Raw genomic sequence first — 144,179 nt, forward strand, 5'->3', positions numbered from 1 at the left:
GTTCTCTACAGTTTTTCTTCACCTTTCATTTCTAATATGTGATTTATTCAGAGATATCCTGCTGGGTTCAGTCTTAGAAATTTTCTGCCTCTTCAAACATTTTTAAGTCATTTCATTTAGATTCTTCATTTGGCTATTTTTTATAAGGCAATCTTGAAAAAATATTAGAACTACAAAGAAAATCTGTGATCCTGATTTTTTTTTCATGCAAAACGACTCATCAGATTTTCAAATAGCCAATATGTCAGAAGTCATTTTCAAAGAGTGGTATTTAATGTGCAGAGGTGGTCAGGTTTGGCTGAGATTGCTACTATTAATGGGTATCTATATCTCTTTTGTATTTCCCAGGTGGGGCTCATTAGCATTGCCAAGTGATTTAAATTGTATAGGTTATTATGAGCATAATTCCAGATGGTTGAAAGTCTGCAGACAAAGGAAGATCATAAATTTGTAATATATGATTGTGGGAGTTAATTTCATTCCAAGTGGAATTAGGATTCTTGAAACTGATATAAGCTTTAACCTTTTGTTATTTCCTTTAAAAAGAGAAGGAAAAACTCACTTCTGTATAATGTATAGATCCTGAAGAATTATGGACTTCAAGAATTTATTAAAGGCATGATTTAAAACGAGCTACAGAAATCACAGGCATCTGTAAGATCTTAGCCTCAGACACATTAGACAGAGCCTAAAAGATAGTTAAATACAAAATGAATACACTTCACATCAATAGGCATTGTCCTGTGCTTTTTAGATATAATAACTTATTTACTGTTAATGAGACTGAAAAGACTCAAAGACAAATAACTCTTGGGTAATGTAAAAATAATTCACAGAAGAGGCTACAGGCAAAGCTATATCTTTAAGTCTGAAAAGGGTTTCAGCAGGTAGCGATGGATGGAAGATAGGGAACCTGCCAGGAACAAAGAAGGCATACATAAACCCATTTGGAGGTCAGGAAATTATCCACTGCAGATAGAGGATAAAGTGCTTGAAAGAAAGAGTGAAGAAAAATAGGTTAAGAAAACACGGTCTGTAATTTAGGATGCGGTCATATTATGAAGGACCTTTATGTTTAGTTTGAATTTTTTCCTTGAAATGTGTTAGCTATTAGGCAGTACTCTGACATGATAACATTTGTATTTTAGAAAGAATCCTCTGCTGGAGAGATAGCAGGTGGAGAGGAATGGAGAGAAACATGGTACAGAATTTGTTCAAGAAGGCAAAGGAAGGAGACAGAAACCTAACTGAAGGCAGCAGCATCAGGGGTAAAGGAAAGGGAAGGTCTCAGGCGCACTTCAGAGAAAGAAGCAACAATTTTTTTTCAGCAGGACTCAGGATATTTTTTTTTTTGTTGACAAGAATTGATGATGATGTGAACAAGAGAGCAGGGAAAAAAAACAGAAACAACAGTGACTAAGCATATCCTTGACCCACTCCAATATTTTTGGGCTTCCCTTGTGGCTCAGCTGGTAAAGAATCTGCCTGCAATGCAGGAGACCTGGGCTTTATCCCTGGGTTAGGAAGACCCCCTGGAGAAGGGAAAGGCTACCCACTCCAGTATTCTGGCCTCGAGAATTCCATGGACTGTATAGTCCATGGAGTCACAAAGAGTCAGACACAACTGAGTGGCTTTCATTCATACTTCCTCTAACTACTAGTGTGGGCATGGCCTCCCAGAAGGTCAGTAGATCAGTACCTAAGATATCTTTCTGAGTAGGTGGCTCTGCACTCAGGTATTTGTATTTGTTTGGTGGTGAATATAAGAATTTTCATGCATTTGAAGGTATTAATGCATATGTTTCCAAAGAAATTTTCAAATGCTTTTCTCTTAGAAATAGCTTCTTAACAGAACACAAAATAAAACAGAACAATAAAACTAATTGGGCAGAAATAGGGTGAATACAAAAGTCACTTTACATTCACTGGCAAACCCTGCAGTCAATCACATGTTGCTCAGGCAAATCTATTTTGTTAAACGAAGACACTGACTATAAATAGAGGTATTCAATATATATGGTTTCCCCCCTAAACTCCACCACTATTACTTATTAAAAAAATATTTCTAAAACACTTGCCTGGATATAAAGTACTGGGGATTGATCACATACATTAATCAAACTACATCTTCCAGAAACTACCAAGATGCAAATCCTTATGAAAGAACCAACAGCCTTCTGAAATGTTTCTCCTCAGTGAATTTAGCACTATGACCTGACATTTATTACTGACACATCAGAGATAGAAATTTTAGGGTTGATTTACAAGTAAAGTGCCTCATGCAATCCATCTCAAAGTTTATAGATCCAAATTCAAGATGCCAGAGCAATTATAGCCAAAATCTTCAAAAAAAAAAACACTGATCAGTTCATTACTTTATGATTTTCATCCATCACAGGAACTTTGGAAATTAATGAACTGATAATGCTACAGAGTTATGCAAATATCCCTTGAGAAGGAGAGATCTAATGGGTGGATCATATACCTCAAGGGAACCACAAATACTCTTAGCTTATTAGTCATTCCTTTATAAGCAATTGTATATCTGTAAATTAAAAATGATTTTTGTTGTGTACTGAAAATTTTTCTCTCAGTATAAAACAAGATGATATTAATGAATATAAAACAAAAATTAGATCATCATGTTTGCATTTGTTCCTAGGTTTTGTTAACCACCGTATATCTCTGTAAATAAATCTTGAATCTACTTAAGTGCTCTTTGTAACAGGAAAAAAATTTTAATAACATCAGTGTATTTTTAAAACAGCTTCCAACGTATGGCTAAATAAATTAGTCCTATTGAACATGAGCACTTTGTTAAACTTTTATTAAAGAGGAAGATACAGCAAAGATTATACCCTACTCAGAAACTTGGGCAAATCAGTAAAAATTATATTTCATATAAACTTATTTATATTTTATACTTATTAAGTTTTATTTACTTATTTATATTTATACTTATTAAGTTTTATTTCATATAAACTTAAACTTATTTAATAAAGAATTTAGTACAATATATGGTGGTAAGTATCTAGTATAAGTTGTGATTGAATTTTAGTTTGAAGTATTCCTGTCTATCCCTTCTCTCAGACATGTTTCCTTGTACCCTTTATATATAGTAGATTTTATATATTCACTTCATAAGCAATCACAAAGACTATACATGGACAGAAATCCACGTGTACAAGTAAGATTCTCCACCCTCAGGAAATAGGGCTGCAGAGCTGGTGCTAAAGTCCCTTTTTTACCTCTTGACACTAGGAACATACTTAACTGCATTGTGCCTCAGACTTCCTACTGGTGAAATGGGCATAATGTTAGATGTTGTCATTCAGTTATTAAGTCATGTCCAACTCTTTGTGACCCCATGGACTGCAGCAATCCAGACTCCTCCATCCTTCACTATCTCCCAGAGTTTGTTCAAATTCATGCCTGTTGAATTAATGATGCTTTCTAACCATTTTATCCCATGCCTCCTCCTTCTCCTTTGCCTTCAATCTTTCCCAGCATCAGAGTCTTTTCCAATGAGTCAGCTCTCTGCATCAGGTGGCCAAAGTATTGGGGCTTCAGCTTCAACATCAATCCTTCCAATGAATATTCAGGGTTATTTTTCTTTAGGATTGACTGGTTTGCTCTCTTTGTTGTCCAAGGGACTCTCAAGAGTCAACAGCATCACAGTTCGAGGACGTCAGTTCTTCAATGCTCAGCCTTCTTTATGGTTCACCTCTCACATCCATACATGACTACTGAAAGAACCATAGCTTTGACCATAAAGAACTTCATTGGCAAAGTGATATCTCTACTTTTCAATGTGCTGTCTAGGTTTGTCACAGCTCTCCTTCCAAGAATCAAGTGTCTTTCAATTTCATAGTGATTTTGGAACCCAAGTCTGTCAGTGCTTCTGCTTTCCCCCTTCTCTTTGTTGTGCATAATATTAGTACCTGCCTCAGTTTTCTATGATATTAAATGAGGTGATTCAGTGAAAATTCTTTGTAGAAGTGACCGTTCAAGTAACTCTAGATTAATAAATGTGGGCTATTGTTGATAAGAATTGAACTATGGACACAGGAAAAGAAAATGAAAAGCCTAAAAAGCTAAATAATGGGAGGATAAATTCCTCTGAATTAGAAATAAAAAGTCTGTACTAGTATCATTAGTCCATATAGGAACTCCCCAGAAAGTTGATTGGAAACTGGAAAATTGAAATGGCACCTGTACATTGCATCTTGAAAAATTTAATTCCCAAAACTTGAATGTGGATGAAGAGGAAAAGACCTTTGGTAACAGTTCCTCCTGGTGATTGTATAGCAGTACCAATACTTCAATACAATATAATACAGCAATACCAATAATTCTAACATTTATTAAGCAGTCAATATATACTGGGTGCTGTATGTTACCTAATTCAAGAAGTATATGGTATTAAATATGTACGTGTTATTCAGTCCTGAATATTCATTGGAAGGGCTGATACTGAAGCTGAAGCTCCAATACTTTGGCCATCTGATGTGAAGAACTGATTCATTAGAAAAGACCCTGATGCTGGGAAAGATTGAAGGCAGGAGGAGAAGGGGATGATAGAGGATGAGATGGTTGGATGGCATCACTGACTCAATGGAAATGAGTTTGAGTAAACTCTGGGAGTTGGTGATGGACAGGGAAGCCTGGTATGCTGCAGTCCATGTGGTTGCAAAGAGTTGGACACAACTGAGTGACTGGACTGAACTGAACTGAACTTCCATCTGCAACCTTGGTAATTTACGTGTATCCAATGATACTGTCAACAGATCTCTGAAAATTCTCTTGGTGACAAACTCATCCAATCTAAATGTGAAAGTGGTTAATAAAATGAGAACAACCATGATGCTAATCTACGACAACAAAAACTATTTATAGATGCAACAACATTCCTAGTGTATACATCCAGCACCTTGTCTCACTTTAGGCAAACCTAAATGAAAAGCCAAAAACTGATGAAGAGTTAGCTCAGTGTGTAAGTGCAGTATTGTAATATATAAGAAAAATAAATATTTGATCTTCAGATGACCAAAACATATTTCACACATATATTTGGTCTTTTCCCATAGTTCCTGACCCAAAACCCTTGCAGTTTCCTAAATGAGCCACAAATTTTTGAGCCACAAATTTGTCTTTTGTTATGTTAATAAGGTGACTTTTGGACCCCACCTAAGTATGAGGGCTGGTTGCCAGGGGAACCAATCATGTGATTAGAGGGTTGGAACTTTTGGTCTTATCTCCCTGACCTCCAGAAAGGGGAGAGGGGGCTGGAGAGTGATTCGATGGCCAGGGGCCAAAGCTGTAGTCAGTAAAGCCTGTGTAATGTAGCCTCCATGAAAACTCCAAAGGAGAAAGTTTGGAGAGCTTCAGGATTGGTGAACACATGGAAATTTGGGGAGAGTGATACCCTAGCATGAAAGGACCCTGCCCTTTCCTCATACCTTGCTCTGTGTATCTCTTCCATCTAGGGGTTCCTGAACAATAGTCTTTCATAATAAACTGATAATCTAGTGAGTAAAATGTTTTTATTGAGTTCTTTGAGCTGTTTTAGCAAATTAATAGAATCCATGGAGGAGGTCATGGGAATCTCTAATTTATAGTCAGTTAATCAGAAGTATAGGTAAAACATGGACTTGAACTGGCCACTGGAGTCCAAAGAGGGGGTCATTGAAAGCTACAATCTATAGCAGTTTCATCAGAAGTACAGATAATAACCAGAGCTTGTGATTGGCATCTGAAATACAGGGACTGGATGAGGGGGCAGTCTTGTAGGACAGAACACTTAACCTGCAAAATCTGAAACTAACTCTGGGTAAATAGTGTCAGAATTCTGCTGAATTATAGGAAACCTGCCTGGTATACCAAGTATTGCTTGTGGGTGTGTGAGGAAACCACCCCACAGCTAACAAACACGTTGGATCTGGTATCAAAATACCCAATTTAGTAAGGACTCAGAACAAAGGAATACGATATGTTGACTATTAACCTAAATTAGGCTTACTTTGCTGCAGCCATATGACAGTAGGAATGAGTTTGCCCATACTCAGGGACCAAGATATTCAGATATATTTGCTAAGTTTCTCTTTTTTGCGGTAGAACAAGGATGTGTAGATGTTTACTTCTAAAGGGTCCACTTCTGTTAGGCTTCAGTGGCCAACCAACAACACTCTGATTGAAATTTGTTATTTTGGTATGCTGAAACTTGCAATCAGGTTATATTCTTGTCCATACAATCTGAAAGACAAAATATTTTGTCTCAAATATGAACTTGGGACTTCTTTTTTGACTTTAGGGTTTAATTCTCAGAGGGAAATTTTAATTCTTGGATTCTCAGTATCTAAGAATTTGAGGTACATCTAACTGAGTTTTTATATTTTTGATTTGATGCAAAAAAAAAAAACAAAAAAAACTCTAGACCTAAAGTAAAATATTAAGTCAATCATCTGATTAGTAATATGTCTTTCAATTAAGAAGCTTATTGTGCCCTATGTGAATTTACTACTCAATTCTTAGAATAGCCTAAGAATAATAATTATAATCACATAAAAAGTAAAAGCAAATGCAGCTGTGATCTGCTTCCTTAGAAGCTCAGCAAGACACATCCCATTTTTCTTGACTTTTAGTCTACAATTGTTAAACTACAAATAACTTCTCTTTGTACATTAGCTTTAAATATGCATAGTCATTCATCTCATTATTCTTAACCTGCATGAACAGCTGGTTTTTTTACAAAAACAGAAGTCTCTTTTTCTTCTACCCCAGAATGAGATGAGGGAATAATTTAAACATTCACAACAATATTTAAATGAAATGGCAAATAGGCAAGATGTAGATGGCTTTCTGAGCCTTCTATTCCAGCAGCTACTTGTTTTTCAGTCGGCAGAATGCTGTGCTCCTCTTAATGAAGCCCAAGTGTTTTGTGTTGCTTGCCCTATAATTTTCTGGACAGCGTGAGCCAACAGAGAACTACACACTTCATTATCTTTTCAATAGACCTGAAAATTATTTGTTTAAAAATCGTTCCCACTGTCATTTTTAGAGGTGTTTGCAAGAGTGATTGTTATAGACTTCCCTATAATTATAATTTAAAAGTTGTTTCACGTTCATTCTCTCCTATATATCAGTAAGAAACTGAACTTGAGGTTTAAAAATCACATCTTCTTTGGCTTTGTTTCTTTTCCCAAGAGTAGTCTGTTCTTTATTCATCGATATTTTGGTTCACAAGCTACTCCCTTCTCGTGAATTCATTATTCGCTTTTCATTCTCATGAGAGCACTTCATAGTGCATCTTCTGAGGGACAGATCGTACCATGCCCTTAATTTCTCTCTTCACTACCCACAACATCATCACATAACAGTGCTGGAAATTTATCTAGTAGGCACAGCATTTCACTCCTGATGTCTTTTGATCTTGAAGAAGGCTATCATTCTGAGGTCTGTTTTCTTTTTTGCCATATTTGCCCAGAGTACATTTCTAAAGTATTTTGCAACTCAGTTCTCCAAATATTTCTACTATTTCAAGAGTTTTATAGAAATTCAGTCATGGTCTATATATACAAAATATTTAAACCCTAGCCCAGATTATCCAATCCCCTCTTTATTCTAAATCTACACAACTGCTAATGAAATAAAACCAATTTGAAATACCTTTGATTCCTAACATTATCATATTTTAGTATCTAGTATTTAATATCTAGTACATTGCTTTTTTTCTCATAAAATAGATTCCACTTCCTGTTATCATCTTTCCTTTCCTTATCTTTCCACAATGTGGCAGATAAAAGTTCTTGTCCCTGCCTTAAAGAATTGGCACCCATCATCTCAAATTACTTTCTTTTCGATACCAATTTACACTAAAGAGCTTAAAAGGCAGCACCAAATTCACCTACCTGCATTAGGATAGCAGGAAGGCAACAGGAAATGAGTAGACATATAAGTGAAAACCTTTTTTCTGATGCTTACCAGCTTTTAATTGTCAAAAAAAAAAAAAAAAAAAGACCTGTTTGCATTTAAAAGGTTTGTGATTTTTTAAAATGCTGTGTTTTATTTGGAGCAGCCTTTATTTATACTACATTAGAATTTAATGCTTTATCAAATTTGATGGAATTGGTTCTCAATATCTACTCCGTTATCCTCTGATCATCATTTTCAGACTCTCAACAGCTAGAGTTCCAGATTTGATTTAGATTCAGCCACAAGCAGATAAACTCACACAAGAATTGAAACATGAAAACCAAAAGAATGAAAGGCATTTCCTGCTCTGCTGTTTATTCCAGTGAAGCACATTCCAGAAGATTTGCGGGTTTTCTACAGTGACATTAGCAGTAGTTCCACTCTTCCATCTTCATAGGACTGGAAAGCGTGTCACACATATTTTCCTGATAATGATAATAATAGTGATAATTAATGATAATGGCAGTTACTTGGTTATGATAGTTGATTGTGGTGGTGGTATTAGTTCTGGCACCTGCCGCCCTCTGCTTACAGATGAGGTGACAGCTCCTTGGGCTTCGCTTGTGGCTCAGCTGGTAAAGAATCTGCCTGCAATGTGGGAGACCTGGGTTCGATCCCTGGGTTGGGAAGATCTCCTGGAGAAGGGAAAGGCTACCCACTCCAGTACCTTGGCCTGGAGAATTCCATGGACCATGTAGTCCATGGGCTCTCAAAGAGTAGGACTGAGAGACTTTTAGTTCACTGCAGCATAGCTCTGAGACAATTTACTAACCTGGAGCTTCGTTCTACAGTCTTCCATTGAGTCTCTATGCAATTCATATGTGATAAGAAATCCATTTTTGTTTTCTTTGGTCTGCATCTTAATAGTTACTGATAAAACAACTTGATGGCAAGATGGTTTGAAAGTAGCAGATACTTGATGGAATGACAAATTATAGTTGATTAAGTAACCTGGTTTAATTTTAAGCTGGCAGTGTTCCTACTAACATGAGATAGCTATGGGTAGTGTATGTCATGCAATGTTAACGGGTTACTTAGAATAGCAAGAAGAGATAAGAAAGCCTTCTTCAGCGATCAATGCAAAGAAATAGAGGAAAACCACAGAATGGGAAAGACTAGAGATCTCTTCAAGAAAATTAGAAATACCAAGGGAGCATTTCATGCAAAGATGGGCTTGATAAAGGACAGAAATGGTATGGACCTAACAGAAGCAGAAGATATTAAGAAGAGATGGCAAGAATACACAGAAGAACTGTACAAAAAAGATCTTCACGACCCAGATAATCACGATGGTGTGATCACTGACCTAGAGCCAGATATCCTGGAATGTGAAGTCAAGTGGGACTTAGAAAGAATCACTACGAACAAAGCTAGTGGAGGTGATGGAATTCCAGTTGAGCTATTCCAAATCCTGAAAGATGATGCTGTGAAAGTGCTGCACTCAATATGCCAGCAAATTTGGAAAACTCAGCAGTGGCCACAGGACTCGAAAAGGTCAGTTTTCATTCCAATCCCAAAGAAAGGCAATGCCAAAGAATGCTCAAACTACCGCACAATTGCACTCATCTCACACGCTAGTAAAGTAATGCTCAAAATTCTCCAAGCCAGGCTTCAGCAATACGTGAACCAAGAACTTCCTGATGTTCAAGCTGGTTTTAGAAAAGGCAGAAGAACCAGAGATCAAATTGCCAATATCCGCTGGATCATGGAAAAAGCAAGAGAGTTCCAGAAAAACATCTATTTCTGCTTTATTGACTATGCCAAAGCCTTTGACTGTGTGGATCACAATAAACTGTGGAAAATTCTGAAAGAGATGGGAATACCAGACCACCTGACCTGCCTCTTGAGAAGTTTGTATGCAGGTCAGGAAGCAATAGTTAGAACTGGACATGGAACAACAGACTGGTTCCAAATAGGAAAAGGAGTATGTCAAGGCTGTATATTGTCACCATGCTTATTTAACTTATATGCAGAGTACATCATGAGAAATGCTGGACTGGAAGAAACACAAGCTGGAATCAAGATTGCTGGGAGAAATATCAATAACCTCAGATATGCAGATGACACCATCCTTATGGCAGAAAGTGAAGAGGAAATAGAAAGCCTCTTGATGAAAGTGAAAGTGGAGAGTGAAAAGTTGGCTTAAAGCTCAACATTCAGAAAACAAAGATCATGGCATCTGGTCCCATCACTTCATGGGAAATAGATGGGGAAACAGTGGAAACTGTGTCAGACTTTATTTTTCTGGGCTCCAAAATCACTGCAGATAGTGACTGCAGCCATGAAATTAAAAGATGCTTACTCCTTGGAAGGAAAGTTATGACCAACCTAGATAGCATATTCAAAAGCAGAGACATTACTTTGCCAACAAAGGTCCATCTAGTCAAGGCTATGGTTTTTCCTATGGTCATGTATGGTTATGAGAGTTGGACTGTGAAGAAGGCTGAGCATTGAAGAATCGATGCCTTTGAACTGTGGTGTTGGAGAAGACTCTTGAGAGTCCCTTGGACTGCAAGGAGATCCAACCAGTCCATTCTGAAGGAGATCAGCCCTGGGATTTCTTTGGAAGGAATGATGCTAAAGCTGAAACTCCAGTACTTTGGCCACCTCACGTGAAGAGTTGACTCATTGGAAAAGACTCTGATGCTGGGAGGGATTGGGGGCAGGAGGAGAAGGGGATGACAGAGGATGACATGGCTGGATGGCATCACTGACTCGATGGACGTGAGTCTGGGTGAACTCCGGGAGTTGGTGATGGACAGGGAGGCCTGGCGTGCTGCGATTCATGGGGTCGCAAAGAGTCGGACACGACTGAGGGACTGAACTGAACTGAACTGATACGAGATTATTTGAAGTAATAAATTTTAGATCTATATAGCTTATGTTTGAATTCAGGTTCTACCCTTAACTGGCTGTGTGGTCTGCAGTAAGTTATTTCATTTATCTGCATCACAATCTCCTTATCTCTATGACAGTACTAACTTAAAACTTTGTATGAAGATATATACATATATATATAAAGTGCCCAGAAAGATGTCTGGAAGGGTGTGCTTTTTGTTAATTCTAATTATTATCATTACTATTACTTTTTGGTAGTTGTAGATTGTCAATAATTGTGAGGTCTAAAATTATATTCTGCATCCAAGCTAACAAGTTAGCTAGCCAAGTTTTCTGAAAACTAGCAGAAAACATAAGATTCCTGGGCCAGAGACAGTTTTTTACTCAAAGCAATAGCAACAGCCAGCATGTCATGATGTTTGCATGTGTTTCTTGAGGCCCCAATTTCTATAGAACAACAAAAAGAGATTCAAAAAACACCTGCACAGTGGGTTACATTATAAGAGAGGAACTTCAAGCTCAGAGAGCCTGAATCTTTTGTAATGGGCAATAAACCTGCCTGACTTATGCCTCAGAGAAACATATTATCTTCATCATACTGGGTTGTAAACAACTTGACTGTGCTACTATCTTTATCTTCCAAGGCTGTTTGTTATACAATTGTATTTGAAAAGAGTCTAGGACAAAGGCAGCCAGTGCCTTTGCTGACAAGATGTAGTGAAATGTGAGTGACCCATGGAGAATTGTTTCAAAAAGATCTGCTTTTTATTTCTACACCATCTTGGCTTCTGCTGAATTTTTCCATGAGTATATGCCACTTTATTGATAAATTTAACTGATCAAGGCTTGAATTATATCTGTTCAGTTTGTCTCACACAACATTTAAGTAGGGCCATCATCAATTCCTATTTCAAGACAGAGGATGAAACAAACCTGCACTCCTGACCATAACTGTGGTGTCCCAGGTTCTCAAACACAATCACTGAACAAATCCCCAAAACCACCAAGAAATCCAGGGATCTTTCTCTGTAAATTTTTGTATTAACCTCTCCCCTTGTCTTGAGCCATTAATCTATGTAGAACAGAAGTGAAGTGAAGTCGCTCAGTCGTGCCCGACTCTTTGCGACCCCATGGATAGTAGACTGCACCAAGCTCCTCCGTCCATGGGATTTTCAAGGCAAGAGTACTGGAGTGGGTTGCCATTTCCTTCTCCAGGGAATCTTCCCAACACAGGGATCGAACTCAGCTCTCTCACATTGTAGACAGATGCTTTACCGTCTGGGCCACCAGGAAAGTCCATGTAAAACAGAGTGTATTAACAATTGCACAGACTCTGGCTTAGCTCTCAAGAAGGCAGTAAAATTCAGGATTATCTGAATGTCTTTTTGGGTCAAGGTAGTTTCATTGATCATTTCAGAGAAAGTCAGGAAACAAACTTCCTACTATCTTTTCTAATTGTATGCCTCCCATTATAGAAATAAGCTGTCCTCAGGATACCTATAAATAATGAGCTGGTTATCTCTCAGGAAACCCCTCGAATAATCAAGGATAACCTCATTTTGGAAAGAGCTCTATAATCTGAGGGCTAAATGATCTACTGGCAGTGTTTACTAAAATACTTGAAGGTCTCTAAAGTACAATTCACCATGTTTTAAGGAGGAAAAGAAATTAGTGTCTGGTTTCCCTATAAGAATTATAGTCCTGGAACACATTTGGTCCATTTGGAAAGAAAGTGTGATTTGTAGTTGTCAGGACAGTCCAACTGGGACCTATATAAACTGAGGGGCACAGGTTAACAATGCTTCCAGTGCAGCTGAGAACAGAAGAAACATAAAATGTTTAGAGCAACAGAAAAGTTATAAATATGAATCATAGCTTCATCATCAGTTAGAAAACAATATTTACTCATTTCTTTCTTGATTTGTTACATAAAGATATACTTTCTTGTTTTTTTCTCTTCCTTTGGTTCATACTTCACATAGCCTATGGTTGTAGGCAAAAGCTTTATGTCATTATAGAATGTCAATATAGAATTTTGACCATATTAATGAATATTGTGGATAAGAAAATGGCAACTCACTCCAGCATTCTTTCTGGGAAATCTGATGGACAGAGGAGCCTTGCAGGTTGCAGTCCATAGGGTCACAAAGAGTCAGACACAACTTAGCAACTAAACAGCAACAAGCCATCACTGGGGCTTCCCAGGTGGCTCAGTGGTAAAGAATCCACCTGTCAGGCGGAGACGTGGGTTCAATCCCTGGGTTGGGAAGATTCCCTGGAGAAGGAAATGGCAACCCACTCCAGTACTCTTGCCTGGAAGATCCCATGGACAAAGGAGCCTGGTGGGCTACAGTCCATGGAGTTGCAAAGAAGTCAGATATGACTGAATGACTAAACAGCAAGCAAAAAAATGAATATTAACACTGAACACCTCCCAGAGAAAGTTTATATCCCTGCTGAATTTTTTTTTCTTTCTTTTAGAAACATGCTGAAAATATTTTTTCTGTTCAGTGATATTTAATGTTTGGTCACTGAGTTGTGCCCCTTTTCGACCACCCGGCTCCTCTGCCTATGGGATTTCCCAGGCAAAAATACTAGAATGGGTTGCCATTTCCTTCTCTAGGGAATCTTCCCAACCCAGGGACTGAACCTGTGTCTCCTGCTTAGCAGGCAGATTCTTTACCTTTGAGCACCAGGTAAGTCCATTATGTTTGATGTTAGCTTATTGTTATTTCTATTGTATTTTTTGTGTGTGTGGTAGATTTAAGCATGAAAAGAAGAATACTTTTGGAATTTGAATAGTCAAATAGATAATCTGACAGTCGAAGACTTACTGTATTTTGCAAGTTTGAAAGATAAACATTATATAACTCAAGTTCTGGCTGATTTAAGTTTGACAAATCAGATGCAGTTCTGTGAGATTTGGAAGACTGATGCAATCTGAAGAATGTGCTTCTGTTGTTGCAGCTGTTTTTGCTGGTAAACAGAGTGCTAATGACAGGTGATTTTACTGTGGCAATGTTAGCAAACATCCCAGTCACTAACCATAGATATTAAAAAGGAAGCAGGACACAGCATCAATTTTCCATTAAAGACTGTATGTGGCACAATATGGTTCTGGACCAAGGAACATCATACTAGCTTCCTGACTGAGGTGTTCTTGATTGTGGTTGAGGTGTTACAAATATTAGATCAGACATTTCTTAATCATAGAAGAGACAGCAGCCTAGCTGGTCTCATACTAAAGTGAAGATATTGAAAATTTTCCTGTAAGTTTGTCTCATATCCTATTTTATTAACCTTCTGAACAAATCTGTAGCATCTTTCTAAAACCCTATAATAAATTATTACCTGCTTAAAATGGGTATAGTGGGCTGTTTTCTACAACTGAAATCTGATTACATAATTGCTTATATCTTTTATGTAGACAGCTTTAATGTCTTATAAATTATGAGCACAGCTCATAGAAGGTAAATACCTTTCATGTTCCTGTATATTTTCTTCTAAAGTAATCTGCAGTAATTCTAATTCCTTCAAAACTAAAATCAAAAGAAATCCATTACATTTGACTGCTTTGAGTTATCATCCTACTCAGGCACTGGATTTTTTTTTTTTTTAACAGTTTCTTATTTCAGAAACAGGCACAACGCTTATAAAGACATTTTCAATTTTTCCACGAGTAGTTAATTCCAAATAATTTTTAATAGCAAATAGGAATGAGATGGCCACAGCTGCATCTTGATGTATGCAATCTTAAGATGTTTTCTGTGATTCTGTTCTATTATTCGGTTGAATAAAAGCAGGCACAACTATCACAGACAATGATGGCAGATTGAATGTTGTTGCCACATCATCAAGATGAAGCCATTCCCTTCTGAGCTTTCAAGTAAAATCTGGCTGAAGTCAAATGCTAGCTTTTCTTTTTTAGAGACTCTTTCAGTCAGGTAGTCTGTTAACATGTATTGAACATATTGTGTATACAGAGAACTGAAGTCTGCAATAGAGCACAGGAAAAGCTGTTACAAGAACATTGTTTTCAAATGGTAACACTGACTTCACCATACTCTTTTATATGACTGAGACTATATGCAGAAAATTAATCAAACAAAATCTCAGGGCAGCATCTGAAGGCATTCAACTTGATTCAGATTCCTGGGGTTCCTTCCCTACTGCTCTGCCACAGAGCATGGTGTTTCATCCTGGACCTTTCCAGTGGATTAACATGTGATATTTGTGAAGTTTTACTAAATATCTAAATAATTCATGCTCATATGAATTCTTTTCAAGGCAAGATAATTATAGAATTGCTGTGTAATTTAATGGAAAGACTATGGAATTTAAAATTCAGAATATTATAATGTGGTTTTAGGCATGTTACTTAGCCTTAGCCCCAAAGAAATTATCCAGAATGCAGCACAGAGAGTTAAACGCATGGAAACCATAAAAGGGCATTTAAGGAAAATGGAGGCTAAAGTAGGACGATACAATATATATCTAATAGGCACTCTGGGTCTTCCCATGTGGTGCAGTGGTAAGGAAACCTCCTGCCAGTGTAGGAGGCACAGGAGATGCGGGTCCAATCCCTCAGTTAGGAAGACCCCCTAGAGAAAGAAATGGCAACCCACTCCAGTATTCTTGCCTGGAGAATCCCTAGGACAGAGGAGCCTGGTGGGCTACAGTCCATGGGGTCACGAAGAACTGAAAACAACTGAGCGACTGAGCATGCATGCCATGGGCACTTCAGAAAGAAAGGAGAAAGAGAATAGAGGAGAAAGATTGTTATTTATAGAGAGTATAACGAAAAAAAATTTCAGAACTGATCAAAAGAAACAGTCCTCAAATTCAACAAAGCTCACTGAATTTCAATTGAAAGTTTTGAAAAAGATGGGCATAATCCTCATGGATAAGAATATTATAGACTAATGGGGAAAACACATATTGAGTAATCATGAGCAACCTAAGAGCCCAGTGATAAGCACAGGGGCATGAAATCAGGCACAAGTGTTCAACAAAGGTGGTGATACGTATTTTCATGCAGAGTTCTGGTCAGTGGGAACAGTGTGGAAATAGTACTAGCTTCACTACATAAAGAGAAGGGTATGCAACAGGACTTCTCTCCTTCAGTGCAATGCCTTTTAGCATGATAGCTGAGAAAAGCAAGCAAGAAATAATGTGGAGCTTAATTTTGCCTGATATAATTTTATAGTGTTATCAAACTTTGTCTATGCTTTGCTCAGATCAAATAATAAATTGTTACCTCATATTTCAATTCTATTGTTATTACAAAATTAGCTAGAACTCTATCCACTTTAAAGTACTAAAGTTCAATATTATAGAAATTGTAATAATGTATGCTTAATAGCAAGTCATTAATAATGACATCCTGTATAAATAAAACTTCATTCTTTTTAGTAGAAAGTGAAATTATAAAATCATTATTTCAGAAATTAGTACTGTACGACTTTGAAATATGCTAATCAAATGAGCTTATATTAGATATGTAGGATGTGATCACTATTCTAGTATCAAAATTTCTTATGTGAAATTCTTTGAATAAAGAAGCAATAATATACTGAATGCCCATTTAGCTATAAAATTTATATTAAAGGTAAATGGCGAATCTTATTTTTTGGAAACAGGGAAGACCAAGTCATCAAATCTCGATTGTTATTTCTCTTTAGTCAATTTCAACTTTATTTCATCTATTATGAATGTGAAAGTGTTAGTCTGTCCATAGAATTCTCCAGGCAAGAATGCTAGAGTGGGTAGCCATTGTCTTCTCCAGGGGATCTTTCAGATCCAGGGATTGAACCTGGGTCTCCTGCATTGCAAGCAGATTCTTTACCATTTGAGCCACCAGGGAAGCCCTCAACTATTACACCTAATATTACTGTTATGAAGCATGCATTATAAGCATAATGGGTAATGAAGATAGGAATATATTCTAGTTCCATTCTTGGTAGTCAACAGGAACTTGATTTCCCTCATTTACAACACGTTTCAATTCCACTCCAGTTCTGTTCATCTCTTCACCCTCTTGTTCTGACCTTGTTCCTACAGGTTTGAATCTGTTGATTGTTTGTAATTGTCCTGTAATATTATTTGCCTGAATAATTTCTGTTTGATGCTAATCATCAGTTCCTTTCCAGTCCTGGATCATTTAAGATAGGAAACAGAGAAAGTAAAACTTCTAACTCCATAGAACATCCTCTGAAACCTCAGTTCCTCTGTTTCTGAATCTGTTAGATTTTGACTTATATTTGGAATCTAAAAAAAATAAAATGTTTTTAAAAGCTGAACTTACAATAATATAAATAGAATGGGGGTATCAGACGCTCGAGCATGGTGGGAAAAGGGAAATAAAATAAATAAGAGTAATGGTTGTGAGGGGCTGGGAGAGGGAGTCGTGAGGAGCTACAGTTTAACTGGCTACAGTTTCAGTTTTGCAAGATGAAAGGCGTTCTGGAGATAGTGGTGTGATGACTGCACAACAGTATAAAAATGTACTTAATACTGCTCAACTGTACACTTAAAAACTGTTAAGATAGTAAATTTTGTTGTGTATATTTACGCCAAAAATGGGGGGCAGAGATACCCATTATATATTCCTCTCCTATACCTTGTGATGAAAACATACTTGTTTTCACTTTTCCAATAAGTTAAAAAAAAATTAAAGAATTACAAACATTTTCCTCCTCTGGTACAGATTTAGTTGCCTGGAACAGATTGGACTTTGAAATAAGCCTTAGGGTGACCCTATACAGACTCATTGTGAAATCCTTCTGTAAGTTGGTTTAGGGGACAGGCATAACGACTTTTCAATATTGATAAACTCTTTCATTGTTCTATTTATCTGGCATTCCATGTATATTTTAATTAGAAAGTAAAACTAGATTTTGAACAATAAGTGCATGAGCAATTCAAAATAGATATGCTTCAATGATCAGTTTACATTTTTTCATTATACTACATCTTAAGACATGATTTAGAAATTCTCCATACTGATTTTTATTGATTCATGGAAGAAATGTTATAACATTTCAATCATTTATGGAATAAGGTATTTCACAGAAGTGAATTTTCCAGGTAAATAACCCTAAGCAATTAAGCTCCAAATTTTAATTAAGCTTAGAACTTAAAAAAATACCCATTTTGCTGGTTTCTTAAGCTAGAACACTGGATAGAATTGAACATTTTCTCAAGTGCTATTTTTACTGCTTGCATCTGGTTTTCAATTTTTCTAGTTTTCTATCTGTAACTGAGAACTTCCAAGAGTTAATACTGGCCAAAGAATATAAAACATTTTCCATCTGAGTGCAACAGTCTTCAAGGACTACCAATTTTTGAATCTTACTGCTTTGTCAGCAGTTTCCTTGATTTTACAGTTGAAAGGTGAGGCAAAACTTCTAAGAAAACCCTTTGTAACCTCTGTTTTCACTTTCTGAATTGTTGAGGGCAAAGATGACATAAATGCTTCCATCCATAGGATGTTTTAATCTAAATGAATTTGACAAAGCTTGGACAATAAATTGATATTGGGGAAACTAGTGAGTGGTGTTAATGAATGTGATTTTATACTGGCTATAATTTAAATGAGATGTGAATTTGAAGGTTAAATATTCGGCTCATTATTTAAGTTGAATATACTTCTTTTCAGGAAAAACGTTTAAAAAATGTTCGGATAAATGATTTTTAAAACATTTAATTAAAATTATATGCTGAAAATGACAATTAGAATGTATCTTTTTAACATATATACTCACATTGTTCATAACTAATTCCAGGTCTACAGGGTACAAATTAAGATTAAGACTAATTTTAATTAATTGATTACTTTGGCTACCTGATGTGAAGAACTGACTCACTGGAAAATCCATGATGCTGAGAAAGATTGAAGGCAGGAGGAGAAGGGGATAACAGAGGATGAGATGGCTGTATGGCATCATCAACTAGATGGACATGAGTTTGAGCAAGCTCCGGGAGTTGGTGATGGACAAGGAAACCTGGCATGCTGCAGTCCATGGGGTCACAAAGAGTTGGACACAACTGAGCGACTGAACTGAACTGACTAGTTAATTGATTAACTAGTAAAAAGAACGAATACTTTATTATACAAGGTTTGACAGCTTCATTTGAATTCACTATATTATATAAAAACCTAACTTGTAACGTTCATTAATTTTATGTTTGTTTTTCTTTATTAATATAGACTAAACTAAAAGCTACAGAAAAAGCAAGAAGTCTCCAAAAAAGAAACAGATTAGAAAAAGTCCATGATAGGTTTATAAAATGAAAACATATTCATTTATGGCTATAGAGTAGAATTATTTGGGGAGTTTAGAAAATTTCTCATAACCCCTCCTCTCTCAAGACTCTGACTAGGGTAGAACCAGTGTTTCTGAAAAGTCCTCAGGTAATTTTAAAGTGTGGCTAGGGTTGAGAAATACTGTATGAGAACTTACCATACTAATAAAAATTGCCTTTCTGAAATTTAAAAGCATTTAATTTCAGTGATATTAGCAATAATAACAATGATTGAAAGAAGAAATAATTTCCATAATATTGCATTAAATTAAGGGAATAGATTCAACAGGAAGGCTGCAAGACTTCTGGTTAACAAATGGAATGATGAACTTGAGTCTATCTAAATAAAAGAAAATCATTTATTTTATTTAAGTTTCATGTAAATGTGACACATTTATGATAGAAGGGAGCTAATTATCGGGGTGAACTTTTATGTTTTCCATTGCACCACTTTCAAAGTGTTAAACAGACCAATGTTAACTATTCATGAGCCTTCCCCCTAAAATTTCAAAGGAGATTTGGATTTTTTCTCTCACCCTATAACCCTTTTATTTTAAAAAGAAGGTTAAGAAACTGATAACATTAAAATCACTACTATAAAATGTTAGTGTTATATCCCAATATAAAAAGTCACATTTACAGTAAATTCAATTATTGTAAGCAAACATGTAATGAATGATTAGAGTACAAAAAACCCACAATTTTCAGATCAAATATATTTAAATTAATTTTAATAAGTACAAAAAAGATAACATTTAGCATTAATCTGCATGTGATTGATTAGGAATTTTTAAACAGCAAGCATACTGACACATTCAATAAAGGTCAAATTATTTTACATACAAAAAATAGTGACTTTTCCCAGTTACAGCAAGGTCACAAATTACAAATATTATTAGCTCTAGAATGATTTTTTTCAAACTAGAAAACCTACCATACAAGCATATTGTCACCTTAAAATCTCAGATTAATGAATGCTCAAAGTTTAGTGTTGGAACCTTGTCATGCATTCTCTATGCATGTAGTTGTATTATTAATATGTAGCAAGAGGAAAACATTCCTTTCCATTTTGTTTTTTACTTTTCTGATTTAGCAACAAATGTGAAGCTTTCTTGTTTCCATGCACGTGACCTCTAATGGGAATATTTCATGAAAGGTCACAATCCTATTTAGAGCACCCTAAAACCTGAATATTTATCTGCTCAAAAGAATCTTTAAAAACTTAGATACCAATAAACTTGAAATCAAGTGTGGAGCAGGTGTCCAAGATCTACAATCAAGCACTTATCCACGGATGGTAATGTTTAATTCATGAAAATTGTAACTCAAAGTTCAGTTTCATTTAGATCTTTCCAATCATACATTAAAGTTCTTCACATATTATGCTGGGTTTAAAACACAGCCAACTGCTTCAACTATTGTGTTGAGTATTTTTTTTTTCCCTGATTTTATTTTTTTATTTTTTTAAATTTTATTTTATTTTTAAACTTTACCTAATTGTATTAGTTTTGCCAAATATCAAAATGAATCTGCCACAGGCATACATGTTGGGACAAATCTTTAAGTCATCATTCCTAAAGTAATTCTGTGTCTAACACCTTTGTTTTGCTTTCCTAATACCATTTGTTTTCACAAATCAATTTTGTTGGAGTTACACTTATTTATCCAATAATATAAGCCTACTTGGGCAGCATGTTGTGGTAAACTAAGTCTTATAAACAAAGCATAAAAAACATTTTTTTATACCAACTAAGCTAATTTAACAGTGCCAACACCAACATTTATATGATGTCATATTAGACTTCTTTCTATAAATAGTAATTTGCAACAAATTGATGAAATCAATAAATAATCCTTGAAGTTCAGTGACTTTGAATGTCATAGAAGCAATAATATAGCAAATAAATTCTCTCTAACCCCTAAAATAACTGTCATTTTTTTTAAGAAATGAGAAAAATAAAGAGGGAAGTGCTTAGTATTTTGTGTGCTTAATCAACTTCAATCTTTTTTATACATTATTATACCTATAGACCAAAAAAGAAAAATGTAATATATTCCCAGAAACTAAATTGCAACCAATGTTAGGGAATAGCTTCTTTCACAAAAAATGGATTCTTAGTTGCTTTACAATTCAAAAAAGATATAGAACTAATCAATCACATATATAGATGACTTATTTGCAAATGATCAACAGAATATTAAATATAATAGAGGCTTTAACAAACTCCCATTGAGAAACTTGAAATTCAAAGATTTTTTTATCTTATCTTACAAGCACAATTGTTATATTATTTTAAATTTAATGGCTCAAAAGAGCCAACCAAAAATACATCAGGAAAACGTTTACACCTTTGTAGAAAGGATATTTCTAACTATGTGGGGCTCAAGACTAAATTCCAGTGAATAAATTTGTTGGATCTATTGAAAAAAAACTATTCTATTGACTAAATTAATTGCCAATTTAAAAAAAGCTACATTTGGAAGTACATTCATTATAAAAGAAATTGTTTCTATTTCATAAATTTGTTTAAATTTGTCAAAATATTCTTTTATACTTGGAAAATACACACACGCACACACACCCCTATTTCTAATCAAAGCTAAGGCCTTTTTAAAGGTTCTTTGAGAGTATTACTATAAACTGACACCTAAACCTATTCCTTGGCATTTCCTACTGGCAATCTTAATTTATGTATTAACTTCATCATAGAGAAAATGATTTGAAGTGGAGTATATAAGTACTAAAAAAAGTTCTTTATATAAACTGGCAAAATAGAATATTTGACCTAAATAAGGTTGAAAATTGTGATCTAAATATGTTGGATAATTAAGAATTTTTGAGAAAGTGATATAAACTTATAAGAAATAGACTTTAATTACCTTTCCAAAATGCCTTTCACATGAACTTAATCTATCTTAGTATTTTAATCATGATGCTTACCTTGATAGACTCATGATTGTTAAATATCTCTGTATATATTTATGTATGTATAATTTCTCACTTTTCTTAGGACTTAAAAAGGGAAAGTGCCTCATTAGGTTTAACTAGCAATAAACATTTTTCAAGTGGGTTTTTCTCTTTGAATTTTTTTCCCTTTTTTTGAGGTCTTAAATTCATTTTTGAATTTGATGAAAGTATGAGTGTATAACTATTAATGAAAAAGATTAGTATCTTTAATATAAATGTTGAAAATGCAAGATTATGGATATTAAGAGTTTTATTAAATATTGAATTTCATTTTTAAAGCATGAATTCAATAGAGAAAAATATCATTATTTGTCTTATCCATACTGTTATGAGTGATTTTTAAACAGTGTCTCTGGTCTCTAAGTATGCAAGTGTTAAAAAGTAACCACACCCCTTCCCAGTTTTAATTTTATGCTTCTGGATACTTTGGATTAAGAAGAGGTAAACCCAAGGTTGCCAGAGACCTAAATTAAAAGGAAAATAAGTGCATTACAGGGTAGCAATCAATCAACTCATAATTTGAAATTCTGATTCTTTCTATAGGCAAAAAAAAAAAAAAATCTGAGAATTGCTTCAAAAATATGCAGATGGATATAGGAATGCCAGAAGACTAATAACAGGAAAACCAATATAATAAGGCTATTAATAAGGTCCCAAATTTCAAATGAGTCATAAATATTTTGGTATTCCACAGGCACTGTTTGAGTGTAATAAGTATGAAGCATTTGAAAAAAAATTTTTTTTGATAGATGCTGAAAAACCATGACTTTGCAGAAGGTGGACCTGAGCTACTTCGCTTATCCTCACATTAGAATGATGACAGGCCATGTCAAAGTACAATATCAACAGACTCCATACAGCTTTGGGGCCCTTTTAGGATCTATGACATCATGGCAGAGTTGAGTTCCTTCAACCAGCAATGTGAAAAGAGCCATATCATGAAAACTTTATATATATGTATATATACCAAAAAAGTATAAGTGAAATGATAGCTTTTGTGCTCTTTTTAAATAAACGATGAACTATTTAAAAAAAAAATTGGCAATGTGGCTCTAGGGGATCACTTATCCAAACCTGAGATAAATTCAAAATAGATCCCTGAAAAGATTGCTAAACATTAAGACTGGCACTTTAAAAATCACTGAAGTTTAAAAAAATTATTTAATGGTTTTATATTAGTTCCATTTTCTATTCAAACAAATATAAACAGAAATAGAAGAAAATAGCAAAACAGCCACCATCTTAGCACACTCGTGATCTCATAACTCATTAATCAATTCTCAGTGATAAATTAACTTATATATTATATTTGGTCTTTGATTTAAAGTCTTTTACAAGAATGAGATGCACTTTGATTTTCAACTAAATTCTGTGGACATGATATGAGTGGTATTAACACCATCCCCATGGAATGGAAAATGGAAGGAGGTAAAAAATATTTGTTGAACAAATATTAGCTTAATCAGAGCAGTAACTATACAATAATGAGATTATATCTCTATATATGTACATGTATTTATCTACATTTTGTACATACCATAATTATTTATGTCAATATACAACTGCATAAAATAATAATGATATTATAGGCCAAAGGGACCATTGTTACTTTATTTAAAATGTTTTCTGAAGTTATGAATCTTATTTTTAATAAATCCATGTCACTTTTATTTTGTGTTTTTAAAAGGATTCATGGAAGGGAGAATAATTGTAAAGACCCTTGTTCTATAATTTAAAATCCTTTACCATGGCGCATCCTCCCTCTCCAGCAAGACTAAAGCTTCTGCAATTTATCTAAACTTTAAAAGGCTAAGAAGTGTGTTTAAAAAAAAAAGAAAGTTAAAGAAATAATAGAAAACCCTGATCCACATGACTGGACTATCTCAACTGTCAAGATGTTATCAGGCTCAAATAAGATTTTAACAATTGAAACTAAAAATAAAAATAACAGTAATGATAACTTTTCTGGTCAATCTACCATAAATTTTAATAAACAGGTACTATCAATGTAGGAGCAGCCTTTTGCAAAGGTATAGGTGAGTTTTTTTCTGTTGTCCTACAGAAACTGCTATTTACAAATATTTTTACACATGTACATATTTATAAATTTATAATGTATAGTCACACATTAAGGGGGAAAGGTAGAACTTATAAGAACAATATTTTTAAATGTTTAATAACACATACCACACAAAACATTTTTATTGCTTGCCTTCAAGCATTGTGTACTGTCTTAGACTACTGCACCCTTCCCTAAACCACCTGGAAGAGCTATGATATATTTAAAGGTGTAAGAAAATAGGATAACTTCCATTGCAGTATATGAATAAAATGCACTTTAAAAAACTATTTAGATGACCAAAACAGTGCTTTGGAAGGGAATTAAACAAATGCATTTATTGGCTCATGTAACAAGTTTATTTTATTAAAGATTATGGATTACCTTTTGTGAGGGAATTTTTAATGTCAAGGCTGTCTTCATGGCAAATTCTGTTAATAAGATGCATTTGTGACCTTGGTATTAACACAATCATGCAAAGCATGTAACAGAATCACACTGAAACAAAAAAAAATGAAAAAAATAAAAATTATAAACGAGGCAAAGGAATAGCAGTTTTTGCTGTGATTTTACTTGTTTCCATAAGATAACTCCTTTTATTGATTTTATGAATATACCTATTTATGCACTATACTGAAATACTGTACAAAACTGCAAGAAATGCCACTATTTGACTACTTATGTCTCTACAAAAACACCATCATAAAGGTGTATCTATTAGTAAAAGTCAACTAATAACTGCTAATGTATATGTGAGTCAAAAGGATTTTAAGTTTGCCCAAAATGTTGAGTCTGATAACATGAGACACAATAATTTCTGTAACATATTTCAGGGGCATAAAGAGTATTTTAAATTCTAAAAGGAAAACGAATTTTGCTCATTAATAATTAGTAATTATATAAAATTGAAAACTATAGTTTCTAATTTAGCTAAATATTTGTATACATATCCTAATTGAGCTAATCGTGGGTGTGTGTGTTTTGTTTGTGCATGTGAACTAATCCACAATCTGTTGGTGATGCTTTAAAGTTTCAGTTTAAAAATGTTCAACTCTTACCAAAACCTCTTCTCATATACAAAGCTGCAAATTTGAGTCAGAGAAATTTAAAGTTGCAATTTACAAAAGCAGAATTTACATTAATTCTTATCTGAAAGAGCTGCTTTCAAGACAGAAAAATGTGCCAATTAACTGCCCTGTTCTTTGTAATTAGCTGGCTTCTGAGTCCTGGTGAAAAGAAGCCTTAAGGCAGAATTTGCAGTAAACAGGAAAGGAGAGAATCGTATAAGTGCTCATATATACTCTGTGACACCTATGAATTCTCATTGATGGGAGTTTTTGGCACAATTTTCTAATCCAATATGAATGTTGCTCCACAGCAGCCAAACTGGATGTCTTTTCCAGTTTCCAGCACCAAGAAAATTTAGCTGATCAATTTCAATACAACACATACCTGGAAATACTAAGACCTATTTATCATCTTTTTTTTTTTTTAATTTAAGGTAGTTTCCAATGATTAAAATAATCTGGAGGATTTCAATTATTACTTTCAAATAAACTCTGATGTGAAACATGTGATGACCATGGCATTCCAATAGTTATTAAATCCTAGGCATACCGAACATCTTGTCAGGGTGATTCATAATTATTTGAACTTGTCATGCCGTAGTATGTACATGGCAATAGATACTAAACAAAGTAATTAAAAGCTGATTTCAAATCTCTAGTTTTTCTTTAGATGTGTGCTAAGTTTCCAATTATATTAGCAGGGATTCTGAGCACTCGAGAAGGGACGTTGCAGATAGGAGGTTCTGTTATTTAGAGGAATTCATCTTGGAAAGACAATGTTATTTCACTCTATAGGTAACAGTAGAAAATAGTCCTATGTAAGACCTAAATCAAAAGGGTCCATAAAGGGTGCTATAGGATCTCCATTTTCATTGCTGTTAGAATAAGAGAAAATAAATCAGATCACCTGAAATCTACTTTAGACCAATTCCGAGGGTAAATCTTTTAAAAAGGCAATGGCTCATTGGGCATGGGGTGCCTTCTGCCATGAGTTAGCAAATGCGTGTCTCCATTAGAGGTCTAGAAGCTATGATGCTATATACATACTGTACATGTTGGTTCACAAATTAGCAGTTATTAGTCAGACTGTACATGGCAAAACAAACCAAGTTTAATGTTGCTATACATCTCAAAGACAACCTGTGCCTAGAATCAAGGACTGACCCCTAATACAGGTTCTCTGTTTAAATATGTGGCCCAGTAAACTAAATTAAATGTACCAAACAAAACTGGGAAAACTATTCTAGACATTCTGTCAATTTTGCTAACGCTATTGAAGGTCTTCTTGGCTTCGGCTGGCTTGTTTTCCGGTTTCTTGTTGGGTTCTGGAGTGGTTGCGCTCTTGGAGATGGTGGAGAGAACTGGGTCTTTTGAAAGATTCGGGGCATAATTGGCAACAGCCACTGCATAAGCGTTGTTCTGTATCATCACAGAGGCTTTTTCTTTTTTCTATTGAAAAAACACAAGAAGTAACAGAATGCGGATTAAGACTTCTTCTTAGTATTTTCCAAACTCCAGTTTCAAATCCTGAAGAAAAGTATTTTGATAAGCATCGCTATACATTAGAAGGAAGAAATTTAGGGAAATAAATGGAGTTAATTAAGTCCTAAAACCACAAGGGTGAGGAAATCCCCAGAGTAAATCAATGGTACCATTTTCCTGGAGAACCATTTCTTGTTGTTTACATAGAACACTTAAAATACAACTTTAACAAAATGATACAACATTTTTGACTCTTATATTTACTGAAATATTCGTTGAATGAATGAGTGAATGAATAAATGAAATATAGAAATAATTTAACAAGAGGAATGATCATCTGCAGTGAATGCTCTCAAATTTTGCATTGAAAATTTAATTTCTTTAATTTCATAATAGGATATCTTCCCTTCATATCAAAACCATATAGGAATGCTTTTACTCAATGGTAGAAAATTGTATCCATATACAGATGGTAGTATAATAAATACTAAAGACATTAAAGGAAGATGAAACACAAACATTTAGATTTCTGCCTAGCTCATCTACATCCTGTTTCTCCTTAAATTTCCCTGTCCAATTCTCACCCACTCTGGTCTGGGCCACAGTTTTCTCCTGCCAGGACTAAACAGCATTCCTTTGTGCTTTCCCAGTTGGGAGATAATTAGTCAAATTACAGCCCCCCGTGGGGATTTTTTAAGACTTAAAATGGATGGTGTCATTTCTGAGCTTAAGTCTCACTTAAGAGACCATCTCATGGAACTTAGCATGAAATCAACACTTCCTACCATGGTGTCTTTATTTTATTTATTATACATCAGTCTCATAGAAATCACTTGTATTCAGAGGACCTTTTTGCTTGGTGCCTTTGGCTATGCTACCTCTGATAGTGACAGAGTATAAAGTAAGTAATAGGGATTTACTATTTACTAGTAAGACAGGGATAAAGTAAGTAATTAAATAGTTAATCCCACTAAGGAATTGTAAGTAAAGAAAAAAGTATGAGACCCCTGTAAGTTAATGATCACTCTAGAAAGCAGGTTGGCTTAACCACAAAACCAACTTAGGCTTGCTTAGCAATAAAACCAAGCAACAGAAGCATGAGACATGCCCCCAAACAATTAAACAATTGTGGCATGAGACCCACATCCTGCCCAGTGAGCTTAATAAATTAATGATTTCTGGGATACACTCTTCTTTGTACACTAAAAACAAAAATATAAGGAAAGGGTAACATTATACTAAAACCTGAGATGATTTACCATTTTTAGCATGTGTTGCCACCTTTTTACTCATTTCCATTGTACCATGACAATCCGGGCTTGACCATGTAGGGACAAGAAAACTCCCCTTCCTGACATGGAGGAGGAACTAATGATGGAAATATTCATGTTTATTCAAAAAATAAAGAATAAGGTGATCTTCACCCCCTCCCCTCTCTTCCTTTGATTATAAAACTGTAGCCCACTGAGTCCTTGGGGTATGGCACCCTCTCACCTGCCCACTTTTAAGTCTCATGAACATCTTATTCTAATGAATCGCTTCTTATCTATCACCCTGCCTCTCACTGGATTCTTTCTGCACATAGACGTAAAGAACTGGAGCTCCCCAGAACATCTGAAGCGCCACCTAGTGGCTATACTTCCTCATCCTGGAATGGCCTCTCTCCATCCCATTTTCCCTATGATCAGTCTCCTCTCATATTATGGTCTTGGTTTAAATGTTATTTCCTCCAAAAGGATCCCTAACCACTCTATCTAAGGCCATCCTTGCTCCCCATCTATACTCTTTCAGAGCACCCAGTTTATTTCCATCATGGCATTTTTTCAAAATGAGTAAATTCTTTCTTTAATTGTGTGATTATCTGATTGACACTCTTCTTTTCTTATTAGAATCTAAGGTCAATGAAAGTTGGTGCTGTATCTGTCTTCTTCACCATCATAACCTTAGCCTGATTCCTTCTATGAGGTGGGCACATAACATATAGCCAAATTAATGAAACCTGAAAATATTTACTCAATATTACATAACACTATTTAATAAAACCTGAAAAACTATGTAACTGTAGTTCTGTACTAATATAAACATACTATTAGTTACCTGAATGCAAACAAATTTGAAGTAGCAATGAATTAAGCAAAATAGTACATAGTTGACCTAGAACAATTGAACTAGAACAGAATTTCGAGTATCAATATTTTGAATAAGAAAGTGAAAGTCACTCAGTCGTGTCTGACTCTATGACAATACAGTCCATGGAATACTCTAGGCCAGAATACTGGAGTGGGTAGCCTTTCCCTTCTCCAGGGAATCTTCCCAACCCAGGGATGGAACCCAGGTCTCCTGCATTGCAGGCAGATTCTTTACCAGCTGAGCCAAAGGGAAGCCCAAGAATACTGGAGTGAGTAGCCCATCCCTTCTCCAGGGGATCTTCCTGACCCAGGAATTGAACTGGGGTCTCCTGCATTGCAGGAGGATTCTTTACCAACTGAGATATCGGGGAAGCCCCATATAGTGTAAATTAACAGATTTAGAGGACCAACTGACCTACAACAGAATTTCGAGTATCAATATTTTGAATAATAATTCTCAAAATGTTCAAGTGAAATAACAAAAGGCCCCTGAAATTTCAGAAGGATCTGTAACCAGGCCTGCATTTCCTGGTCTTCACTGTCATCTGTTTTCTCCCTCACCTCTTTCCCTTGCTGATAAGGCATTCTTCCAGACTTGCTAGGAGCATAAAAGAAAAAGGCTGAGAGATTATCATTTGTAGCTTTATGAAAGTTATACAACAGCTTTTCCCATGTTACATATGGGAAGGCATATACCTGCAGTAAAGATAACTAACACCTTATGAGCACTAGGATATGTCAGGTTGAGCATTAAGCCTAACATGTCATTGGTGACAAAATTCACTACTGGCTAAGAAACAAGTTCTATGTTGTAACTCCAAGTTACACAATCAGAAATGGAAGCTAAAGGGGCTTTATGACAGGACCAGGTCTCCTGTCTAACAAGTGACTGAAAAAGTACACAAACTTAGATGTGTGTGGCTTCCAAGTCTCTGCTTTAAACAGCCTGATATGTGACTTTATCTTTGGGGAAGCTGTGTGAACCCTGGGAGTGCTTCTTCTCAAAATATTTCAACTGGAGTTTATATCACTAGGTCAGTATTCTAAAAGACTTTAACCCATAAAGTTCTAACATATAGTGTTTATATTATTGCAATTATACCTCAGTATCACTTAAAATGACATCTAATTGCAGTTATGGAGAATTTGGACCTTGGGAATGTTTTTTAAACTCTCCTTGCTTCAGCTTCTAGTTTTAAAAGAGAGATAATTATACCAAAGCCATACTGAACTGTTGTGAGGATCAAATTAACTAATGCGCATTTGAATTACATTGAAAACCATAACCATTTAGAGGAGTGGAGTGCTGGTTATGGGCTTCCCAGGTGGCTCAGTGGTAAAGATCTGCCTGCAATGCAGGAGACTTGAGTTCGATCCCTGGGTTGGGAATAGCCTCTGGAGAGGGAAATGGCAACCCATTCCACTATTTTTGCCTAGGAAATCCCAGTGGAGCCTGGTGAGCTACAGTCTATGAGATAGCAACATGACATGACTTAGCAACTCAACAACAACAAAGATGATTTTGTGGAAGATAGATGTTCAAGTTGGGTCAGGAGTTATGGTATAGGGTTAGTCATTGATACAACAAAAACATAAAATGTAAAATATACTTTGTTGTAAGAGGAATCTATAGACAGAAACTGTATTGCTGTTGCTGCTAAGTCGCTTTAGTTGTGTCCGACTCTGTGTGACCCCCTAGATGGCAGCCCACGAGGCTCCCCCGTCCCTGGGATTCCAGGCAAGAATATTGGAGTGGGTTGCCATTTCCTTCTCCAATGCATGAAAGTGAAAGGTGAAAGTGAAGTCACTCAGTCATGTCAGAAACTGTACTAACTCTTACTAATACCATTCCTGACCCTCACTTGAATTCCCTTCAATTGTACATAAATACACAGGAGACACTAAAAATATTTAAGAAACTCTAGAGCAGAAGCATCAACAAATCAGAACAGATACTCTGACCAGTCTGAATGGATATCAGCTATAAAAACACATAAGGGCTGTACTAGTCTATATCAGCCTAGTATCAGTTTTTTATATCTGTATGTTGATGTTCTTTATTTCATCCCAACCAGTGATGGGCATTAAAATAAGCGGTGTTAAAAATCATTCTAACATATGTTCAAAACTTTTCTTATCATTCCAAAGGACAGAATTTCATCATACTTTCTCTTCACTGTTCAAAGTATAGCTCCAATTTCTGAATATCAGTATGAACTTCAGAGGTAGACTCAAGAGCTCAAAAAGATGATGGGTTTTGGCTTCAAAATGTTCCCTTGGAACTTGGAAACTTAAGTGTTTTCAAACCCAGTAGCAAGGAAAGTACAACAGCCATGAATACTATTTCTAGTTGAAATTCAGTAGCTGGCACCTATAATTTCATACCAATTTACTGAATGAAGGTCAGGGCACCTTATAGGGCTAAACATCTATTCCTAGCCACAGCTCTGTAAAGCCTTTCTAACTCAGACTCTTATAAGATCTTGTTTTCAAGGATATAATAACTCCCCTTCACTACATTTGAAAATGATTACCACAAATCTGTCTTAAAGCAGATTGTTCCTACAGATTTAAACTTTAAAACATGGGTATAGGAAAAAAAAACTGTTAAAATCATAGCTGACTTCTACTAATTTGTAACTTAATTCTCCATGCAAGATAAGTTGCTTCAGTCACATCCAATTCTTTGCAAGACTATGGACTGTAGCCCCCAGCTCCTCTATCCACGGGGATCTCCAGGCAAGAATACTGGAGTGGGTTGCCATGCCCTCCAGGGAATTTCCTGACCCAGGGATCAAATCCATGCTTCTATGTCCTCGACATTGGCAGGTGAGTTCTTTACCAGTAGCACCATCTGAAGCCCAACTTAATTCTAAGATCTTCTAAAGCAGAGTACATAGATTAAGTCCACGTAATATGTTCTATTACTGTTATTTGTAAGACACAGATCTGCCAGTAATAGTATCAAAGAATATCCATACTCTAGGCCATTACTAGCAGATATTACTTTGTCCTTTTCATTACTAAGTGAAAGTGAAATCCCTCAGTCGTGTCCGACTCTTTGTGACCCCATGGATGGTAGCCTGCACCAGGCTTCTCTGTCCATGGGATTTTCTAACTTCTATTTAAAAGAATCAAGTTTATAGACATCATGCTATGAAGTCTTCTTTGAATATCAGGCAAACCTCCGATCAAGCCAGATGATCAGCATGCTAACTACTTGGGCCACGTCGTTTTGACCCCACACACCAATTTTACTTTATTTATTTCAACCCTTGACTTATGATAAAATCCTGAGACCCTTGAAAAGAAATAGGGCAATGAATTCTATTGTTATATGAAAATACTCACTGCCATGAGATATATTTTTAAAGCTTGTGTCCCTAGATAAAGTTTTGTTTCTTTTGAGAACTAGGTAAGCCCTGATATCTCATACTATCTAATTGCTTACAGACTAATTTTACTAATTCCATATGTCTACACTAAGGTTCTTAGGTAAGTCACCTGTACATTTTGATGAATAAGGCAAGATATGGCTGAAAATATAAGTAAAGAAAATAAAGTTAAGTCTGAAGAATAAAACCAAATGGAAGCAGGATGAGGGAAATTACAGCCATTTGGCACTACTCATTTCTATTAATTTTAAGTGACTTAATTCATTTTGCCACCAATACAGGGATGATTGAATTATCTCACCAGAATTCTTACCCATTATATTTCACTAGACTTCTCCACCTATATATGCCACTTTACTTAAGACATAAAATATCCAGAAATGAAATCAGGTTACTTTCACTCCCAACCTAATCCTGTACATCCTCCTAATCTGTGAATGATACCCTGAACTGTATTTCCTAACTGGTGAATGATACCACAATTGAGCTAGCAGCTGATAATCAAGCCACACCAGTCCCCTAGTAGGATCTGTTTTATACTGACTCAGCTCAAAATCACATCTATTGAGACATAATAACCTACTGCACAAGCACCCCTTCCATGTGCTTCCACACACCTCAGTGCTTGTCTCTGTAGTGGCACACAAAACTTTTTCACTTCTTTTCCTCTTTTACTTGATTATAAACTCCTTGAAGGCAGAGACTGGGCAATGAAGAGCTTCTAGCAAGTTCTTAGCACAGATCAAGCTTAAAAAAATGTTTGCTTCATGATAAATGAATGACATCTACTGGAATGATATATATAAGTATATACAATGCATATAACCATATATTTTGTAGAATACAATAAGTATTTATTAGGTTGACAGAAATGGATTTTAATAGTGTGTTCTACAATTATATTATCTAATTATCCCTAAAGTCCTCAACTGCACCATCTATAGATGTAGACGACTAGGAAATAATAAAATAAGCTCAATTGAAAAATAACACTCTGGAATTTCCACATATGTGTGGAAATTGTTTTACTTGTGATTGAGACATATAAAAGAGAAGCGGGAAAATATGGTTATACACTAAAGCAGTAAATGATTTATTTTTATACATTATCCAGGGAAAAAAGAAAATTATGCTGCTATAGAATCTGTTGATGCTGTTACTTAAGTGGAATGAGAAGGAATTATAATACATACTATTAAACTTTCTATTTTTTAAAGGATGTTTTATAAGAATCAGAATATCCTGAGGTTATCACTTATTAGAGTGTCCAAATATATACTTAAAAGTTCAGTCTGGGAAACTCCAGACTGAAGATTTTTTTATTATAAAAATCAAAATGTCTTATACCATTGTGGCAAATCAATCTCGGTTCTCTTAGAGTATTAGATAAAATGATGCATTAGTAAATTAAGTAAACACTTTAGCTAATGTAGACACTTAGTACTGAAATGACCTGCATATAAATGAAAATAGCAATCACAGTTTCAAAGTCAGAAAGAATCTGAATGTGTCCCTTAGCATAAGGAAATGGAGTTCTCATAAATATAACACTAAATACAATAGTCTTTGGAGAAAACCCCGTTTCCAAAGTGGCAACTCTATGCTCTTCCTATATACAATGTTGCTTTTTTACAGTCATTGCGGCTACTAGAAAGCCCATTATTTGTAAAAACAAACAAACAAACAAAAAAAAACAAAAAAAACCATGCTTCCTAATTAGATAATGGTATTGTTAATTGTCTGCTAGCCATCCTAAAAAAAGTGATACTTACAGAAGATTGTTTGAAGGTTATACAGTCCATCCACTTCTCTAAGTACTCTAAAGTCTTTCCTTGGATAAAATTGTGCCATGAGAAAGCTATATACTTGGACCATATTAGCTTAGCTCCTTGAAGAATTGCCTTCACTGAGTTGTAAGTTAATGTAATGCCTTCAGCTTTTATTGAAGGGGACTACAAGAAACATCAATATGAAATTAATTACTGCATTTATTGGGAAAATGCTGACATTACTTGCAAAGCACCCAACTTTTTCTAATATAGTGGTGGCTTAGTTGCTAAGTCGTGTCCGACTCTTGCAACCCCATGGACTGTAGTCTGCCAGGCTCCTCAGTCTAAGGGATTCTCCAGGCAAGAATACTGGAATGGGTTGCCATTTCCTTCTCCAGGGGATCTTCCTGACCCAGGGATTGAGCCCTGGTCTCCTGCATTGCAGGCATATTATTTACAACTGACCTATTATGGAAGCCCTTTTCTAATATAAAACCCATATAATACTGTTTAAAAAAGAATTCAGTATAGGATTTTTTTTTTTCTGAGGAAATTTATACTTCCATTTTTTGGTTAAAGGGAAATAAGCTTCCCCCTATGGTTCATTCTCATAGCCAAGAAGCTTAGAATTTGAATCTTAGCTATTCTAGTTATGGACTGGGCTTACTGGGTAGCTCAGCTGGTAAATAATCTGCCTGCAATGCAGGAGACCCTGATTCAATTCCTGGGTCAGGAAGTTCCCATGGAGAAGGGATAGGCTTACCCACTCCTGTATTCTGGCCTGGAGAATCCCCATGGACAGAGGAGCCTGGCAGGCTACAGCCCATGGGGTTGCAAAGAGTGGGACATGACTGAGTGACTAAGCACAGCACACAGCACAGATATGGACTACAGTTAATATTCTGGCCCAAATTGTGGACATATTTGCAGTCTATTTTTCTTCATCCTGATTTTCTACTTCTATTTATATAATATTATAATAATTTAAGTACATACATTCTTTTGATAGACTGTCTAAAATGCTTTTGGAACAAAGAAGGATCTTAAAAAATACAAATAGATGAATAAAAACACTTGAAATGTGATGCAATGTGATTACCATGGAGTGAATCCCAAAATAATGGCACAGTTCATGTTAATTTGGATATTATGGTGTTGTTATGTCTGTGTTTTTAGTAATTTAATATGTAGTGTATTTCTAAAGAATATGCTTTTCTTGGCCAGTGTAGAACCACTGACTCATATTTAGAAGTAAACACAGTCTTAAGAGAGTAAAGGTATATTTTAAAATTTAATTCAAAAAGCTATGTGCTAAACATTATGTTAGGTATTAGCAGAGAAATAACGAATAAGAGGAGAATAAAACCATTCTCCTCTATACCATATAACTTACTGTTAGCTTTGTTTATAATAAAAGTATAATGTAATGAGGTTGCATAAAAGGAATTTGTGGCAAGTACTATAAAAGCATAATGGTGGTGGCAATTACGTACAGTTGGATAGGTCTTGGGGAATAAGTAGTTCATCAGTTAGAAAGAAAGGAGAGGGCATTTTAGCAAAAGGGATCAACACATCTAATGTCATGGAGATGGGAGGAGGCATGGATAGTTGGGGATGCTTTTAATGGCTAGAGGAAGAATATGAGCATGGACTTCAGATCTGTTCAGTCCTGGATTCACCATTTATTAGATGTGTGATCTCGAGCAAGTAACTTTACTTGATGAATCTTATATTCCTCATTTTGACACAGCGATATTCCCAGGCACATAGTGGTAAGTGCACAATAAACAGCAAAATACTTTCTTATCATTCATGACGTAAACAAATGTATCAGAAAGCTATATAGTTGGGCCATATTAGCTGAGATGCTTGAAAAATTGCTTTCAGCAATTCATTAAAGAGCTAAAAAATAAATGATCATATTTCTGTTTTAGAAAGATAACACTGGAACTACTGTACAGAATGGATTAAAAGGAGACATGATTAGAGATAATGAGGAATAAACAGACTGAAAATAATGAAAGGTGGTAAGGACATGGCCTGTGGACATACACATAGGAAAATGGACATTTACAGCTGGTTAGATCTCAAGGGATGTTTTCAATTTGTTGGTATGTGAAACTAGGTTTTGCCATGAACTGAGATACATATGAAAAAATAGGCACTTAGGACATATTATTTTTTGGTTGCTTGCTGTTTCTTTCATCTTTTAAAAGAGATATGCAAAGATTGAAAAATCATGTTCATGTAGAACATGGGTGCCTGTTGGATATATGAACCTGGAAGTTAAAAGAAAGGTATAACTGTGGAAGGTAAGATAAAGGTGTGGGCTGTGGTTATGATTTGGTTATGCTTACTTAATTACACCACATTTATTGAAAACTAATATGTATAGTAAGCCCTGTACAAAGGGCCAAAGATAAATGTTTTATTAAAATAAATGTGGTCATTGTTACCATGAACAGTGAAGGAGCTAGGACTTAAGCATGCAATTGTAAGCTCTAATAAAGAATGAAATGCAAAAGAGCAGGATACTATACATACTTATAAAATGATCTAATTTTTCAGGGGTCAAGGGAGCAAGTATTCAGAAATTTCCTGAGGACTGGGCTTCCCTGATAGCTCAGTTGGTAAAGAATCTGCCTGCAGTGCAGGAGACCCCAGTTTGATTCCTGAGTCAGGAAGATCCCCTGGAGAAGAGATAGGCTATCCATTCCAGTTCTCATGAGCTTCCGTTGTGGCTCAGCTGGTAAAGAATCTGCCTGCAAAGCAGGAGACCTGGGTTAGATCCCTGGGTTGGGAAGATCCCCTAGGGAAGGGAATGGCTATCCACTCCAGTATTCTGGCCTGGAGAATTCCATGTACAGTATAGTCCATGGGGCCGCAAAGAGTTGGACACGACTGAACAATTTTCACTTCACTTCACACTGGTATTTGTGCTGAGGATGAGTAGGTTTTATCTATTTAGAGATAATAAACAGTAGACAATGCATAGTGTGGCTAACATTCCTACAAGTATTTTCAGTAAAATCCTTAAAATGAGAATCACATAGTAATAGCAAGAACAAAAAAATACATTTAAATGACTGTCTTTGGGGATAAACAAGAGCAAATGCTAGATAGACTGGACATACTCCACACTTAGGGAAAGAATCTCAAAGAACAGAATGAATAGTGGCAGCTGTCAAGATTTAAGGAAGGAAGGTGATATTCTAAGCCCTGTTTTAAAGGCCTGACAGAAGAGAAAAAGTTGCTGACTTGGACCTGAAATGAAGTCTTGGAGTATAACAGTATTCAATGAGTTCAATGCGAATCCCTTAAGAAAAATGAAAAATTATCTGATTTGAAAATGTAGAGACTGGAATCCTTCAGCTACAGGACAATAAATAGAAAGATAACCTGATTACATTGAGCTGAAAATTAAACTGAAAGGGAGAACATACACTTTACATGCAATGCTTTCAAAAAGCTTGAATGAAAAAGAAGAATGGGGAATCTGAGGATGGGGGAATGGGTGATAGAATCTGGAGAGAGTTTTGCTTTTGCCTTTATGGTAAATTAAGTATATTAGGCATCATCAGAAACTTACAGGAAGCAGTTGAAAAAGAGAAGATGGCTTTGAAGAAGTAAGAAAAGAAAATAATAACCGATGGTTTAGTATTGAAAAAGAAACAAGAGGAAAAGGAATCAAGAGATAAGGTAGAAGAATTAGTCTTGAGGAAGGTTCCAGAAGAATTTGGGAAGTTGAATAGATACTTTCATATATGAAAAGGCATAAATATGTGAAGTTGAATTATTTGATCCTGCACTAAATTTTTAGATCGATAAAGTTTTGTTAACTAATTTCACACCTGAGGCAAAAAGTAGTGTGCAATCTTGTGCAAGATCACAGAGCAAGATAGGCTTTGTCTTCTAATGGAGGGCTCAAATGTAGCTTGAATATGAAGCAAGTGAGTTTATTTGTTTGTGAAAACTAACCTTAAAGATCATCAGAGCACAATCTACATATAAACTGTATGTTAATACATATTTCTTTTTTCAAACATACAATATTAATATGAATCTCCAAGTGATTATCCTCATGAGACAAATTAATACTTGCCAGTTAACAAACCTTAAATAACTTTTTATATATGCTTTGGATTGACAGATCATTAAGTGCATTTACTCATGCTTACTAACTCCAAAAATGAGGACTTCCTCCAGCCTGGTTCAACTAAAAGGATCCCATTTTGGCCTATGGATAAAAACTTTGTATTTCAGGAAAATTACTGTTTTCCACTTAATTAAATCTAAGGAAAACTAAAACAGAGTAAATTGCACTGATTTTTTTTTTTTTTTTTAAGGCAGATGTGCTAGTTTGAGGCATTCCACAATGTATCCTTTTAGTTTTAAGAACCTGGTTATTTCCAATAGGAAAAAAAAAACCTCTCAAAATGTATTTGAATCATGAAAATGGATGAGTACACCCTGATAAATTTACCACTGTAAAGTATTAAAAGATCTTCCATGCAGGCAAAGAAGTCTTGTCATATTGGTATTACACTGCCAGATTTAATAGCAAAAATCAATTTATTCTTTTATTCAACAAAACTTTCTGCAGTGCCTACTAATTGCCTGACACTGCGTTTGGCACTCCAGCTATGGAAAAGTGGTTAACAAGCAAGGAGCCTGATGTAATGTTCCCTTTAACTTAACCACTGAACTTGAAACACTTAGAACTGAAATAATCAAATTTTGTTAGTTGTTCTCTTGCAAATTAGGTTGGCACATAAATGATTTCAACCAAGATTTATCTGCACTATATGTGATCTGATACGTGGATAGACTTAAATCTAGTATTTGTCTCTGTCAGGTTATTGCTTTTAGAATGCATTGTCAGGAATCTGTTTTGATTTTTTTTTTTTTTTGCATTTATAGGTACTTGTATTTTCCAAGTTCAGGGGTTGAGAAGGCATATTTTTTGATATGCCAAATCAGAGTGTCAATTTGATTGGCACCTCAATGCATTAAAAATAAAATATCAATATATTTCTACATAGTTTTACATCACAAACCACTATTTATCTTTTGTGATGTATTTGCAAAGCATTTTATCTTCAAAAAATGTTAGTATGAAAGTGCATGTGTAACTTATATAACTTAAAAGAAGTAACTGCATAGATAGCAATGAAAAAGCAGTATACTATATGGGGAATGAAAACATAAATCAACAATAAAATGTGATGGGAATGTTGAAATAACTTAAAAGTTAAGCATAGAATATTAATCAGATTTTCTTTAATATTTACTCACTATTAGTATACAAAATATAGCTTATAAAATGAAATAAATCAGCACTTGTTAAAATTTTACAGTTTACAAAGTTAAGGGAAAAGACTATAATATCAATGTCAATATAATCATATAAATTAGAAAAAAATTATGTTCAAATAACTGAAAAGGAAAATCAGCAAGTATGTTTTTCCAAACTTGATGGAAGGGTATTCAGATAGATACTTTGTAGAAAAGAAACCCTCCAAGTAGAACTTTTTATTATTATTGAGGAAACTTTATATCTCATTGTGATGTATACAAAGGCTCCTCTTAAGGCAGATATACAAAGGCTCCTCTTAAGGCAGACAGAGAAAGGAAATAGCTATTTATCAATGCAAAACACTCACACTTCCTTCAGTACCTGAAACCGAAAAATAGGCATCAATAATTCCCAAAGAAGTTAATCTTAAAGATAAATATTTTTTCTCTTGTGGACTAAATGAGCAACTGAAAACGTCTAGGCATTCCTACCTACTTACTTATTCATACAACATGGGAGCGATTACAATCCCGTGAGTTTTTTTACATCCAAGCAGCAGAGATGATACCCGCATCTCTGAAGAATAACTCTGGAGTAACTCAGCCAACTGATAGGGCCTGAGATTCTATAATTGGTAAAATTAATGCCCACTTTTCTTTTCCAAATCTTTTTACTGGAAAGTGGTGTGGTTAAAGGCATGAACTTAATGGTCAGGCAGATCTGGGTTTAAGTAAACATTAACTTGTGTGAACTTGGGCAAGTAAGTAACTTCACTAAACTATACCTTCTTCATAAAAAAAGAGAGAATTAAAAAGAGATCCTAGTTATAAAGTTGTAAAGATTATATGAGAGAGCATATGTAGAAAACTTAGCAAGTGCTTGACACACTGTCAGAGCTCAACTGATGCTAGGAAGTGGTTTCAACAAAGTAATAATACCAGCACTCCTAAAGGATTTCAGGCAAGAGCATACTTTAAAAGAAAGCTTTATGTTTGAATGTTCTTAATGTCAAATTTGAGGAACAGTATCTGTTACAAGCTAAATGGGTTCAGGGATTCACTTAATCACGGGTAGAAGGAAGTTCTCACTTACCTTGTCATTTACTACACTCTTTCCATCCCAAGCCCATCCTCTTTTAGTGAAGTAATTAACAGTTGCAAATTCAATTAGGGCAGAGAACACAAATGCATAGCAAACAGCAATAAACCAGTCCATGGCAGTTGCATAAGCCACTTTGGGGAGAGAATTCCGAGCACTGATGCTTAGAGTTGTCATTGTTAGAACAGTTGTTACTCCTGCAAAAAGATAGGAAGCAAAAACATCAACAAATACCAGTACGACAGCATTGGAAATATTTTTTTTTTCCCCAAAAGGTACTTTCATTGCCACCTTTAGCGACTAGAAAAGCAAACAAACAAAAGTCTTCTGAAAGAAAATACTGCAAAGTTGATTATCATAAATGGTTATTATATTTTTTTGAAGTGATGACTCTGAAATGCTTTGCTTTCTCATTTTTGTTTGTATGAATCTCCTTTTCTGCTTAAGTACCATTGAGGTTAGAAAGACTGGTGAAACTGAAGTAGAATTTCTGATGAGGAAAGCAGGTACTTGAAATTGACCCATTTCCCATTAACATTAATTTAAAAAACCCTTCACAAAGCTTCACATTAATTTGTTCATCATTTATTTGACTCATTCTAAGCAATGGACCAGTCATCCACACTAGTGATCACAACAGAACTATGATTAAGAAGTTCTTCAATCTAAGTATAGCTAGGCTAAGTATGAAATTTTCTAGACTGGCTAGTATTGTGAGGATGGAATTTCTTTAATAATGAAGCTTTGGCTTCCCTGGTGGCTCAGAGGTTAAAGCGTCTGCCTGGAATGCAGGAGACCCGGGTTTGATCCCTGAGTCGGGAAGATCCCCTGGGGAAGGAAATGGCAACCCACTCCAGTACTCTTGTCTGGAGAATCCCATGGACGGAGGAGCCTGGTAGGCTACAGTCCATGGGGTCGCAAAGAGTCAGACACAACTGAGCGACTTCACTTTTCACTCTTCTTTCGTAGAATTTACAGAAAAATAAAACAAGCAACTAAATGCTATACCTTATAAAATATTAATCACTAATTTTAAGGAGTAGTTTATATATCCGTTGTTTTAAAGAATGTCGTTCGGGGAAATCACAATGGTTAAGTAAAAAGAAAACAATAACTCAGAAGACAGTCACAACATCAGTCAAAATGTCTACAGTTACCTGCTTTATCAGAGATTCAAGAGAGGATTAATTATGCACATGCATGCATGCATGATAAGTCTCTTCATTCGTGTCTGACTCCTTGTGACCTCATGGACTATAGCCTGCAAGGCTCCTCTGTCCATGGGATTGTCCAGGCAAGAATACTGGAGTGGGTTGCCATGCCCTTCTCCAGAGCATCTTTCCAACTTAGAGATCAAACCCATGTCTCTTACGTCTCCTGCACTGACAGGAGGGTTCTTTACCACTAGTGCCACCTGGGAAGCCCAATTATGTACACAGAAGATATATTAAATTAAAAGAATCAAAATGTTGGTGAAATGTTCATTCATATAATGAAATTCTTTTATATTTTATTTTTTACTTTCCCTTGCTGCTGCTGCTGCTGCTAAGTCGCTTCAGTCGTGTCCGACTCTGTGTGACCCCATAGATGGCAGCCCACCAGGCCCCGCCGTTCATGGGATTCTCCAGACTAGAGTACTGGAGTGGGGTGCCACTGCCTTCTCCCTTACTTTCCCTTAGGATAAATAAAACAGATTTTTTCCCACCATAGAGTTAACAATTCATAATAGCAATAATTCTATTTAATTATGAATGAATGAATCTGGGAATATGATGCTGGTAGTAAGAATGATAGGTAGAAAGATAAATTTAGGTAAAAATAAATTTAGCTCACCTGCTGCTGAGTCAATATTATAAAACACATTTAAGAAATATATTGTGTTAACATGCAACAAACTGTGAAAGATTTTAGATGGTGTTTGCTTTTGAGAATTTGGTACAGTAGAATAATTAAATAGAATACAAGACAGTTATACCTACACATACAAACAACTACCTATCCTCCCATGCACACACACATATATAAATGCAATTGACATGAAAATAAATTTAACTTCATCAGCAGTCAAGGAAAAAAAAGCAATAATGAGATGCTTTTAAAAACAGTATTACCAGCAAAATGTTAGCAAAACTTTGAAAGACTGATATTATCCTGGCATTGAAGATGATGTGGGTCAATGAAATTCTCTTTAGGGATTACAAACTGGTGTACTACATCTAAGAAATTGTTGCCTAATCTGAGGTCATAAAGATTTAAGCCTATATTTTCTTGTGAGTTTTATAGTTTTAGATCTTATATTTAGGTCTTTGGTCCTTTTTGAGGTGATTTTTTGTATATGGTAGATGTCCAGATCCATTCTTCTGCATATGGATAGTCAGTGGTCCCAACACTACTTGTTGAAAAGACTTTTCTTTCCCCATTAAATGATCTTACGACTGTTGATGAAATCAACTGATCAAAGATGGGTTTACTTCTGGACTTTTAATTCTTCTTTTTTTTCAAACTTGAAACTTTTTATTTTATACTGGCATATATCCTACCAGTCCATTCTAAAGGAAATCAGTCCTGAATATTCACTGGAAGGACTGATGCTGAAGCTAAAACTCCAATATTTTGGCCACCTGATGCAAAGAACTGACATTTGGAAAGATCCTAATGTTGGGAAAGATTGAAGGCGGGAGGAGAAGGGGACAGTAGAGGATGAGATGGTTGGATGGCATTACTGACTCAATGGACATAAGTTTGAGTAAGCTCCGGGAGTTGATGATGGACAGGGAAGTCTGGGGTGGTGCAGTCCATGGAGTCGCAAAGAGTTGGATATGACTTAGTGACTGAAATGAACTGATAGCCATTTACAATGTTGTGGTAGTCTCTGGTGAACAGTGAAAGGATTCAGCCATATATATACTGGACTTTCAGTTCTATTCCATTCATCTACATGTCTGTCCTTATACAAAATTCACAGTTTTGATAACATAGCTCTAGGGTAAGTGTTGAAATTGGAAAGCATGAGTCCTCCAAATTTCTTATTCCTTTTCAAGATTATTTTAGCTATTCGGGGTCCCTTATACTTCCCTATGATTTTGTGGTCAGTTTGCTCATTTTTTCAAAAAATGTCCTTGGAGTTTTGGTAGATTTTGCATTAAATTCCTTGTTTGGGGAAATATTGCCATATTAACTATAATAAATCTTCTAATCTCCAAATGTGACATATCTATCCATTTTAATTGGACATACATATGTCATCTCCATTTATTTAGAACTTCAATTCCTTTCAGCAACATTTTGTAATTTTCAGTTTATAAGTTTTTCACCTTTAAACTTAAATTTATTTATAGATATTTTATTCTTTGGGCTGTTATGTAAATAGAAATACCTTTGTTTCCATTTTAGATTATTCATTGCTAGTATATAGAAACAAAGCTGATTTTTTTGTGTGTATCGATCTTCTACCTGACATTTTCCTGACATTATCTCTAATAGTTTTTATGTGGTTTATTAAAAGTTTTCTATATATAAGAATATGTGACTGCATATAGTTTTATTTCTTCCTTTCCAAATTGGATTCCTTTTATTCGTTTTTCTTGCCTAACTTCCCTGGCTAATGCCTATAGTATGATGTTGAATAGAATTGGTGAATGCAGACATCCTTGTCTTGCTCCTGATGTTAGAACTAAAGTTTTAATCTTTCACCTCTAAATATCCTCCTTATTGGATTAAAGAGGTCCTTTTCTAGGGCTAGTTCACTGACTTTTTTTTTAACATGAAAGGATGTTTTATGTTTTTCAGAGTCTATTGAGATAATGGTGTATTTTTTTCCATATTCCATAAATCTATTTGGGATTATTACATTGATTGATTTTTGTATGTTTAACCAACCTTACTTTCCTGAGGTAAATTACACTTGGTCACAAGTGTGCAATCCTTTTTATATGTGGTTGGTTTCAGTTTGTTAGTTTCCTGTTGAGGACATTTGAATCTATATTCATAAGAGAGATTGATCTGCAGGGAATTTTTTTCTCTTGTGATTTGTCTGGATTATTGAGCTTCTTGAATGAGTTGATTTGTGTTTTTCATTAAAGCTGAAAAATTTTGACCACTGTTTTTCAAATATTTTAATCCCTTTATCCCTCTTCTCTCCTTCTGTGACTACCACTGTACATATACAGACATGCTTGATAATATGCCAAAACTGTCTTGCTGCTACTGCTGCTGCTGCTAAGTCACTTCAGTCGTGTCCGACTCTGTGCAACCCCATAGACAGCAGCCCATTAGGCTCCTCTGTCCCTGGAATTCTCCAGGCAAGAATACTGGAGTGGGTTGCCATTTCCTTCTCCAATGCATGAAAGTGAAAAGTGAAAGTGAAGTAGCTCAGTCGTGTCCGACTCTTAGCGACCCCATGGACTGCAGCCTACCAGGCTCCTCCGTCTTAGGCACTCATTATTTTTCCTCATTTTTTTTTTTAACTCCCTGTTTCCCATACTTAAGAATCTTAACTGACATATCTCTAAGTTCACTGCTTCTTTCTTCTTATTGCATAAATCTACTATTATACTCCTCTAGTAAATTTTTCTTTTCAGTTATGGTACTTTTGAATTGCTGAATTTCTACTTGTTTAATTTTTATAATTTCTATTGATTTGATATTTTCTTTTTGATGAGGCATCATTAGTACACTTTCATTCTTTAGATATGGTTTCCTTTAGCTGTTCTATTTTATCTAATGTAGCTTATTTAAAGTCTTTGTCTATTTATTGCAACACTTGGGCTTCCTTAGGTACAGTTTCTAATGAATCTTTTTATTTTTTTAAATGGTATATACTTTTAAAATTTGCAGACCTTATATTTTTGTTGTAAACTGGACATTTTGAATATTGTGATGTGGCAATTCTGGAAATTATATTCTTACCCTTTCCAGGGTCTTTTTCAATTGTGACGTTGTATTTATGAACTCTGCATAGTGACTTTTCTTAACTAATTCTGTAAATTCTGTATTCTTTTCATTTGGGACAACTGAAGTCTCTGTTTTCTTAGCCTAATGGCCATCTAATGATTGGACAGACTTTCTGAAACCCTTGAAAGCATAAATTTATCTGTCTTTGTCAGGTGATTCTGTATGCAGGTTGGGGTATGTCTTCAACATTCAGCCACACAGTTGACAACTCTGCCTTAGCATCTACTTCCTGCTTGTATAGAGGCTCAAGGTCAATGAGAGGGGAGTGCTTTGGGCTTCCTCAGTCATTTTTGGGTATTCACATAACTGTGTATCCATGTGGCCTTCTAGATTCTAAGAAATACGTTGGTGTCTTTCAAATCACTTATGTACAATTGATTCCCCAGCTTTTCCTCTTAAATTTTTTGGTTAGCCCATTGTTTGATCCAAAAGTTTTCCATTGCCTCTGGCAGAGGCAGCTAAAATATTTGTCTGGAAAGGCTTTCAGTGGTATCCCTCAGGTAGTGATTTTGACACTGGAGGGGATTCTGAGTCAGGTGAATAAAAAGAAGCTTTTTGAGAAGATCTTCCAGGGAAACACCATACAGATGAAGTGATGAGAATTCTTTCTAAATGAGCTCCTCCTGTACCAGAAATTCAAGCTTTATTTTTAAGACTACCACTTAGGTGGGGAGTGGATATGAGACTAGGGTAAGTTTCAGTACCACAAAGATTACTATTCTTATGAAGATTCTACAATTTTTCTCAAATAATTGTACTCAGGGTTGCAAACTGTTGGCTGATTTCCAAGGTTTTGAAAAAGTTGATTTTAACAGTTTTACCGTTTTCTCATTGCTTTTATGAAGATGTGGGATTTTAGTATTTCTTACTCCACCATTTTTGTTGGTATCACTTCAAACAATTTGAATGGGTCTCCCCTGAGACCTAGGAATTTTTCTAGATGAGCCGGGGCAGGATGAAATCTGTGTAGTTCTGTCCTCAGAAGATCTTACAGTCAGATTGCTGGGTCTGAATTCTGGCTCCACTAATTGCTGCCTGTGTGATCTTGAGTAAGTTTCTCAACTGTTCTCCTTATGTTCCATAACTTCAAAACAGATCTTTAGACTATATCTACTTCAGAATAATGTTGTGAAAGTTAAGTATGTATTTACCACAAACTCTGGGACATTGTGGGAATTTACTAAATGTTATTTATTTTATTCTCTTTTTGTTGCTATTAATACTATCAGAAACCTACCTTACTGCAGTGACAGCAGAAAAATATTTAAAGATAAATGATACACAAGGCTTCTTATTATGAACACTGCTTGTAAAAGTAAAAAGGTGGTAATGTTAGCAATCAGTGATTGGGAAATAGTTTAATAAAATTTTTAATACCTACATTAGTAATACCACAACAATAAAGTTGGGATAATATTGACTGTAAAAAAATCTACAATATATTTTTCTTAAAAATGTTTCATGATTCAGTTTTCATGAAAGTTTATGCACAGGAATTTGTGTGTCAATATAGATATACTGCATGAACTTAGTAAGTAAAAAAATCAAAAAGGACATTCATCTTAAGTTACCATGTTCAGGAATAAGATAGCATGTGGTTTGGAATGATGAACTAGAAACTTTGTTTCTATTTCAAGTTCAGTTGAAATAGAAAAAAAAAATCAGATTTTTTCTATGATTTTATTTTTAAATTATTTAATTATCTTAATGTATAATTCATTTCCCAGGTTTTCCTCTTAAATCTTTTTGGTTAGCCCATTGTTTGATCCAAAAATTATCCATTGCCTCTGACAGAGGCTGCTAAAATATTTGTCTGTAAATACTTTCAGTGATTTTTCTATTATTTAATTGTTTTGGTATTTTATCAGATAAACAAGAAAGGACAAAATCTCTAAGGGTATTATCCAAGATAATCATATTGATATTAGTTACTCTGGGGAATTAACATTGAGGGAAATTCACTTTTTTCCTTAAGTGGCCCTTCTTTGCTTCTGTGATAAGACAAAATGCAAAATTTTTAATTTAAACAAGAGATAATGACTTTTAATCATTTCTAATTCAACTGTGAATTTTGGGGAATGACAGATACATTAATGTGGACTAACAAAGAAAAATCTACAAAAAATGCATATTCAAATTATGGCAAACCATAAATTTAATTATGATTCTGAGTCCATACCATTAGCTTAAATTTAAATTTGAGTCTAGTCACTCAAGCCAATAAAATGTTACAGCAATTTCAATATAAATGTTTTTCACCATATTTAAATTGCCCCTGTTATCTAAATTTTATTTTCTTTCATCTGATTGTAGAAACTTGACATGAAAATTGTTAACACTGATTATAAGCTTTTCTTCCTTCCCTCCCTTCCTTCATTTTTATTTATACTGCAGGGATAAGTTTCTCATAAGCCAGCTTTTCTCTCTGTTAGTTCAGCCTAGTCTGTCCCATTACACTGTAGATAGAAAAGCTAGGCATTCAAAAGTTGCACTTCCCTAAAAAGTTCACAAACTTCCCACATGCCCATCTCCCAGCAGTGGGGATTTTCCTGTTCCTGGTAAGGCCTCCATAAATGAATGTTTCCACGACATTACTTTAGCAGATTGTGTCTTCCCTTATCACCTCCAAGGGACCACTGAAACTCAACGTTTCTTTGGGAAGCCTAAGTTTCTTTTGCAGTAAAATAAAAGGCAAGTAGCTTATAAAGCACTTTCAACACTAAAATTTTATGCATATATGTGAAAAATATGTGACCATTCCTCAGACAATATCTAACATATAGCTATTTTACATTCTAATTTTATTCTGCATAATATTTCTTATTCCAACTTGTATGTGCTGAAAACCTCAGTTCTTTCTTTTTAATTTAAATTTATTTATTTTAATTGGAGGCTAATTACTTTACAATATTGTATTGGTTTTGCCATACATCAACATGAATCTGCCACAGGTGTACACGTGTTCCCCATCCTGAACCCCCCTTCCACCTCCCTCCCCGTACCATCCCTCTGGGTCATCCCAGTGCACCAGCCCCAAGCATCCTGTATCCTGCATCAAACCTGGACTGGCAATTCTTTTCTTATATGATATTATACATGTTTCAATGCCATTCTCCCAAATCCCACCCTCTTCCTCTCCCACAGAGTCCAAAAGACTGTTCTATACATCTGTATCTCTTTTGCTGTCTCGCATACAGGGTTATCGTTACCATCTTTCTAAATTCCATATATATGTGTTAGTATACTGTATTGGTGTTTTTCTTTCTGGCTTACACCACTCTGTATAATAGGCTCCAGTTTCATCCACCTCATTAGAACTGATTCAAATGTATTCTTTTTAATGGCTGAGTAATACTCCATTGTGTATATATACCACAGCTTTCTTATCCATTCATCTGCTGATGGACACCAGGTTGCTTCCATGTCCTGGATATTATAAACAGTGCTGCGATGAACATTGGGGTACACATGTCTCTTTCAATTCTGGTTTCCTCAGTGTGTATGCCCAGCAGTAGGATTGCTGGGTCATAAAGCAGTTCTATTTCCAGTTTTTTAAGGAATCTCCACACTGTTCTCCATAGTGGCTGTACTAGTTTGCATTCCCACCAACAGTGTAAGAGGGTTCCCTTTTCTCCACACCCTCTCCAGCATTTATTGCTTGTAGACTTTTGGATCGCAGCCATTCTGACTGGCGTGAAATGGTACCTCATTGTGGTTTTGATTTGCATTTCTCTGATAATGAGTGATGTTGAGCATCTTTTCATGTGTTTGTTAGCCATCTGAATGTCTTCTTTGGAGAAAAGTCTGTTTAGTTCTTTGGTCCATTTTTTGATTGGGTCGTTTATTTTTCTGGAATTGAGCTGCAGGAGTTGCTTGTATATTTTTGAGATTAGTAGTTTGTCAGTTGCTTCATTTGCTATTATTTTCTCCCATTCTGAAGGCTGCCTTTTCACCTTGCTTATAGTTTCCTATAAATGGAACTGGAAGAATGGAACTGGAGGAATCAACTTGTCTGACTTCAGACTCTACTACAAAGCCACAGTCATCAAGACAGTATGGTACTGGCACAAAGACAGAAATATAGATCAATGGAACAAAATAGAAAGCCCAGAGATAAATCCACGCACCTATGGACACCTTATCTTTGACAAAGGAGGCAAGAATATACAATGGATCAAAGACAATCTCTTTAACTAGTGGTATGGGGAAAACTGGTCAACCACTTGTAAAAGACTGAAACTAGAACACTTTCTCGGAGAAGGTGATGGCACCCCTCTCCAGTACTCTTGCCTGGAAAATCCCATGGACAGAGGAGCCTGGTAGGCTGCAGTCCATGGGGTCCCGAAGAGTCGGACAGGACTGAGCAACTTCAATTTCACTTTTCACTTTCATGCACTGGAGAAGGAAATGGCAACCCACTCCAGTGTTCTTGCCTGGAGAATCCCAGGGACGACAGAGCCTGGTGGGCTGCCGTCTATGGGGTTGCACAGGGTCGGACACGACTGAAGCGACTTAGCAGCAGCAGCAGCAGAACACTTTCTAACACCATGCTGCTACTGCAGCTGCTAAGTCGCTTCAGTCGTGTCCGACTCTGTGTGACCCCATAGACGGCGGCCCACCAGGCTCCCCCGTCCCTGGGATTCTCCAGGCAAGAACACTGGAGTGGGTTGCCATTTCCTTCTCCAATGCATGAAAGGGAAAAGTGAAAGTGAAGTCGCTCAGTCGTGTCCAACTCTTCGGGACCCCATGGTCTGCAGCCTACCAGGCTCCTCTGTCCATGGGATTTTCCAGGCAAGAGTACTGGAGTGGGGTGCCATTGCCTTCTCCATCTAACACCATACGCAAAAATAAACTCAAAATAGATTAAAGATCTAAACGTAAGACCAGAAACTATAAAACTCCTAGAGGAGAACATAGGCAAAACACTCTCCAACATAAATCACAGTAGGATCCTCTATGATCCACCTCCCAGAATATTGGAAATAAAAACAAAAATAAACAAATGGAACCTAATTAAAATTAAAAGCTTCTGCACAACAAAGAAAACTATAAGCAAGGTGAAAAAACCTCAGTTCACAGTAGCTAAGTAAATGGTGTCTAAGTAAAGAAATGCTATGTGTTGAGTGAGAATACACACCGAAAGGAGAAAATCAAATTGGGGAAATGATTTCACACAGAGAATGAGACTGTGGGCTCCATGGCCAGATGCCTGAATTCTAATTCTGTGACCTTAAGGAAGTTCCCTAGCTTCTTTGTTCCACAAATTTCCTCATTTGTAAAGCAGGGATAGGTAGTATTTTCCCAATGTGGGTTCGATCCCTGGGTCAGAAAGATTCCCCTGGAGAAGGTAATGGCAACCCATTCCTGTATTCTTGCCTGGAGAATCCTATGGACAGAGGAGCCTGGGGGGTTACAGTCCATGAGGTCACAGAGTCACACATGACTGAATGACTGAGAAAGCATGCATCCTGTTGCTACAGCAATCAAAAGAGTTACCACATGTAAAACAACGCCTCTTATTATAAAAAGATACCTGAAAGGAAAGTTAGGACATATTTAAATCAGAAAAATAAAGTCCTCAAATTGTAAAGAATTTTCAGCCAATTAAAAAATAAATAAAATATTTTTTAAAATTCTCGAGACCTTTATACTTATCAAATTCTTATAAGTGAGTATTTGTGGTTAGGGTATGGGGTGGAAGTTAGGAAGGAGAAATCTCAAAAACCAAATAGGCACAAAAACTGCAATAGAACAGAAACTTAAAATTGTTTGATACCACCTGCTGGTTGCTGGTAGAAATGGCAGAAACTACAGACTTCTGGTAACAAAATGTTGGATTCCCCACTCCACCCCACCTTCCCCTTGAGCCCAGTAGACAAAACAATAATCACTCCTTCCCCAAAAATGATAATAATAATATTAACAAATACAGTAGAAGCACACTATGAAATCTGTTGTTGTGTTGTCACTAAGTCGTGTCTGACTCTTTGTGACCCCATGGACTGTAGCCCACCAGGCTCCTCTGTCCATGGGATTTCCCAGGCAAGAATACTAGAAAAGGTTGCCATTTCCTTCTCCAGGGGATCTTCCTGACCCAGGGATCAAACCTGTGTCTCCTACCTTGGCAGGCAGATTCTTTACCACTGAGCCACCTGGGAAGCCCCACACAATGGAAGATTGCAGTTTTATTTTTAAGGTTGAAATTTTAATGCATAACTGTACTACTACATCTGATGGGCTTCTCAGGTGGTGCCAGTGGTAAAATCCCACCTGCCAATGCAGGAGACTAAGAGACATGGGTTCAATCCCTGTGTCGAGAAGATACCTTGGATGAGGGCATGGCAACCCACTCTAGCATTGCCTGGAGAATCCCATGGAAAGAGAAGCCTGATGGTCTATAGTCCATAGGGTTACAAAGAGTCAGACAAGACTGAAGTGAATAAGCACCCACACACGCTACATCTGAATAATAAAAAAGTTGAAACTTTATATATTAGAGGCAGAAATTATACTCGGATAATATATCATTGTCGTAATATCTAATTATCTCAAACTCTATTAATTAAAAATTTTTCAACTTGGAAACTATTGATTATGATCTAGAACATGTTTGAAAGATTAATTATAGTGCACATAATACTAAGAGGGATTTACAGTTTTTTTCTTTATGCTTACCTGACCCATCATGAATTTAATAAATCCAAAACTCATATCCCTTTCCCCAAACCCTTTTCATCTTTATGTCCCTTTCTTAGTGAAAGACTTCTGCAATCTGAGTGAAGCCATTTTCATATTCAAGGTTGAAATGGCAGTGACATGGATAGTTTGTCAGTCTGGGCAACATTCGGTTTCTTTTACTTAGAATTTTTTTCCCCTTTCACACATCCCTCTTTTTTATTACCAAAATCCTATTCAGTTCAGTTCAGTTCAGTCACTCAGTCTGACTCTTTGTGATCCCATGAACTGCAGCACACAAGGCCTCCCTGTCCATCACCAACTCCCAGAGTTTACCCAAACTCATGTCCATTGAGTCGGTGATGCCATCCAACCATCTCATCCTCTGTCATCCCCTTCTCCTCCTGCCTTCGATCTTTCCCAACATCAGGGTCTTTTCAAGTGAGTCAGCTCTTCTAATCAGGTGGCCAAAATATTGGAGTTTCAGCTTCAGCATCAGTCCTTCCAATGAACACCCAGGACTGATATCCTTTTAAGATGGACTGGTTGGATCTCCTTGCAGTCCAAGGGACTCTCAAGAGTCTTCTCCAACACCACAGTTCAAAAGCATCAATTCTTCGGTGCTCAGCTTTCTTTAACTCTCACATCCATACATGACCACTGGAAAAACGATAGCCTTGACTAGACAGACCTTTGTTGACAAAGTAATGTCTCTGCTTTTTAATATGTCTTAATAAATTATTAAGCACCTACTTAGTGCCAGGTAGTTTTGTAGTACTGAGAACACACCAATAAACAAAGCAGCAAAGATTCCTGCACCTAAAGAATGCACACTGGACCAGTACACACAGTTCAACTTGCTCTTTCTGTAGGACTTCACCATAAAGGCAACTATGACCTGGTCCTATGCATGCCTCTATCATATCACATCCTGTTTGAATTTTCTATTTGTTTACATGACTGTATAGCCCCCCTAAAATTCAGGGATTAGAGTTTGTTTGTCATCTTCTCCTCAGAATGTAAAAGGGTGCATAACAGAGGCTAGAAGGTCATTATATAGTTTTTTAAAATAAACTATTTGCCCAATGATCTGTAACTGATAAGCATTTATTCATTAGGATAAAAGCAAGAAATCTATTCCTTCTTTTATAAAGCAAGCAGGCATTGAGTTCCCATTCTATGCTGGGTACTGTGGAGCTGTGCATGAAATGTGAGCCAAACCAAATCAGTTGTGTATGATATTTTTTTTTTCCAAAACAACACAAAATAATATAATATCGCAGCTGGGTCTATGATGAAATGTAACTGGGTGACCTACCTAGATTGGGAAGTTGGGTTGTTGTTGCTGCTGCTGCTAAGTCGCTTCAGTCGTGTCCGACTCTGTGCGACCCCATAGACGGCGGCCCAACAGGCTCCTCCAACCCTGGGATTCTCCAGGCAAGAACACTGGAGTGGGTTGCCATTTCCTTCTCCAGTGCATGAAAGTGAAAAGTGAAAGTGAAGTCGCCCAGTCGTGTCCGACTCTGTGCGACCCCATGGACTGCAGCCCACCAGGCTCCTCCATCCATGGGATTTTCCAGGCAAGAGTACCGGAATGGGGTGCCATTGCCTTCTCTGGGGAAGTTGGGTTAGGCTGCCCCAAAGAAATATGGGGATAAGTTAGAAGGGTCATCAGGCAATGCTGAGGAAAGAATATGCACAGGAGCCCAGCCCAGAGACACGAGGAAACATGGCATTGTGAGGAATGGAGAGACTCCTGCAAGGTGGGAAGACAGAAGAGGAGGGTTTCATGAGGAGGAGGTCAAGGGGAAAGCAAAGGCCAGATCATCCAGGGCCTATTTGATGCTGTTAAGATAAAAATGACTTCCAAGAGCACTGCTAAAGCTTTTCAGAGTTCATGCTAAACTGGTTAGTGACACGGTCAGTATTTCTTGTTTAAAAGATTACTCTGGCTATTAATCTTCCATAGTTAACTAGGCTCCTCTGTTCATGGGATTCTCCAGGCACAAATACTGGAATGGGTTGTCATGACTTCCTCCAGGGTATCTTCCCGACCCAGGGATCGAACCCACGTCTCTTGTTAGTTCTGCATTGGCAGGCAGAATCTTTACCATTGCGCCACCCAAGAAGCATTCAATAGTTAAGGTGATTACTTTTATCTTCTCTAGCTTTTTTTTCAAACATTTTCTCTTTGCCTTTAGTTTACTGCTGTTTTAATATGATATGACTGTGTTTTTCTTTGTTTTGCTTTGTAGATAATTATCCTTTGTGATGTCCTCTGAGTTTTGTGGACCTATGGTTTAGTCATTAATATTTGGCAAGTTTCAGCCACGATTATGTCAAATATTTCTTCTGTTCTCACTTTATTCTTCTGATACTACAATTATGACTCTGTTACACCTATTCAAATGGTAGCACAGTTCCTGAATGTTTTGTTCTGTTTTTGTTATTTATTCAATTGAGTTTTTTTCTTGCTTGAATTTCAGTTTGAAAGTTGAAATTTCTAATGATCACATACTAGCTAATCAATTCATTCTTCAGTCTTAGAGTTGGTTGATGAGTCCACTAAAGTCATTCTTCATTTCTATTACTGTCTTCTTTATTCCTATCATTCCTTTTGATTTTTAGAGTTTCCATTTCTCTGCTTTTCTAACCAATCTCTTCTTGCAGGTTGATTACTTCTTCCATTAGAGGTACTAACATATTAATCATAGTTGCTTTAAATTCCTTATTTTATAATTCCAACGTCCCTGTCATGTCTGAGTCTCTCTCGTTGCTTTTTCTCTTCCAACTGTGTTTTTTTTTAATGTTTCCCTTTGGCATGCCTTCTAATTTTTACCCCAAGTATTAGTAAAGTGTAATTGACATACATCACTGATAATTTTTTGTTAAAAGCTGACCATGTTAATTTGGGTAATAGGGACTGACATAAATAGACCCTCAGGATAGGATTTAAATTAATCTGGCTAGACAGCTGTGTTTAATGTCTGCTGTCATTATAGGTGCCACAGGATTCAAGGCTTTTTTGTTTTCTTGTGGCTTCCACTCTTGACTTGGACTTTCCTAGCTACTCGTCCCAGGGAGTCTGTGCCTTCAGCTGTTTCTGCTATAAGCTGCTGCTATTCTACAGGCATCTCATTGGTGTGGTAGTAAGGTGTATGGAAGGGAGACTGAACTATTAATAAAATCTGATTTGATTTCAGGCTTTTAGGCAGCCTGTGTCTCAGACTGTAACATCACAAGTGTTTCTCTTCTGGTATGGTTTTATTCCCCCTTCTCCTTCCTTCTTGCAGTGGCTGCAGCATGCCCAATCTATTTCCGTGATGCTCCAATCTCTGGTGATAGTATTTCATTTTCTCAAATCTCCTTAGGTGAGAAAGTAAGGCTAGAGCAGCTTGAGTGGGAAGAATGGCCTCTGTCAGCTGGGATGAGGCTCCGGCCAAGTCCCTTTCCCTGGACACAGGCTTTGTTTATGGAAAAGGTTCTGGGTATGCTTCAAAAAGATTCTTCTCCTTACTCCTTCCTCTGCTATTGTTAAGAATGGATATAGCTTAGATCTTTAGCCTGAGAATCTAGTGGGATTCCGGGAGGTAAAATCCCATGAGTATGTAGGGCTCCTTCAAAAGTTGTGCTTCACTAGTTTCTTACTCTCACATGAGTACATGTTCAGTATCTAACAGTTATGAAAATAAGCATTTAAATACCTCTACCAGTGTATGCTGTTTAAGTAGCATCTCTTCCAGGTAAAAACAAAGTCTTAGCTGTGTCTCTGGATGTCCCTGCCTCTCCTCAAATTGGGAGGCAGTTTGCCTGTCACCTCAATTTTCCTATGAATGTAATAGAAGTCCTTAATTTTCATTTGTTCAGTTTTCTCTAATTGTAAAGATGGGAGTGACAACTTGTAAGCTCTTCACATGTCAGTGATGAAACCTGAAGCTCAGTGCCTTGATTTGAATACATGATTTTTTATTATTTCCCATGTTATTAGTTATATATCTGTGTTTTGTTTTTCTTGTGGGTTTCTGGTTGTGTTATCGGTAGTTGAGTTTGACAGTTAATCAGAAGAGCTAAGTAATGTTTAGCAAAGTAATGAATCAGTATAATACAGACAATCTTCTGGAAGTAAATAATGAACTAATATCAGCAGATGACTGATAGTCAACAAGGCAAATTCATAAATCTCTGCATTTGGCCAGCGCCATTCAATGTGAAACAGATGCTCTAACAGTTCATTGTGTTCCTGCTAACTGAATCTGATGGGGAGCTTTGAAAACATATGAAAATGAGTTATAATAAATGACAGAGTATTGTTATATCACTGAATCTACTTCATTTAAAAATAACTTGTTAAATATAGGGCAATTCAAGAAACAAACCAAGTTTTTAATTATATGCACCTGATGTATTCAGTTAGATTGTCTAATATTTGTTCCCCCAATAACTAGCTTGATCATATTTTTGGCAAAAATATTACTTATAAAATCTGGCCAAATTATTTAATGCTTTTACTACAAGCATAAACAAAATCATACTGAAGTTTGAAAGTAAGAAGAATATTCATACAGTAATGTTATTGACCCTAATTTAACATTTGTGAAACATGTTAAATTAACAAGATATTAAAAACTTTCATGATACAGATGGAAATGTATTTGCAATCAATGTTAGTGTGTAAGTATACACACATATATGGATATGAATATTCAAGAACTCTGGGGAATCAGTGGTGGAACCTCAAGCTATGGGGATCAGTGAATATTCCAAGTCTGTGTTCAATGACCCTTCTAGGTTATTAGAGAGCACCCTGAATATTCCTAGACCATAGCATATCATTTTATATATATATATATATATATATATTTGTTTACCTTCATTTCCCCTCAAACAGACTGTGAGTGTAGGACATCTTTTTTGCTTATTTTATGTCTCTAAGGGCTTCCCTGGTACCTCAGCTGGTAAAGAATCTCTCTGCAATACAGGAGACCCCGGTTCAATTCCTGGGTCAGGAAGATCTACTGGAGAAGGGATAGGTTACCCACTTCAGTATTCTGGCCTGTTAAATTTCATGGACAGAGGAGCCTGGCAGGCTACAGTTCATGGTGACTCAAAGAGTCGGACATGACTGAGCAACTTTCACTATGTCTCTAAGGTCTAGAATAGTGTCTGGCACATGTTTTCTTATTGAATGAATTAATATAGTTTTGAAGCAAATACACCTATTTGTGCAGATACACACATGTAAATGAGTGGGTATGTTTGTGTATGTTTTGGGTTAAATACATAAACACACAAAAATATTCTGATACTAGCTGTTTTCTCCCCAGAATTCAATGACTAGGGAAATGGGATTAAGAGATGTATGATCATTGAAACAGTTTTAAACAAATATTTTATGTGTTCCATAAATCTAATTAAAATATTATATACATAACATTTTACATATCAGTTCAGTTCAGTTCAGTCACTCAGTCGTGTCTGACTCTTTGCGACCCCATGAATCGCAGCACGCCAGGCCTCCCTGTCCATCACCAACTCCCGGAGTTCACTTAGACTCATGTCCATCGAGTCAGTGATGCCATCCAGCCATCTCATCCTCTGTCGTCCCCTTCTCCTCCTGCCCCCAATCCCTCCCAGCATCACAGTCTTTTCCAATGAGTCAACTCTTCACATGAGGTGGCCAAAGTACTGGAGTTTCAGCTTTAGCATCATTCCTTCCAAAGAAATCCCAGGGCTGATCTCCTTTAGAAAGGACTGGTTGGAGTCAATTCTTCTATCTAGTCAAGGCTACGGTTTTTCCAGTGGTCATGTAGGGATGTGAGAGTTGGATGGTGAAGAAAGCTGAGTGCCAAAGAATTGATGCTTTTGAACTGTGGTGTTGGAGAAGACTCTTGAGAGTCCCTTGGACTGCAAGGAGATCCAACCAGTCCATTCTGAAGGAGATCAGCCCTGGGATTTCTTTGGAAGGAATGATGCTAAAGCTGAAACTCCAGTACTTTGGCCACCTCACTTTACATATATATATATATATATACACACACACACAAAGTAGTATGTACATAATATATGGTGAATATATTACATATATAGTTATATGTCATATATATAATATATAGTTATATATGTAATATATACATATATAAAATTATGTATATAAGATAGGGTTAGAGTTAATTCTTAGAAAAGGTATTAAGGTAAGCACCAACTAAAGACTATTCTCCAGAGTGAGCAGGTAGGAAAGCAGTAACAGTTTTGGTATAAGATATCTAAGGCTAATAAGACTACTGTGGTATCAGAGACTTAGGCTCCTCTTTGTTGTTTCTCTGTCATTTTTATGGTAGCAGCCATGTCCTTGAGGTTGAAGAGGGCTCACCAGCACTTGGTCTGCATTACAGCAAAAGAGAGAGAAGGACCAAGAGAGGCCCTACATTTACCTTAAGGGCACAAACTGGAAGTTTGACACCTAACTTTTACTCGTATGTCTTTGAGAATTTAGTCATATGGCCACATCCAGCAGTAAGGAAGGCATGGAAATGAGTGGGAATGTACAGCAAATCAGTGTAGTCTCGACTTGACGTACACAACTAGAATCAAGACTTGCAATGTTCTATAAGTTATTAGGAAATAACTAGTCATCTCTGACATATGAGGCTTGTGATGGTTCAGGCACAGACTATATAAATTGTCTGAAAAACTGGGAAAAGAAGAAAGGAGTGTTTTATATTAACCCTCTAAGATACCAAACTATCTGCTAAAACAAAACTTCAACATCCCTACCTACATTGGCCTCCTGGAAAGCATTCCACTGTGTTTGCTATGCAAATACAGCTTTGAGACAGTTCCAAAGCTCACTTCCCAATAGTTTGGTCCTGTGTAAGTAGGGATTCTAGAGCTAGTACTTCCATGCATGTTCTGTCTTTTGACCACTCTTCTTTAGTTTTCTCAGTAGGCTGCTCTTTACCACTTGTCACTCAAATGCTCAGATTTCACAAGGTAACATAACTGTTCTTTCACTCCTCTTACTTTTCTGTTCTTCTGGGCAATATAATTTACTCTGATTTCCTAATCTGTTCTCATATGATAAATATCTTTAAGGATGTATTTTATGAACTCCAGTGACCATCTTCCTGATATCTCTAATAAGCTCAATGCCAATTTATTAAGCCTTCTACATGACATTAATTTTTAATTAAAAATCTATCCAGTATACCACATGCCTGCCACTTTTTAGACAAGAGTATACAAAAAACATGAATTATATGCTCATGGAGAATATAATCTACTGGAAGACAGATAATTAAGAGGCAAATTGCACAGATAGTGTAATAAGTGATAAAGTATAGCTGCTCTGAGACTACCTAAAAAGTACCTATCCAAGATTTTGGGGTCAGAGAAGGCTTCCTGCAGGAAGTGATATAGCAAAGGAAATCTGAGTAATCTGAGGAATAGGTTCAATGAAGAAAAAACATGTTCCTGGGTCTGATGTAGGTCAGTGGATAAAAAGGTATACTCACAACAGGTTAGGCCGGGGAGGCCCCTAGAGGCCAAATAATCATGGTAAGGCTTTCAGTCAATGACTATAATGTACAGTCATAGAGAAGTTTCATGCAGGAGAGGGTTATATAAGTAGAACTGAGTTTTAGAAAGATTACTTCTGCTATACTGTGTAGAATGGAATGAAGAATAGTAAGACTAAAGTCAGAGAGGCCAGAGAAACCTTATACAGTAACCCCACACTGAGAAGTTCCATAGAAATCTCAAATTTTAGCCTTCACAACTATATCTATAAGCCAAAACTTACCACATCTCCCAAAATTCTTTATCATAAAAATGATGTTACATTTATCTAGGCCCTCAATAAGAATCCGGGAGTATTCTGCAATGTTTATATTTATCTCCCCATCGGATTCTCTATGTCCTACATATTCTCCCTCCCTAGCTTCTCCCAAATTCATGACTCCTTCTCCACCAATGTTCATTCAGCCTTTCATTATTTCTCACTTGGATTATATCAATTGTCTCTTAAAAAGTCATCCTCTATCACTCATACCATTTCAATCTATTTACACAGTGTTTCTCATAATTGTCTTGCCTGAACTCAAAAGCATCCATTTCACTCTCTCATTAAAATACATTTCAAGCAGTTTCCCTGGCTTTTGTTGTTATTGTTCAGTTGCTAAGTCATGTCCGACTCTATGTGATCTCATGGACTGCAGCACACCAGGCTTCCCCGTCCTTCACTATCTCCCAGAGTTTGCTCAAATTCATGTCCACTGAGTCACTGATGCCATCCAACCATCTCATCCTCTGTCACCCCATCTCCTCTTGCCCTCAATCTTTCCCACCGTCAGGATCTTTTCCAATGGCTCAGCTCTTTGCATCAGGTGGCGAAAATATTGAAACTTCAGCTTAAGTCCTTCCAATGAATATTCAAGGTTGATTTCTTCTAGGAATATAAGCTGTACATAAACTGGCCTCTGTTTAACTATACTTACAAACAAAAGAATTTCATACCTGAGATACACTGAGCAATAATCTTTTATTCTTTATATGCTCTGTATTGCTTTTTATAATCATGCACCCTCTGCTTAGAATATTGCCTTTTCCATTATACTACTTTCTAAGCTTGACTTGACTTCTTTCCTGGGGGCTTCTCTGATTTTCTCAATTTTTACTGCTTCCTTCTTTGCGCTGTCACAAAGCACAAAGATTGTTTTGGAATACTTCTCTCTCTTCACATTTATTTATATGTCTCTCCAACTTCTTTAATACTCTGAGCAGTTTGTAGGCATCTGGAAATGCTACCACCCAACTCATATTCTGACAAAAGTAAATACTGATATGCCATTGTTTCATCAAATGAAATAATTAAAAATCTATGAACAGTAACATTAGGGGACCATATTTACAAATTCCCGAAGAAAGAACAGTTTAAGAAGCTAATAAGCTTTAGAATGAAACAGAAGTTTCATCACTACATTGTACTTATGAATGGAATATAAAAGTGGTATCAGTTCAGTTCAGATCAGTCGCTCAGTCGTGTCTAACTCTTTGCGACCCCATGAATCGCAGCACGCCAGGCCTCCCTATCCATCACCAACTCCCAGAGTTCACTCAGACTCACGTCCATCGAGTCAGTGATGCCATCCAGCCATCTCATCCTCTGTCGTCCCTTTCTCCTCCTGGCCCCAATCCCTCCCAGCATCAGAGTCTTTTCCAATGAGTCAACTCTTCGCATGAGGTGGCCAAAGTACTGGAGTTTCAGCTTTAGCATAATTCCTTCCAAAGAAATCCCAGGGCTGATCTCCTTTAGAATGGATTAGTTGGACCTCCTTGCAGACCAAGGGACTCTCAAGAGTCTTCTCCAACACCGCAGTTCAAAAGCATCAATTCTTCGGCACTCAGCTTTCTTCACAGTCTAACTCTCACATCCATACATGACCACTGGAAAAACCATAGCCTTGACTAGACGGACCTTTAATTGACGCATAAATTGTGTATTCTTACATTAGTTCAGATAGGATTAAAAAGTATCACTTTGGAATGACTACTATATGCCAAACATTATTAAAAGAACTTTTTATATATTAATTTGTTCAATTCTCATAACAGCCCTGTGAGTTTGATATCATTATCATTCTCATTTACAGTTCAGGAAACTAAGTAAGGCTGATATCTTTCTGAGGATCACACTGTTAACAAGTGGTTGAAGTAGGATACAAACCCAGGCAGACTGCCTCAAAAGTGCACACTCTTCACTAAATTGTACTGCCTAATCCATAAATGGTCTTCTCTTTCAAAGCCAACTGTATGTCCATATTATGCAGCTCTCAGGATAATGAATCTAACCCTTGTGTTTTACTACTTCAGCTCCTAACAGCTTTACACTTTTTAAAGCTATATCATGCCTTAAAGTGTTTCTACTGCTCGAGAAGTGACTACGGTATGCACAGAGACAGTGTGCACTAGAATCAGGCACAGATTAGGATTTTGCTTCAGCCATAGCAGCTATGTGAATTGGCTAAGATTCAGCAACTTCTCCATCCGTAAAATGAAAATGTTATTTTCCGGGACTCGGGTGATCATTGAGAGGATAAAGTGCATTATAAATGCCCAGTATATAAAATCATCCATCAAATGTTAAATTATCCTCCCTTCTTTCTCCCTTTCCCTATCACTTTCTCTCTCTCAGCCTCAGTGGCTTTATCTCTAAAATGGGAACTCTGATACAACTTGAACATTAAATGCTACATGCAAATATCTCATTTGGAACCTGACAAATAAAGAGCCTTATAGCTTCCCTGTTGTTTTTGAGTTCTTTAGGTCCCCATGTGTAGATAAAACAGCTAAGAATCCAGACCAAGGATGCAAGAGTCCCATCTAGTGGTGGTTTAAGAAAAAAATCAAAAGACACGTAGGGATTATAACTGCTTAAATCATTGCTTAGAAATCCTTGGGCAATTTATTTTAGTTATTCATTTCCTACTTTGAGAAATAATTTAATGTGGCTCACAGGAAAAGAGAAAGGAAAGCCTTGAACTGGATTCTTCTCTGTGCTTCTAATGTCCAAAATCTCTTCAGAATGGATTTCTGGACTTGTTAAACTCTTTATCTATCTGGCTGAACTACTGTGTTCCTAGATTTCTTAAAGGCTGTGATTCGATTCTTCACTTAGGCATGATTTGTTAGCCTAATGCTATCAGAAGAATTTAGTAGTGTCATTATGACTTTAAGACCGATCTTTTGCAAGAACCATCCATCAGTCAAAATCTATTATATTTGAGAGATGACTTCCAAGAACTCTTGCATGGTTTATATCTAATCTCAAATGTTATCAGAAATGAATTGGAAGTTCTGGTTAAGGAAAGGCTAGATTTAACAATGCTTGAATATAGCCTTTCTGGGGATTCTATACCTCTGTTCCATTAGGAAAATTCAATCCATTGTAAAAACTACATACCACAGTAATTGTTATGAGCAAGTCTGTGTTCTCCCCCAAATTCACATGCTGAAATCTAATCCCTGGCGTGATGGAGGTGGGACTTTGGAGAGGTAATGTGGTCATGAAGTTCAGGTCCTCATTAAGGAGATTAGTGCCCTGATAAGAAGAGGTCAGAGAATTAGCTCACTCTCTTTCTGCTATGTGAGGATACAAAGACCCCACCAAGCAGGCATCCTGATATACAACTTTCAGTCTCCAAAACTGTGAGAAAGAAATTTCTGTTGCCTCTTAACCCACAATCTATGGTACTGTGTGGAAGAGTCTAGCCTAAAATAGTAATATTCTGATTTCATAAGTTTAAAAGAAATTAATATATTCAGTATGATGACAACAAAGCAATGAAAGAATAGACCACAGAAAACACTGAGTATGAACTCCCCACTGTTATCAAATCTTTTTACTATTTCAATCTTGTAATTGTATTGTCATAAAATGCATTGTGCCTGTTCAAATTGTAATAGTTTTGGTGATTTCTTATAGCTCCCTGAGGTGATTTAACTAGGGAGATATTATGCTATTTGTGATAAATAATGCATCATTAAATAATTTTTATCAAAAAAAGTCACCCAAGTAGAAATCATTTCCTTGAAAGACTAGGAGATATGTGAAAAAATAGTTTTTGAGTGTTTAAAAACTGAGAATAAATATGCACTCAAAATCTTGCTATAGTGAAACTAAATATTTAATAACCTAAACCTGTTTAAATAGTAAAATAACCATAGTAAAAATATCTATTATTTTCCATTTTGTTATTTCAAAGCTCAAGTGAAGGAAAAAAATAACTAAACACAAAAACTAAAACTAAAAACAAAACAATAACAACCCCCCTTGAAACACCTGATATCTCCTTTATATATTCTATAAGGTTATCAAGCTTTCACAGATGAAATCCAAGACAAAGTATAAGAAACGGTTTTACAGAATATTGTCAAAAGCAGTAATCAAATTCTCTACCTCAAATTAAAATTAAACAGGAGTTTCTAATGACTGAGGTTTATAAGTAGCGGTGGCTCAGATGGTAAAGCGTCTGCCTACAATGTGGGAGACCTGGTCTAAATCCCTGGGTCAGGAAGATCCCTTGGAGAAGGAAATGGCAAGCCACTCCAGCACTCTTGCCTGGAGGATTCCATGGATGGAAGAGCCTGGTGGGCTACAGACCATGGGGTTGCAAAGAGTCAGACGCGACTTCACTTTCACTTTCACGTTTAATGGGGCTTCCCAGGTGGCTCAGTGGCAAAGAATCTGCCTGCCAAGCAGGAAACATAGGTTTGATCCCTGGGTCAGGAAGATTCCCTTGAGAAAGAAATGGTAATCCACTTTTGTATTCTTGCCTGGGAAATCCATGGACAGAGGAGCCTGGTGGGAAGAGTCGAACATGATTCAGCAACTAAACAAAATTGCATACTTTTAAAGACCTAGACTAACTACGTTAATTTTGTTTAAAAATCCAGCATTATGAAACCAGGACAGGAATGAATTTTGAAATACATAATTAATGTATTAGTTACTATACCATAGTCTGATAGTACAACTTCTGGGCAGGAAATAGATCAAAGAATCTGAAAAACTTCAATAACCAGCTGCTAATACTAAGAGTTAAAAAGAAAGAAAGAAAGTGAAGTCGCTCAGTGGTGTCTGACTCTTTGTGACCCCCATGGACTGTTGCCTACCAGGATCCCGGCTCCATGGGATTTTCCAGGCAAGAGTACTGGAGTGGGTTGCCATTTCCTTCTCCAGGGGATCGTCCCGACTCAGGGATTGAACCTGGATCTCTAGCATTGTAGGCAGACGCTTTACCGTCTGAGCCACCAGGAAAGATTACCAATAGTTAACTATTTTGCAAATCTGAACATTCACCTCAAGCTCTGATCTATGTTTATTAAGCCTGATTCTCAAACAGAAATTACCCATGTTTGAAGCAATCACCCAGGAGATTTCTGATTTCAAACTCTGAAAGTGAAAAGAAAAAGAAAAAGTAATTTGATGGCAGAGATCAAACCAGTCAATCTTGAGGGAAATCAACCCTGAATACTCTTTGGAAGGACTGATGCTGAAGCTGAAGCTCCAATACTTTGGCCACCTGATTCGAACAGCTGACTCATTGGAAAAGACCTTGATGCTGGGAAAGATTGAAGGCAGAAGGAGAAGTGGACAACAGAGGATGAGATGGTTGGATAGCATCACCAATTCAATGGACATGAATTTGGGCACATTCCAGGAGATGGTGAAGGACAGGGAAGCATAGCATGCTGTAGTCCATGTGGTCTCAAAGAGTCAGACATGACTTGGCAAATCAACAACAACAAAAGAAAAAGTGAGAGCATTTGAGTGAGAGAGCTGTAAGGTCAAATTCTTTCTTTGCTACTGACCTGCTGTCTGATAATGGAGTAATTTAATACTTACAGGTTTCAAAGTTCTTGTCTGACAAGTGGGGATAATCACTTTGTTAGCTGGGGATAGTTTTTTCATAATTAAATACTGATTACATCAGAAGTGTCTAACACAGTATATGACCCATAGAGGTGCTCTAAACACTATTTAATTTTTTTTTTCTCTCATCACTATGACCACATAGATTTCAGTGTCAGAAATATGATTGGATAATCTGCCCTTATAACTTGAATGGTCATAACTGACTTGAAGTGATATTTGCATGTCCTGAAAAAAAAATCTCAAAAAAAAAAATTCACTGACAAAATAACAGCATGTACTTTTCATTCCCTTCCTGTGCACTTAATAATAATTTATTCTCCTCAATTACACTGAAGCAGGCTACCTATTTTCCTGAAACAACTTCTAAACCTATCCCTAGTCTAGGACCAGCAAGGCTTTCTAAGTTTCCTTGCCATGGCTTATTAATGTATTTTTCCTCAGTCACTTTCCTAATTGGCAGTGGCTGACTGGATGAATCTCTGACAGCGGGGAGGAAGGCGGCTGGTGGGCTGGCAGCTTGCTGATTAGCATGAGCTACCTTGTGCCAAAGTCAATTCTGGGATGCCAGGTGTGCCGCCTGTTAGCACTCCACAGCCCATGCCTTGTGGAAGACAGAGATTTGGAATGAGTTTTGCAGAGGCTGTATTCACCCTGCACCGGCTTTCTGTTTATCGGTTTCATATCCTGCAACCACCCAGGCATTCTACTCCTGCTGCCACTTGATCCCCGCTTTCCAATTAAAACTATCCATGTCTCCTTCTAAGGCGCCCTAATTCTTTAGCCTAAATAGGCTGAAGCTGTATCCAGATGATTTTCTGATTTTTCTCTCTTTTTAACTTTTTTTCAGCTTTATTATGGTGTAATTGGAAAATAAAATTGTAATATATTTAAAGTGTACAGTATGATGAAATGATATATATTATGAAAGGATCCCCACCATGGAGTTACTTAAACTCATCTCACATATTTACCATTTTTCTTTCTTTTTGATGAAGACACAGGTTCAATTCTCTTAGCAAATTTCAGTTACACAACAGTGTTATCAACTATAGTCATCATGTTATACATTGGATCCTCAGACCTTATCCATCCTGTAACTGAAAGTAAGTTTGTACCCTCCTCTCAGCCTCTCCCTAGGCCCCCATCCCCTGGCAACCACAATTCTGTTCTCTGTTTTCATTAGTTTAACTTCCTCTTTGCTTGGATTTATTGCTCAGTCCTTATGGAATTCTCTTTTCTATTTCTGCATGCCTTGATCCATAGATCTCTTAGATTTATACCACATTCTACAGTATCCTTGGTTTTCAGAAAGTACTCAGGCTTGCTATATATAAAACAATAAAAGTATATGTTCACTTTAAGATTTAATAAAATCTGTACACATATTGTTTTAGGGATCCTGTTAGCATCCCAATTAGGTAGACAGCATAAATTTTACATCTATTTATAATGGAGAAAATCTAGACTTCAGAGAGGTTACATGCTTGTTTAACCCAAAAGTGGAATCAGGACCTGGCAGAAGCTTTATTCCTTCCTGGCGCAACAGTCTTTCAAACAGGTATTTAAGCACTCAACATTATTAGTTGTTTTATTTAATAAATTTATTTATTATAATATTACTTCAGATCATGATTATCTCTTTATTAAACTACAACAAACTCATTATTAAGTGACTTTCTACCGAGTAGGTGACTGGTTTCTCAAAAGTTGAAGTGGAATGTTCTTATCTGCCATTTTTTTGATTACCTATAGTATGTGTTTCATATAAGTACACAGAACCCACTTTCTATATAACTTTCTTGGATTAAATGAAGAAGCATTTTTCACTCACCAATTCCAGCTGCAAAAAAGATGATTCTAATATTAATAGTTTGTTTGGCGTGCTGGCAGAGGGAAGAAATCCCCCAGAGTAGGACTAATGTTGAGACCTATGGGGAATTAGACAATGATGAGGTAAACAGGACAAAGGGAAGGTAGGCAAGGGGGAAGGGAGGGAAAAAAATTAGAGACGATATTGATAAAGATATGAAGAAAGCAGATATATTGATAATTCAAGATGATAATCTGATAATTAGATATTTAAAATTTTGTTTTATAATGTATATTGTTAATGTAATATAGGATTTTAACCATACCTAAAGAGAGGTCAAGCCTTTGCTTTCAGCTTCTGGCACATGATTACTACACCTAGATTGAAAGTCTGGGGGCTTTGGCCCACTGAATAGTGACAATTGAATGTTGGCTAACCTATTGTAATGGTAAGTTTTACTTGTTTATTTTTTTCCCTGAACCCATGCAACCTTCTTTTGGAAACAGCACTTTGATTCCTTAATTTAAAAATTAGGAAAGTAGCCTACTTACACTTTTAGTCTATATTGCTTTGCTAACCTAACTCTCATTGAACTCACAAATGTATTTATATCTATCTGGGCTTCCTTGGTAGCTCAGTAGTAAAGAATCTGCCTGCCAAATGCAGAAGACTTCGATCCTTGCATTGGGAAGATCTATTGGAGAAGGAAATGGCAATCCCCTCCAGTATGCTAGCTTGGGTAATCCCATGGATGGAGGAGTCTGGTTGTAAAGAATAGAACACGACTGAGCAACTAAACAACAGCAACAACATTCTATCTATCTAAACCATTTTCCCTTTGCTTATTGCCTCAGTGTAATCTACTTAATTGTCTATCAGTTTAAAAACAGGTAAAAATAACTGTCCTCTTGAAATTTAAATTCTTGTGGGAGAGACAAACCAAACAAAAATGTATTTTTCTATAAGATACTGGAAGATGATATGTGCAATGGAGGAAAGAAAAGAACAGGACCAGTGCAAGCAGAAGAGTCAGGATTGGGAAACAGTTCATAATTTTAAGTTATCTGTCAGTGAGGTCTCTTCACAAAGATGACAGTTAAGACAAAGCCTGAATGAGATGAAGGAATTAGCCATCTGGGAAAAGAGAAATTCAAGCAGAGAGAAAAGATAAACCTTTGAGGTGAATGACTGGTATACTTATGAAATAAGAAGGAAGCCGAGTGGATGCCAGGGGAAGGGGAGGGTAGAGGAGGACTGTGAATCTGTCCATGATGATTTTATCAGGGATAAGAATGTGATCCATGTAACTTACTAACCAGTAAGACTCAATTATGGGACTTGATCCACATCTTTGATGGTATGTCCTGTGGATATCTGTACAAGCTCATGATTAATTAAGAATGAAGTTAACAAAGAGGCTTAAGTCAGCTTGACTTGCATTTCATTATACCAAAATAAAGGAGATTTGATTAAAAAACTGAACACACACTGGCATATTTCACTTAAATATAGGAATATCAAAGATTCTGAAATTCCCTTCAAACAACTAAACACTGACCATATGAATGTCAAAGAAGCTGGATTATTGCCCAGATAGGTCTGTCCTGAAGATTATAGAGTTCGTAAATCCTGAAACATGCCATCTTGTGATATCGAGCCTAAGTGGAAGCAAGAGCTGATGACTCTTTACATATTTATTGATATGAAGGAGAGAATTAAGTATTAGACAATAAATAGTAACAATAATAGCAATGAGTTCATAGAATTTACTGTATGCCAGAATTGTTCTAAGTGTTCTGTTTGTCTATAAATGTATTTGTGGGTGTGTTAATTCCCAAAACTACCTCACAAGGTAGATACTATAATTCTAGTTCTACGCAGCTACAAAATTAAGGTACAAAGAGGTTAAAAAGAATTCCAGTAACTTTCCTAATTTGGTAATAGTACTGTCAGATTTTGAACCAAGATACAAGCATTCCTTGGCGATATTACAGGTTTAGTTCAAGACCACCACAAAAAGTGTGTATCACAATAAAACAAGTCACATGGAATTTCTGGTTTCCCCGTGCCTATAAAAGTTATATTTACACTATACTATAGTACTCTCGCCTGGAGAATCCCATGGACAGAGGAGCCTGGTGGGCTGCAGTCCATGGGGTCGCTAAGAGTTGGACACGACTGAGCAACTTCACTTTCACTTTTCACTTTCATGCACTGGAGAAGGAAATGACAACCCACTCCAGTGTTCTTGCCTGGAGAATCCCAGGGACAGGGGAGCCTGGTGGGCTGCAGTCCATGGGGTCGCTAAGAGTTGGACACGACTGAGCAACTTCACTTTCACTTTTCACTTTCATGCACTGGAGAAGGCAATGGCAACCCACTCCAGTGTTCTTGCCTGGAGAATCCCAGGGACAGGGGAGCCTGGTGGGCTGCCGTCTATGGGGTCGCACAGAGTCGGACACGACTGATGCGACTTAGCAGCAGCAGCAGCAGCACAGTCTATTAAGTGAGTAATAGTATTTGTTTTTGTTTAATCACTCAGTCATGTCCAAATCTTTCATGACCCCATGGACTATAGCCCTCCAGTCTCCTCTGTCCATGGGATTTTCCAGGCAAGAATACTGGAGTCGATTGCCATTTCCTTCTCCAAGGGATCTTCCCAACCCGGGGATAGAACTCAAGTCTCCTGCATTGGTAGGCAGATTCTTTACCACTGAGCCACCAGGAGAGCAATGTCTCAGGTGAAAAATACTATTGCTAGAATGTGCTAAGCATCATCTGAGCCCTCACTGAATTGTAATCTTTTTACAATAGTAACATCTAGGATCACTGATCACAGATCACCATAACAATAATAATAATAATAAAGTTTGAAATACAGTACAAATTACCCAAATGTGACACAAAGTGAGCAGATGCTGCTGGAAGGATGTCACCCAGGGACTTGTGTCATGCAAGGTTGCCATAAACCTTCAAATTTGTAAACAATGCAACATCTGCAAAGTACAATAAACAAAGCACAGTAAAATGAAATAAGCCTATGCTCTGGTTCCAACATATGTACTCTCAATCATTTCATGATCTTCATAGGAAACATACGTTTTCCTATTGTAGTAGAAACCACTAGCTGCCTATCTTATATTTAGTCAATCCATATTAGAACACTTAATTTATTGAGGGTGACAATTTCTCAGACTCTCTGGTTATGAGACCAAGTTAGGCTAAAAATATATGAATAGAGATTATTTGAAGGGACTTCTGGGAAAGCTCATTAATGGCACACACAGAGCTAGAAGATGTCTTTTGCCCTTTTTGCTTACATCTTCCTGTTTCCTGGATATGAATGTGAGACCTGGACCACCAACAACCTTTTTGACTCAAGAAGCAAAACTCCATGCTAAGGATATGAAAGAAGAAAAAGAGAAATAAACTGACTTCCCGATGCCTCTGGTGTTAACCATATCAGTCTTGTAGCATTTACTTGAGGATTTCTTTCACATGGAAAAAAAATTTCTCATATAAGACATACTTTGGATTCTCTGACATAAAATCAAACTGAGCCATGGAATAGTGTGATCTAAGTAGAAACATGAGCAATCCAAACATATCACTTTTGGAGGTTTAATTATTCCAAAATTCATATAAGAGAGGAAGGTAAGGCACTTGCAAATGCAATGAAATTTGTACATATAAACTCTGCAGTTTTAGCATTTGAACTCCCTGTACACTTTTACCAAACATACACCCTAACAGATGTTTGTTATTTGGTTCTAGATAGAAAAAAACTCTCTATTCCATATTGAATGTGATATTACAGTAAAAATACCAGCACATATTTCTTACATATAAGGTCATTTATATACGCCTATGAAAGAAAAAGAAAGTGAAAGTGAAATTCGCTCAGTTGTGTCCAACTCTTTGCAACCCCATGGCCTATATAGACCATGGAATTCTCCAGGCGAGAATACTGGAGTGGGTCAGTCAGTCAGTTCAGTCACTCAGTCATGTCCGACTCTTTGCGACCCCATGAATCACAGCACGCCAGGCCTCCCTGTCCATCACCAACTCCCAGAGTTTACCCAAACTCATGTCCATCGAGTTGGTAATGTCATCCAGCCATCTCATTCTCTGTCGTCCCCTTCTCCTCCAGCCCCCAATCCCTCCCAGCATCAGGGTCTTTTCCAATGAGTCAGTCTTCGCATCAGGTGGCCAAAATATTGGAGTTTCAGCTTCAGCATCAGTCCTTCCAATGAACAACCAGGACTGATGTCTTTAGGATGGACTGGTTGGATATCCTTGCAGTCCAAGGGACTTTCAAGAGTCTTCTCCAATACCACAGTTCAAAAGCATCCATTCTTCGGCACTCAGCCTTCTTCACAGTCCAACCCTCACATCCATACATGACTACTGGAAAAACCATAGCCTTCACTAGATGGACCTTTGTTGGCAAAGTAATGTCTCTGCTTTTGAATAGGCTATCTAGGTTGGTCATAACTTTCCTTCGAAGGAGTAAGCGTCTTTTAATTTTATGGCTGCAATCACCATCTGCAGTGATTTTGGAGCCCCCCCCACAAATAAAGTCTGACACTGTTTCTACTGTTTCCCCATCTATTAGCCATGAAGTGATGATGGGATCAGATGCCATGATCTTCGTTTTCTGAATGTTGAGCTTTAAGCCAACTTTTTCACTCTCCACTTTCACTTTCATCAAGAGGTTTTTTAGTTCCTCTTCAATTTCTGCCATAAGGGTGGTGTCATCTGCATATCTGAGGTTATTGATATTTCTCCCGGCAATCCTGATTCCAGCTTGTGCTTCTTCCAGCCCAGTGTTTCTCATGATGTACTCTGCATAGAAGTTAAATAAGCAGGGTGACAATATACAGCCTTAACGTACTCCTTTTCCTATTTGGAACCAGTCTGTTGTTCCAAGTCCATTTCTAACTGTTGCTTCCTGACCTGCATATAGGTTTCTAAAGAGGCAGGTCAGGTGGTCTGCTATTTCCCATCTCTTTCAGAATTTTCCACAGTTTATTGTGATCCACACAGTCAAAGGCTTTGGCATAGTCAATAAAGCAGAAATAGATGTTTTTCTGGAACTCTCTTGCTTTTTCCATGATCCAGTGGATGTTGGCGATTTGATCTTTGGTTCCTCTGCCTTTTCTAAAACCAGCTTGAACATCTGGAAGTTCATAGTTCACATATTGCTGAAGCCTTGAGTCAGTAGCCGTTCCCTTCTCCAGGGGATCTTCCAAGCCAGAGATCGCACTCAGGTCTCCTGCATTTCAGGTGGATTCTTTACCAGCTGAGCCACAGTATAGTCATATATTCATAGATAAACTTACTCAGAAATGTGAAAACTGATTTGGCTTCAAATATACAAATAATAATTGCAAACTCATTATGATTATTCTTATTTATAGGAAGTCTTGAAGGATGTTAAGCAACTGAAAAGACCAGAAGCCACAATTTCACAAAATAAGCTATATGTTTACACAAATACAAAATGAGTTTTGTACTTGCAGATATACTGCTTAGTCACTGGAGCCTTGAAAACATAAAACCTGAGGTTTAAGATGAAAAGTTTCCCAACTGCTTTCTCATACCAATGGCAACAGAGGGCAACTGTCTCATCATAAAGGGAGTTTTGTTTGTTTTTTGTTCAAGAATACCCCAAGCATCTAGAACCATGTGATAAAGAAGTACCCAATAAGTGTTGGTATTGAATGAATTGGGCAAGAGCACTCAGAGAAGGTCAAAGGAGGCTTTCATCACCTATCATTGCAAGATATGTGGGCAGAGTCTTTGAAGAAATAGCTTTGAAAAATATCAAGCTGCCTCTACAACCACAAAATAAATGCAATATCCAAAATACTAAAGAGATAAAACCCAATATAATGGAGCAAAGATTCTAGTATCAAAGTCATGCACATTCTAATCTCAACTCCTCTACCTGTTGTCTTGTTTGCTGTTTTTTTATTTTATTCATGGCATGAAGCCAGACCTCAAATGTTGAGAAATTTGACATTCATCTCCCAGGGCATATTAATTTCTTTATTTATTTTTTTTTTTAGAATCATATTGTTTTATTTATTTTTTTATTTTATTTTATTTTATTTTTAAACTTTACATAATTGTATTAGTTTTGCCAAACATCAACAGTGGGTTTCTTTTGTTTGTTTTTTAACTTTATCCATCAAAAAAAAGTTCTGGACGCAGGAGGAGGGCAGATGATTTAATGATACCCCATCAGCTTGTAGACCTGACTGTGGACTTAGAGAAGTTTGGAGAGGGCAGATGCTTAGGTAACTGCTGGGCATCGTCAGATGATGATATTAAGACTCAAAAGGAGGCAGAAAGATGGAGGGTGAAGTGAAGGATGGAATGAGAATAAGGAGGCTAACAGGCTTCAAGTATCATTCTGGACAGAACACAGGACTTTTATTTTTTACTTGCACACACATATATACATGTAGGACTTCCCTGGAGGCTTTACGGTAAAGAATCTGCCCACAGTGCAAGAGCCCCAGATTCAATCCCTGGGAAGACCTCCTGGAGAAGAGAATGGCAACCCACTCCAGTATTCTTGCCTAGAGAATTCCATGGACAGAGGAACCTGGCAGGCAGGAGTCCATGGGGTTGCAAAGAGTTGGACACAACTGAGTGACTCACACACACACACACACACACACTCACACACACACACATATACATGTATACCCACATGGAATTATATTTATCACAAGCTTTACTCAGAGTAACTCATAGAGATAATACTAAGAATGCTTTTACCACCTAACAGTTTACATTTACATGAAAATGTCTATTGTTAGCCATTCATATAAAATTTACAAATTCAAATATAGCCTGGATTTTTAACTTTGTATGTTATTTTTATAACCAATCTTTTGAAAATTTTGCATATTTGTTATAGTTGAACCTAACAGCCTTGATCCTAACACATTCTGTTGATTAAAAATTAAATATTTATTCATCTATTTGTCTCTTTTCTAAACTTAGGTAGTCTTCTATTTGCATGTTTTTACCATATGCATTTATGTGATTTATGCTATGAAATCTGTCTTTATTCACCTCAATGCAGTATTTTATTTTCTTTACAATCTTTATTAAACAAATATTTCATTATTTAATTTCATTTAATATGCTGTATATTTACATATAAATTTAGATCTTTATGGAAAATTGGTTCTGTCCTAATCATTTCCTTTCTTTTTTAATTATTATGTAATTTTCCCTAAAAATGCATTTTGTCCATTATTTGTGCTCTGAAATCATGTAACATTGCTTTTTAAGCCATTTGAATTGAAATTTTCTCATATTTTTGGCCACATCCTTTTTTATGTCCTTGTTTAAATAACTGGCTACTTTGAAATAGGTATCTAAGAAGATTTCTAAATCCTGAGAAATTCTTGAGGTGTTCATTCAATGCTGTTTCTTTTCCAAGCTATGACTTACAAAATGTTTTATGAAGATGAAAGTCACATAATATACAACTAACCTTTTTTTTTTATTTTATTTTATTTTTTAAACTTTACATAATTAACTAACCATTTTAAAGTGTACAATTCAGTGGCATTTATGCATTCACTGTGTTCTGAACTACCACCTCTATCTAGTTTCAAAACAGTTCTAGCACCCTGGGACACCCAGTTCTTACTACATTTTACTCTGTATCCACCTACTGGCAACTACGAAACTGCTTCTTGGGTTTACCTATACTAGATAATTCATGGGGTTGCAAAGAGTAGGACACGACTGAGCGAATGATCTGACCTGATCTGATACTAGATAATTCATATGAAAGGGAGAATACAATATGTGACACTTTTTATCCATTCTCTTTCACTTAACATAATGTGTTTGAGATTCATTCATGCTGTAGCATGTTATCAATATTTAATCCTTTCTAAATACTGAAGAAGCTGAAGTTGAAGGGATCTATGAAGACCTACAAGATCTTCTAGAACTAACACCAAAAAAGATGTCCTTTTCATTATAGGGGACCGAAATGCAAAAATAGGAAGTCAAGAAACACCTGGAATAATAGGCAAATTTGGCCTTGGAGTACAGAATAAAGCAGGGCAAAGATTAATAAAGTTTTGCCAAGAGAATGCACTGGTCATAGCAAACACCCTCTTCCAACAACAGAAGAGAAGACTCTACATATGAACATCACCAGATGGCCAACACCGATATCAGATTCATTATATTCTTTCCAGCCAAAGGTGAAGAAGCTCGATACAGTCAGCAAAAATAAGACCTGAAGCTGACTGTGGCTCAGATCATGAAACCCTTATTGACAAATTCGGATCTAAATTGAAGAAAATAGGGAAAACCACTAAACCATTCAGATATGACCTAAATCAAACCCCTTACGATTATACAGTGGAAGTGAGAAATAGATTTAGGGGACTAGATCTGATAGACAGGGTGCCTGATGAACTATGGATGGAGGTTCTTGACACTGTAAAGGAGACGGGGATCAAGACCACCCATCTAAAAAAGAAATGCAAAATGCAAAATGGCTCTCTGAGGAGGCCTTACAAATAGCTGTGCAAAGAAAAGAAGAAGAAAGCAAAGGAGAAAAGGGAAGATATACCATTTGAATGCAGAGTTCTAAATAAGAGCAAAGAGAGATAAGAAAGCCTTCCTCAGTGATCAGTGCAAAGAAATACGGGGGGTGGGGGCGGATATATATATAATGGGAAAGACTAGAGATCTCTTCAAGAAAATTAGAGATATCAAGGGAACATTTCATGCAAAGATGGGCTCGATAAAGGACAGAAATGGTATGGACCTAACAGAAGCAGAAGATATTAAGAAGAGGCAGCAAGAATACACAGAAGAACTGTACAAAAAAGATCTTCATGACCCAGATAATCACGATGGTATGATCACTGACCTAGAGCCAGACATCCTAGAATGTGAAGTCAAGTGGGCCTTGGGAAGCATCACTAAAAACAAAGCTAGTGGAGGTGATGGAATTCCAGTTGAGCTATTTCAAATCCTGAAAGATGATGCTGTGAAAGTGCTGCACTTGACATGCCAGCAAATTTGGAAAACTCAGTAGTGGCCACAGGACTGGAAAAGGTCAGTTTTCATTCCAATCCCCAAAAAAGGCAATGCCAAGGAATGCTCAAACTACCACACAATTGCACTCATCTCACACGCTAGTAAAGTAATGCTCAAAATTCTCCAAGCCAGGCTTCAGCAGTACATGAACCATGAACTTTCAGATGTTCAAGCTGGTTTTAGAAAAGGCAGAGGAACCAGAAATCAAATTGCCAACATCCATTGGATCATGGATAAAGGAAGAGAGTTCCAGAAAAATATCTATTTCTGCATTATTGACTATGCCAAAGCCTTTGACTGTGTAGACCACAACAAATTGTGGAAAATTCTTCAAGAGATAGGGCACCATCCCACTTGACATTACTCTTAAGAAATCTGTATGCAGGTCAGGAAGCAATAGTTAGAACTGGATATGGAACAACAGATTGGTTCCAAAAAAGGAAAGGAGTACGTAAGGCTGTATATTGTCACCCTGCTTATTCAACTTATATACAGAGTATATCATGAGAAATACTGGGCTGGATGAAGCAAAAGCTGGAATTAAGATTGCCAGGAGAAATATCAATAACCTCAGATATGCAGATGACACCACCCTTATGGCAGAAATTGAAGAAGAACTAAAGAGCCTCTTGATGAAAGTGAAAGAGGAGAGTGAAAATGTTGGCTTAAAGTTCAACATTCAGATAACTAAGATCATGGCATCTGGTACCATCATTTCATGGCATATAGATGGGGAAACAATGGAAACAGTGGAAGACTTTATTTTGGGGGGGCTCCAAAAATCACTGCAGATTGTGATTGCAGCCATGAAATTAAAAGGCGCTTGCTCCTTGGAAGAAATGTTATGACCAACCTAGACAGCATATTAAAAAGCAGAGACATTACTTTGTCAACAAAGGTCCATCTAGTCAAGGCTATGGTTTTTCCAGTGGTCATTTATGGATGTGAGAGTTAGACTATAAAGAAAGCTGAGTGCCAAAGAATTGATGCTTTTGGACTGTGGTATTGGAGAAGACTCTTGAGAGTCCCTTGGACTGGAAGGAGATCCAACCAGTCCATCCTAAAGGAAACCAGTCCTGAATCTTCGTTGGAAGGACTGATGTTGAAGCCAAAACCCCAATACTTTGGCCATCTGATGCAAAGAACTGACTCATTTGAAAAGACCCTGATGCTGGGAAAGATTGAAGGCAGGAGGAGAAGGGGATGACAAAGGATGAGGTGGTTGGATGGCATCACTGACTCAATGGACATGAATTTGAGTAAACTCCAGGAGTTGGTGCCAGACAGGGAGGCCTGGTGTGCTGCAGTCCATGGGATCACAAAGAGTCAGACATGCCTGAGCAATTGAACTGAATGACTGACTGACTGATAGGTGAAAAATATTCTACTGTAAGTATATACTATATTTTGGTTATCCATTCATCTACAAAGGATATTTGGATTGTTTCTATCTTTTGATTATTAGGAATAATATCACTATATAAACATCTGTGTACAAGTTTCTGTATAAACATGCTTTCATTAATCTTAGGTAATACCTAGAGGTGAAATTGTTGGATCATATGTTAATTCTATGTTCAACTTTTTGAGGAACTGCCAAACAATTGTCCACAGAAGCTATACCATTTTATACTCCCCCTGCAATTTATGAGACTTTCTATTTAAGTACTTAAGTCCCTTTTTTTCTTTTGGTTTATTCATTATTATGGCCATGCTGCTGCTGCTGCGGCTAAGTCGCGTCAGTCGTGTCCGACTCTGTGCGACCCCATAGACGGCAGCCCACCAGGCTCCCCGTCCCTGGGATTCTCCAGGCAAGAACACTGGAGTGGGTTGCCATTTCCTTCTCCAATGCATGAAAGTGAAAAGTGAAAGTGAAGTCGCTCAGTTGTGTCTGACTCTTCGCGACCCCATGGACTGTAGCCCACCAGGCTCCTCCATCCATGGGATTTTCCAGGCAAGAGTACTGGAGTGGGGTGCCATTGCCTTTATAAAATGTATTTTATTGTTGCTTTGATTTGCATTTCCTTAAAGTACAATGATGTACATTATGACTTGTGTTTGTTTGCCATTTGTATATTTATTTTGTTTAGAAAAAAGTCCATTTGAGTTTTTTGTCCATTTTCTAAAATCAGGGTTTTGGTCATTTTGTTTTTGAGTTGTAAGAATTCCTTATTTATTCAGGATATTAAACCCTTATCAGATGTATGAAATGCAATTTTTTCTCCCAAATGTAAGTTGTCTTTTCACATTTTTGATGATGTTTGAGATACAAAAGTTTTCAACTTAGTGAAATTCAATTTATCTGTTTTTCTTTGTTACCCATGCTTTCGATGTCAAATCTAAGAATCCATGTTTAGATCCAAATTCATAAAGATTTATCCTGCATTTTCTTCTAATAGACCCTGTATTGTCTTCTAATAGTTTTACAGTTCTCAGTTTTACATTAATGCTTTATACCTGTTTAATTGTTGTGTCAAGGACTGAAGTAGGACTCCATCTTCATTCCTTTGCACCTGGTGGTCATCCAGCTGTCCCAGCACCATTTGGTAAAGAGAATACTATTTTCACACAGAAGGGTCTTGGCATGCCTACTGAATATTCATTAGCCATAGTTGTTTGTTTCTGGACTCAGTTTTATTCCATCGGTCTATATGTCCATCCTAATGACACTACAACACTGTTTTGAGTAATGTAGCTTTGTACTAGGCTTTGAATCTGAGTAGTATGAATTCAGCAACTTTTTTCTTTATAGATACTGTTTTGGCTATTTGGAGCCATTTGCAATTTCACATGAATTTGAGGATTGACATTTCTGCCCAAAAAAAGCCATTGGATTTCTTACAGGTATTAAATCTATAGACTGCTTTGGGGATTATTCCTATCTTAATGGTACTATCTTCCAAAAAAAGAAACTTGAGATATCTTTCCATTTAGTTAGGTCTTCTTTAATTTATTTCATCCAAGTTTTATAGTTCTTAGTGGACAAGTGTTTACCTACTTGGTCAGATTTGTTTCCAGATATTTTATTATTTTGGACACCATTATAAATGAAATTATCTTTTAAATTATTCATTTCTAATATTGAGACTAAAATTGATTTTTTAGCATTGATAATAAGAATAGCTAACAGTTGGATAGCATGTATTAAATGCCAGGCATTGTTCTAAGAGCTTTACACATGTTCATGGTCTCAGTACACTATAGTCTATAAGATACAGTTACATTATAATAACATGGCCTACAAGGATGTCTCATCTAGGCCTCAAACTACATTTCTATCTGTATGCATATCCACTGACACTGAATCAGCTCACTGTCACTGAATACACTACGCCCTTTCATCCTGCTATATTATTGCATACTTTATCCTTTTTTGACTAGGATTTTTGTCCCATCTCATTCATCTGGGAATCTCCTACTTATCCTTCAAGACTTAGTTTGAATGTTAACTCAGTTACTTAATCAGCCCTCTTAGGGAACATCCATGCTGCTTATATTTTTAATGGCTTGCATGTGTCTCTTTCATAATCCTTTCATCTTCTGTTGTCATTAACTTTCCTGCTTATTCTGGTGCTCTCCACCACAGTAGATTCTCAGTAAAGCCTTCCTAAATGAATGAGTGGACCAAATACACAAAGTGGCCTACTTTGTTACAAAATGTGCTCATCTTAATTCATATATCTGAAAAGCAGTAACCAAATTCCCCTGCATGTTTTAAATCAAGAAACTTAATTTTGTTATCAAACATACTACTGATAGGGAATGAGGGATTGCTTTCTCTTTCTCCTCTCCTTCCTCCCTTATTCTCTCATTTAAGGTACTAAGATCATCTTTGTTCATCTAAAAACTAATCCCTCCCCTCCCAAAAAAAGACCAACAAATAAAGTAAATATAAAAGCTTAGAAATATGGTACTGTTGAACTTTATATTAAAACCTCTAAGAATATTCTTCTTATATTAACATGAAATGAAGTGTTGATAAGCAAAATGATTTAACAGAAAGAAAAGAGTGTATTTCAGATTTGAGAACTGTTTATATTCCTTATCAAGAATGGGACACTGACTCTGTATTTTACTTTCCTGAGCCTCAGTTTCCTCATCTATAAGGCAAAGCCAAATACTCCCTGCTCTGTACATGACAAACTATTGGGGTGAGGATCAAGAGATAGAATGCTTTTGAAAGTATGCCATGAAACAAAATGTGCTGTACAGCACAGTATGTAGTTAGTCACTCACCAAACACTGTTCTTGCAGGCACAGATTCTCTGTTAAGCCAGAATGACACTTGGGAGAGAATGACAGTCATGATGCAAGGCAGATATGTCTGAATCACAAAATATCCAATTTTTCTTTTCAAGTGGAAATGAGCTGTCATTACAGTATATTCACCTAGAAGAAAAATTTAAGCAGCTTAAGAAACTGTAGTAGTCAATAGTTTGAACCTTTTGGAAATGGAAGGGATTAGAGAAAAAAAGTCCCTGATTTAAAAATGCAAAGAATTTGTCCCATATATAGCATGGAAAATATATAACATTAAAATGCCATTTAGCATAGCAACAGAATATTAATGAAAATTTTCATATGACCAAGGAATTTGCATGGCTTGTATACAGTGTGGTATTTGATTTTTCTCTCTAGGTCGTGCTTACTGACCAAAGGACAGAGGATTCATAAGTGCTCTCTGAACATACATTATCTTAGTATCCTCATCCTCTTTGGTACCACCCTCAAGCCTCTGCTTTGATTGTTTTCCAGTCTAGCCCTACTTAGGCTCTTTGTGGTATTGATCTCTAGCCACATCTCCAAGACTGATCTTTTGGCCCAGATTTTAATCCTATCACCAATTCTGAATTTACCTATCTTAATGTCTTCTCTAATATACTGGGGTCAGTTTTGTCTGATCCTCATAGCTACCTTCCGTTCTGCTCTCTGGGTTTACATCTGCCAGGTGTGAGATCATGAGTTCATACAGCTGTGTTTTCTTAGGGAAGGTTTCAGCTTTCCCACAGAGGCTAGTAGTAATTATTTGTAATCAAGCATTGAATAGTCGTAACTCGTGCAGGATAGGGGAAAAAGAATTAGAAAATGAGGGAAATTGTAACACTGATAAGGTAAAATTGGCTCGTCTCAAAAGACAAGTTAGATCAGTGTTTTTTTTAAACTTTAATGCACATCTTGGAATCTACTTAAAGTCTTGTTAAAAAGCAGATCCGGACTTAATAGGAGTCAGGCATGAGAGTCTCAATGTCTAAAAAGCTCCCAAGCACCATCTATGCTGCTGGTTCTTAGACCTCAAGAGAAAAAGGTTTTAAGCAAACTAATACATTTCCAATGGCTTTAACCCATTAACTTTCTTAGGAATTAGCTTTTCTTTAGACTCATTTTTTACTGACCTGTACTAGATTTAATTGTCTCCTTCCCAATTGATTGGCCCAGCAGATCATATTGATTTAACCTAGAGCCATCAGGAGCAACCTGTACAGAATCAGACGCATTGTATGTCCAAATGTAAGTAACCTCTGAGGTTGTATATGCATCTGTAGGAAATTAGGGGAAAAAAATCTTTTTAAGCATTTTAGTAAGAATCATCAATAATAATAACATCAAAGGTTGTATATTTCATGGAATTATTGTTTACTATAAAACTGATGTTTAAAGATCATATTTTTAGGGTAAAAAAGTGTCTCTGAAATTTTCATATGAAGGGTGTGAAGCAGATCAAGAAAGGCAACGTGACCATAAGGATATTTTCACTGCAACCACTTTGATAGACAAAGATCGAATATCTCTTTAGAATCTGCAAAAATAACTGGGCTCTGAGATGGTTAAAATGTCTTCCATATTCCCAAAGTAACAGATGAAGGATTGCAGTAAACAGGTTACAAATACTCAAGTCCCATTTAACTAGTTAATTTAGAAACAGCCATTGCTCATGAAATAATAATTGTATTCCAAAATGACATTGTTCTCTGGACATAATGGTAACTTATTTCCAAGTGAGAACAATAATGATATATATTGTATTTAAAGTATTATCTTTGTAGTTAGTTTTGTAGACTTTTCTTCAAAACCTTCACCTAGTTAAGAATTAAATTACTTACCTATCATGATACAATATATTTCATTTAGAAGAATGAGAATTTTGCTGAATATGTAAAATAACTGAGAATACTATAGTTTCATAAATTGAAAACACTTTAAAACATATTTATTTTAAAATTAATTATTGAACACAGATCTCACTGGACTATACTTGCATAGCATCCTAATTAAGCTGTATATTGGCAGGAGGAGACAGATCACGTACAGACCAGATATAACTTTCTGATTTATTTGGCCAAAGATACAGGACTTAGCAGAAGTGAGATGACTGCAAAGCTGGAGAGCAAGCAGCGTATCTTGTCTCAGCACTTCTCTGGCCCTGGCATTTCCCTTGCGCCTATATGTCCTGAGGGGGAACAGGCAGAGTTTCTCCACAGTTGAATAAGCAGACAATTCTGGCTGTCCTACTGACCTTCCGAAGAACTTCTATGCACTCGTGCTCATGGGAATATTTAGATATATTAGTTACTTCTGGTCCCTGAGCAAAACTCAGCATCACAGTCACATTTTCAATTGAGGGAGAGAAAGAACCAGCTGTCTCCAGCTGTCTGCCTCTAGGTCTTCAGGACACTGGAAAGCTCATTTACCTGCCACCTATACATTTTCTAGGTTAATACCATTGTTCTGGGGTGGTCCTGGTACTTACCTGGAACCAAAGTCTGTGACCACAAATCCATTCCCACTTAAGCATTAGTTACAATAAAGTTATTGTTGTGTCTTATTCACTGTGTGATCTTTCAATGGCATACTACAATGTGTCTGTTTTTCTGACTGTCACTAGTAAAGGTTAATATCAGTGAAAGACACGTACACACCTACATCCACAAGTAAATTACATTATTTAAAATATTTTTCTGAAATAGCATTCTAAAATATGTGTATTTATATTATTTATATATATATCATATCATTATGTTTGTATATACGATATTTAATAGCAAATATCTTCCTATAGTTTGCATATGAATGAATTCAGCTACTCTAAAATCTAAATTTCTATAATTAATTTCAATTAATCATTGATGATTTTGTTGTTATATATAATTAAGTAATCTTAGTAATGTGTATAACCAGCAATGCATTCTCAGATTATCAAGTGGCTTGTTTTTTCTCATGAATACATATAATGACTTTCTCTTCAATAAAATTTCAAATGACACATAATTTAATAAACTGAAAAGACATCACATGCTCCACTTTATATCAGAAGATCTCAGAGTACTCAGCAGTTCTAGATCTTAATACATATAAGGTTTTATTTTAAGCAATTATAATAATTCCACTTTTGAATTTTGATGTTTACCTTTAAACATGAATAAAAGAAAATGAAACTCTGAAAAATGGTGAAATTTTTGAGAAACTAATAAGAGACTGACGGGAGGGACTCTTTCTTACTGATAGCTATCCTTTTTGAACCTGTCATAAGGAAAACGCTCTCACTTCATTCTTGCTAGATTAATCAGGAAACATATAACATTTTAATTTTGTTATTTACTATTATGAAAGATGGAAATCTGGATGGAAGTTCAAGAATATGTTAAAATGACTGATCCTTCCCATATCTTTTATAAAAAGAAATTATCTCATTTGTTAGGTAGGAATATGTTTTTTAGACTTGGGGTCTGGCGAGAAAAGAGAGAACAGAAAGTTATGCAATGCAGATTTGAGGCATTTTCTGGTCCACAAACACACATATAAACTCAGAGACTGTTGTGATTTTTCAGTAAAGTATAAAAGGAGAAAAAGACAAATTTCTTTAAAAATTGCGTGTCTAGATTAGGTTCCATTACATAATTTTACTTAATTTAAATTAATAACCCATTTTGAGTTCTAATCTGAATTAAAGAGTAAAGGCATACTAAGAAATTATTAATATTTGATAACCAAAACAATACCAAAATCATTTTAATTATTAATTTTTATCAAAAAAATTAAAATTTATTTTAGGATGATGCCCAGAGTACTTTTAGATTTCCATTCAGGAGGGTTTAGATCAAATTAAATAGCAAGGAATTGTATAAAGATGTGAAGCAACAGCAAAAAGCAAAACAAAACTGAATTCAAAATTGTAAGTTAGTAGAAAAGATGCTTCTTTTATTTGAGGATAATTAATGATAAAACTCCAGGAATTCCATCACCTGTGGGAGTCAAGGAAATTTTTTTAAACAAGTGAGAAGTAAATGATTAGAAGGAAAGGTCATCACCCCTTCTGCCAAAATTTGTCTTGTCAACATTTTAAGTTTTGGGTTGTTGGCCTGTTGGTCCATATTCCATAGTGCTGTCTATACAATTAACTCTCTATGTCTCAAGCATGTACTACGGACAAGGATAAATAAGATCATATGCAACTTTTTTTTAACTCTATGTGTCAGAAAATAAATATAGAGAAAACTAAGTAAGTGCAATTCAACAAAAAATGCCTAACAATAAGCTCTATGTGTTGCCTGCAACACCTCTAGATACAGAAAATCATATTCGCAAGCACACAATATTACATTTGTCTGAAGATGCACTATAAGACATTTTAAATTTTCACTTAAAATATTTCAGGTGTATCTATTTCATATTCAGAATTGAGACATCACTTATGTTTAGTGTCTTAATGGCACTAACTTGCCCACTGCAAAATGCCTTTCCTTCTTAGATCATTACTGGATCTTCAATAAATACTTTCTTTGGTATCAAGGCTTTTCAGTTATCTATTTAATACAATTTATGCAATGCAAATAAGCTTTTCTGTGCTACATCTAATGTAGTTTTCTAGCTTAATGTTTACTTGGAATAACATGATTGACTATCTTAAATAATTTTCGAAGAAGTGCTAGTACTAAAATGATAGTTTCCATGACAGGAAACGAAGGCTTTGTAATTATACAAAGAGGAGATTCTCAAATAAAATTGGGAACTGACACCTTTTGTAATATAGAACAGAACAAGTACGATTGAACTTATCATTCCATAAAACTATGATCATCAAAATAATCAGAGGGTTTTGCATTCGTATTGGCCAACATTCTTTCTTATTCTTCACTTGATACAGTCTGTGAGCAGAAGGTACATTATTTAGTCATACATATTTTTAATCAGCTGAGAGAACTGCATTTCTGTTCAAGAGTGTGAAAAGTCAGAAGCTGCTAGGAATGGACAAAGATGGGGTGCTAGAAAGAGCACGGTTTCTGAAAAGGTCAGGCTATGGAACACTCTCACAAAAGAGAGAAGCTGCCTAGCCGTGTCCATGAATTTATCCTGAACATGCCCTGAATGCCTTCTGGGCCTAGGGAGATGATGTGACCTTCCCTCTTTTCAATTATTCTGGGAGAGCTAATGCTTCTGGTTGACATATAAGATACAACCTCAGTGACCTAAACAACAGCCAAATGCACAGTGCCTTTTCTGAAATACTTTTTGTACACAGAAAGTGCCCACATGGAGCAATCTTGCTCCATTGACTCTTTCAAATTTATTTTAGAAAAAAAAATCCCTCTATTATTAGAAAGTAGAAAGATAATTACAGAGATCCAGCTTCATTTTTCTTTTTTTTCACCTATTCTCTGCTGCCATTTGTGTCAGGCTGATCACTAAACAACAGAATCTATCCTTAACATTTTTACTCTCAGTTGAAAAAAAACCCACTTTATGTTGCATTTTTAATGCATTTGCACTTGAAAAAGGAGGTAAATGATAATAGTCTAGAACTTCAAGGAGCTCCCACTTTTTCATATGTATAAAAACATAGGGTGTTTTTTACTAGCAGTAAGGTAAATGACAATTAAACATAATAATTAAGATATAATGATATTTGAGAATACAGGAGGGCTAGCCAATTGATTACTTGAGGGAAGTCAGTATATTTTTTGTTTCTACATCTTGTTAGAAAAGCATTAAGCATCCCATCATATGAGAAGGAAGTACACAATTAAGTTGTGATGCTGACCATCTTTGATTTTATTGACCCAAAACATGTACCTCCATCCCCATACTTACAGCTGCCAAATTTCAGAGGACATGAGTGGGCATCCATTGGAAAATCCTCCAAGTGCATTGGACATTCAGCTTGAACTGTAAGCCTAAAAGTCAAAATTCCACTCTTTGTTTAAGTAAATTGGCAAGTCAAGATAAATCACTCCTTACTGTTGTCAATAGAATTAATGAATGATGAGGTAGGACCCTCATCATGGCATCCGATTAGGCTAATTCACATTTAAATATGCTTCTGTTCTTTCACATTTAGGCAATCATTCAGAAGATATTAGCATCAATAAAATCTGAGTGCAAGTAACAAAACCTAATTAAAAATACATTTTACTTAAGCATTTCATACTCTGTGGTTAGTTAAGAAAAAGTTATGTACATGTTTTTGAAGGTTAGTTTCCCATTAACTTCAATATTAACATCAGAAATCTTAAAGAAAAAAATGAAAAAAATCTCTACCATAAAAAGAAAGCTATTTTCTCCCAATGTTCCATCAATAACCATATAGCAAAACTGATACAAGAATTCAATAATGCCTTGGGGAAGCACCCTTCAAAATTAATAAATTGTAAATGAATATTATATACTATATATAGATACATATGAAAGTGAAAATGTTAGTTGCTCAGTCGCATCCTATGCTTTGCAACCCCATGGACTGTAACCTACCAGGCTCCTCTGTCCATGGAATTCTCCAGACAAGAATACTGGAATGGGTTACCATTTCCTCCTACAGGGGATTTTCCCAACCCAGAGATAGACTCCAGATCTCCTGCATTGCAGGCGGATTCTTTACCATCTGAGCCACCCAGGAAGCCCATAAATATATATATATGTATATATATATATATATATATATATCTTAGAAATATATTTTTGAGACTAGACTGTTAATCAAATGGACAGAAGTCCATAATTGTTGAATTATAAATGTTAAAGAAATATATTTTGTATCTTCAAGGTCACATTAAAGAGTAATCATAGCAAATTTATTATAAAGAAAATTATCGATTATTCCATTTTGCACAAAGGTAAAGTTAAAATAGGTACTAATTTGAAATTACAGATGAATCTCTTATGATGACCAAAACAAATGTGACCAACAATTTAATTATAATGTATATACTTCTAAGAGCTTCCCAGGTGGCTCAGCGGTAAAGAATCTGCCTGTATATGCAGGAAATGCAGGAGATGTGAGTTGAGTTCAATCCCTAGGTTGGGAAGATCCCCCGGAGCAGGAAATGGCAACCCATTCTGGTATTCTTGCCTGGAAAATTTTGTGGACAGAAGAACCTCCGCGGGGGGCTTGGAGGAGGGGAGGGGCGTGGCGCTACAGTCCATGGGGTTGCAAAAAGTCAGACATGACTGAGCACAGCACAGCATATACTTTTAAGAGAGTATTTAAGTAGAATTCTATGCAATTTTTCCCCAAATCCCAAGTGTCCAATTTTTTCTTAATTCACAGGACTGATTAATGTGTAAAACCAAGCAGGATATGATAATGTATTGCAAGATTCAACAAGAGAAGCAGGATGAATAGCTAGCTTGCATTTTAGACAATGGTCATTTAATAATGAAAACTAAAAAAAAAAGTTTTTTCTTTAAAGATCAGGACTGCATATTGTCCCTTCTTAAATAACTTTCATGACTGAAATTTACCACTTAACATTTCACATGAAATAATAATACATCAAGTGCCTGGAATAAACATCTGTCTATATATTGCTGATGAAAGTTATTTATACAAAGTCTTTATCAAATTTTACATTTTAGATTATACATCATTTTATTAGATTTGTAATTGTTTTCCTTGCTACATAACATTTTAAAAGATTAATTTGTGAGAAGAGTTAAAATGGAATAGTTGCTAGAGTCAACAACTATATATTTCTTTAGATAATTTTTAAGATTGTATCATCTGAACTTGGAGTTACAAGGAATCTCTGAAGTTATAAAAGTATTTTTTCGTTCCTAAAGAGGATCAAAATAGTAAGTGAAATTTAGTAAAAAAAAAAGGACTTAAAATTTTGAAGGAATAGTTCATGAGATATTAAAAATAAAACTTCATCCTAGTATAAAGAACATTTTAAACCATACTGTTAAAATTGAACTTAACTCCAATGTAGTATGAAAAGTAAATTGACAAAAAAAAAATAAATTTTTAACAGCTAAAGCAATTTTTAACTTTTAACACACTAAAATGAGATTCAAACTCATAAATACTACTTTACTTTGCTTTTTAAGATTCAAGCATTTACAAAACATATTCTGGTTATCTCAATAATCTGTTATAAAGGCATTCAACTTGCTAGTACTTGATACCTAGTTTGGCTGGTTGGTTAATACATAGATTCCTCAGTATTAAAAGGCAACATATCAGATCTAAACATATACCTCATTGTGTACAGCAGGGTCCCATCATCCTGGATTCGGAGAAGCTTATTTGGCATTGTCATATTGTGTGCCACCGATTTCTTCCCATTGTGGAAAAAGGTATCTGGAGTCCAGATTTTGCTGGCCATTAAATTGTTGAGTCGAAGGATGTTCATAGGACCTTTAAATTTTAATCGTTCATCTTTCCATTTTTGCCGAAAGAAAACATCTATTGTATATTCCTGAAATAGAAAATAGAATTTTTGAAAATAATAATTATTTTAGATACAAGGATACTATAAAATTGGAAAAAAGTAATAATATAGTTTAAAAACAGAGAAAACTATTTTGAGAAGTGAATTTTGAAAAATCATTCCTTTATATTTATCAATAATTGTTGCCATTTACAAAAGGATAAAGCATGTATATTCACACAATTAGCTACACATTATGACAAGAAAAAGAGAAATACTTTCTCTGACCTCATTCAATTGAATAAAGTCTTAGTCAAACTGTTTTACTGCATTGTATGGTTTAAAATTACCTGGACAAGGGGCATGCTTGAGCAGAGTCTAGGTGGATCTGTCCCATATTACTTAATCATTTATCTCAAGAATGAATAAGAGGGCAGCCTGATTCTCAGTAGCAAAATAAAAAAGGAAGGGCAAAACAGCAACTCTTAAACATACACACTGTCAGATCTGAATGACATTTTCTGTTGCCAAAGAAACTATGAAATATCTTATTGCTTTTTTAACCCTAAAAAAATGATGAGATATCATATTGTTAACAAGAAATTGTTAGGAGATGATGATTTCAATAAAGTTTATTTTATGAATTAGTTGTAATGAAAATAATTTGACAAGGTATTAGAATACTAAAAATATTAACGCTTTGCAAAAAAACACCCCCAGGTTACAATGTACCTTTAAATATTCATACAGACCAACTATTGATCACTTCCTCTATTATCATTCTTCAATACTTTAAGTTGATTTATTCAATCTGTCTCTCTCTCTCTTTCATCCTCTCTCTTTATCATTCCCCACCTCCCTTTTCTCATTCTCTCTCTGTCCTTCTTGGGACAAGAGAATGCATACATTTTAAATATGTACAATTCACAATTGTGATCAATACTGACAATTTATTGGATATTAAAATTTTGGTCAATGTATGTTTGTGCAAAAACTTTCATGATAAATAACTAAAATGTTCAGTTATGCCTCTGAGACTGGAAATTCAGAAAGTGTCCTTTGAGCACAAAGCCACAGTTATCACATGTTTGAAAATAAACACCTTAGCAGTTAGCAATTTCACTCAACTAAAATTGTCTGTTTAGAAAAAGACATTAAAAATGTCACATACTTATGACAATATCAAATTATTCGTACAAACCTCACTTAAGGAACTTCCCTGGTGACTCATATGGTAAAGCGTCTGCCTACATATCGGGAGAACCCGGTTCGACCCTGGGTTGGGAAAATCCTCTGGAGAAGGAAATGGCAACACACTCCAGTACTCTTGCCTGGAAAATCTCATGGACAGAGGAGCGTGGGAGGCTACAGTCCATGGGGTCGCAAACAGTCAGACACAACTGAGCGACTTCACTTCACTTCTTCACTTAAGTAAATGATTCTGAACAATTCCTCAAAAATTGAATGGATAAAGGTAATACTAGTCAACCACTGCCGCTGCTGCTGCTAAGTCGCTTCAGTCGTGTCCGACTCTGTGCGACCCCATAGACAGCAGCCCACCAGGCCCCCATCCCTGGGATTCTCCAGGCAAGAACACTGGAGTGGGTTGCCATTTCCTTCTCCAATGCATGAAAGTGAAAAGTGAAAGTGAAGTCGCTCAGTCGTGTCTGACTCCTAGCGACCCCATGGACTGCAGCCTACCAGGCTCCTGCGTCCATAGGATTTTCCAGGCAAGAGTACTGGAGTGGGGTGCCATTGCCTTCTCCATAGTCAGCCACAGGTAATGATATATGGACAGAAGTAAAGAGTGGCTCTGGGTCCTAAACCTTAGCAGAAAATATCACCACCTAATCTACCCTCACTGTGATTCAGTCACTTTTTAAATTTTAATTTATAGAAATATAGCTCAATTAAAAAAAAAAACTAGATGAGTTTTTAAAATTTGTTTATTTATTTTAATTGGAGGATAATTACTTTACAATATTGTTATGGCCCCTGCCATACATCAACATGATTTGACCATAGGCATACATGTGACCTTATAAGTTTGTGCTATCTGATATGTTTTTATGTAAATGTTTCTTTGCAAATGTGGTTTTGCCAAATTCATGTCTGATGTGAGCATATTGGACACTTACTTGTTCAGTAAATAAATATATTTTACAACTTTTTATAAAACTTCAACTTTTCTATTTCTATAAAACTATGTGATGTTTATCTGTTTCAGAAATTCTTGCTAATAGTAGGAAACCTTTCCTATAGACCCCTCACATGGAGATACTCAAGGTTTCCAAACAGCAAGTTTCAGGTGAGCTCCTTTTTTTTTTTTAACATTTTTATTTTGTATTGGAGTATAGCCCATTAACAACGTCGTGATAGTTTCAGGTGAACAGCAACGAGGCTCAGCCATAAATATTTTAAGCTATTTTTAAGTACACTGTTTTTGAGCCTTCAAAGCATCCCAAGTGTAGTCTGCCATCCTAGGCACAGTGACTGTGCATTTATCTCCTCCTCCCCACAACCAGGCACATTCATGTTACACTCTAGGCTTCCCTGGTGGCTCAGACGGTAAAGCGTCTGCCCTCAATGTGGGAGACCCGGGTTCGATCCCTGGGTCCGGAAGATCCTCTGGAGAAGGAAATGGCAACCCACTCCAGTACTCTTGCCTGGAAAATCCCATGGACGGAGGAGCCTGGTGGGCTACAGTCTATGGGGTTGCAAAGAGTCAGACACGACTGAGCGACTTCACTTTCACTAGGCAGTTTTAACAATTCCAAACCTTGCCATTCCTCAGATAAAGCAAGTGCTCCACCTCCCTGGGTCAAGAACTCAACACTCAACCACACTCCCAGTCCCCTAAACACCTGGATGAAACACTGTTTATCTGTTTAGAAGAAAGTCTGTTTATCTTTACTACTTCATAAAGCTTTCCATTACTACAACACGATATACTGCAATTATAACTTTGTTCTTCTTATATTTAGAATCCTTATCTAAATATAAGAAGTAAATGGTTTTGCTAGTAAATAATATATATTATGATACTGGTACTCTCACTATGTCCACTCCCACTAAATGGATAGTCATGTGAGTAAGTCATCCTATGGGAAGAGAAGAAGCTACAACAGGGAATGGTCAAGGGATGCCGGTCTCATCCACATTCAGTGTACTGTGATTTGTACTCAAGTAAATTTTCAAGTTATAATATCTAGTTTGGATTAAACTAACTATAGTGAAAATAAATTGACTTAAAAAAATCACTGCTAAGTGATACCATGGATTAAAGAAAACACTAATAATTATACAATCCAAGTGGACAACAAGAAAAAGGGATATCACTTCTATGACTAACATGAGTTCTTCATTAGTCATATAAAAATGATGAACTAATCAACTCTACAGAGAAATATGCAAAAGCAAATTTATAATTTTCAGTAAAGATAATTAAAATGTGAGTTTAAACCCACTGTATTTAATGATGAGCTTCATCTGAAGCACATGTACCATGAAATCCTGGTTAATGATAGTATAAGGACATTGCAAATACTAAGTTGTTTTGAAAACCAAACACCCAGAATATGAAGATGTATATCCAGAATTGGTGGATGGGTTTTATAAAAATTGGCATGATGGTTCAGTAACCAGTAACCAATAATACACTTCTTAAACTTGAATTTATTTCTCTTTCTTCTCCTATAGCAGTTATTGAGACAAGTATTAAAATGATATGAATTTAGAATCAGATGATTGCTATATTATAAACTATTAAAGCAAGATATATAAAAATAAAGCACATTTAAACATAGTAATTGTTAAAATATTCTCAGGAATAAAAATATTAGGTAGAGTAAAAATAAATCTATTTTAAAAGTTATATAATGATTATTCCTGAAAATAATATGTATTTAAAATTAATCTCATTCCAATTTCTGATTTTGTGCTTCTCAGAATACTTCAATGTATTAGTACAAAAGCATATAGATATGTAAACAAGTACAATTGATTCACTAGTTTTTGTGGTTTTGATTTCAAGGTTAAAATAGAGGGAAAGGAGACATTTCAAATGAATAATATGTACTGCATATCCACTAAGTTACAACAGGATTTCCAAACAAATTATTTGCATATTTACTTTGATATATATACGTATATATAATGTATATATACATTATATATATTATATTATATATATACATGTATATGTGTATATATATACATATACATTATATATACATATATATATACATATATATCATATATATGTGTATATATATACATATATATACATATATCAAATTAAATCACATATAACTCACATTCACAGTATTTGAAAAGAATATTCTTGAAAGGTTTCTTAAAATAAATCTCAAGTTTGTCATGAATATACACTAATAAAATAATTACTTGATTTGTGTGTTGCAAGAAAATTGCCAGAGAAGTACAAACAGTACAGCTTCTTCATACAAACAAGACTTGGTCCCTTGAACCAAGGTTCTAAAGAAATAACACCAAGATCAACTACAAAATTGCTCAGAGAAAACACAAACAACTAAGGAGCAAATTTAGAAAGAAACTAAAAAGTTTCATAAGGACATATCAGCATGCAGCTATCCTCTGGCTGGTGTACAGGACACTTGAGACTGTAGAAACGAAAGAGTTGAAGAATCCATACGCTTAAAGATTTGAGAAACTCTTTAAGGGAAATTTAATCAAACATCTCTGTTTTATAGATGGATTTATAAACAAATTTAGTGACTGCCCTATTTCCAATCAGGCAAGGGACAGAACTCAGACAAGGATGTGTTTTCCAGCCCAATGTCTTTACTGCCACTGAGTATTATTTCCATCAAATGTATTGCAAATAAGGATATCACTCTCTATTGCACAGTTAATTGGATAAATATGATTTCAAGGACACATTAACTTAGTGAAGACAGCATATTTCTTACTGCTTGGCTACATTAATTATAAGCCAGTGCTTGTAGCCAATTTCTGAAGAATTTTATCTACGCACTAAAACATGACCAAATTGCAGGACTGCTCTTGGAGTGATTTCTCATTTACTTTGATTTACTGAGTGTACTTTAAAGTACCAAAATTTATTTCATTATACCCTTTTGCTATTGAAGGATAGTCTCCTTAAAGTTTCAATCTGTGTTTCTTTTATCATGAAGAAAAATGCGGTTTATGAGGCAGGTATACAGCAATTGAAGAAATAACACCCTGAGACGATACAAGAATGGTAAGTTCCAACATTTTCAGTTGGTACTCAAAGGGGTGGGAATTAAGAATCTAGCCTGGTATTAGCCCTGCAAAAATTGCAAACAGTAAGAAGCTTAAGAACAGATCAGCAGTGTCAATAAACCCAATTAGTACCCGTCATAAAACCTTATTATGCAAAGAAGCTCACACCAACAGACCGCAGATCACCACAGCTGCTGCATTTTTGGACTATTGTATGGGCACGATGTCTGGGCTTTCTCTTTGGATCTAGATGCCTGGCAAGTTTACAAATTAGAAACTGTTACTAAAGATTCAGATTCTAACAGTAAATGATTTAAAATATCTAATCAAAGAACTTAAAATGATTAATAGTTAAAATATGTCAATTGCAATTCATTTTGACACAATGTATTGTTTAAAATTCATTCAGTTCAGTTCAGTTCAGTCGCTCAGTAGTGCCTGACTCTTTGCGACCCCATGAATCACAGCACGCCAGGCCTCCCTGTCCATCACCAACTCCCGGAGTTCACTCAGACCTCTGTGTCCATCAAGTCAGTGATGCCATCCAGCCATCTCATCCTCTGTCGTCCCCTTCTCCTCCTGCCCCCAATCCCTCCCTGCATCAGAGTCTTTTCCAATGAGTCAACTCTTCGCATGAGGTGGCCAAAGTACTGGAGTTTCAGCTTCAGCATCATTCCCTCCAAAGAAATCCCAGGGCTGATCTCCTTCAGAATGGACTGGTTGGATCTCCGTGCAGTCCAAGGGACTCGCAAGAGTCTTCTCCAACACCACAGTTCAAAAGCATCAATTCTTCGATGCTCAGCCTTCTTCACAGTCCAACTCTCACAACCATACATGACCACAGAAAAAACCAGAGCCTTGACTAGACGAACCTTTGTTGGCAAAGTAATGTCTCTGCTTTTGAATATGCTATCTAGGTTGGTCATAACTTTCCTTCCAAGGAGTAAGCGTCTTTTAATTTCATGGCTGCAGTCACCATCTGCAGTGATTTTGGAGCCCAGAAAAGTAAAGTCTGACACTGTTTTCACTGTTTCCCCATCTATTTCCCATGAAGTGATGGGACTGGATGCCATGATCTTTGTTTTCTGAATGTTGAGCTTTAAGCCAACAGCCTTATTAATTATGCAGCAGTATTTCCATTTAACAGGTAGGGAATATTTCAGAAGTCATATCATTAAAAAAAGAGAAAGAAATCCAACATTTGAACTAAAACCTTAAGTTTCCTGACACTATGTTCTTTTTGTTGTACCATACATAAAAACAATCCTTGGAGGTAGGACAGAAATTTCTTTCTTTATAGACTAAAATATAGACTCCAGTCAAATGTCATGGAAAGTTACAGGAAGAATTTAGTTTCAGGTTGAGAATCAGAGTTTTGAAATTGTCAAAGTCTTCTTTCCATATTTAAAACTGACTCAAACACAAGATGGAAAAATAACAACAATAATAAGCTGAGTGACATGAAATAGATGTTAGGTGAATGGGCTCATAAGTCAAGTAGACCAGGGTACTTGACCTTGAACAGGTTACTTAATCTCTTTTATTTCAGCCGACTTATCTGTAAAACAGTGGCAATTATACAACTTATTTCTTATAAGGATGAAGTGGGATAATACATGTAAAGTTCTTAGAAATAGTTTGGATTTCAAAGCAGGTAGCCTGGTATAGCCTGGTATAAATCACCTTAGCAGTAGCCTTCTTCCACAACTCCCCAAACTCAAGAAAAGGGTGGCCTGACAAGAGAATGACACCCATCCATAAAAGGCCACAAGGTAAAGTGCCAGAGGCAGAGACTAAGTAGGACGCCCCAAGAGAACTATAAAAGAATAAACCAGCTGTGTTTTTGGTGTTTTGGATAATAGAGGTCATTGAAAGGAAATCACATGCATGCCCCATGAGAGGTCCTGCATTTATCTAACAGCCATACAAATGTCACTGACTGCCAAGAGAGAACCACCTACAGAATGGCTAAGTAAAAAGATATTTCCTAATCTCCCAATTCATCCCACCCTCTGCTCCCCACCCTCGTGGCCACATGTCTGTTCTCCACGTCTACGTCTCTATTCCTGCCTTGGAAACAGGTTCATCAGTACCATTTTACTAGATTCCACATAAATGTGTTAGTATATGATATTTGTTTTTCTCTTTCTGACTTACTTCACTCTGTACCATCGACTCTAAGTCCATCCACATCTCAACAAATGACCCTATTTCATTCCTTTTAGTGGTGGGATGGGGAGGGTGGGAGGGAAGTCCAAGAGGCAGGGGATGTATGTATGCATATGGCTTATTCACTTCAGAGACTAGCACAATTTGGAGCAATTATATTCTGATAAATGTATAAACACACCTGAAAAATGTTTACCAATAAAAAAGATATTTTCTTCCTTTTTACAATCTCCCTTTTCATTGCCTCAACTCTAGAAAGACCCAGAAAGAGGAGAAGAATAGTCGATCACAGCCCACCAGCCACTATGCAACCCTTACCTGTGACTATGGCTGAGAAGAGGAGAGAAGCTCTAAATGGCATAAAATATTGATATTTAAATTGGACTGGATGGAGCTCTTTGATTTTGAAAGTGAACAGAAGCTACAAGAGGCACCCGAGACATTACATGATATGGGGAAAGAAGATCCATAGAATGAAGTGCTGTTAAGTGTGCTTTTGAATTTCTAAAGCCCTTGGGATGAAGTCCAAAGGCTTTCTTATAGCCTCCCAAGCCCTGCAATGGTCTCTCCCTCCCTTACCTCCGCAGTCTCATGCTTAGCAATTGTCCATACCCTCTGCCTATAGCAATATTGGCACTGCAGGGCATCATGTGTCATGCTTCACCTTACTACTCAAACTCATGGAATTCCCCTGCAGTCTCTTCCCTATCAACCCCTACATCTGGAAATGTTCACTCCACATTGAGAACAAGGACAATGACCACCTTCTTCAATGCATCACCAGTATCTAACTGCCCAGAACATAGGAGGTAAACACTTATTAGTCCGTGAATAAACAAATGAGAGGAATCACTGGGAATTTAGTGTAATAACAAGGATTCTGGGCCATAACAGCTCAAATGGTACACAAGGAGAAAGACATCGGCAGGGGCAGATGGTAGTGCAATCCCCTAATCCTTACATTCCCAAGTGTGCGATGTGAATGGGTATGTGTATGCATGCCTATGTGACTATATTAAACTAATCACAGCAAGCTCTTTTTCTATATAATATTTATGTATTAAAATATACTGACACATATCGATAAAGCCATGAGATAATAAGATCTGTGGTAACAGAAATCAACTATGTTTCAAGTTTGATTTGGAGATGCTTTTATGGAGTTTTGGGGCAGCTGGCTATAAGGCCCTTCATGATTTGGTTCTAAGTTGTTTTCTAGTCTCCTGTCCCCCAAATCCAGAAAAGCATTCTAGGCTGCAGTCACACTGAACTTTTTAAAGTTTACTAAATTCATCAAGCTCTTTCACTTTGTGCTAAAACACTCATCCTGTTACGTAGCTGGCCAAAGTTTGTCCTCCTCTGCTATCTTTTTTTCCTAGAAATCTTCTCAGATATAGACATCCTCTACCCATATGCTCACTACTACCATATCAATCCATAAATACTTCAATAAAAACATGACCACACTGTTTTAAGATTGATGACTTTTTCCTTAACTGTGCCCCCACTACACTGTGAGCAACACGAGGGCAGCCCTGCTTATACTTAAGTATTCAGCTCCCGACACTGACAGATACAGAGTGTGTACTCAGCAATCTGGTTGAAAAGACCAAACACAACTCATGTCTAGTAGCTCAGGCTGCAATAAAGAAAAAAGACATACAGAGTTTTATAATCCAGCATGGAAGTTCATCAAAAGGAGGCAAAGTCATGTTGTGGAGCATGGGGATCAGAAGGATTGACTCTGCTTGGAGTAGCCTAGAAAAACATCAGGGAGGATGAAATTTGAGCTTGGTTTTGAATAAATGAAAGCTCTCCAGTTGGCAAAGCAGGAGGGAAGGCATAACAAGAAGAGGGAAAAACATTTGCAAGGCCACGGAGTTGTTAAAGATAATGGCAGGTTCTGAGAACAGCGAGAAGTTCAATGCAACTTTAAAAAAAAGCCTGTCTGACAGTCAATGCCTTACAGCTATTGCCCTCTGCCTTCCCTCCTCGCCTCAACCACGCGGCTTAAAAATGTTGCCTCCACTCTTTCTCCATTTCCTCACCTCCCACATGCCTCAACCCACTGCAATCTGGTTGCTTTTACCATGATCAACAAATATTCTTAATCTAATGACACAGCTACATCCTTTCCTTGGCTTTACCATAATTTATGACACTGTTGTTTTCTCCCTACTTTTGTAATGAATGCTCTCTTGCACTAGCATTAAAATCACATTCTCCTGGTGTTGCAGTTAACCCTTGGAAAAGTGCCCATGGCACCTCAGACCTTCTGTGTTTGACGGTCATCTACGTGTAATGGTTTCTCCTGGAGAATGTAGGGGCATACACTAGTGATGCTGTCTATTATTCCTCATGGCATATAAATTCTGCAGAGTTCTCCCTAAAAGACAGGCCCCACCCTTGTAACCTTGGGAAAGAACATGCAACCACTGCAAGTTTTATTTTAAAAATCACTTCATGTTCAGAAGCCACAGTTGTTTGTTATTTAGTTTATACAAAAGCATAGGGGAGTAGAAAGGAATGCTCTCCCCAGAGGCAGTCAGGTGAAGTATGACTGCATGTGCTTAGTTCCTACAACCCTTCTTGCTGCAGAAAAGTGATGGCTGGAGTCAAACCACCTTTACCTGCATTCTTTTCTGTAACTATTACCCCACTCCCTAAATGAGGTTTTCAGTTCAGTTCAGTTCAGTCGCTCAGTCGTGTCCGACTCTTTGCGACCCCATGAATCGCAGCACGCCAGGCCTCCCTGTCCAACACCAACTCCCAGAGTTCACCCAGACTCACGTCCATTGAGTCAGTGATGCCATCCAGCCATCTCATCCTCTGTCGTCCCCTTCTCCTCTTGCCCCCAGCAAAACCTATGGGTTCATCCCATTACCAACTGAACCATACCTCCTTCAGGACACAGAATCCTACCTGGACAGAGGGCTGTAACTGATACAGATACCTGACTACTGAACATCATTGAGTCTGATAAGGAAGGAAAAGCAGTGCTCTCCAATGTTGATTATTAAGGATCAAAGCACAGTCTAGTTGAGAGAAGGGAATGCTCCTCCATTCTGACAGACATCCTTGGTTGCTCCTTCTCAGTCTCCTCTACAGTCTTTTTAATCCTCCTCTATTCTAGAGTTTCTGTAAAAGCATGATTACCATATCACTCTAATCTCTTTCCTTGTACAAGTTCATGTATGCCTACGGTTTCAGCTTTCAGATGACTCCTGAGCCATCTGCACTCTAAGCCTTTCTCTTCAGCTCGATGTATGCCTGCTTCCTAGACATCTCCAAGTAAATATCTTATAAAGACCCCAGCCTAATATGTCCAAAACATATTCATCCCTCAGACACGAAAACAAAAGCAAACAAACTTTTCTTCCAATGTTCCATATCCCAGTGAATGGTACCATCATCCATCCAATGCTCCCAAACACTCATCCTATATTTCTCCTGCAACCCCTACCTCCAAAATGTCACCAAAGCTTGTCAGCACTATCGCATCCTTTAAATCTTTTCAGTTTTTTTTTTTTTTTTTATCTTCAGTCTTTCTATCTGACCCAGTCAGCAATTATTTCTTGCCAGGTATACAGAAGCTTTCAAACAATTCTATCCTTTTCTTGCCCTCTAATATAAATTACTAGATTGCAAAAAATCTGACTCTTCACATGCCCTCTATATTACCCCACCCTCAAACACAAAAACAAAAACAAACAAAACTTTTCTTCCTATGTTCCATATCCCAATGAATAGTACCATCATCTATCCAATGCCCCAAGCCTTCAACCCTATGATGGTTTTTGGCTTCCCTCAGCATAGAGTTGAATACTTCAGCCTGTTAAAAGGCAGACTGTCATGCCCTACAACAAGCAATTATGATTCCACAGATCTTAGAACAAGCCTAGGAAATAACTTTTTAAATAAATACTTCTACTGATCCCAACACATTTCTATTAATCTCATTATGAGGAAAATTATTAAAAACTCTAGCTAGGAAAGTGCTGAAAAACACGGGCTGAATGTTCCCTAAATCTAATTCTCATGCTTCCAAAATATCAATAACTTTACAATAGTCAAATTCTACATTCTGGCTTTAAAATGAGTACATATTATTAAATTATCTTTGATCTATAGTATTTGCCACATTTTTAGTCATTTTCTTTATTTAGACACATTTCCAAATGTCAATTGCTGATAAGGATCAACACCTTAAACTCAAGATCAATTTTCAACCAAATATCAAGCTGTAATAATTCTCTAACCTCCTTATGATGTTAACTCAGTTCAGTTTACTTCAGTCGCTCAGTCGTGTCCAACTCTTTGTGACCCCATGGACTGCAGCAGCCAGGCCACCCTGTCCATCACCAGCTCCCAAAGTTTATTCAAACTCATATCCATTGAGTCAGTGATGCCATCCAACCATCTCATGCTCTGTCGTCCCCTTCTGCTCCTGCCTTCAGTCTTTCCCAGAATGAGGGTCTTTTTAAATGAATCAGTTCTTCGCATCAGATGGCCAAAGTATTGGAGTTTCACCTTCAAAATCAGTCTTTCCAATGAATATTCAGGATTGATTTCCTTTAGGATGGACTGGTTGGATCTCCTTGCAGTCCAAGGGACTCTCAAGAGTCTTCTTCAACACCACAGTTCAAAGGCATCAGTTCTTCTGTGCTTAGCTTTCTTTATAGTCCAACTCTCACATCCATACATGACAAGTGAAAAAACCATAGCCTTGAATAGACAGACCTATGTTGGCAAAGAAATGTCTCTGTTTCTTAATATGCTTTCTAGGTTGGTCATAACTTTTCTTCCAAAGAGCAAGGATCTCTTAATTTCATGGCTGCAGTCACCATCTGCAGTGACTTTGGAGCCCAAAAAAATAAAGTCTGCCACTGTTTCCATTGTTTCCCCATCTATTTGCCATGAAGTGATGGGACCAGATGCCATGCTCTTAGTTTTCTGAATGCTGAGTTTTAAGCCAACATTTCACTCTGCTTTTCCCTTTCATCAAGAGGTTCTTTAGTTCTTCTTCACTTTCTGCCCTAAGGGTGGTGTCATCTGCATATCTGTGGTTACTGATATTTCTCCTGGCAATCTTAATTCCAGCTTGAGCTTCATCCAGTCCAGCATTTCTCATGATATATTCTGCATATAAGTTAAATAAGCAGATTGACAATATACAGCCTTGACATACTCCTTTCCAAATTTGGAACCAGTCCCTTGTTCCATGTCCAGTTATAACTGTTGCTTCCTGACCTGTATACAGATTTCTCAAGAGGCAGGTCAGGTGGTCTGGTATTCCCATCTCATCAAATTTTCCAGAGTTTGTTATGGTCCACACAGTCAAAGGCTTTGGCATAGTCAATAAAGAAGAAATAGATGTTTTTCTGGAACTCTCTTGCTTTTTCCATGATCCAGTGGATGTTGGCAATTTGATCTCTGGTTCCTCTGCCTTTTCTAAAACCAGCTTGAAGATCTGGAAATTATCAGTTCATGTATTATTGAAGCCTGGCTTGTAGAATTTTGAGCATTACGTTGCTATTGTGAGACGAGTGCAATTGTGCAGTAGTTTGAGAATTCTTTGGCATTGTCTTTCTTTGGGATTGGAATGAAAACTGACCTTTTCCAGTCCCGAGGCCACTGCTGAGTTTTCCAAATTTGCTGGCATATTGAGTGCATCACTTTCACAACATCATCTTTTAGGATTTGAAATAGCTCAACTGGAAATCCTTCACCTCCACTAGCTTTGTTCATAGTGATGCTTCCTAAGACCCACTTGACTTCACATTCCAAGATGTCTGGCTCTAGGTGAGTGATCATACCAATGTGCTTATCTGGGTAGTGAAGATCTTTTTTGTACCGTTCTTCTGTGTATTCTTGCCACCTCTTCTTAATATCTTCTACTTCTGTTAGGTCCATACCATTTCTGTCCTTTATTGTGCTCATCGTTGCATGAAATGTTCCTTTGGTATCTCTGATTTTCTTGAAGAGATCTCTAGTTTCCCATTGTATTGTTTTCCTCTATTTCTTTGCATTGATTGCTGAAGAAGGCTTTCTTATCTCTCCTAGCTGTTCTATGGAACTCTGCATTCAAATGGGTATATCTTTCCTTTTCTCCTTTACCTTTTGCTTCTCTTCTTTTCACAGCTATTTGTAAGGCCTCCTCAGACAACTATTTGCCTTTTTTCATTTCTTTTCCTTGGGGATGGTCTTGATCCCTGCCTCCTGTACAATGTCACAAACCTCAGTCCATAGTTCTTCAGGCACTCTGTCTATCAGATCTAATCCCTTAAATCTATTTGTCACTTCCACTGTACAATCGTTACGGATTTGATTTAGGTCATGATATTAACTACTGAACTGCACAATATCCCAATAACTTCTAGGGTTTCTAAGAGAAAATGTACTCTGTGTTTTCATAAGATAGACAATTATTTACCCAAGGGGATTTATATGATCAATAAACCAAGGTTACCACTTACCTGACTTCCTCCTTTTAATGACCTAATGGTAAACTCTAGATCAGAAATCTTGATATGACTTCAAAGTGTCCATTGTTTAAGATCTAACCACTTGGTCTGAGGTTCTTAGTCTAGGTTTCAGTGCAATGGTTGGTGGCTGTACCACTGTGTCTGAAGAATATGGTCACATAGTGAAAATGCTTACTAGAATGGGAAAAGATCTCCTATGCAGACCAAATACAAAGGGAAAAAACACACACTGAGGAGTTATAAATTGCTTAAATGTGCAATTAGATATTACCTACTCTGTCAATTAGCTACTAGTGCATTCCCAAGTTTACCTTCTTACTCATGGATTTTTTTTAAAGTTGAATTTTTGTAAAAAATCAACTTAATTGCAAACACTGCAATTAGAATCTTTAATTATAATTTAGGTCTGCAACTTTCTTTGGGCAATTATGCTAGTTAATGATTCTGAGACAGCAGTATGTGTGTGTGTGTGTGTGTGTGTGTGTGTGTGTATGTGTGCTTGCTCCTTTGGGTCTTAGTTCTTTTTGCTAGGATGCTTTTTTCCTCTCAGGCTAATGTCACAACAAATCTCATCACTGACCTGCACAGGCAGACTTAGGAGTTTAGGTTCTGCTACCAAATATGCACATTGCATGGAAATAAGAGTATCAACTAAGTCTCCCAAAGTGAAATTAAATTTATTCTTTACTATTTACCTATTAACAAACTGCTTCTGTAAGATATGAATTAGATACCTTCATATCCAGTTTTATGTATGGGCAGTAATAACATGAGTATCCTGCCCCTCTGTATCATAATAAATTTCTTTATGTTTAGAGTAGCACACATAAGTTTCATTTCCTGACCTGGCCATCCATGCTAACATGAATTCAAACTTTTGCTCATTATTTTCCTTGCTTTCCAACAAAAGTAATATCGATTTAAAATCATTCCATGTGAACAACATGAAGGCCAAATCATTTCTATTTCACATGTGTAGAAATTAAGCTCTGTCTTCTCTAACAGATTTACAATATGAGGGAGTAGCTGTGTCTGTGTTACACATGTATATAGATTAAGCAACTTTCATTTTCTTCTCTAGATTTGGACAAAACTCAAACAGTAGCTGTTTAGTGATCAAACTATCTCTGGACTCTTCCCTCAAAATCCTCTTCATATCACACACTATGATATATATGTATTATTTGTGAATGACCCTTCAGCTCCAAATTCATCCTCTTTTCCCTTTCTTTGAGACATGGGAGAAGCACTCTGTACACTCTGCTCCTTCATCAGCTCATGTAATGTTAGGCCTTGTCATTAGAGGATACTGCCACGTTTTTAGCAAATAAAGAGGGCTTTCTTTCCTGGTTCTCTTCCTGATTTAGCTGCATTGTTACCCTTTGGTTCAGCTTCAAAGGACTGCCATGCTGTGAGTTTTCAGCCAGCAGGCACAATATTCCTCTGACCAGCTTCAGCATGTACCTTCATACGTTTCTAACCTGGCTGTGTCTTCACCAGTGGCAGGTGTATCCTCCTCTAGCCACAAAGTCCTCTCTGGTGAGCTCTAAATCTTGGCCTTGGGGGAAAGGACTCCCTTCTAGTCCTGAGCTCCTTCCTTGTTCATGACGCTTACCCGAGAAGCAGATGCTGCACTTTCTGCATTTGCTAAATCTACATTGCTTAGAGTATCCTTTTACATTTTTATTTAACCATCTTGTCTGAATTAATAATTCATTTCATTAAATTTTCCCTGTTCTAATTACTGTTATGGATTCTTTCCTCTAACTGGATGCTGACGATAGAATATGTGCCCAGTTGATGGTCTCGCAATTAATTTGGCTGCCCTCAAGCCAACTGTTGGTAGGAATGAGTAAACAAGGTACATAAAGATGGAATTCAAGTAGAAAATTTGACATGACCAAAGAGAATTCTATAGGACGATGTTAGGCTAGGTGATTCGAGGACAGTATATGCTAGGAAAAAACATCTAGGGTCTTGAGCAGCTCAAGAGGGTGCAGAGATGTTTATATATTTCATTTTAGGGTAATTTATAGTGTATACAAGTGCACGTCACATACATACACACATAATCCAAAATACATAAAGAAAACAAAACGTTTTTTTTTTTTTAATTTAAATGTTGCCAACTCAATGTTGCCTACTCAACTCAATTCAACCTATAGAGTTTGCACTAAATGAATTTGCACTAAATGAGTGCATTTTCACATTTAATGTAATGTGTATCCCATCAAATATGAAAGCTTATCTTGAGCCTGTTAATTTTTTTTTAAATTCTTGGGCTAAAGTCACTGAAAAGACCAACATTCTAAACTCAATTCAGATACGAGAGAGTTTAAATTTGTTCTGTTGCTAATGACAATCATTTAACATGAGCTACCAGCTTTTATTTTTTTATTTATTTTTGCATATATCTTATTAATATTTATTTCATTTTTAAGAATCACAGCAGCAGACAGGAACACAAACACACAACTGCTTAGATGCATGACTGCTTTATCATGACAGCTTCGCTCAGACACAGTTGTGTCCCAGTTCTGGACACACTGTCCTTAACCTTAAGTGTTCAGCTTCACACATCAGCATTCCCTGCCCTGGGTTTCAACTTGACATCAGTGGATTCCTTCTGAAAATCTTTGATTCTTATAGGACAATTAAAATGCTTTTTCCCATTTTCTTATTTGCCTTTTCCCAGAATTTAGGATTTGTAAAAATATATAAATTTACCATCAAATGCCTAGAAGGAATTCCTATATGGAAACACTAAATGATGACACTTTCTTTTTTCAAAAAAAAAAAAAAAAATTCAGCTTTACTGAAGTATAATTGACAAAAAATATATAAGATATTTGAAGAAATCATAGTGGTAATTTGATATACATAGTAAAACTCCTCCCCTGTCTAGTTAGGTAACACATCCATCACTCATATTTATTTATTTGTTTATTTGTTTTGGGCAAGAACATTTAAGCTCTACTCTTTTGCTGTCATTCAGTTGTTAAGTCTTGTCTAGACTTTTTGCAGCTCCATCAACTGCAGTAAGCCAGGCTTCCCTGTTCTTCACCATTTTCCAGAGTTTGCTCAAACTCATTTCCATTGAGTCAGTGATGCCATCCAACCATCTCATCCTCTGTCACCCTCTTATCCTCTTACCCTCAATCTTTCCCAGCATCAGAATCTTTTCCAATGAGTTGGCTCTTTGCATCAGGTGGCTAAAGCATTGGAGCTTCACCTTCAGCAACAGTCTACTCTTATAGTGAATTTCAATTATTCAATACAGTGTTACCAACTGTAGTCACCATGCTTTAGATTAGAGCCTCAGACTTTGTCTTTTAGCTGAAAGTTTCTACCTTTTCACCAACCTCTATTTTCCACACTGACAACCATTTATCTGTTCCCTGTGGTATGACTTTTTTATGCCACATGAAAATGATACAATGCAATATTTGTCTTCCTCTGTCTGGTTTATTCACTTAATGCCTTCAAGGTCCATCCATGTTGTCAAAAATGCCAAGTTTTTATTCTCCCTGTGTGATATATGTACATATATTAATATATATATCACATCATATTTCCATATCTTGGCTATTGGAAAAACAGTGAATAAAACAGGAGTGCAGGGAATTCCCTGGTGATCCAGTGGTTAGGACTCAGTGCTTTTACTGCCAGGGTCTGGGTTCAATCCCTGGTCAGGGAACTAAAGATCCCACACGCTACACAGGGTGGCCAAAAACAAAACAAAACAGAAAAACTAGTGTAGATTTCTCTTGGGGATCCTGTTTTCATTTTGGATATATACCAGACATGGATTACTGAATAATATGGAAGTTTCATTTTTAATTTTTTGAGGAACATCCATACTGTTTTCTATAGCAATTATACCAATTTATAGTTTCAATAATGGTGCATAAAAGTTCCCTTTTCTCCATATCATTAACAACATTTATCTCTTGCCTTTAAAAAAAAAATTGAGGTATAGTTGATGTATATGTTGATGTATATGTTTCACCCATACAACATAATGATTCACAATTTTGAAGTTTATATTTCATTTTAAGTTATCATAAAATACTGTCAATATTTCCTGTGATATGCTATACAACATAACCTGATAGCTTAATTGTTTTAGACATTGTAGCTTGTATTTCTTAATCTTGTACCCGTATCTTGCCCCTCCTCCTTTCCCTTTCTCCACTGGTTGCCACTAGTCTGTTCTCTATATCTCTGAGTCTGTTTCTTTTTTGTTATTAGTTTATTTTACATTATAGATTTCACATATAAGTGGATAAGTGATATCACACTGTATATCTCTTGTCTTTTTGATGACAGTCTTTCTAACAGGTGTGAGGCGATATCTCATTCTGGTTTTGACTTACATTTCCTTGATGATTATTGATGGTGAGTATATTTTCATGTACCTGTTGGTCATTTGCATGTCTTCTTTGAATAAATGTCTATTCAGTTTTTCTTCCTTATTTAAATTAGATTGTTTTTGTTTTGTTTTGCTTTTTTACTATTGAGTAGTGGCAGTTCTTTATATATTTGGGATGCTAACCCCTTATCAGATATATAATTTGCAAAAATTTTCTTCCATTCTGTACATTACCTTTTCAGCTTATTGATTTATTTATTTTTCTGAGTAGAAGGTTTTGGTTTGATACAATCAGTCCTACTTGTTTATTTTTGTTTTTGTGTCAGGTTTAAAAAAATCATCACCAAGACCAATGTCAAAGGGCTTCTCTCTTATATTTTCTTCTAGGAGTTTTATGATTTCAGGTATTATAGTCAAGTCTTGATCCACTTTGAATTGAAGCTACCAGATTTCTAAATGTTTCGGTAATCCCAAAGAATGGTCAGAACAAAAGGAGGAGAACTAGCTTAATCCATTATCACCACTGGAAAAGAGTCACTTCATACATTTTGCCAAAAATACATGACTGTTTGTCTAAAACCCTCAAGTAGCAAACATTATGTGTCTAAGAAAAGTATATATTTTGATATATACACTTTTTTTTTGTTTTTGTTTTTTTGTTTGTTTGTTTTAAATTTTATTTTATTTTTAAACTTTACAATATTGTATTAGCCACTTTTTGAGGTAAAATAATTCACTTCGCATAACGAACAAACAAAAACTTTAACACAGTTCTGTTAGCACAAATATTCACTACACAAAATCTACAACATTGAAAACTTTGATATTTTGGGGTCCTATACCATTTGCCTTTCTGTTTTAGCTGGTTATAAAACACCAAAGGTAACCATATAAGAACCATAATTTATATAATATTTTGCTACTCTTTCAACTGTGCTTGGCACAATTCTGATTCTCTGCACTTGGCTCCACATAGAGGTCAGGTGTTCATTCTCACTGTGTCTCTAATACATGGGAGCATTTACTAAGACAAGCTGCACAGAAATATTAGCTTTACTGCCAACTAATGTAAAAGTTGAAGGCTTCCCTGGTGGCTCAGACAGTAAAGCATCTGTCTACAATGCGGGAGACCTGGGTTCAATCCCTGGGTCGGGAAGATTCCCTGGAGAAGGAAATGGCAACCCACTCCAGTTCTCTTGCCTAGAAAATCCCATGGATGGAGTAGCCTGCACCAGGCTACTCCATGCATGGGGTCGCAAAGAGTCGGACATGACTGAGAGACTTCACTTTCACTTAATGTAGAAGTTAAAGTTGGAGGGAAAGCATTTAAGGTTTCGCATATTAATTTGAAAGAACTTCAAAGATCTACAGTGTTTGGTATCAATCACCTCCCCAAAACTGATAGCTCTGTTGGTAAAGAATCAGCCTGCAATGCAAGAGACCCTGGTTCGATTCCTGGGTTGGAAAGATCTGCTGGAGAAAGGATAGGCTACCTACTCCAGTATTCTTAGGCTTCCCTTGTGGTTCAGCTGGTAAAGAATCCACCTGCAATGCGGAGACATGGGTTCAATCCCTGGGTTGGGAAGATCCCCTGGAAAAGGGAATGGCTACCCACTCCAGTATTCTGGCCTAGAGAATTACTGGACTGTATAGTCCATGGGGTCACAGAGAGTTGGACACGACTGAGTGACTTTCACTTTCACCCCTCTTGTACTTGACATCTTCAGCCATCCAAGTTCATCAAGTTCTCTGACTGTGAGGTCAGAGAAGTGGCTCTGGGTGGAAGAAAAACATATTTTTGTGATAAAATTGCATAATTAACTCCTAAAGGAAAGGTAGGCATGTCCCAATAAATTGTATAATTATAGGAATGTAAAGTGATGCAGTCACTACAGAAAACAGTACGGAGGTTCCTCAAAGAACTAAAAAGAGTTGCCATATGATTCAGCCATCCCGCTCATGGAAATATATCTGAAAAAAAGCAAATACTCTAATTTTAAAAGACATATGCACCCCCAATGTTCACATCAGCACTATTTAGAATAACCAAGACATGGAAAAAAACCCACGTGTCTGTCAATAGAAAACCAGCTTAAGAAGATGTGACATACACACACACACAACGGGACAGTCGTCATCGTGAAGTCGTGAAGTCGCTCAGTCATGTCCGACTCTTCGTGACCCCAGGGACTGTAGCCCACCAGGCTACTCCATTCATGGAATTTTCTAGGCAAGAGTACTGGAGTGGGTTGACATTATGGGATAGTACTCAGCCACAAAAAAAATGAAATATCACCATTTACATCAACAGGGATGGACCTAGAGAATTTTATACTTAAGTATAAAGTGAAGTAAGTCAGATAGAAAGACAAATACTGTATCATATCACTTATATGTGGAATCTAAGCAATAATACAAATGCATGTATATACAAAATGGAAACAGATTCACAGACATAGAAAACAAACTTAAGGTTACCAAAGGGAAGGTGGGGGAAGGATAATTTAGGAATATATGATTAACAGAGGTGGGGGAAGGATAAATGAAGAATATATGATTAACAGATAAAAACTACTATACATGCCATAGATAAGCAATGAGGATTTATAGCTCAGGGAACTGTGTTCAATATCTTATAAAAACCTATAATGGAAAATAATCTGAAAACAAAGTAACTGAATCCTTAGGCTATACACCTGAAACTAACACAATATTGAAAATTAACTATAGTATAGTTCAAAAAAACTGGCCAATCTTGTTTATGAGCATCTGCAAGAAAGGAAAACCTTTAGTTTTAAACCCATGTTTATCCAGATGGAAAACATCCATGCTTGTCATCCTTCCCCATGGGATATCAGATAAAAGGAAGAAACTGGGGAGGATGACATGATGGAGGACAGCCAGGCAAAGCCTGGGACAAGGGCATCTCCTCTAATTCTCATTTTCTGACAGCAAGAAAGGTGGATGAAAAATTATTTAAAGAAAAAATTTCTATAGTACAGCACTATAGGTAGCAGTAGAAGATGCTGCAAGTAGACTAATAAATTCTTATGCTTAACCAAGAATTTAGTGATGATTGGTCTAGTGCACTGATTTCTAACCCAACGGACCACTCTCCCTCTTCTCCTGATCTCATTTTAAAGAAAAATAAAGACCAGTTCCAGAGAATTCAAGTGTTAAGATTCTAGTTTTCTTAGATTGATTTATATGTATCTATTATAAATGAGGAGTGTTTGTTGCTGTTCAGATGCTAAGTTGTGTCTGACTTTTTGCAACCCCATGGATTGCAGCACACCAGGCCTCTCTGTCCTTCACTATCTTCCAGAGTTTGCTCAGATCCATGTCCATTGAGTTGGTGATGCTATCTAACCATCTCATCCTCTGCCACCTGTACTGTATTTATTGATACGACCAGTATGACCAGAAATCCACCTGATTCAATGGCAGTAGAAGGTTTCCATTTGTAACACTGATCATGACCACAACCTGTAAGAAGCAGTTATCTATGAAACTGTACAGACGTATGGAAGTCAAGTAGGGGTTTTAATCTTAGAAAATGCTTCTCAGTAATATCATTACTTTATTTACACAATTGTTTGCCACACTGTAGCTGGGTAGAAAGCTTTGAAAATAATATAAAATATAAAGAGTTAATCTGACCACTTAAGTTACAATGGTACACCATTCTACAAGCAGATTAACAGCCTTAACTCTCCATGTATTTGGGCAAACTAATACAGGCATGGGGCTTCCCTGGTGGCTCAGATGGTGAAGAATCCACCTGCAATGTGGGAGACCTGGGTTAGAGCCCTGGGTTGGGAAGATCCCCTGGAGGAGGGCATGGCAACCCACTTTAGTATTCTTGCCTGGAGAATCCCCATGGACAGAGGAGCCTGGCAGGTTACAGTCCATGGGGTTGCAAAGAGTCGGACATGACTGAGCGACTATGCACAGCAAACAGGCAAAACAGGCATGAGACAGACACATAATCTATAACACTAAAAATATGTGTTTATTTTGAATTATCTCCCACAGTTCCCATTATACGAAGTAAAAATATTATGAAAAACTTACCATGTCTGTATCTGAGACAGGGCCAAAACTGGTCACATAGATGTTAGTGAAGACTTCGGTAATACTGTCTGGTATGAGAAAAAGAGATTGAATATAGATATTATATTATGAGAACCAGAGGCAACAAAAGGGGTCAAGAACACGGCATGGTGAGAAAGTTCTGTGATAATCGAGAACATTGCTGTTTGCTTTCTTTTCAACATTCACAATCAACAAATATAGCTATATGGCTTAATTATTCCCTAGGATCTCACAGTCCTAAATGCTAAATGCCCAGAAAAATTATGACATTCTTTTTAGAAACTATACCTGACTAGAGCCTTTTGTTTTGAGCTCAGAATGGTTTCTCAGAAACTATCTTAAATGTACCAGTATAGAAAATAAAATACACTTACTATCCTTACTGTTTGATACAGTCCTAAAATTGATCATTAAACCAAATATTTCAGATAGTGTTTCATGATGGTAGAGATTTAGTTTGTAGACTGTAAACTACTGTATCTTCTCAATAACGCACAAACTTACATTGCTAATCACCATAAATAAACATAATTCATATCAATATAAAAAGGTTTACCATTCAGTGACACAAAAAAGCAAATAACATTCCTTAATCACAAGGATTACTTCCAAAAAAGATTGCTTATAAATGTATTTAAGAATGCCTGAACTGCTAAAATTAAATTGAATTAGATTTGGAAGTTATGTAACTTATAAAGTGTAGCATAATTAACTGGATTGCTCTGCTAAACAGGTGATTTAGATTTTTGATTTTCAAATAAGCCAAATGGCGATGGGGGAAAGCTCAAAGTAAAAAATTAAAAATAAAGCCCTTTCAATATTCTTACAAGAAAAAAATAACATCATTAATGTCTACCATCATGAACTTAATGCCTCAACTGCCAAGTGACAAATGTGTAACTCTACACAAACAATATCATGAAATATTTTAACATTATACTGGACATTAATTCACAACCATAAGACAGCAATTAGGATACAGTATCTACTAAAGCAAAAGAATTTTGAAATAACAGAGTAGACTGAACGTTTACTCTTCAAAGGTCTTAACATATAATAACTGCATGACAAATCTGTGAGATAGAGTCTCTGCTATCATCCCAATACACTTAAACACTGACATATGGAAAGTTAAGGAAATGTGCCCCAAGACGCACACTCTGTAGAGTAGACATAGTCAGGTTTTAGGACCCATGCAATCTGGCTCCTGAGCATGCAAGGTAAACAAAGTATTGGATCTCAGTCAAGAATTACTTTAAAACTGTTTTCTTATTAATGACATATTCTACTCTCCACAATACTCTGTGCCAAAGCATAGTATGGTGTTCCAAATAAATATATTCATTCAACTTTGTTATTTTATACACTATTTTATTCCAAAAAATGGTACTCATTAAATTTTGTTTTGAAACTCATCTATAAAGTTAATTCTCAGCTGCCACCTGCCCCCAAATATCTGTACAGGGTCTGTTCCATAGCTATACAATTTGTGCTCAGAAAAGTCCTGTGCTTGGTCTAATGTTCTCTTTCCACTTCCCTGAAATTCTTAATTATGTTCTGAATAAAACACCCTACATTTTCATCCTGGACTGGGTCTCACAACTTATATAGCTGGTCCTGGGTCTGACTTATATATGTTTTTTCCTCTTACTCATACCAAATCAATCATACTCTCACATTGACTCAAACAACTGAATAAAATTTTAGTCATTATAGATATTGACTTAAAATGTACTAGAGGAGAGAAATTAAAATGTTAAGGTAGTCTTCACCCAAATATAGGCAAATGGAAGTATTCTCCTCAGTCTGGAGTTGTTAAGTTAGAAAAGAGTGATGATAAAAATACATGAAAATATTCATGCTAAGAATATGAAAGAATACACACTTACACACCACATGACAAGTAAAAAGTAAGGTAGAATATGGTCATCCTAAGGAATGCAATGAGATGCCTACTAAGAATATAAAGAGAAAAAAATAAGATTACCCTCAAAGCTCTAAGCAGTAAGAGAAACACCTCAGGACACAGAACACAGGTATGCAAAGTTGCCCTAAAGAAAATGATTTCAAAGTTCGTTGACTTCATAAACATAGATAAAGAACATATGCATTGCAAGGGATATTCTCCTGTTAAGCATATTCGCAAAAAGTAGAGGAAAATAAAGTGTCCCGAAAACTAGAGACTAGTCTTCAAAGGCAACTTACACCCCTGTGAAGAAATGAGTTATGCAGTCACTGCTGCTAAGAAATCCAGTAATCTGAGGTATGGAACAGTAACTGAAGTTAGAGACCTGGGAGCCATCAGTAAAATAAAAAATGTGTGCAGTGACCAGCTGGGAGAGAGGGGATTTCTAGAAGAGGAAAAGGCTGGAGTGATTTTATACACTCTTTGAGAAGCTTGATTGTGAAAGAGAAGGGGACTCTAGCAACAGGGGAAGGTGAGGGAATTGGAGAGACAGTTTTTTGCTTGCTGGTTTAAGGTAGAAGATAGTTAAGCATCTGCCACTGCAGACAGAAAGGACTAAGGGAGCAGCTGAATTTTTAGGAGACAAGATCAATAAAAGAGAAATATTCCTGGGTAAGCATGTAATGCATTCATTAAAAAGGCTCACAATATATACATGGAGGGAAGGAGGAGGGACTATCCTTAATTATGTCAAGTGAGAAGAGTGTTGAAATAAATGGAAGTAGGTTTTCAGGTCTAGAGGCAGGAAAGTTCCTGGAGAGGAGAGAAATTCCGAGTTACGTGCAAAATATTGTTTCCATCACTTTTACTAAAATAAATGATGATTCCAAGTCAAAGGTTTGATAGTTTAAATAATTACATTAACAACATTTACAATAGTATACATCCATAGAAGACCAATGGAGCATCTGCTGCCAGCCCTTTGTCCATATTCTCTTGACAATCATGATTCCTCGCCATGCTGGGCTGTTCTGGTGCAAGCTCCTGTGATTCTCTCCTTGAGGGCTTTCCCTGGCTGCACAAGGCGGAAAGGAATTGCAGAAAAGTCTGTGCTCCTGGGAACAGCCATCAACAAATGACTGATGAGTTGGAGGAAATATAACTCAACTTTATCTCTCTCTCAATGGACACAACTCTCAGGCATGCTCTACACCATTTCCCAGATGACCTCCATGGGATGAAACCCCAACTGTACTCAGCAGTAACCTGCTCATGATGGTCCCCTGCTTTGGCTGTCCTCCCTGGACATTTTGTCCTTCAGCTACTGTCTGTTGCTATCACTTCCCAAATGATTGTGTATTAAATATCATTCACTTACTCTAAGAAGAAAAGATAATAATAATTAATGTATTAAAATATATTAATTAATTGGAGCTAATCATCCAAACAACAAGCTCTACTGTCTTCACCCCTGTAATTTTGATATTAATGGTAATATTAAGTAGTATGTGAGCTCACAATACAAAGAGTAAAATCAAACTGTAGATGACATCTCTTCAGAAAGATCAAGATGCTAATAATTTTGCTCACTGTGTAGCACAAATAGACTGTCACGCACATATTTTAAGACAAGTTAGTCATCACTGTATTTTGCTTTACTCTCAGCAACAACAAAGACACTGTGCTTCCTGGGATTATTCCCAAAACACCTACATGTGCCATTTGTCATCAGTCAAGTTTGTTCAAGTCAACAAATACTTTCTAAGTTATTTTTGTTTACATGACACTTGGTGTTCCTATTCAAAGTTGGAAACTTTGAATCTGATAATATTATTCGTTACCATTCTACCACAAAAGAATTGCTGCTCCTTACCCAAAATCTTCCTCCCGGTAGACACTCAACACATGTTTGATAAATACAGTGCCCATAAAATCAGAAAGAGTTAAGAAGAAGAATAAAATCAGTATGAACTGTGTTTTCATACAATCACTTTTCATGGTATTTTTAAGTTTTGGTCTTTGATTCCTTGTGATGATTTGGAAACATGAAACATAAACATATATTGAATACATGAAATTTCCTCTCAGTATGAGATTCCTGATGCTTTTAAATTTTTGAATTTTTATATATTCTGTTTGTTCTAGTTTATCTATCTTTTATTTTTTATTTTTATTTATCTTTTATCTTTTATTTTTCCTCCTAATGAAAATGCATTGATTTAAAAAGTATAGCCCATCTGGGGATCCTAAACAAGAATCAAAGGCTTCCCTGGTGGCTCAGATGGTAAAGAATCTGCCTGCAATATGGGAGACCCGGGGTTCGGTCCCCATGTCAGGAAGATCCCCTAGAGAAAGGTATGGCTACCCACTCCAGTATTCTTGCCTGGAGAATCCCAAGGACAAAGAAGCTTGGAGGGCTACAGTCCATGGGATTGTAAAGAGTCAGATGTGACTGAGAGTCTAACACTAGCACACTTAAACAAGATCAAGTTGCCTATATGTTTAAGGACAGGATACAAAGTCCTCAAAGGATAAACTAAACATACCCCATCATGACAGTCACTGATTATGGGTTTCAAATCAATCAGATTTTGATATCACTGGAGAGTTTATCTATCCTCGACCGGATTTGGGACTGTTCTGGTCCTTAGAACCACTGGCAGGTAGAAGATTTGTCTCTCTCTTTGAAGTGTATTCCTTCAATATATAATGATTCAGCTTACTCTTGTGAGGAAGCTGAAGACATTCTTCTCTCCCCAAAGCACTAGTAAAGGAAACCAAAGAAAAAAAGGAAGAGGAGAATGAATGCACATTGATTCTCATGGATTTAGTGGGACCGTTTGGTTTAATTAACAAATAGCTACTCAGGGCTTACTAAGTACAGTCCAGAGACATCCCCTGCCTGACAGACGAGGGAGAGAATGTTTCCAAAGGGAGGCTGGTTAGTGGTACCAGGAGCAATTTATGTTCCTCGAGGTAATGTTTCATCAAGTCATGGCTCCATGCTCAGTTTGGGACTCTGACAAGTGAGAAAATGAAGAAGTTCTCACTTCTGCTATTACATGTTAGATTCTCTTATGAGGAGCTTCTAGTGTCCCATCCCATACCAAGTTGTTAAGAATGGCATCCAGAGCACATCAGATGCCCTAGAACCCTAAGAGGTCAAAGTGCAGCCTGGGCACAGGTTATTAAAGATCTAGTGTCCCTGGGTTAGTTAGAAACATGGAGATTATTAATCACCAACTCAAAATCCTAAATTGTTCTCTAAGTACTAATAGAAACCAGCTTACCAACTAACTTATGAGAATTTATAAACTATGCTGATATAAATTTATATTTTGCTCCCCCAATACATATTAAAAATAAATATTCTCATGCACAATATATAATGGGAACTCCCCAGTGACTCAGCAATGGATTCTTTAGAATCCACCTGCATTGCAGGAGCTTCAGGAAATGCAAGTTTGATCTCTGGGTCAGGAAGATCGAGACTAACAACCCACTCCAGTATTCTTGCCTGGAGAATTCCATGGGCAGAGGAGCCTGGCGGGATACAGTCCATGGAACTGCAAAGAGACAAGACTGAAGCGACTGAGAACGCATGCAAGCCAACATATAATAAGGATAAAGTTTTACCTTTTTAACATAAAGAATTATTTTGTAAATCAACATAAATGGAGTATCCTTAATGCATTAAGGACTACAAATCATATATATGTATACATATTGTATATATATTTCTAATAAAAGGGATTCAAAGAATTTCCCTATTCATTTTCTTTACTATAAAATAAGGTGCCTAAGTTAAAGTATGCTAGTTGATTTTTTCCTTTATGACCTTTTCACCATCCTCACAGAACACTGCTGTGGACAGCGATATTTTCATTTACTCTGCAAAATAATTTTGCAGTTCTTTTTTTACTACTGTGTAGAAAGAAAGTATTTAAATGTAATAGAAGTACAGACATTGAAAATACAATTTCAAAGGCTCGTGTAGGCCATGGCTTCAAATATTCAAAATTCTGCCTCCTCTGTTTCTAGACTTGGTAAAAGGCACCATCATTTTGCCAGTTGTCAAACTTATAGTCTCAGTCTGAACTTCTTCCTCATATTCAGCATTTTAATTGCTGACCAGGTCTTGCGGACTCTATCTTACACTTCTTGACTTTTCTTCCCCTCTCCATCCTCACTGGCAATGGCATTTGGAATGGCCTCTTCTAGCTTTGCTGCTTCTAGTCTCACCAACTCCTATATCGCCTCCATGACACTACTAGTAAAATAATATGTGATGTCTCTTCTCTGATCAAAATTTTCCTCAATGACTATCCTTTCCCTAAAGACCGAGTTTGAAAACCATGGCATAGCACATCAGCTCTTTCATGATCTTTGTCATCTTTCCAATTGACCCAGTCTTGCCCCACATGGCGTATCTCAGCCATAACCATACTCAATTTCATGCCATCTTCTTTCAGTTTTTTTGGGGGTGGGGGGGATAACTTGCTTTTTCCTCTATATAAAATTGTTGTTGTTTAGTCACCAAGTCATTTCAGACATATTTGTGACTCTGAGATGGATTGTCAGGCTTCTCTGTCCATGGGATTTTCCAGGCAAGAATGATGAAGTGGGTTGCCATTTCCTTCTCTAGGGGATCTTCCTGGCCCATGGACGGAACTCATGTCTCCTGAGTCTCCTGCATTGGCAGGTGGGTTCTTTACAGCTGAGCCACTGGGGGAGCCTTCTATATAAAATGTCCTCTCATTTAAACCTTTTTCTTAAAAAATAAACTCAAATAACACTTTCTCTATAAAGTTGTCCTTGCCATCCTTGGGTATTTAATAGCCTTTCTGTTAGTTCCAGAAGCTTTTATGTCTTCAAATGAAACATTCAAATCATATTGTAACTTCTAATGCATGAGGAGTTGTTACATTGCTATGTGTTTTCCCACTCTACTAATGACCCAACAGCTCCCAACAGTTTGCTCTATATAAATAATATGGACCTACACAGAGCATCAGAAAATGATAATCACGGAAGATTATGATCAAGGATCAGTCAGTTCAGTCACTCAGTCATGTCCAACGCTTTGCGACCCCATGAATTGCAGCACACCACGCCTGCCTGTCTATCACCAACTCCCGGAGTTCACTCAGACTCATGGCCATCGAGTCAGTGATGCCATCCAGCCATCTCATCCTCTGTTGTCCCCTACTTCTTCTGCTCCCGATCCCTCCCAGCATCAGAGTCTTTTCCAATGAGTCAACTCTTCGCATGAGGTGGCCAAAGTGCTGGAGTTTCAGCTTTAGCATCATTCCTTCCTAAGAAATCCCAGGGCTGATCTCCTTCAGAATGGACTGGTTGGATCTCCTTGCAGTCCAAGGGACTTTCACAGTCCAACTCTCACATCCATACATGACCACAGGAAAAACCATAGCCTTGACTAGACGGACCTTTGTTGGCAAAGTAATGTCTCTGCTTTTGAATATGCTATCTAGGTTGGTCATAACTTCCTTCCAAGGAGTAAGCGTCTTTTAATTTTATGGCTGCAATCACCATCTGCAGTGATTTTGGAGCCCAAAAAAGTAAAGTCTGACACTGTTTCCACTGTTTCCCCATCTATTTCCCATGAAGTGATGGGACCGGATGCCATGATCTTTGTTTTCTGAATGTTGAGCTTTAAGCCAACTTTTTCACTCTCTACTTTCACTTTCATCAAGAGGCTTTTTAGTTCCTATGACACCACCCTTATGGCAGAAAGTGAAGAGGAACTAAAAAGCCTCTTGATGATCAAGGATAATGCCATACAAATCCTGCCATACTCAAATATGAGATAAAGTATTATCTTTATACCTATGGATAACCTGGGATAAATTACACATAGGAAAAGTATCATGATGGTAGACTCCAGAATTAAATTAATTATAAATGGAGAAAAATTAAGGCAAGTTTTCTGATTTAGATGTTAAAAGCATAAAAATCATTTTCTTTTATTTCTAATAGAGTTCAGTTCTCATAGTCAACAATCCAGTATTTTTCATCTACAACATCCTAAAGGTAAATGCATGAAGAGACTTGTTGGCAGTATTACAAACTTTTGCTATCTTTCCCTGAATCTCTTGAAAAGTGAAAGTGAAAGTCACTCAGTCGTGACCCCATGGACTATACAGCCCATGGAATTCTCTAGGTCAGAATATTGGAGCTGATAGCCTTTCCCTTCTCCAGGGGATCTTCCCAACCCAGGGATCTAACCCAGGTCTCCCACACTGCAGGCAGATTCTTTACCCAGTTGAGCCACAGTGAATCTCTTGGATCAGCTTCAGAAAGAAACTCTGTACTTATAAAATGGAGCTTATTGATATTCTAATTTGATGATAGTATCAATTTCTTCTTAAAAATAAATTTGGTCTACATTAGTATAACAGGAAAAAAGAAATCTCCTAAAGTAATTAACTTCATCCCCCATCACTGGAATGCTGTTTCCTGACAGTGTGTGCTTTGGAAAATGTTATGATTACTCTACACCTAACATGTAATTAGGAACTTTTAGAAACTTATATAGCAACCCTTAAGTACTTGTCCTATCACTTGAATTCCCATTGTGTGATAATAAAAGGAACTTATCACCTATTAAGCATTTACTATATGCATGGACTGGGTTAAATTTTTATATATATTTTCATGATCACCCTGTGAACTGTGCATAATTATATTCATTTTACCTCATCTAAATTCAACAGCTACTTAGAGAATTATACTCAGACATTTTTTTCTGGCTTAAAAATTCCATGCTAATAACCATTCCAATAATAAAATGCCATTCAAAAACCAATGAAACAATTTTCAATTTAATTTAAGATTTTTTGGTATCTTGAGTAGTGCCAGTAGAATCACATCTTATATGCATTTATTACACACTTGTCATGTACCAGTCTCAAGTTACACATTTGAGGAAATATAATAATGTATAAAAAATTTAAGGAAACCTACCAGTTAAATAGTCAGTGCTACTTTTACAAAATATAAAGTCATTTCAACTTTTTATTGTATCATATATATGATAGAATATATGTTTCATATTAGTATGTATACATACCTACATTTATATATACATGTGTGTATGATTTGGGTATGTGTGTGTGTATATATATATATGGCTTCCCTTGTAGCTCAGTCGGTAAAGAATCTGCCTGCAGTGCAGGAGACCCAGGTTCAATTCCTGGGTTGGGAAAATCACCTGGAGAAGGAAATGGTGACCCACTCCAGTATCCTTGCCTGGAAAATCTCATAGACAGAGGAGCCTGGTGGGCTGCAGTCCATGGGTTCACAAAGAGTCAGGCATGACTGAGCGACTAACACTTACTTACATATACATATATAAAATATGTTGGTGTGTATATATATGTGTGTGTGTGATATATGTATATATTTATGTATATGTATGTAAGCACACCAATATATAAATTTTGGTGTTGAACTGCCCCATATTTAAATCAAAAGCCTTATATCATTCTATCTTAAATCTGGAACTTTTCTAAAATTAACTTTTATTGGAGTATAACTTCTGAAGAAGGCTACATATAAAAAGATACTGAGAAATTGATAAATAAATTTTCTTTCTTTACTCCTTTCTTCCTGTTTTCTTCCTTCAGATCAGATCAGATCAGATCAGTCGCTTAGTCATGTCCGGTACTTGAGTAGATTGTTACACTGCATATGTAACAACACATAGATAAAAGACATATAAAGGACATAGTATGTAGTCATCATGATCTTAGAGAGAAAAGAAACAGGTAAAGAGATGATTGTCTATGAAGCATGTATAAACAATAAAAATAATCAAATATGCTAAGTTGTGGTGTCAGGAGGTAGAAGGTTGCTGAAGGTATGAAGATCAGTGAGTCAAAACTGGGAAGCTGGAGAAGGCTTCATGAGCTATCCTTTTATTTATAGTATATGATTCTTTCTAAATTTTTAAAAAATTTTAAATTGCTTTATTTTGCACTCAGAATCTTTCCCTTCTATCATTTCAACTCATTCCCATGGTTTCAACTCATTTCTCATGGTCTTATAGTTACATGCTTTACAGCTGAATTCTACCAAAAATTTAGATAAGAGCTAACACCTATCTTACTCCAACTCTTCCAGAAAATTGCAGAGGAAGGTAAACTTCTGAACTTATTATATGAGGTCACCATCACCCTAATACCAAACCCAGACAAAGATGCCAAAAAAAGAGAAAACTACAGGCCAATATCACTGATGAACATAGATGCAAAAATCCTTAACAAAATTCTAGTAAACAGAATCCAACAACATATTAAAAAGATCATACATCATGACCAAGTGGGCTTTATCCCAGGAATGCAAGGATCCTTTAATATCCACAAATTAAACAGTGTAATACACCACATTAACAAACTGAAAGATAAAAACCATATGATCATGTATGAAACGAGTTGCCAGTCCAGGTTCATTGCACGATACTGGATGCTTGGGGCTAGTGCACTGGGACGACCCAGAGGGATGGTATGGGGAGGGAGGAGGGAGGAGGGTTCAGGATGGGGAACACATGTATACCTGTGGCGGATTCATTTTGATATTTGGCAAAACTAATACAATTTTGTAAAGTTTAAAAATAAAATAAAATTGTAGTTGGGAAAAAAAAAACATATGATTATCTCAATAGATACAGAGAAAGCCTTTGACAAAATTCAACATTCATTTATGATAAAAACCCTCCAGAAAGCAGGAATAGAAGGAACATACCTCAACATAATAAAAGCTATATATGACAAACCCACAGCAAACATTATCCTCAATGGTGAAAAATTGAAAGCATTTCCCCTAAAGTCAGGAACAAGACAAAGGTGCCCACTCTCACCACCACTATTCAACATAGTTTTGGAAGTTTTGTCCACAACAATCAGAGAAGAAAAAGAAATAAAAGGAATCCAGATTGGAAAAGAAGAAGTAAAACTGTCACTGTTTGCAGATGACATAATCCTCTACACAGAAAACCCTAAAGACTCTAGCAGAAAATTACTAGAGTTAATCAATGAATACAGTAAAGTAGCAGGCTATAAAATTAACACACAGAAATCCCTTGCATCCTACACACTAATAATGAGAAAACAGAAAGAGAAATTAAGGAAACAATTCCATTCACCATTGCAACAAAAAGAATAAAATACTTAGGAATAAATCTACCTAAAGAAACAAAAGACCTATATATAGAAAACTATAAAACACTGATGAAAGAAATAAAAGATGACACAAGCAGATGGAGAAATATACCATGTTCATGGATTGGAAGAATCAATATAGTGAAAAAAGTATACTACCCAAAGCAATCTACAGATTCAGTGTAATCCCTTCAAGCTACCAATGGTATTTTTCAGAGAACTAGAACAAATAATTTCACAATCTGTATGGAAATAAAAAAAAAACGTCAAATAGCCAAAGCAATCTTAAGAAAGAAGAATGGAACTGGAGGAATCAACCTGCCTGACTTCAGGCTATACTACAAAGCTACAGTCATCAAAACAGTATGGTACTGGCACAAAGACAGAAATATAGATCAATAGAACAAAATAGAAAGCCCAGAGATAAATCTACACACCTATGAACACATTATCTTTGACAAAGGAGGCAAGAATATACAACAGAGAAAAGACAATCTCTTTAACAAGTGGTGCTGGGAAAACTGGTCAACCACTTGTAAAAGAATGAAACTAGAACACTTTCTAACACCATACACAAAAGTAAACTCAAAATGCATTAAAGATCTAAACCTAAGACCAGAAACTATAAAACTCCTAGAGGAAATCAGGCAAAACACTCTCTGACATAAATCACAGCAGGATCCTCTATGACCCACCTCCCAGAATATTGGAAATAAAAGCAAAAATACACAAATGGGACCTAATTAAACTTAAAAGCTTTTGCACACAAAGGAAACTATAAGCAAGGTGAAAAGACAGCCTTCAGAATGGGAGAAAACAATAGCAAATGAAGCAACTGACAAAGAATTAATCTGAAAAATACACAAGCAACTCCTGCAGCTGAATTCCAGAAAAATAAATGACCCAATCAAAAAATGTGCCAAAGAATTAAGCAGACATTTCTCCAAAGAAGACATACAGATGGCTAACAAACATGAAAAGATGCTCAACATCACTCATTATCAGAGGAATGCAAATCAAAGCCACAATGAGGTACCATCTCATGCCGGTCAGAATGGCTGCTATCAAAAAAATCTACAAACAATAAATGCTGGAAAGGGTGTGGAGAAAAGGGAACCCTCTTACACTGTTGGTGGGAATGCAAACTAGTACAGCCACTATGGAGAACAGTGTGGAGATTCCTTAAAAAACTGGAAATAGAACTGCCTTATGACCCAGCAATCCTACTGCTGGGCATACACACCTAGGAAACCAGAATTGAAAGAGACACGTGTACCCCAATGTTCATAGCAGCACTGTTTATAATAGCCAGGACATGGAAGCAACCTAGATGTCCATCAGCAGATGAATAGATAAGAAAGCTGTGGCACATATACACAATGGAGTATTACTCAGCCATTAAAAAGAATACATTTGAATCAGTTCTAATGAGGTGGATGAAACTGGAGCCTATTATACAGAGTGAAGTAAGCCAGAAAGAAAAGCACCAGTACAGTATTCTAACACATATATATGGAATTTAGAAAGATGGTAATGATAACCCTATATGTGAGACAGCAAAAGAGACACAGATGTATAGAACAGTCTTTTGGACTCTGTGGGAGAAGGTGAGGGTGGGATGATCTGAGAGAATAGCATTGAAACATGTATATTATATGTGAAACAGATCACCAGTCCAGGTTTGATGCATGAGACAGGGTGCTCAGGGCTGGTGCACTGGTATTACCCAGAGGGATGGGATGGGGAGGGAGGTCGGAGGAGGGTTCAGGATGGGGAACACATGTACACCCATGGCTAATTCATGTCAATATAGGGCAAAAATCACTACAATATTGTAAACTAATTGGCCTCCAATTAAAATAAATTAATTAATTTCAAAATAAATAAATAAAAATTTTAAAATTGCTTTATTTTGCACCCAGAATCTTTCCTTTCTATCATTTCAACTCATTTCTCATGGTTTCAACTAATTTCTCATGGTCTTACAGTTACAAGTAAACTAGTAAATAAATAAATAAATTTAATGATTATTAACTCTTATGATAGGCATTTTGATGCAATTATAGGAGATCTTGACTTCTAATTAAGGAGAAATTCTAAGACTACAGCATAGGTTTTAGACTTCAAAGTGAGGACAGAAATGTAGCAGAAAGAACTTAACAAAAAAGATTCACTGGTTGCAGGAGATAAATGAAAGTTTGAACGAAAAATGATAACTATGAAATTACATTGATGATAGAAATCTTTAGTGGTCTCTCAAAACTGTTTTGACTGCTACACCTACATCTGCAGAAAGCACTCAATTTAATGCAAATTCTCTTCTGAATCAATACATTGTTTTACTTTGTTCTAGATCTTTCCCTGAATCCTAACTATGTTTACATATTTTTCATAACATTAAAATATTTTTTTATTTTAGACATTTACTACTAAAGAAGTAGAGATATGAGAAAAAATTTTACAGTCAAAATTTTTAAAGTCATAATATTTGAAAAGAAATATATATGTAGATTTGCAAGACTAATGCATGAAAAACTGAACTTTCAAGGATAGTGATTACAGACCATATTTGAAATAAAAAATTAAATCTACTTTTTATTAATCTATAGTATACCTTTGATTGGGCTTTCCCCATGACTCAGCAGTAAAGAATCTGCCTGCAATGGAAGTTTGATCCCTGGATTGAAATGATCCCCTGGAGGAGGAAATGGCAACCCACTCCAGTATTCTCACCTGGAGAATTCCATGCACAGAAGAGCCTGGCAGGCTACTGTCCATAGGGTCACAGAGCTGGATATGACTGAAGTAACTTGGCATGGACACACATACTTTTAATTTCTCAGGTTTGATCATATCTCTTTTATAAAATATTTCATGTAAATATTCACTTTGCTTCATTTCATTTTTTATTTACATTTAAATTTTATCTTTTTTTCCTTCTCTGCTCTCATACACTGTTATGAGTAGTTAATTTCCCCCACTGTCCTAAATTCAGTTTCCAGCACCATTTCCAATAAATGTATTTGTGATATAAACTTGTGGTTTTGATATATTTGGGGTTTTACCAGAAAATGATTCCTACTCTGGTCTACCCTTTCTTGTTCTTGCCATTCCTGCTAGACTTTTAAACTGTTGCTGCAGCTCTCCAGGCAGTTTTAAAAGGCAGCTGTGATATGAATACAACCCCAGCTCATAGATCAGAAAAATTCACCCCATGTTTCCCTTCATTGAACTCACAACATGGGACTCTCAGCCTTTTGCTCTAAGGGCAGAGAATCATTGATAAATGAACCTTTATACCTCATGCAAGAAAAACACATCCAGTTTATATTCATAGGGACAGATATAGCTAAAGCAACATATTAAAAAGTGCCCTGATACTCCTTTCACCCATTTCTCCCATTTGTAAGGAGCTGACATATGCAGAGTACATCATGAGAAACGCTGGACTGGCAGAAACATAAGCTGGAATCAAGATTGCCGAGAGAAATATCAATAACCTCAGATATACAGATGACACCACCCTTATGGTAGAAAGTGAAGAGGAACTCAAAAGCCTCTTGATGAAAGTGAAAGTCGAGAGTGAAAAAGTTGGCTTAAAGCTCAACATTCAGAAAACGAAGATCACGGCATCCGGTCCCATCATCTCATGGGATATAGATGGGGAAACAGTGGAAACAGTGTCAGACTTTATTTTATTGGGCTCCAAAATCACTACAGATAGTGATTGCAGCCATGAAATTAAAACACGCTTGCTGCTTGGAAGGAAAGTTATGACCAACCTAGGTAGTATATTGAAAAGCAGAGACATTACTTTGCCAACAAAGGTCCATCTAGTCAAGACTATGGTTTTTCCTGTGGTCATGTATGGATGTGAGAGTTAGACTGTGAAGAAGGCTGAGCATCGAAGAATTGATGCTTTTGAACTGTGGTGCTGGAGAAGACTCTTGAGAGTCCCTTGGACTGCAAGGAGATCCAACCAGTCCATTCTGAAGGAGATCAGCCCTGGGATTTCTTTGGAGGGAATGATGCTGAAGCTGAAACTCCAGTACTTTGGCCACCTCATGCGAAGAGTTGACTCATTGGAAAAGACTCTGATGCTGGGAGGGATTGGGGGCAGGAGGAGAAGGGGATGACAGAGGATGAGATGGCTGGATGGCATCACTGACTCTATGGACTTAAGTCTGAGTGAACTCCGGGAGTTGGTGATGGACAGGGAAGCCTGGTGTGCTGCAATTCATGGGGTCTCAAAGAATCGGACATGACTGAGCAACTGAACTGAACTGAACTGACACTATGTTTCTGAACTTTATTTACAACTGTTGGGTCTCAGTAGTTTGCTTATTTTTGTGACTCACTGATTATGATTAAGAAAAAAAACAGAAATACTAAGTAAGCTATGTAATTTATTTTTCCTTTGGTCCTCCCAGAAATAATAATGTTTGCCTCTTTTCTCAGTGTGAAAGTTTTTATAACACCCATCTGTAAATGTTCACAAGAATATAAATCTGATACAGAAATGAAATATATTATTTCCAGAAAGTATCGTGGCAGTCCTCTTTAGTTTTGAAGAATATATCACCACATAAAAAGAAGAACCAAGACCTCTTTGGGGGTTCAGAAGAACTGAGACCAGGAAAGGAAAATTTTGGACAGACTTTTTAGACTTATTTAGTGAGGCAATTTCATCCATGTCCATTGACTGTACAGCACCTGTCTCTGTATGGCCAGAGAACAATAAAGCCAGAGTATTACTAAGGCTGCATAAGAAGAGGGACCATTTTCTGCAATCAAGAAGGCTGTGGTGAACCATATTGATCTTGGAGAATGCCTGGAGCAGAGTGCCTGGATCAGATAATTTAATGGGGAGCGAAGAGGGAGGCCAGACCTAGACCAGGCTGTAAAGTAAAAGAAGATACTCTCTGAAAGGTAATATTATCTTTTCATGCCTTACTGTTTTCTCTGACCAGAAGAGCTGTCTCCTTACCTCTCAAAAGCTCAAAAGCCATTTATTTAGCAACACGTACCAACTGGGTACGTGTCATTTTTGCAGTGCTGTGGAGACTTACAAATTCTTTGTGCAGGTTACAAACACTTATAAGTGAGTTCAATGTCTTTTATAAGCGTAAAAAAAAGCCACAAATTGTAAAATAATCATTGCTATTCAGTCACTAAGGTGTCTGTGTGCGACTCTTTGCAACCTCATGGACTTCAGCACTCTAGGCTTCCTTGTCTTTCACTATATCCTGGAGTTTGCTCAAACTCAGTCCATTGAGTTGGTCATACTATCCAACAATCTTAATACTTAACGAAATTCTTGCTGATGCTTTGGGTAAAACCTTGTAATTATCTTTGACTTTTTTTTCTTTTTTTTTTCTGGAATGGGTGAATTTAACTCAGATGACCATTATATCTACTACTGTGGGCAAGAATCCCTTAGGAGAAAAAATGGAGTAGCCATCAGAGTCAACAAAGGAGTCCGAAATGCAGTACTTGGATGCAATCTCAAAAATGACAGAATGATATTTGTTCATTACCAAGGCAAACCATTCAATATCATGGTAATCCAAGTCTATGCCCCAACCAGGAATGCTGAAGAAGATGAAGTTGAATGGTTCACAATACCTTTTAGAACTAACACCTAAAAAAGATGTCCTTTTCATTATAGGGCACTGCAATGTAAAAGTAGAAAGTCAAGAAATACCTGGAGTAACAGGAAAATTTGGCCTTGGAGAACAGAATGAAACAGGGCAAAGGCTAATAGAGTTTTTCCAAAAGAATGCATTGGTCATAGCAAACAACTCTTCCAACAACCCAAGAGAAGACTCTATACATGAACATCACCAGATGGTAAATACTGAAATCAGATTGATTATATTCTTTGCAGCCAAAGGTGGAGAAGCTCTAAACAGTCAGCAAAAACAAGACCGGGAACTGATTGTGGATCAGATCATGAACTCCTTATTGCCAAATTCAGACTGAAATTGAAGAAAGTAGGGAAAACCACTAGACCATTCAGGTATGACCTAAATCAAATTCCTTATGATTACACAGTGGAAGTGAGAAATAGATTCAAGGGATTAGATCTGATAGACAGAGTGCCTGAAGAACTATGGACAGAGGTCTGTGACTTGCACAGGAGACAGGTTTCAAGATCATCCCAAAGAAATAGAAAGGCAAAAAAGCAAAGTGGCTGTCTGAGGAGGCCTTACAAATAGCTGTGAAAACAAGAGAAGCGAAAAGCAAAGGAGAAAAGGAAAGATATATCCATTTGAATGCAGAGTTCCAAAGAATAGCAAGGAGAGATAAGAAAGCCTTCCTCAGTGATCAGTGCAAAGAAATAGAGGAAAACAGAATGGGAAAGACTAGAGATCTCTGCAAGAACATTAGACATACCAAGGGAACATTTCATGCAAAAATGGGCTCAATAAAGGATAGAAATGGTATGCACCTAACAGAAGTAGAAGATGTTAAGAAGAGGTGGCAAGAATACACAGAAGAACTATGCAAAAAAGATCTTCAGGACCCAGATAATCGTGATGGTGTGATCACTCACCTAGAGCCAGACATCCTGCAATGTGAAGTCAAGTGGGCCTCAGAAAGCATCACTATTGAAAGCTAGAAGAGGCAATGGAATTCCAGGCATTTTGAAAGCTAGTAAAGGCGATGAAATTCCAGGAATTTTACAGATGATGCTGAGAAAGTGCTGCACTCAATATGCCAGCAAGTTTGGAAAACTCAGCAGTGGCCTTGGGACTGGACAAGGTCAGTTTTCATTCCAATCCCTAAAAAAGGCAATGCCAAAGAATGCTCACACTACTGCACAATTGCATCATCTCACACGCTAGTGAAGTAATGCTCAAAATTCTCCAAGCCAGGCTTCAACAGTACATGAACCATAAACTTCCAGATGATCACGTTGGTTTTAGAAAAGGCAGAGGAATCAGAGATCAAATTGCTGACATCAGTTGGATCATCAAAAAAGCAAGAGAGTTCCAGAAAAACATCTGCTTCTGCTTTATTGACTATGCCAAAGTCTTTGACTGTGTATATCACAACAAATTGTAGAAAATTCTTAAAGAGATTGGAATACCAGACCACCTGACCTGCCTCTTGAGAAATCTGTAAGCAGGTCAGGAAGCAACAGTTAGAACTGGACATGGAACAAGAGACTGGTTCCAAATCGGGAAAGGAGTATGTCAAGGCTGTATATTATCACCATGCTTATTTAACCTATATGCAGAGTACATCATGAGAAATGCTGGGCTGGATGAAGCACAAGCTGGAATCAAGATTGCTGGAAGAAATATCAATAACTTCAGATATGCAGATGGCACCACCCTTATGGCAGAAAGCGAATAAGAACTAAAGAGCCTCTTGATGAGAGTGAAAAAATTGGCTTAAAACCCAACATTCAGAAAACTAAGATCATGGCATCTGGTCCCATCACTTTATGGCAAATAGATGAGGAAACATTGGAAACCATGACAGACTTCATTTTTTTAGGCTCCAAAATCACTGCAGATGGTGACTGCAGCCATGAAATTAAGAGACTCTTGCTCTTTTAAAGAAAAGTTATGACCAACATAGACAGCATATTCAAAAGCAGAGACATTACTTTGCCAACAAAGGTCCGTCTAGTCAAGGCTATGGTTTTTCCAGTAGTCATGTATGGATGTGAGAGTCAAACTCTGAAGAAAGCTGAGTGCTGAAGAATTGATGCTTTTTTTTTTTTTTTTATGTTCTAATAAAATTTTATTTGCAAAAACTGATGACAGGCTGGATTTAGCCCTTGAATTGTAGTTTGCTGACTTCTGCTCCAGAAAAATTGACAATGATACACTGGGAGAAACTGTACAGACATGCTCTTTTAATATCTTCATGAGAACAAGAATCTCAAATGGCTGTCACTGGTAGAATAGTTTTGAACTGTGGTGTTGTAGAAGACTCTTGAGAGTCGCTTGGACTGCATGGAGATCCAACCAGTCCATCCTAAAGAAATCAGTCCTGAATATTCTCTGGAAGAACTGATATTGAAGCTGAAACTCCAATACTTTGGCCACCTGATGAGAAGAACTGATTCATTTGAAAAGGCCCTGATGCTGGGAAAGATTGAAGGCAGGAGGAGAAGGGGATGACAGAGGATGAGATGGTTGGATGGCATCACTGACTCAATGGCCATGAGTTTGGGTAAACTCCAGGAGTTGGCGATGGACTGGGAGGCCTGGTGTGCTGCAGTGCATGGGGTCAGAAATAGCTGGACACTACTGTACGACTGAATTGAGCTGCCTTTCTCTTTCATACCCACATCCAATCCATCAGGAAACCTTTTGGTTTTGTGATAGATTTTCAATCCTGCCACCTTTCAAAATCTCTACCCCTTCCACTTTGGGCCAAGACATTGTCATCCCTCACCTGGATAACAACAATAGTCTACCAGCTTCCCTCTCTCTTCTCAGTCTATTTTCATTATATCACTCAGAGTGAGTCTTATAAAACATGAGAAAATGGAGTCATGCCATACTACTATTTCAAACTCTGAAACAATGACCCACTTCACTCAGAGAAAATCCAAAGCTCCTATAATGGCCAACAAAATGATGTAAGTGATGTCAGCCATCCTCTCCATTACATACCTAACTTCTATCAACTTGGCTTCCTTGTTTTAGACATACTTCCACCTTAAAGACATTGAACTGACTACACCGCTCCCCACTGAAGAATGTTCTTTTCCCAGACATCCAATAGGTGACTCCCTCAACCTTCTTTCAGTACTATTGGAAACAGCAACATCTCAATAAGGCCATTATTGATGACCTTATTTTGCTGTTGTTTAGTCGCTAAGTTGTGTGTGAGTCTTTTGCAACCCCATGGACTGTAGCCCAGCTGGTTCCTCTGTCCATGGGATTTCCCAGGCAAGAATACTGGAGTAGGCTGTTATTTTCTTCTCCAGAGGATCTTCCTGACCCAGGGATCGAACCCATGTCCCAACCTAGCAGGCAGATTCTTTACTGCTTAAGGGAAGCCCAATGACCTTATAGAAACTGGAAAATGCTCATCTTGTCTTTGTTTTTCCTACTACTCATTTCCCTGCTCTACTTTGTTTATTTTTATTTTCTCCATAGTATTCATCACTTATTGTCATACTACATAATATTCTTCACTATGTGTATTTATTTCTGCTCTATTCACAAAGATGTAAACTTAGGGGCACTCATAATATTCCATAGGATTAGAACAATTGCTGACATATACTTCACACTCAATGAAGACTTATTAAAAATAAATACATTTATGAATAAATGAATGAATGAATGAAAAACAGCTTTTACCAAGTATATACTACATGCCAGGGCTTTGCCATGTGTTTTGCATGTATTAGCTTATCTTCTTTCATAAAAGATTAGGAGCTAAGTATTACTCCAAATGCCAAAGCTGACATTTGCAAAAATATTACTTGCCCAAGGTTACACAACAGATAAAGAGCAAAGCCAGGATAGAAACTCATGTCCAACTAAAACCTAGGCTATTAACCACTGTGATAGCTGAAAATAAACTCTTGTTTCACTACACAGTTCTGCGTAATCCAAAATTCTGTTATGTGTAGGAAAGGATATAAGATTTCTGGACTGGGAGGCTGAAAGTAATTGTCACGAACTATGTTATTCCAGAGTCTAATCCTAAATTAGAAAAGCTTTCAAAAATAAGAAACTGGCTCATATTTTCTATAGAAAGAAAAGCACGAAAAACAGAAGAAATGTGTGAATTTTAATGTGTTATCCTTTTATTTCCTTTCATCATATCATGATTCTCAATTCTCCCTTGAGAAGTACTCCTAAGTTTCTCTAATGCCTGACCTCTGTTCTTGACCTTTGATTAACACAACACCCAAATCATTTGGTAAATTCAGCATTTTCAAATAAGCTGAAAGTGAAAGTGAAAGTCACTCAGTTATATCTGACTCTTTGCAACCCCATGGACTATAGTCCATGGAATTCTCCAGGCCAGAATGCTGGAGTGGGTAGCCTTTCCCTTCTCCAGGGTATCTTCCCAACCCAGGGATCAAACCCAGGTCTCTCAAATTGCAGGCAGATTCTCTACCAGCTGAGCCACAAGGGAAGCCCAAGAATACTGGAGTGGGTAGCCTATCCCTTTTCCAGCAGATCTTCCCGATCCAGGATTGAACCAGGGTCTCCTGAATTGCAGGCAGATTTTTTACCAACTGAGCTACCAGAGAGTTAGATGACTTTTAAAGATCATCGAAACTGTTTGTTTGGAAGAATGCAAAGCAGCCAACAAGTAGAACTTTAGCTGCTCTCCGTGGTTCCTCTTGAATTCAGCTTTGATCTCAAGAATCAAAACACTTGGTCTCATCTTGTAATTTCTCTCACTCTAGGAGTCAGCCTATACTCATGCACACATTATCTTACTTCAGATTTGAATCTGTCATCTAGTCTTGACCCATCTATGTCAGATCTGGCACTATTTGCATCTCAGATTCCAAAATTTCTTCTGAGGATGTCTGTATATAATTAAACACACTAATTCACTTTATACACACCATGCAGGCAGCTATGAACTAGGTAGACTCTTAATATGCACATTCTGATAAAAATATCCTAGTCTACTCCCTTCTAAGGCACCCTCCACCCCCGCCAACACTTTGCTTTCTCATTTGCCTGGTGAGTCATATCAGTGCTGGTAATTTATATTAAATACCTTCAATCCCAATATCTTGTTTTCTTTTTTGCCACTATTCTGTTAACCAGAATAATCCTTATATTTGCAACTGTTTGCTTCTTATGGTATAAACATGGAGAAATGTATAGCAATCCATTGAGTCTTGGCATTTCAATGCCCTGAACAATATTTGTCTTTTAAATTAAACATTCATCATGCTTTAAAAATACTTCAACAGATTGTTTTACGAAATGGTGCCTTAAACAGCAGTTGTCCCTCTCTTTGCGAGCTCATTGAAGAGATAATACATCCTTTGGGGTCAGGCAATGCTCCATTTTCCCCCCAGTAGAACTTTTAACCACAAATAACTTTTGTTAAATGGAGTCTCAAATTTATCTTTAAATCAAAGTTATTATTAAATTAAACAAGAGAAGGGTTTTTCATGTGTACAAAGCGATCACTTTAGTGCTTCCTACAGGATAGCGTATTTAAACACATAGCGTTCCTAATCCTCATTGCCAAAGATCCTCCTGGGCACAAGAGCCTTCAAATAATCAGGACCATGTTAGGCTCAGCACTATCAGAGCATGATTGGAAAAAAATGCATTACAATTTAACAGGCAGCACGTTTTCTGCCTTGTTTATAATTTACTTATATTTTTCTGCATTACTTTGAAATTAACTAGGTTAGTTAGAATGGCAGTTCAATTGTAAAATTCTTTTAGCCCTTTCTAAATATACACTTCATCAGTTTATCAGACCACTGGACTTAAATGTGTTTCCATTCCTCATTCGTTATTCTCATGATGGCGATGTACGTATTACCTATTCCAAGAGTCAAGAGGCCTCATCTCTGTCTTCATTGAACCTGCTGAAATGTGACATCTCTTGCCTCACGTCAGGTGCCAAGATCATATAACTGGATCACGACACTCTGTCCTTCCGCCCACATCACGCCTCATGAAACAACACCATTTCCTTCAAATTCATCTGTTAAACTCTTAAAATCACTTTCTTCAATCACTGCTCTACTGTGTGCCTCGGAAAAACCTTAGTAATTCTGGAGCTCTTGGAAAATCAGAATCAGCTTTCTACTGCTCTACTTGTCATCTCTTCTCCCAAGACCTCTTATTTTATTCTCTGGTCCAGTCCTTCTCTGTGGATTTGCCAAAGTCAATCTGCTTGTCGATTTATTGACTTTCTGGAAATCTATCACTCAAGAACCTGCTTGCCTCTGCCTCTTCACATTTTTCCCTGGGCACAAACAGGCTTGGCAATTACCTTGGGTGACGGGGGGTGGGGAGGCAAACTCGCTGAGCAGCAAGCAGCCACCGATGTTCAGCGTCCCAAATTTCTGGCATCTAACAGCTCCTCTCCTTGATGTTTATCAAGCAATCACAGAGTTCATGGCAGCTCTTCCCAAGCAAGTATGCCTTTGAGGAGTCTAGAGTCTGCACATCAAAATCACTTCTGAGACTCACATAAACCCAACTGTCAAAGGACAATCAAGAATAAATTTAATGGTTTCAGAATTATCATATTCTATTATGCTGAAGAGGCAAAAGGAACTGCCACTCTGTAGAAGTTTGATCTAGTATTAGAGAGAACTCTTATTCCTCCCTGTTCCCCACAGTTTCCTGGGAACAATATTGAAATAACACTTCCAGCCCCATTCCCTACACAGTCATGCCTCCCTGAAAGAGAATTGTGACAAGTGGGATTGGGAGAAGGAACTGAACATTTTTAGCTCTGCCACATTGTTTGGTTTAAGAGCCAGCTGCCCTAGGAGAGCTGTGTCCTGTGTTCTTGCTTCCTCTGGAGCAAGAGGCATCAGGCATGAGCTTGTCATCCAGAGACACAGTTGAAAATGTCCCTTTTTTGATTATACTATTGGGGTTCCACACACATGAAACTGTGACCAGAAGAATGTATGTCTATCAGCAGAACCCAAAATGCCTTGGGGAAAGTATAGGAAGGCTAACCATGACCACATATGCAAGCCATATTTTTAATCCAGACTGGTCAGAAATAAAACTAATATTCTCATCTCCATTCATCTGCTTCCTTTGTCCAGGTTTCCTGTGACTTTATAAGGAGAATCAAGGAGTCTTATTACTAGTCTCATAGACTCTTAACAGCTAAAGATAAGCAATTTACACAGGCTTTTTTACCCAAAATGTTGAGTTTCAGTTGACTAGGGCTATGTAAAGTTTAAAGACTTTGATCTGACTATGAATTCTGTCATTTTCTCTCTGTCTGATATTCGGTTCAGTTCAGTTCAGTCGCTCAGTCGTGTCCGACTCTTTGTGACCCCATGAATTGCAGCACACCAGGCCTCCCTGTCCATCACCAGCTCCCAGAGTTCACTCATTATTTTCTCATGGTCTTCTATGTGGCAGTAGGACACTGATGAATAAAAACATCTATGAAGTCAGCAAGAGTGTTGACAAAAAAGAATTGGTATTTCTTTAAGAATATTCTAATTATTTCTCAGCTACACGTATCAGCTAGTTAGTAATTCCAGGCACATATGTTTGCTTGGTTGGTTCTAGTATAGAAATGGCTACACTGGCACACTCCTGCCCCTAGCCCACACAAAACCACTGTTTCCAACGCAACTGGTCTAGATGCAACTCAGAGGGAACTCTTTAACCACTTTTCTAACAGATTCCATTCATCTACATGCCAGGCCAGTTATGAGGATCTTATGTACTAGCTTGATTACTTGTTAGAATTGTCCATTTGAAATCCTATTGAACCATCTGTGACAGATCCATTTTTCATGGCCACATTAATGTTTTCTACATAAGGACTGATGAATTGTTTTCACAGATAATGGATAACTATCAAACGTAACTTCTTACCTTAATACATTCATTCAGCTATCAAAACACATGCTTGTTATTTACAAATGTGATGATCTGCAATTTTGTCTTCACTTCAAAACAGAAACTTAAATATTATAGTGTACATGAGGTCATAAAGACAATAAGTAGTAAAGGTATTAACTAAATTATTTTCCTCCTGGCCCAAAGTCTATCAAACACTGGTTTGCACAAGTTGACCAAAAATTGCCCATTTATGTTATAAAATCTAATAAAAGTCACTCTCTGAAAATTTAAATAGATATTTCCAAAACAAAAATCCTTATGGGGCTTGACATTTTCTGGCACACTCTCTCTACTTCTCTTCAATTATGTAAAGTTTAAAAATAAAATAAAATAAAATAAAAATACACGTTGTAAAAAAAAAATCTAATGCAAATCACTCACTCTAAATTTAAAAAGATAATCTCAAACTAAATTTTAATGGGACTTAACATTCTTTGAAAATTTAGGGCCCACCATCAATTGTAGACACATGATACTCATGACAATCACTGGAGGATCCTAGAAAAGACACTGTCAGGACCATCAAATATTAGCAGATGATTGAAAGGTGTCATATCTTTCTTTACTCAGTAATGTGTTGCTGAAACAACACATCTACAATTGCCTGTTTCTCATATGTTTTTAAAGCACCAAGTAGAGGAAAAAGTGGAAGCAGCAACAGATTTTATTATCTTGTGCTCCAAATTCACTGCTGACAGTACGTGCGGCCATGAAATTAAAAGATGCTTGCTCCTTGGAAGAAAAGCTATGACAAACCTAGAGAGAGTATTAAAAATCAAAGATATCATTTTGCTTACAAAGGTCCATACAGTCAAAGCTATGGTTTTTTCAGTAGTAATGAACAGGTGTGAAAGCTGAACCATAAAGAAGGCTGAGAGCTGAAGAACTGATGCTTTCGAATCATGGTGCTGGAGAAGGCTCTTGAGAGTCCCTTGGACTGCAAGGAGATCAAACTAGTCAATCCTAAAGGAAATCAGTCCTTCACTGGAAGGTCTGATGCTGAAGCTCCAATACTTTGGCCACATGATGCAAAGAGCTGACTCATTGGAAAAGGCCCTGATGCTGGGAAAGATTGAAGGAAAGAGGAGAAGGGGGTGGCACAGGATGAGGTGGTTAGATAGTATCACCGACTTAACGGACATGAATTTGAACGAATTCCAGGAGATAATGAAGGGCAGGGAAACCAGGAAGGCTTCAGTCATGGGTTTGCAAAGAGTTGCACATGACTTAGCAACTGAACAACAAGAACAACAATATTTTTAAAGTAGCTCAGCAGTAAAGAATTCATCTTCAATGCAGGAGATGTGGACTGGATTCCTGGGTCAGGAAGATCCCCTGGAGAAGGAAATGGCAACCCACTCCAGTATTCTTGCCTGGGAATTTCCATACAGTCCATGGGATTGCAAACAGCTGGACACAACTTAGCGACTAAACAACAACAGCAATTTTTTAAAAGTTTTGCTAAATTCTGTCATTGTTCAGAATTCTATTGTTTTCATAGTGATTTTTATTTTGATATTATAATATATTAATAAAATGATAAATGAGAGCATGTTAGATTTATAGGAGCAGTGGGAGCTCCACTCACATCCCTAAAAATAGAGGGACAGAAAGAAGAACATCTATGGTGAAAGAAGATTCTCTGCTGTCCTCCTAGTTCTGGGAGCAGTGAAACTAAATAAAATGTCTTCTGGTTCCTTGGGACTCTTGATTCGTTCAGAAACTCCAAAAGTAATAAAGACAACAATCCTTAAAGCTTGAAAAAAGAAACTTAAGATAAACACCAAAACACTATTTTGCATGGTACACTTATATTCCATTCAATAAGAAAAGCATAGTTTGGAAATAGAACTAAGATTAAAAATATGTAGATGAAATCATTGTAACAAAACCACAAAAAGCTACTAATATTGGAATTGTTTCTAAAATTTTAATGATTGTAACTGTCTGCTTACAGACAGAGTCATTATTAAAAGAAGAGAAAGTAAAGTCTTAGCAGACTTACATGCAGTAAAGCAATGGTTTGCAAAAGGATAAACGATGATAAAGTTAAAATGGTTTATTCAATTACTAAGCATTTTCTGACTGGTACTCTCTGCAGGATTCTATTAAGTGATGTGCAGATTAAACAGTTATGACTTAGTTCCTATGATTCAAGATATTAATAATCTACTCAGGAAGCTAAGACATGTACAGAAAGCACGTCTTCCCTATTTAAGCAAAATTAAGCAGTTTGTACCCATTTGCCTATGTCAAAAACCTTTGAGACATCCCTTATTTTTTTCCTCTCACTTCATCTTGTCTAACAAGTTATATTTCCATTACCTATAAGACATATCCCAAAACAGATGTTTTTGAAAATGAATAAAGCTGCAAATAAATAAGAGAGATGATAAGGGATGGATAATGAATGTAGGGAATGAAAGAATAAAGTATTTCAACAAGTCAGAGAGAAGATAAGTGGAAGGGGGAATATTAAGAATTAGTTTCTCTCTATATATATTACTATATATATATATATAAAACAGGTAAATATATATATATATATATATATATATATATATATATATATATAAAACAGGTAAATAACAAGGGCCTACTGTATAGCACAGGGAACTATACTCAGCATCCTGTAATAACCTATAATGGAAAAGAATCTGAAAAAAAATTATCTCTCTATATATGTATGCATACATATGTATATATAATTGAATGTATAACTGAATGAATTTGCTGTACACTTGAAACTAACACAATGTTGTAAACTAAACATGTTAAATGAGTGAAAGTTAGTCGCTCACTCATGTCTGATTCTTTGCAACTGCATGGACTGTAGCCACCAAACTCCTCTGTGCATGGAATTCTCCAGGCAAGAATACTGGAACGGGTAGCCATTCCCTTCTCCAGGGGATCTTTCTGATCTGAGAATTGAACCTGTGTCTCCTGCACTGCAGGTAGATTCTTTATCATCTGAACCACCAGGGAAGCCCCAAGCTTCAATTTAAAAAAAAAGAATTAGTGGAAACAGCTAATCAGTAAGCATTAGTGGACAGCCAGGAGATGGTCATACCTGCAGAGGTCTCTAAACTAAGAAAAGACTTTAGAAACATTTACACACAAGGCCAGATGAACCTGGAAAAAGATGAGACCGCTATAAGGAATGAAAATGTAAGCAAGAAATAGCTCCACACATTAAAGGAGAAAGAAAAGAGGTCATCAGAGAGAAGAGAGGCAGAAACACACTAACACTAACTAAAAAATATGACAAGATAATGGCCTACTTGAGAATATATAATGATATAAAACTAATTTAAGGAACAATTTAGCAATGGAAGGCTTAAAGAATAAAATTAACTTTATTATATAGAATTTCCAATGTGTAATAGTTTAGCCTTTCAGCTATAAAGTTAATATTCTGAGAATATTTCAAAAGACATTTAATAAAGATACAAGAACAGTAACAACCCTAAAATGGTTTTAAAAGACATCTATTCAATATAGGCAAGAGTGACAAAAATAAAATTAAACATTATGAAGCTATCAATAATGTACTTTAAAAGTCATTCATTTTAGAATATATAATTTAATTTGTATTAATGACAATTTTGAGCCCATACCTGACATCTAAAATACATCCTTGGAAATAACTCAACTTTTCCAGGACAAATGTAAAGGAAAAATGCATTCATGTACAATGGTTTAAAACTACAATACCCACAGCCGGTAATCTTGTCACATAAAAACTAAAATGAAATTTCTTTATCTCTTGCCAAGGGCTCATAAATAAAATATTTTGTAGATCAAGTGTCACATCAATGGCATATCTTATCTGTAGATGGCCTGTTATCAGCTCCATGAAATGTTCATTCCTACACAATTAAGGGACATGTAAGATGTTTCCCCAGAGAAGGCAGTGGCAACCCACTCCAGTACACTTGCCTGGAAAATCCCATGGACGGAGGAGCCTGGTAGGCTGCAGTCCATGGGGTCGATAAGAGTCAGACACGACTGAGCGACTTCACTTTCACTTTTCACTTTCATCTACTGGAGAAGGAAATGGCAACCCACTCCAGTGTTCTTGCCTGGAGAATCCCAGGGATGGGCGAGCCTGGTGGGCTGCCATCTATGGGGTCGCACAGAGTCGGACACGACTGAAGTGACTTAGCAGCAGCAAGATGTTTCCTAGGTGGTGCAGTGGTAAAGAATCTGCCTGCCAATGCAGGAGACACAAGAGACAAAGGTTTGATCCCTGGGTAAGGAAGACCCCCTGGATGAGGAATGGCAAACTGCTACAGTATTCTTGCCTAGAAAATTCCATGGACGGTGGAGCCTGGCAGGCTACAGCCCATTGTCACAAAGAGTCAGAAATAACTGAGCACACAAGATGCCAAAACTTAGAGAAATCTAAGTTCAAATTTGAGTTATATTCTAACAATTTTGTGACCCTGTGGATAAGTCATAAATTGCACATGCTGCAGTTTTTCTTACAGATGGGCTCAGAATGCTCATCTGACTATGTTCTTATAAGAATTAAATGAAATGATGTCTGGAATGTGTACTGTGCTTGGCACAGACTAAACACTGAAAAAAAAAAACAGTACATTTTAAATGAATAATAGCAATTGTATTCATTTTATCAGTTGTCCTGGTGGCTTAGATGGTAAAGAATCCACCTGCATTGATGGAGACCTGAGTTCCATCCCTGGATTGGGACTATCCCCTGAAGGAGGGCATGGCAACCCACTCCAGTATTCTTGCCTGGAGAATCCCATGGACAGAGGAGCCTGGTGGGCTCAAAGGGTCACAAAGGGTAGGACACGACTGAGACACTAAGCACACACATACTTCAAGCTATGTGTGGACCGTATTATGTATTCCTTAGTTTCATATCGTGTAAGGGCTTCCCAGGTGGTGCTAATGGTAAAGAACCCACGTGTCAATGCAGGAGACATAAGAGATGTGGTTTGATCCCCAGGTCGGGAAGATCCCCTGTAGGAGAGCACAGCAACCTACTCCAATATTCTTGCCTGGAAAATCCCATGGACAGAGGAGACTGGTGGGCTACATTTCAGGGTCACAAAGAGTCTGACACTACTGAAGCAATTTAGTACACATGTGTGCAACAAACTCAGAGAAGGCAAAGGCACCCCACTCCAGTACTCTTGCCTGGAAAATCCCATGAGCGGAGGAGCCTGGTAGGCTGCAGTCCATGGGGTCCCGAGGAGTTGGACACAACTGAGCGACTTCACTTTCACTTTTCACTTTCATGCACTGGAGAAGGAAACGGCAATCCACTCCAGTATTCTTGCCTGGAGAATCCCAGGGACGGGGGAGCCTGGTGGGCTGCTGTCTATGGGGTCTCACAGAGTCGGACATGACTGAAGCGACTTAGCAGCAGCAGCAGCATGCAACAAACTATTACAAACTTCAGAGCTTGAAGCAACATCTATTTAGCAAATCTAGCTTGGCACAGCTAGATTCTCTGTTTAGGATGTTCCTTTCCGGATACTCTGGGGAAGGATCAGCTTCCACACTCATTCAAACTTTTGACCAAATTCAGTTCCTTGCAGCTGTAAAATAAAGGTCCCCATTTCCTGCTGGCTGCCATGCCTCATCTCCTAGAGGCTGTCAACATTCCTTGCTGCATGGCCCTTTCCAGCAGTGAAGAATCTCCTTCACATTAAATTCCATTTGTATTTTAAATTGTTCCAACTTCTCCATTTCTGACCATCTCTGACCTCTGGAACCAGATTAAAGGGCTCACATGATTACATTCAAGGATGAGATTGTTAAATAGCATCACTGACTCACTGGACATGAATTTGAACAAGCTCCAGGAGATAGTGAAAGACAGGGAAGCCTGATGTGCTGCAGTCCATGGGTTTGCAGAGTCAGAAATGACTGAGCAACTGAATTGCTTGATTATGTCAGGCCCTCGCAGATAGCTTCCCTTTATTAAAGCAAAATGCCATATAACAAAACTTAATGATGGGATTGTTGCCTTCATAGTCCCAAGGATTACAAAGGACTTATAAAACAGGCAGCAGGAATTGTGGGGACTATCTTAGAATTCTATCTTCCACAGTAGTTGTGTTAACAAGTCTCAAAAATTGTCTATTGTATAACACTTTCAATCATTTAAAAGTTATCTTTTTTAAGGTTTGAAGAAATCATATGTAATAATGATTTGAAGCCTAATAGAAATGCCTTAAGTTGTTATACCATTAATGTTTAATTACATCTACACCCAGGAGATGCAACATATTTATGGGAGTGTGAATTTCCAAAGAAAAGTCACAAGAATGTAGACTATAGTTAATTTGTCTACTCATGGTTTCTCAGAAACACTGTATTTCCTTGTTTTGTTTTATACTTCTTCATATGTAATCTTGGGATTCCCTGGTGGCTCAGATGGTAAAGTATCTGCCTGCAATGCGGGAGATCCAGGTTCGATCCCTGGGTCGGGAAGATCCCCTGAAGAAGGAAATGGCAACCCACTCGAGTACTCTTGCCTAAAAAATTCCATGGATGGAGGAGTCTGGTGGGCTACAGTCCATGGGGTCGCAAAGAGTCGGACACGACTGAGTGACTTCACTTTCACTTATATGTAATCTTGAAAGCAAGCTTTAATGTAATTCCAATGTGTGACAAAGCATATCATGCCATTCACAGATTATGACAAACTTCTGCAACAAGCTGGAAAGTTAAAAGATCACCCAATTCCATGAATTCTGTTAGAAAAAAATTACTACTCATTTCTTGTTTTTAAAGGATCTCCCATTTAAATTCATTATTTCCTAAACTGTAAGCAAATCTCCACATTATACCATATTTGCAAGAATCAAAAGGGAGCAGGGAAGTTGGCTGCTGTATGACACGTACTTTTATAGGAACATTACACACATAATTTCCTTTGATCTTTTTAATCTTCTTAGGAATGTTGGTTATTTTATACCTATTTTACCTATGCAGAAACTGAGGTTCAGAAAAGGTAACTAGTATGCACAAACATCAGATTTTTCAGACCAGAATAAAAACCTAGGCTTATCAGACTTTATAAGTTGCTTTAGTCGTGTCTGACTCTTTGCGACCTTATGGACCATAGCCCACCAGGCTCCTCTGTTCACGGATTCTCCAGGCAAGAGTAATACTGGAGTGGGTTGCCATGCCCTAGTCCAGGGGATCTTCCAAACCCATGGATCGAACTGGCATCTCTTATGTCTCCTGCATTGGCAAGCAGGTTCTTTATCACTAGCGCCACCTGGGAAGCCCTGGATACACTATACTGCCTGGTAAAATTAACATGGGCCAAAAGATGAAAAGGAAAGTGCATCTAGGAGAAAGGGTTCTCGAGTTTTTCAAAGCTGAAATTTATATGACTGATTGCTTCCCTGCACTATTAATTCCATAAATAATCTAAGTGCCAATTTATTATGTATCAAGCAATGCTGAAATGATTTATCTAAACCACATGGTCTTCTTCTGTCACTGTCTTTAGTTATTCTTTAGCATATTAAAAGCAAAAGCTGTGATTCACATCAAGTAAGGGGTAAACCCCAGCAGAGAGCCAAAGCTTCTGGCTTCAATTCACCAATGTCCTAAGATATTGTATATTGATTATATAATCAATGTCCTTTCTGTCCTTTTGTATCTGAGCCCAGATCCAATCCAAGGTATATGTCAAAGTCAAGGTTGACCAAGAAATATGATAATGAAACTCCCCTAATCAAATAAATGTGTGGGACTGCCAGCCATCCCTCACCTTCCAAAGGCATTTAAACTGGGCCCCCAGAGCAGAGATGTTTTCATTGCAATTCACTGCCTCTGTTGGTTTTGGGGTTCTTGATTCCTGATTTATCAGATAAAGGTTCTGGAAAAACATTCATTGGTCAGAATGCACATTGTATCAGAAAATAATTATGTGATGAAGGGCAAATAATTGGTCTCTGGCTCTCATTTTCATAATGAGAGAAAACAAGTGGAGATCATCAAATTACTACCTGTAATAATGAGTATTAAATCATAGGTAAGCTGCTTAGCATATTATCTGGTTCATGTTAGATATTATTATTATTGATTCATTACAATCAGGATCATGTTATTATGTTATTAGATAGTTTCTGCAAGACAACTAAACATTTTAAACCATCCATATGAAACTAATGATGGTTTTGCATAATC

At 36.8% G+C, this 144,179-nt stretch overlaps 1 protein-coding gene across 1 annotated transcript; it reads right to left on the reverse strand.

The window, feature by feature from the left end:
- Nucleotides 1-8,278: 8,278 nt before the first annotated feature.
- On the reverse strand, nucleotides 8,279-114,268 carry GABRA2 (gamma-aminobutyric acid type A receptor subunit alpha2). Its single transcript, XM_055587403.1, has 10 exons — nucleotides 114,193-114,268; nucleotides 111,322-111,389; nucleotides 88,805-89,025; nucleotides 86,423-86,505; nucleotides 81,730-81,873; nucleotides 80,573-80,725; nucleotides 40,371-40,573; nucleotides 26,428-26,656; nucleotides 24,525-24,638; nucleotides 8,279-8,396 (listed from the first exon to the last, which is right to left on the reverse strand). The coding sequence occupies exons 1-9, from the start codon at nucleotides 114,266-114,268 to the stop codon at nucleotides 24,634-24,636; spliced, it is 1,182 nt and encodes a 393-aa protein (XP_055443378.1). The 3' UTR covers nucleotides 8,279-8,396; nucleotides 24,525-24,633.
- Between the last annotated feature and the right edge of the window lie 29,911 nt (nucleotides 114,269-144,179).

The sequence above is a fragment of the Bubalus kerabau genome, chromosome 7, assembly GCF_029407905.1.
Source record: "Bubalus kerabau isolate K-KA32 ecotype Philippines breed swamp buffalo chromosome 7, PCC_UOA_SB_1v2, whole genome shotgun sequence".
NCBI lineage: Eukaryota > Metazoa > Chordata > Mammalia > Artiodactyla > Bovidae > Bubalus > Bubalus kerabau.

What these genes read in the sequence shown, in the direction of transcription:
- GABRA2 (XM_055587403.1), bottom strand. Translation starts at nt 114,268, where the DNA reads ATGGCGAGGAATCATGATTGTCAAGAGAATATGGACAAAGGGCTGGCA. An exon ending in ACCCTGCTGTACACAATGAG is followed by an intron (nt 86,506 to 88,804) that starts GTATATGTTTAG and finishes TTTGACTTTTAG; the next exon opens with GCTTACAGTTCAAGCTGAAT. An exon ending in AGAGTGTAGTAAATGACAAG is followed by an intron (nt 26,657 to 40,370) that starts GTAAGTGAGAAC and finishes TTTTTTCAATAG; the next exon opens with AAAAAAGAAAAAGCCTCTGT.